A 132,041-nucleotide genomic window follows, 5' to 3' on the forward strand; every position below is an offset into this window, starting at 1 on the left:
GCCCCGTGTAGGCAGCTGTGCCCACTGTGTGCGCAGCCCTGCACCCCCCGTGTGCGCTGTGTGGAGGGCTCTGTAACCACGATGTCCTTACTGTGCCCCACTTGTCCTTGCACTTGGCTGGCCCGTGTCCACTGTGACCTCGCCCTGCGCCCAGTGCTCCAAGCCCCCTCCGGCCACCACGGGGAAGCTGACACAATGTGACAAGAGCTAGAACACTGGGACTTGAGAATTCTGAGCTGAGGCCCCGCCCCCAGGGCCCTGTGGTCCCCACCCCCAGCTCTGCAGGATCCCAGCCCCAGGTTTCACGGATGTGGCTCTGGGCGGGGGCTCTGGGGCACAGAAGGAGGGGAGCCATCTGGAGCAGAGCCACTGCCAAGGGCCCGAGAACCCGGGGAGCCTGGGCTGGGGCCTGGGCCCTCCCCCGCCCCTGCCTCCAGGGCTGGGTGGGCAAGGAGCCTCTGTCACACCTGGAACTGCAGCGGGGGGTCAGGGCTCCATCTCAGGTTGCCACCTGGGAAATGAGGGGAAAGGAAGGCCCGTGGTGCCTGGGAGGTAGACGGGGAGCCCCGGCTTCCTCAGCGTCTCCCCGCCCGCCTTCCTCCCTGGGCCTTCCCCTGCCCTCCCGCTCCCAGGCACTGCCCTCTTCCGGCACGGCACCGGCACCACCGCCTGAGCAGAGAGGCCCCCTGGCTGGGAGGGGAGAGGAGCGGCCAGGCTCGGCAGGCTTTCCTGGGCGACCTGGGCCTTTCTGTCTCCCCAGGCGGGTGGGGCCCCTGGTTTCCCACACTCTGTCACCCCCACCCAGGTCACTGGGGGCTGTGATGTGTGGGGTCGTCATGGCAGTAAAGTGGGGGCAGGGCCCTAGGCATGGAGCAGGACTATGGAAGTCACCAAGCAGGTGGGGGACCCTGATCCATCGGACCCCCAGGGCCACCCCTCAGTCAGGAGCCAGCAGCTGCTGGGGGATGGCCTCAGGGAGTCTCAGGGACCGTGGATAAACTCGGGGCCCATATGCCTTAGGCAGCGGCTGTCATGGTCCCCCGAGGCCGTCACTGACGGGGCCTGTGGCCCAGCCTCCCAGGCCCACGGTCCTGCGCCTGTTCACCAGCTCCCCTGGGGCCCCGCTGAGGGTGGCGCACAGTGTGGCTCGGAGCAGGCCTCCCAGGACACCCCGAGACTCTCCTCCACAGGCCAGCGTCCCAGCCCCGTTGTGGAAGCCCAAGTGCATCTCGTCCTGGAGAATGAGACCCTGCCCCTGCCTTGGGGCATGCCCAGGGACAGCTCCGATGGCCTGGCCCAGCTCGGGGGCCGCAGCTCCTGGCTTCAGATGCAGGATGCGAGGGAGCGCAAGGCTCCGGCTAAAGTCCTGGTAGGCTGGGGCAAAGGCCCCCGCGGCACCCACCAGAAAGCCCCCTGGGGCCTGGCAAGGAGCCCGCAGGTCCCCTGTTTCCTTTCAGGGGAGACTGGCTCAGCTGCAGCCCTAGGTCCTCCTCACGCTCCAGCCCAAGATCAGGGTCGGTGCCGGTGGCCGGCTCAGACACCTCCGGCTCCAGCGCAGGCCAACACTCCAGCTCTGCAGACAACCCTCACGCCGGCAGCAGTGGCACGTAACACCTGCAGCCGCGACCACCTGCCCGGGAGCCTCGCCACCGCCAAGGACTTGTCCCGGGACCTGCCCAGGAAGAGTGGCAACCAGTGGTCAGGCCTCTTGGAGACTTCCAAGGTGGTCACATTCTGCCAGGACAACGTGATCTTTGGTTCTCAGCCGCTCCCCACCCCAGGAGCCACTCCGAGAGAGTCCCCAGACCACACCCCCGAGCTCGAAGCTGCCAGAAGGCCGGTGCTACCGAAGCAGCCTGAGACTCCAGCAGAGAAGCTGCTGTTCTATACCTTTAACCTAGACTGCCCCACACCAGTCCCAGGAAGGCCGGGCACCCCCACATCCCAGAGGAGCCTCCAGGAGGTCAGTTCGCAGCCAGAACGGCAGCCCCTCAGGGTCTGCAGCCGCACCTGCGCCAGGGCGCCGCCCCCCACCTGCCAAGTGACCTGCCGCGGGCAGCGCCCGGCCCAGCCTCCCGGGGAAGCCACGCAGAGGCCCACCTCCAGTGCCCCCACCTGCCAGCTCCAGGACCCTGCGGAAGGCCACGTGCTGGTGTTTGACATGGACACGGGCAGCACCAGGCTGGGACTGCTGTGCCAGGACCCCCTGGGCTCACGGGTGGTACTGGTGGGCCTCGTGCCCAACCCCCCGCCCGTTTATGCCCCTGAGAATATGCCGTCCACCCGGCCATTGGCCGTGCCCGTCGCCTCCCCTAACCGCGATCGCTCCAGCTTCGGGCCCATCTCGTCGGTGCTGTCCAGCCCCGTGCCCTCCAGCCTCTCCTCTGGCAGCTACCGCGAGGTGGCCCTTGCTCCCAAGGAAGCCAAGCTCAACCTGGAGTCACGGGACTCCCCTGGTACCGAGACACCCATCAGGGTGAGCCTGCTCCCTGCGCCCCTTCCACGGCGAGGGCCCCTCCAGTTTGGAGAGAGGACACTGAGCCGCATCCAGGATCCTGGCTGGTCCAAACCTGCGGCTGAAAAAAGCGAACCCACTCACACCATCTGGATCCTGGATGCGTCCGCGATGCAGGATGCCTCTGCGGGCCAGGCCAGGAGGCTGCAGGTGACCGTCCCAGAGCCGGCCCCAGAGCCCGCCCCCCCAGCCACAGCCCAGGAGGCAGCCAGAGCCCTGCTCCTGGCGGATACAGGCAGCCACAGCCGGAAGGAGGCCAGGACTGCTCACCCTAACAACCCTCGGGCTGAAGGAACTAGGCAGGCCCCCCTCAGCGGTTGGCCTCCACTCGCTGAGCAGCACCCCCTCTCTGGACAGCCCCCTGCAGCGGGTCAGCCTCCCTCTGCTGAGCAGCATCCCTTTCCTGGCCAGCCCCCTCTCCCTGGAACCCCTCTCGCCAGGCAACTCTCTCTCACTGGGCAGCCTGCCTTTTGCCAAGAGCCCACCATCTCCAAAGAGCCCATCCTCTCAAGAGGCCCCCCCTCCACCAGGGAGGCTGGCCAGGCCCCCACCCGGTGCCAGGAAGGGGAGGCCTTGGGTCTGCCCACCCACGTGGGGATACTTCGGGTGCCCCTGGCCCAGGAAAAGACCTGCGTCTATGTGAGCAGAGAAACGGTGGGCCTCAGTGCCCCTCCCACCTCCAACTCCCATCGGCTCTCCTCCTGGCCGCCTGGCAGCTCTCCCATGGCCCCGGAGGAGCAGCTCTCCCTGGTCACATTCACCACACCTGGCACCAGCTACAAGGTCTTGCCCATGGCCATGGTGGGCACTGTGCCCCAGGGCCCCGGGCTCAAGCTGACAGCGGAGGACATTGCCGACTCGCCGGTGGTCACGAGCCTTGGCCTGCTCAGCGGGGCCTACTGTGCTCTGCCGGGGCAGTCCCCCGGGCTTTCGCTGGGCCACTTCCAGAGCTCGGCGGCCGTGGTGATCGACACAGGCTCCGGCTTCACCAAGTGCGGCCTGGCCGGGGAGGACCACATCCTCAGCGTGGTGCCCTCCCACGTGCAGCTGCTGCAGCAGCCCGCCCAGGACCCGCCCAGCTACGCGATGCTGGGCGCCGGCGGCGGCGGCTCTTACACGGTGCTGAACCGGGGAGTGGTCTCCGACTGGGACGCGCTGGAGGTGCTGTGGCAGCACCTGTTCTACTGCAAGCTGGGCATGCGGCCCGAGGAGCTGGCCGTCCTGGTGGCCGACTCGCCCATCTCCCCGCGCACCAACCGCGAGAAGGTGGCCGAAATCCTCTTTGAGTGTTTCCACGTGCCGGCCATGCAGACCGTGCACCAGGCCCTGCTGGCGCTCTATGCTTACGGGCGCACCACCGGGCTGGTGCTGGGCAGTGGCCACGGCACCTCCTACGTGGCGCCCATCCTCACCGGGGATCTGGCCCCTCTGGACACCTACAGGCTGGATGTGGCCGGGGCTGACCTCACGGAGTACCTGGCTGAGCTGTTGCTGGCCGGCGGCCACTCGCCGCCCAAGGCAGGGCTGGTCAGCCACCTGAAAGAGACCTGCTGCTATGTCGCTCTGGATGTGAAAGCCGAGATGGCCCGCACGCAGGCCCAGTCCCGGGCGAGCTTCCTGCTCCCGGACCAGCAGGTCATCACCCTGGGCTCCGAGCGCTTCCGCTGCCCCGAGGCCCTCTTCCAGCCGCACCTGCTGGGCCTCAACCAGCCGGGCCTCCCGCAGCTGGCCCTCCTGAGCATCAGCCGGCTGGAGCCCCGGCAGCAGGAGCAGCTGCTGGCCAACGTGGTGCTGGACGGGGGCAGCACGCTGGTGAGCGGCTTCCCTGAGCGCCTGCGGCAGGAGCTGGGCCCTCGTGCCACCGTGCTGGGCTCTCCGCACCGCGCCGTGGCCGCCTGGCTGGGAGGCTCCATCATGGCATCCCGGGACTCCTTCCAGAGTCTGTGGCTCAGCCGCCGGGAGTACGAGGAGGAGGGCCCGTGGGCCATCTACAAGTACCATCTATGAGCACATAAAGTTCTGGTTCTGTGGGCTTTGAGTGCTGTGGCGTGCTTTAGGCCCAGGGAGGTGTGGAGAGGATAGGGTCCCGGCAGGGGTTCGGGGCTGGGGCCCCTGGCACACCTGAGTCACACCCGCCTCCGCGCACTGCAACTCCCCAGGTCCCGGCAGTCTCTCCCTCCTAGAGCCCCCGAGCCCCTTGGCATTGGCTCTGGTCTAACCTGACCTTTATTGCACCCCAAGGGCAAACACAGAGAGTGGCTGCTGTGGGTTTTGCCCCGTTGCCCTGGCGACAAGTGCAATTACCCTTGATTGCCAGCTGGTTGCCATGGCAATTTCAAACATAATGTAATAACCCACACAGCCTGGAGTGAGTCATGGTGGGGGCAGCCCCTTCCCCTAGCTCCTGAGGAAAAGACTACTTGCCCTCCCCCATCCTGGGCTCTATTCGGGGGGCTGGGGCCGGCAACATAGACGGCAGCCACATAGTCCCATGGTGGCTGGGGCCCAGGAGCATTGCTTGCCCCCTAGGGACAGTGCCTGTCAGGGTGTGGGCTTCTTGCGGGAGCTTGCCTGGGAGTGAGTGATCTCCTATCATTGGAACTTGGCTGGGGCTCAGTACTGACTGGCAGGGCTATGGGAGTGCTGGCCTTTGGTGTCCTGGGACAGGAAGTGCGGGTGAGGGGGCAGATAAGGCCTGGCTCCGGGGGTGGCGTGGAGGGGTACACCTGAGCTGTGGATGGGACTTGGGCCTGTTTTGTAGGTTCTGTGGATATGGAGGCTCACACCTCATCCTGCCTCTCTGACTGTCCAGCCTGAGTGGGAGCCAGAATAGTCAACTTTGGGCTCCCTTCTTCCCTTTGGCCACCCAGCCCAGGCAGCTCCCGCCTCCCCAGGAGGTCTCATAGGGGCTACTGGGCAATGCCAATGCCAATGCCAATTGCCCCTGCTCTTGTCCCAAACTCTGCCCTGCGCTGGGGCCTCCTGCCGTCCCTCTGGCCAGGGTGGTGGCTAGAAGCCACGGCTCCTGACCTCATCTGGTTCTGAAAGGGGAGGTAGAAATGGACCTGTCCCCCGAGCCCGTGGTCTGGGAGAGTTGAAGGGGTGGCGTGAAGCTGGTGTGGCTACTTCATCCCCAGAGGACAGCTTGAGATCGAGCCAAGACGAGGAAGCCCTCCTCTGCCTGAGCTGCTCTGGCTGGAGGCTGGAGGGATGAGCTGTGGCCCAGCCCAGCCCTGGGCTCTGCCTTCAGGTTGCTCGCTGCACAGAGGACAAAGACCAGGTTTCATCTCCCGCCACAAACACACAGGCACACGCACACACACACACACACACACACACACACACCTGAGCGTGAGGGGCTGTGCTAAGTGTGAGACTAGAAACAGCCAATAGCATAGGGTTACACAGCCCTGCCCACCGCCAGCCATGGTCCGGTCTCTTCCCATTTCCTGTCCCCACACCCTGACTCAGTCTCCACAGTCCTGAGGCCTGTGTCATACAGGAAGGGGACCAGAGTCCCCAGGGACCCGTGGCTCCAGGGACTAGCTACCGCATCCATGCGCACACGTGAGCGAGCACGCCTGAGTGCACACAGAATGCAGACACATGTGCCCCCGAGCACCACTGCACACACAGTGCCGTTGCCTTCTCCGTCAACAACAGAAGAGCGCGTGCGTGCGCGCGCACACACACACACACACACACACACACACGTGTGCACACAACCTGCCACGTGCTCTCACCCACAGGCACGTGGAGTGTGCACAGGACCCAGAAGGGGTGGAGCCCTGCCAGCAGCCAGCTGGGCCCCAGCAGCCACCTCTTCCCCTGCCTCTAACCCCCATCCCAGCCTCTGCTGAGCCCCGCCTCTGCATGCCTAGATATGCATGCCCTTCGGGAAACACAGAAAACATGGTGACACGTGTGACACGTGTGACCTGTGTGAGGTCAGCAGCCCATTGCCCAGCTGTCCATACAGCTCGGAGAACCATGGTTTCGGGGACAGCGGGCGGACAGCATGAAGGGCCGCGTGCAGGCTGCAGACACCAGCTTGCCGGCACATGCCTGCCCACAGGTGGCATCGGGCTGCCCTGGAAGAGGTGACCCGAAGCCCGGCAGGGTGGGAAGGGGAGGAAGGTAGCCAGGGGCAGTCATTCCCCAGGCAGCCTTACCTCCCTCACGTGGGGAGTCACTCCCCTCGGCATCCAAGAGGAGACTCAACATGGCAAAGGGTTGGAGCTGACCCCTCCCAAGGTGGGGCTGGCAGGCTCCCTGGGAGGGGTGGGCTGAGTGGAGAAGCCTAAGTCTGCCCTCCAGATGGAGGCCTCGGGGCTTGTGAGGGGAACGGCCAGCGTTGGCCCACATGCCTCCCAGGCAAGGGACATGGCCCTAGATGGCCCTGGACTTCCCTTAGCGCTTCTGCCGGGCAGCTCTCAGCCCGCTCCGGCCCGGGCCGCCCCGCGGTCCGCCCAGGCCGTGCTGGGCTCCGTTGCCTGGGCTCGATCTCCGCTGCCCTCTGGGCGGAGGTAGGTCCGTGTCCCCAGAGCCCAGCCCAAGCCGCTGATGGTGACCCCGCGCTGGCGTGTTTGAGGGTGACATGACTGGGAAGAAAGCGGAGTCCACACCACGCCATAGGTGACTCCTCTAGTTGGGGGAATTCAGGGCCATCGAGGAGAGGGCAGACTGGGCCACCCATCCTGGCCCAGACTTGGGGACGGCAAAGGCTGTGGCCTGGCGGGAGTGGGGGTTGGGGTGGAGGCGAGTCTGCCTGGGGGTCTTGGACCCTCACTGGCCACCTGCGCCCGGCGCCCCCCCCCCCCCCCGCCCCTCCGTCTTTATACTCCGGCGGGGAGGCTGGTCTGTGCTGCGCTCGCCCTGGCGCTGCGCACTCGGTGCTTCCACCCGGGTTTCACCCTTTGGGCCCCGCACCTCCCTGCGGGGGCAGAGCAGGGACCCTCTGACCCCCATCGCCCAGCCAGGTGGAGGCCCTACGGGAGCCCCCGAGCGTCGGCCCCGGCCTGCTCGGCACCGGCCCCGGTGGAGGGGGGTTTCAGCCTCAGGCTCCTCCGGGGTCGGGGCGGAGCCGGCGGAGGGAGGCCCCGCCCCCAGCCCGCCCCCGGCCCGGGATGCGAATTCGGGGCCGCCGAGCGGCGGGAGATGCTGACGGTTCGCGAGCCGGAGCGGCTGCAGCTGGCGCCGCGTCTGCCCCGCGTGTCCGGAGCGGATCCTGCCCGCCGCCCCCGGAGCCCTCGGCGCCCCGCTGAAGCCGCGGCCGCCGCCTCCCCGTGATCTCCCGGCGCTGCAGGTGCGGGGCGGGCGGGCGGGTGCCCCGAGCGCGCGGTGTGGTCCCGGAGGACGGGTCTCCGGCTCGAGGTGCGGGGCGCCGAGTGCGCGGGGACCGCGAGGCTGTGGCCCCGGCGCGGGCAGAGCGCGCGGGCTCTGCGGATCGGGGTCGGGTGCGGGGTTGGGCTGAAGTTCCCGGTCACCTCTGACCGCTCGGGTCCCGGGGGAGCCCCGGAGCCCCCAGTCCCCGCGATTCGCCTCTACTTGCCCCCCCTTTTTGTACCCCCCCATCTCGCTAGGCTCCTAATTGTGCGAACATTGCCCCGCAGGCACTGGGGGTGTCCCATGGGGGCAGGGGCCAGGCCGACGGTCCCTCCGGACTCCCGGAGCCGCTGGCCTCCCCGCTGCCCTGGGCTCCCTCCCTCCCGCGCAAAGCAGCCACTAATTCCCATGACAAGGGCGAGTTTTGGGGGCATTTATTTATTTGTTATTTATTTTTCATGGACGACAACCTGGAGGGGGCTGGGCGGGCTGCCGGGAGCGGGGAGGGGGCCCCCCAGCCGCTGGGGACCACCAGCCCCTGAGCCCAGACCCAGCTTCCAGGGCTCAGCTGGGACCCAGGGCCGACCCAGCGCTGGGCGGTGGGTGGGGGACCACGCGCTTCCGCTGGGAGGTGCGGGCTCGGCGCGCACACGTGTGCCTCCCGCATGTGCGCCGCTGTGCCAGCGGGGGCGAGTCAGCAGCCCCGGGGAGGGAGGTCGGGGGGCACCGGGTGGGAGCAGGGCCCCGGCTCAGGGGGCCGTGGACCGTGAGCGGGGAGGTTCTGCCTTCCCAGCCTGTGCTTGTGGCGAAGACCCGGGGCGCCCCCAGCCCCCACAGCTCTGCAAAGGCTTTGTCCGCACCTCCTGGGCAGAGCTTGCTCCCCCAGATTCTCTCTGAGGGAGCAGGCCCTCGTCCCTCACCGAAAGCTCAGCCCCTTCTGGCCACCCTCTCCCAGGCCCAGGCTTTGAGCCCCCCAAGGACCCCCAGGGGACCGGGTGCCTCCCCAGTTGATTCCTGTCAGCTTTAGCCACCTGCCCGGCCTTGGTTTCCTCACGTAGGGTCCTGGCACCTCCACTTCTCTCAGTGCCAGGCTCTCCTCTCCTCTGCCCCGTTTGGTGCGGACGCCCAGGGGCCGTGCCTGCGTCCCCATGCGGCTGCTGGGCCTCCTCTCCAGCCCGTGCCCTGGCCACCACTCACGAGCAGCCCATCAGTCCCTGCCCTGGAGGAGACCAGAGTCCGGTCTCCATCCAGGGAAACTGAGGCAAGGGGGGCGTGCAGTTGTTATCCTGTTTCTAGGTTGCTTAGGGGGCTGTCCTGACAGGACGCCCCGGTGGGAGGACGCCCCGGTGGGAGGGGGCCGCGGTGGCAGGGAAGCAGGCTGAGCTGCTGCGGGCCGGGGGGGCCCACGGCCCGGAGAGGATAGCAGAAGGGGGAGGGGCAGCGCTGGGCAGCTGAGAGGAGAGGCTGTGAAGGGAGCAGCCAGGTCTCCAAGGTTTGTTTCCATCCCCCACACCTGCGCCTTCCACGCGTGGGACCCGCCCTCCTAAGCCGGGGTGATGCCAGGGAGGGGCTTTGACGGGGTGGGGGGGGCACTGCAGCAGCAGGCCTCTTCCCAGGGTGAGGCTGGGCCTCCCCCTCTAATGAGGTGAATGCCCCGGGACCCAGGAGGGTTCAGTCTCAAAGGTCCAGGCACCTGGCGGTTCCTCGGGGCTGTCTGGGCACCCGCAGGCCCTCAGAACCCCCTGCCCACTGCCCCTCCGTATCCTTGTGGCTGCCTCCCTTCACTCCCTTCCTTCCCAGGCTGTGCCTTTGTCTCTGCGTCCCGGCCCCACTCGCTCCCTTAGTCCCCCCCCCTCCCCATCCGCTAGGGACCAGGGTCACGGAACCCCTGGGGAGGGAACCCGGCCCAAGCCCCAGGGAATTCATGAAGGGGTTTGGCCACCACCTCTCCCCTCCCCCTCCCCTTGTTTTAAAACTTCCATCACCATAGCAACCCCTTGCTCGCTGAGACTTCTCTGCATTCCCCCTCCTCCACCCGCAGGAAAGCAGGGCCCCCAGTGGGTTTTCTTTCAGGGGTTCAGAGACTGGGACCCTTTGGCTCTGCTGCATGTCGAGGACTGAACTTTCTAGAGGTGACACTGGGCTGGAACCATGGACAGTGGGTTAGCCAGGGCTGAGGCCCAGCCAGGGCATCCCAGGTCCACCCCCCGCAGCAGCTGGACGGTGGCCTGGAAGCCTCGCTCTGCCTCCTGATGCCAGACCCTGAGCGCAAGTTCTCTACATCCCCTGGTCCTGCCGGGGAGGCCTTGCGGGAGGGCTTGGGGCGGGGGCTGGCAGGGCTTGGGTCCGGACAAGTCCATGGCATCAGGAAACCGAGCCGTCCTGGCAGAGGAGCGCCGGGGAGGGAGGGGTGCCTGCAGCTGGGTTCACAGATGCCACTAAATCGGGAGGTGTTGCCTGCAGTTGTTGGAAGGCAGCCGAGGGCCCCCCCGCAGCCCCCCGGGGTCGCTGGAAGTGTGGAACCCTGGATGACAGGGGAGCCGTGGCAGGAAACTCCCATTTGTGGCTGAGAAAGGTGGGGCCTGACCCTAGTGAAAAGGAGGGGACAGGACTCCCTTGTGGGACTTCGAGGCCTTGGTCCCACTGAAGCTTCTGTGAGCCAGACTCGCCTAAGGCTGCAGTAGGGCCCCAGGGGGACCTTTATTAGCAGGGCACCTGCAGTCAGAGGCTTCCATCGGGGCCTCAGGCTCCATTCCTTGGGGGGGGGGGGGGCATCAGGCTGAGCAGAGCTTGGCCTTGGGCTCTGGGAGCAGCTGGAGGAAGGTGGCAGCAGTGCCTGGGGCAGCCCTGAGCACACCATTCCCTTTCTCTGCAGAGAGAGGGGAGGGCCACGACTCTAGGGAACCGCTGCTCTGAGGCTCCTGCACCCTCCGAGCCCCAGGGTGGACCTGGGGCAGAGCCCAGGCTCTGGGTCGCTGGCAGGGAAGCTCCCGCCCGCTGGGTGTTGAGTCTGGGCCACGGGGTGAGAAATGCAAACCCCTTTTTGCAGCTTCCGGTTCTGGAAGCTGCTCCTTGCTGTTCCAGCTCTGGGGCCAGCCCTCTCCCCCGTTGTCGCAGGCAAGTGCTAGGGGCTTGGAGCGCCAGCAGCCTCCCAGGTGGCAGCAGTGGGTGGCAGATGGCAGAGCCGTGGGGGTGGAGGGGACCAAGGCACTCATCCACGGGGCCCCCTTTCTTCTCTCCCCGCCCTGGGCCCAGGTTGGGGGTGGAAGCGAGTGAGCACAGTCAGGCTGGTGAGAAGCAGCACCTGGCTGAGACCAGGCAGCCCTGGGGGCAGGCGGGCAGATCGGCCCCTGCCCTGCCCACGAGGCTTTAGGACAGGCTCCGGCTGCCGAGACTGTGAGCAGTCCTGGGTCCCTGTGGGCACAAGTGCATGTGCACGGCCACAAGCTGGGCCGAGATCAGGGACAGGCACATACGAAGCCTCCCACGCCGTGCGTCAGAGCAGGAGCGGTGGGGTGGGGTGGGGTGGGGTGGGGTGTGCGGAGCGGGAGGCTGTGGACGGCATTTCAGGGAAGGGCCATTTTGACTCTGAGCATCGGGATGCTTCTAGACAGTCTGTGCACAAGCCACCTGGTCAGAGATCAGGATGAAAGGACGGAGGCAGCCCCGGGGCCGGCACCTGGGGCCCGGGAGGCTGCTGGGCATGAAGACCAAGCGGGCAGCGCCCACACTCCCTGCCCGGAGGGGACGCTGCCGGGCTGGCCGGTCGGTCACCTGTTGGTGGATGTTTTGGTAGTTGCTGGTTGCATGTTATAAATAACTCTGGCGTGACAATAGGAGACCATGGGAGCCTGGGGGGAGGGCACTCCTGCTGGAGGGAGCGGTGTAGGCAGAGCCACAGAGCTGAGTGCCTCCCTGTGGCACCAAGCACACGCCTCGACTCCAGCCCGAAGGTGGTCACCGCACACCAGGGGGACCCCCCGCCCCCCGCCCCTTGTTAGGGCACAGAGATGGGCACCGGCAGGGTGGGGGGCTGGGCCTCTGCCGCCAGCTGTGGGAGTGGGATTCCAGCCACACGCTGCCGGTGGCGGCAAGGACACAGTCAGGGATGCTCTTCAAAGCCCGCGCTCCCCTCTGCAGCGCCCCCAAGATGGCTCAAGCCCGGCCTGACTCACGCTGGTGAAAGTGACGGCCATCCCTGAGCCCAAGCAGCCCAGACCAGGGGCTGCTGGCTTTCGTTCCCTGATGCTGAGGGCAGATTTGAGGGAGACCTGCCGGGACTGGGGCCCCTGGGAAGCGGGTGGCCCCTGCCTGGAAGGAAGCAAGCAGCCAGGGCTGGCGTGCGCTGTGCGGGTCCTGGCCTTGAGCCCCTCTGACCACGCTCCTTCCTCTGGAGGTGGCTTCCTCCCTCTGCACTGCCCCATGGCTGTGAGTGACTCCAGAAGGGGAGCATCTGGGGGCGCAAGGCGCAAGGCCCAGGCCCGGCCCTGCGGGCAGCAAGTGGAGGGATGGGGTGCAGCCGGCAGAGCTGAGCAGGTTGGACGCAGCCTCGGTGCAGAGCTTGGTGCAGACCGTGTCCGGGGCCGGGGGTTTTGGAGGCTGACTCTGGGTATAGCCTTTCCTTTGGGTGATGGAGCCAGTCCCCCCAGCACCTCAGGTGCCAGGCCCAGGTGCTGGAATGCCTTGAGCCCACCGCGGTCAGCTGCATGAGGTCACCCTTGTGCCTGGAATCCCAACCCTGGCCAGGGGCCTCTCCCTAGACCTGCAGCGAGCCTTGGCAGGGAGCCCTGGGCAGACTCGTCTCGCTTTTCCGGACCTTTCCCCCTGCGTGGCTCCTGGCAGTCCCTCCCCTCTCAGGCCCAGCCCTGAGCTGCTTCTCCCTCAAAGCCTCTCCTTGCTCCTCTACCTGGATGGGGGTTCTCCTTCCGGGGACTCCCCCGAGCACTGTACCCGAATGCAGCAGTGATTACAGCAATAAAAGCAATCAGAGTACATGGTGGGCCGGCACGGCCATGGCATACTCTGCCCCACATTGGGCGCCATATGTGCCGCACCAGCTCAGCCATGTTTGGTGAGCCCGAGTGGGGGCGGTGAAGGATGGAGAAAAGACAGGCAAGAGAACGAAAGCTGGGTCTGGGTGGGACGCTGCCCTCTCTGATGGAGAGACAGCGCCACAGACTACAAACCGAGTCTTTATTTTATAGCAGATTCCACGAGGCAAAGTAAGGGCGTGGTCAAGATGTTTACAACATTCTCCTGGGTTTCGATCCTACTCAACTACATGCACCTGAACTCTATCAAGCCCACCTCACTCAGGCACGTGGGGCCACGTGTCCGGACCACAGGTTCAAGCTCACAACCATAGCTGTTGGCTATAAGTGTGCTGGGAGGGCTCTGCCCTCCAAGCTGGGACTTGCACGTGGCCATGAGAGGACTGTGCCCTCTCATTAGTCCGAGGCTTGAACCTGTGCAAACACCGTAGCCGCTCTCCACAAGAGTAAAAACCAAAACAGAAAGTTCCTAAACGAAAAGTATAAGCCTGCCCCTCTGACACCAGTTCTTTGCCCCAAAGAGAACTCTCAGTTTCCCAGTTGTCCTTCCGGAACAGATCAAAAACTGGCATATAAACTTTTAAAAATGTAGCCCTGGCCGGTGTGGCTCAGTTGGTTGCGGGTCATCCCATGAAAGGTCGCCAGTTTCAGTTCCCAGTCAGGGCACTTACCCACATCTCGGATTTGATCCCCGGTCGGGTGTGTGTGGGAGGCGACCGATCAATGTTTCTCTCTCACACTGACGTTTCTCTCCTCCCTTCCTCTTTCTCTACAAAAATCAATAAAAACATATTTAAAAAAAAGAATAACAGAAGTGATATTTTAAAAAAAACCTTAAAAAAATGTACCCAAATAGCAGCACCCTTTACCCACCACTCTGTTCCTTGCTTTCTCACTTCACGACATATCTCAGACTGTCCACAGAGTACATTTCAATCTTCTTTGTTCTTTTTATTTATTTTTAAATATATTTTTATTGATTTCAGAGAGGAAGGGCGAGGGAGAGAGAGATAGAAGCATCAATGATGAGAGAGAACCATGGGTTGGCTGCTTCCTCCATGCCCCCCACTGGGGATTAATACTTTATCCTTTTTATTAGCCACCAGGTATTCATTACGTTGGATGGCCATATTTTTCTAAAAGATTGATTTTAGAGAGAGAAGAAAGGAGAGGAACGTGGATTTCTTGTTCCTTATTTATGCATTCATTGGCTGGTTCTTGTATGTGTCCTGGCTGGGGGATCGAACAGGCAACCTTGGCGTATCAGGATGATGCTCTGACCAGCTGAGCAACTCAGCCAGGGCCAGCTGGTCATCATTTTTTAAAATTTTTATTTTAAAATATATTTTTATTGATTTTAGAGAGGAAGGAAGAGGGAGAGAGAGATAGAAACATCCATGATGAGAGAATCATTGATCGGCTGCCTCCTGCACAACCCTCACTGGGGATCGAGCCCGCAACCCGGGCATGTGCCCTGGACCAGGATCGAACCTGGGACACTTCAGTCCGCAGGCTGATGCTCTATACCCTGAGCCAAACCGGTTAGGGCTGGCCATAATTTTTATTAACAGTTTTAATTTGAAATATAACAGAAATTTAGGAATGTGTCAAACGTGTATGTACATTTTTACAAATCATTATAAAGCTGTGAAACCACCACTTAGGTTCAGAAATAGGCCCAACAGAATACCCACAGGTGTCCTGGTGCAATCACAACCCCTTCTTCCTCTTGGAAGGACTCAAGGGGTTCATTTTCTAGCTTTTCACTGTAGTTCTGCCAGTGTGTTTACATCCTTCAACAGCACAAGTTAGTTCTGCGTTTTGAATGTCATATTGATTCTGTAATTGATAACGTTGATTATAGATTATATAGTCACACACTATATACATGTGTGTCATGTATTTATACTCACTTGTGTCTTTTTCACTCAACAATGTGTTTGTGAGTTTCACCTTGTGGTTGGGTATAGCTATACCTCTGTCATTTCCATTGTTGTGTAACATTACATTGTGTGATTATGTCACAATAAATACACAACATAACAGTGTTGATGGATATTCGGTTGTCTCTTGTTTGGGGCCGTTATGAATATTGCAACTGTGAGCATCCGTATATGAGCATCCCTGATACACAAGTGCGTGTGTTTCAGCGGTGCAATTGCGGGTTCATAGGATATATCTGACTTCTATCGTTTTAGCAACTGGTTCCCAAAGGGGAGACTTGCCCTCCACCAGCAATGCCCATGTTCTCCTCATCTTTGCCAACACTTGGCATCTTCAGACGTTCAGAGATGACTATCTGATGAGTGGGTAGTGCCAGCCCTTGTCATCTGTAAAATAGCTGAAATGTAAAGAAACCACTTTTTGTTGTTGTTGTTAATCCTCAGCCAAGGGTATTTTGCCATTGGTTTTTAGAGAGGGGAAGGGCGAGGGAGAGACAGAAACTTCGATGTGAGAGAGACACATCGATTGGCTGCCTCCTGCACACACCCCGGCCAGGGCCTGGGCCCTGCCACCAAGGTACGTGCCCTTGACCAGAAGCGAACCTGGGACCCTTCAGTCTGCAGGCGGACGCTCTATCCACTGAGCAACACGGGCCAGGGCTAAAGAAATCATTTGACCCATCTTTTCAGTGTGTACATTACACAGTGACTCCCTGATATGTCCGTTTGGTACACTTTTCATGAGCGGGGCGATTGCCGTTCAGGTAACCAAGCTGAGTGGCCGGAAGGCTGGGCAGACAAGCAGGCTAGGAGCTGAGTCTGACCACCCTCCAGCCCTTCCTGCCTTGGCCTCTGCCTCTGGCGTGGCCTGAGCCAGCTGGGGCCTCCCAGCAGCGACCTGGGTCCTGCGGGGAGACGTGGGGAGCGAGCGGCACGGCTGAGGCAGACCCCATCCTGCCCGCAGCTCAGAGCCTGGCAATGCCGTTTGGGTGTGTGACTCTGGGCGACAAGAAGAACTATAACCAGCCGTCGGAGGTGACGGACAGATATGATCTGGGGCAGGTCATCAAAACGTGAGTGCCGTGCTGGCGGGCAAGGGCCGGGGGGAGGGGAGTGGGGTGCGGCCTGCAGCGAGGCCGAGGCTGGGGCTGAGTGGGGTGGCCCCTGCTGCAGGGAGGAGTTCTGCGAGATCTTCCGGGCCAAGGACAAGACCACGGGCAAGCTGCACACCTGCAAGAAGTTCCAGAAGCGGGACGGCCGCAAGGTGCGGAAGGCGGCCAAGAACGAGATCGGCATCCTCAAGATGTAAGTGCGGCCTGGGGTGGGAGGGAGCAGGGCAGGGGCTGGCGGGCAGGGGCCTCAAGCAGTGCAGCCTCTGGCCAGTTAGTCTGCTGTGGCCACAGTGGCACCCAGAGCCTCTCTTAGGGGCTCACTCAGCCCTGACGATTGGTTCTCCTCTCACTGCCAGGGTGAAACACCCCAACATCTTGCAGCTGGTAGATGTGTTTGTGACCCGCAAGGAGTACTTCATCTTCCTGGAGCTGTGAGTGTGGGCCTGGGGTCCCAGGGTTCTCCCACGCTCTGCCGCCAGGGAGCGCCCCTTCTCGGACCCTCGGGTCCCGGTCTCTGGGTCTCTGTGCCTTGCCCAGCCAGCTACCCGGTGTAGGTAGCCTGCCCAAGTGCTCCTGCCCCACCCCCGGCCCTGCCCACGCCGGGCTCAGGGGCTGGTGTCCCTCAGGGCCACGGGGAGGGAGGTGTTTGACTGGATCCTGGACCAGGGCTACTACTCGGAACGAGACACGAGCAACGTGGTGCGGCAGGTCCTGGAGGCCGTGGCCTACCTGCACTCACTCAAGATCGTGCACAGGAACCTCAAGGTGAGGCAGGAGCCTGGTCGAAGGGTCGGTTGGCAGCTGGCCTGGGACCCCGGGCCAGCCTCTGAGGCCCGCTCCTCACGAGTCTTTCTCTGCCACCCCCATGCTATTCCTGGCCGGAGCAGCTGGAGAACCTGGTGTATTACAACAGGCTGAAGAACTCCAAGATTGTCATCAGCGACTTCCACCTGGCTAAGCTGGAGAACGGCCTCATCAAGGAGCCCTGCGGGACCCCCGAGTACCTGGGCAAGCAGAGGGGGCAGGGCAGGGGCGGGTGGGAGTGGCTTTGGGTTGGGAGGAAGGAGGTCCCCAGGAAGGGGTGTGAATGGTACGAGGCCTGGCAGGCCTGATCCTGACCGGCCGATTGGAACTGTGTTGGCAGCCCCGGAGGTGGTAGGCCGGCAGCGGTATGGACGCCCCGTGGACTGCTGGGCCATTGGAGTCATCATGTACATCCTGTGAGTGGACGGGCAAACAGGGGCGTACAGCCAGGGGGTGGGGCCTGTGCCACGGCCTTCCTGGCTGACCTGGGCCTCCGGCCCCCGCAGGCTTTCAGGGAACCCGCCTTTCTACGAGGAGGTGGAGGAGGACGACTACGAGAACCACGACAAGAATCTCTTCCGCAAGATCCTGGCTGGCGACTATGAGTTTGACTCTCCGTACTGGGACGACATCTCGCAGGCGGGTGAGGAGGCGCCCAGCATCTGGGCAGAAGGAAGGCTTGGTGCGGGGGACCTGCTCTCGGCCGCCTCTCTGGGCTCTGCTCCTGCCCCGGCCCATCCATCACCTCGAGGTAGAGACGGGGCGCCATGCCTAGCCTCTCCCTGGCTTTGTCCCCAGCCAAAGACCTGGTCACCAGGCTGATGGAGGTGGAGCAGGACCAGCGCATCACCGCGGAAGAGGCCATCTCCCACGAGTGGTGAGCGGGGTCCAGGGAGGATGGCAGGGGCCGGGCGTCTGTCCTCCTCACACCTAGCAACCCCCATCCCTGAGACCCTGAGTGGGGGCTGGGGGCAGCCCGAGGGCCCGCTGGGCAGAGTGAAGGCCACACCTCAGATGCATTCGCGCCCTTTCCAGGATTTCTGGCAACGCCGCTTCCGATAAGAACATCAAGGATGGTGTCTGTGCCCAGATTGAGAAGAACTTTGCCAGGGCCAAGTGGAAGGTAAGGCCTGGGTGGCTCCTCCGTGGACGGACTCCAAGTGGCCGGGTGCCTAGCCCTGGGGTGGGTGATCAGAGGCAGCCAGGGCACCCTGGGGGTGGCCTGGGCTTGGCCTTCGCCAGGGAGTGGACTCAGCTTCCGTAAGCCGCCCCGAGCCTCTCTCTCCTCCTTGCAGAAAGCTGTCCGCGTGACCACGCTCATGAAGCGGCTGCGGGCGCCAGAGCAGTCCGGCGCCGCGGCCGCCCAGTCGGCTCCAGCCACAGACACTGCCGCGCCTGGGGCTGCAGGTGGGGCTGCCCCGGCCCTTGGGGGCAGTGCCACCTCAGCCACAGCAGGTGACGCTGCAAAGAGTGATAGTGCAGTCCCTGCAGACCGCAGTGCCACCCCAGCCACCGATGGGAGCGCCACCCCAGCCACCGATGGGAGCATCACCCCAGCCACCGATGGGAGCATCACCCCAGCCACCGATGGGAGCGTCACCCCAGCCACTGACAGGAGTGCCACGCCAGCCACGGATGGGAGAGCCACACCAGCCACAGAAGAGAGCACTGTGCCCACCAGCCAAAGCAGTGCCACCCCCGAGCCAGCTTCGGCCCAGCCGGACAGCACAGCCTCAGGGGGCGCAGCAGGCCAGGCTCCGCCCTCTAGTGCAGGGGAAGAGGCTGCTGGCTCTGCCGAGTCCCAGAGGGAGGAGACCAGCTGAGTGGGCAGGCTAGTGGGGGGCAGGGACGGGCAGGAGGGTGGGAGAGTGGATGAGGGGCTTTTCACTGTACATAGAGTCACTGGCATGATGCCCTCGCACGCCTCCCCAGCCCCTGCCTCTCACTGTGGGGCATGTCTGGGGGCCACGGGGGAGCAGTCTCGTCTCCCGTGTGTATGTGTGAGTGGGGAGCAAGCCAGAGGCAGGACCGGCCCCAGCCCCTGCATGGATTCCTGTGGCTTTTGTCTTTCGCTAGCTTCACCAGTTTTGTTCCTGTGGGATGCTGCTCTAGGGATACTCAGGAGGTCCCTGCGCCTCTTCCCTTCTGCCTCAACCTCCCCTCCCCCCAGGCAGGCCCTGCAGTCCCATTCCCTCCTAGGCCCTAAACTTGGGTGGCCTTGCCCTGAGAGCTGGTCCTCCAGCGAGGCCCTGTCAGCGGTCTTAGGCTTCTACACACGGAGGTATGTGCCTGTGGTACTGGGCAACTCTAGGAGTGGACACAGGCCGGTCCAGGGAATGCAGAAATCTAGAGCAGTATGCTTTAGGACAAGACTGGGCGTGTGGCTGGGGGCACTGCTCGGTAGCTGTGCGGGTCCTCAGAAGTGAAAAGGAGTGAGGAGGGTAGAAGCTTCCATCTTTGTCCCTGGGAAGCCCCTCCCGACCCCCTCCCTGCCCCTTGGGTCCTGCAGTGGGTTGCCGTGTGCCCTGAGTCCAGGAGCCTGAGCGGGGAAGGAGCAGCTAGGATGTGGCGATGAGAACCGGGAGGACAGTGCAGGCCCAGCACCAGTGCACCAGCCTAGCTGGGTCCTTGCCACGAGCCAGACGGGAAGGGCTGATATCCCTGGCTCTTCCCAGACGGCCACCCTCTGGATCAGTTGACGGTCCTCTCCATCCCGGGGGCCTGCTGCATGGCAGTGTCCCACTTCAACCACGAAAGAGAGAAGTCCCCCAGTGTCTGCCCCGCGCCCCCTCCTGTGGGGGCCGAGAGGCCCAGGTGCCTCTGAGTCGTGCCGAGCTCCTTTGCCGGGAGGAGGAGGTGGGACGAGGCTCCCCATTTCCTGATGGAGGCTCCTGGTAGGTGCACTTGTCAGACCCCACCACGGCCTGGGCAGGCAGCCGCACTGGTCCCGGCCCGCTCGGCTCTCTGGTGGCGGCCCTGCCCTTCTCCCTGCATGCCTGTGGGTCTGCTCTGGTGTATGAAGATCAGTGGGCGAACTGTGCCTGCTGAACCTGGCAAATAAATGTCACCCTGCCAACGCCTCTGGCCACCCTCTCACCTCTGCTTCCTCTGTCTTACTGGGGAGGGGGCCCCGGCAGGTAGGGGGAGGGATGAGGCTGGAAGCAGGCGCACAGGTAGCAGCCTGTGCTGGGGGCCACGGGGCTTGCTTGGCCGAGTGCATCACCTTCCCCGGTGTGTCCCTTGATGGCGGTGACGGGTTCCTTTGGACTGTAACCCACATGGATGGTGGGTCCTGGGTTGGACTTGTGCCAAGGAATACCCTCTGGGCTGCTGTCACAACACATCCTATGTAACAGGGAGTCCCTGGTTTGCCCTAGTTGGTGTGGCTCAGTGCACCGAGCGTCAGCCTGTGGACTGAAGGGTCCCGGGTTTGATTCGGGTCAAGGGCATGTACCTTGGTTGCAGACTCCTCCCCAGCCTGGGCCCTGGTCAGGGCGCATGCAGGAGGCAACCAATCGAAATGTTTCTCCCACATGGATGTTTCTCTGTTTTTCCCTCTCTCTTCCACTCTCTCTAAAAATCAATGGGAAAAATATCCCCAGGTGAGGATTAAAACAACAACATATACCCCCACAAAGGAGTCCTTGTTTTAACTTAGGCATAGAACTGGAACCCACCAAAAGCCGACCACCATGGAAGAGACCCTGCCTGTAGCCAAGGTGGGCTTCCCTGGGCCGGGGAGAGGTCCCAGGGTGGGCAGCGCACAAGGGTTCTAGCTGCCCTTCGTGCAGGTCCTTTTTCCTGGGAGCAACGCCCGAGCTTCCCATTGGGCCCAGAGGGTTCCGAGGACGAGCCAGCTGTGCATCCTGCAGCTCCGCATGGGGCACGGGGGGGGGGGGGGGGGGCGGGGTAACGCTGCTGAAATCAGTTGAGTGACAACTCCTGGGAAGACCTGTTCCATCCCCTGCCGCCCAGGGGGGCTCACCAGGGAGGCCGCTGACCCGCAGGGAAGACCCAAAGGTAACTGATGTGATGTGGGAGGAAGAAAATGGGGTGTGTGTCACTGGTCCATGGAGCATCCGGGCCTCCAAAATTCCAACGCTACTACCGACAGGTCAGGGGCATAACCGATCCTCCGGGCGCGAGGAGCAGCCGTCAGGGTGCTGGCCCTGCGCCTGCAAACCTGGGGGCCGTCCGTCATGCGGGATGAGGACCCGTGTCCATCTTTCTAGGACGACTCTACGGCCGAGGGCCGGGAGGGCGGGGCGTCCTTTGGGTCTGTGGGAACTGTGGGCTTCCAGCGCGCGGGCCATCACTGCCAGGAGGGCGGCGGGCCCGCTCTCCACGGGGGCTGTCGTCCCATCCCCCGGGGCCGCGGTCCTGACTCCCCCGAGGTTCAGGGGAGGCTGCCATGACAGACCAGGACGGGGAGCCCGCGCCCCGCGCAGGATCTCTGATTTGCCCAAAAGCTGCTCCCGGTCCTGCTCCCGCTCCCGCGCTGCGCTCTGCGGTACAATTACCTTCCCGGGAGCCGCCGCCGCCGCCGCGCTCCCGCGGGCAGGTTCCGGCCCGCGCTCCGCCCCGGGATTCTATTCGCCCTCAGGGTCGCTAAACCCCGCCCCCCCAGGGTTTGTCCAATCCGGACTCAGCCTTTAGGCTCGGCCTCCACGTTTCGCGTAGCCACTTCCGGTCCTACCCCGGAAGTCGCGCCGAGGAGCCAAATTTGAAGGGAGCTGAGACGCGGGGGCGCGGCCGAGGCCTGCCGGGGTTTCCTTGGCGACCCGGGCCCTGGAGTCCGGTGACCATGCCCATCCGCGCGCTCTGCACCATCTGCTCCGACTTCTTCGACCACTCGCGCGACGTGGCCGCCATCCACTGCGGCCACACCTTCCACCTGCAGTGGTGAGTGACGGCTGTGGGGCTGGACGCTTTCTGACGTCCTCCCGACAGGAGAGTGGGTGTCGGGCCCCCGCCGCCCGGACGGGCGCCCCACGGGAGGTCCCGACCTGGGCGGAGGCGGGTCAGGGAAGGAGGTGACAGCCGAGCTGGGCGCGGGGGCACAGAGTCCGTTCAGGGAAGACAGAGCACGGGCTTGCACGACGGGCTTGGCGGCGAAGCGAGGCGACTTCAAAACCCTCAGCCCGGGCGGAGGTGAGCGTTCGCCACGTTGGCGAGCCCTTCGGCCTCCTGGGGACGGACGCCTGGTGGGCCCCTGGCCGCCGGTCTGTGTGGTTTGCTTGGCGGGTGGAGTGTGTGCAGAGGCCGCTCTCTGGTCAGACACCCCGTGTGTTCACCGACCGGCAGGACCCAGTTACGTCGCAGGGCGAGGAGGTGCGGCCCGATGAGCGGTGGTGCTGCTCGCCCTGCGCCCGCGGGACCTTCACTGAGCACAGCTGGTGGGAGCGATGCCCATGCCCGGCAGCTGTGGGCAGGCTGTTGCAGGGCCCCTGTGGCCTTATTTCTTGTGGTGAAATACACAGAGCAGAATTCACCAGCGCAACCATTTCTTTCCTTTTTTTATTTTTATTACTACATACCTTTTTATTGTAATAAAAGTATATAACATAAAATTTACCACTTAGCCATTTTTGGACTGTTACGCAGTTTATTTAACAACAACAAAAAATTCAGTATGGAAAAGTACATGACTCGATTTTAAACTAGATCCTTTGCAGAAGGGACATGAGGAAGCAATTGATTTCTCTGGTGAACACAGTCACGGTTTCTGCTCTTTCTAAGGCTTCTGAGAGGGTAGTATTTCCTCCATTTTAATCTTGTTCTGTCGCCTGCTAGTTGCCATTATCTATCCATACATGATCTGCCACCAGGTTCCTAAAGGGATCGGATTCTGGCAGGATTCCTTGGGCATGTCTGCCACCACCTAATTTCAATACCTTTTGTCCATCGTTTTTCCAGCTTGGGAGGGTGAGCCTTGCCCATGGTGTTCACTTGGTGAGCTGAAAGACGCCGTTCGTTTTAACCATTTTTTAAAAAAAATATATTTTATTGATTTTTTACAGAGAGGAAGGGAGAGAGATAGAGAGTCAGAAACATGGATGAGAGAGAAACATCGATCAGCCGCCTCCTGCACATCCCCTACTGGGGATATGCCCGCAACCCAGGTACATGCCCTTGACCGGAATCGAACCTGCGACCCTTCAGTCCGCAGGCCGACGCTCTATCCACTGAGCCAAACCGGTTTCGGCCGTTTTAACCATTTTTAAGTGTACAAGTCAGTGGCATGAAGTACATTAATAATTCGGTGTAACCATCGCCACTGCCTATTTCTAGAGCTTTGCCATCATTCCAGGCAAAAAACAACAACCCACCACCCATTAAACAATAACTCCATCCCCCTCCCCAACCCCCCTGGAAAGCTCCATTTTACCTCTGTCTCCTGGAGTTTCCCTAGTCTAGGTGCCTCATATAAGTAGCATCATACAATGTTTGTTCTTTTGAGTCTGGATTATTGCACTAAGCATCATGTTTTCAAGGTTCATCCATATTATAGCATGTATCAGAATTTCACTCCTTTTTATGACTGAACTAGAGGCTCAGTGCACGAATTTGTGCACAAGTGGGGTCCAGCTGGCCTGCCCCAATGGGGCCCCATTGGGCCGGGAGGGGAGGGGGTCGGGGGGAAGGGGCTGCGGGCGGTTGGCCAGTCGGCACCGCCCCCGGTCGGCGTGTGGGGGGCCAATCAGGGCCCGGATCAGGCTGGTTGGCTGCCGCAGTGCGCATCATAGCCACTGGTCATTCCGGTCATTCCGCCTTTCCAGTTGCTGGGCTTTTATATTTATAGATACTATTCAGTTGTATGGAAATACCACATTTTGTTAATCCTTCATCTGTTAATGGACCTTGGTTTGTTTCTGTGTTTTGGCTGCTATGAGCTGTGCTACTATAAATGTTGGAAACAAGTATCTGCTCGAGTCCCTGCTTTCATTTCTTTTTGGTCTGCCCAGAGGTAGAATTGCTGGGTTTTATGGTAATTCTATATTTAATTTTTTGAGAAATTGCCTTACGGTTTTCCACAGTGACTGCACAAGGGTTCCGATTTCTCCATGTCCTTGCCAACACTGGTTATTTTCTGGTTTGGTTTTGCCTTTTTTTTTTTTTTTTAATATTTTATTGATTTTTTACAGAGAGGAAGGGAGAGGGATAGAGAGTTAGAAACATCGATGAGAGAGAAAGATCAATCAGGTGCTTCCTGCACACCTCCTACTGGGGATGTGCCCGCAACGAAGGCACATGCCCTTGACCGGAGTCGAACCTGGGAACTTTGCAGGCTGACGCTCCATCCACTGAGCCAAACCGGTCAGGGCTGGTTTTGCTTTTATAATAGCCATCCTAACGGGTGTCTTCTTTTTTTAATGTGTGTTTACAACTACCAGTTTCCCTCTTAGCACTGCTTTTGCTGTATTTCATAAGTTTGATATGTTTTCATTTATTTTAAAGGATTTTCTAATTTCCCTTGTAATTACATCTTTACCCATTGGTTGTTTAAGAATGTGTTGTTTAATTTACTCGTAACTGTGAATTTTCTATTTCTTTCTGTTACTGATTTTTAGTTTCATTGCATCATGGTAAAGAAAAATGCTTTCTGTGATTTAGATATTTTAAAACTTATTAAGACTTGTTTTGTGGCCCAACATATGGTCTATCCTGGAGGATTCCGTGTGCACTTGAGAAAAATGTGCATTCGGCTGTTACTGGGTAGAGGATATGCCTGTTAGATCTGGTTAGTTTATTTTATTGTTCAAGTTCTCTCTTTCTTTGTTGATCATCTGTCTGATTGTTCTATCCATTATTGAAAGTGTGGGGTACTGACATCTTTAATTTTTGTTTCAGAAAGATTTCTCCCTTCAATTCTCTCCAAGTTTCTTTCACATATTTTTGGGCTCTCTGTTTAGGTGCATATGTGTTTATAATTGTTATTTCTTCTTGGATTGAACCTGTTATCGATATATAAAGTCCTTCTTTGTCTCTTGTAACCTTTTTTTATTTTTTTAAAGTCTGTTTTGTCTGACAATTAGGTAGACACCTCGGCTCTCTTGTTGTTATAATTTTTTACTTATCCTGGTTGGGATTCATTACATTTCTTCCATTTGTGGAATGATTTTTTAAAAAAATATATTTTTTATTGATTTTTTACAGAGAGGAAGGGAGAGGGATAGAGAGCTAGAAACATCGATGAGAGAGAAACATCGACCAGCTGCCTCCCGCACACCCCCCACTGGGGATGTGCCTGCAACCAAGGTACATGCCCTTGACTGGAATCGAACCTGGGACCCTTCTGTCCGCAGGCCGACGCTCTATCCACTGAGCCAAACCGGTCAGGGCTGTGGAATTATTTCTTTAATTAGCTTTGGGAAATTAAAGTGATCGTCTCTGCATGTATTGCCCCTATGGAGGGAGAAAGGGAGGGTGGGAGGAAGAGAGGGAGGGTGGAGGGAGGGAGGGAGGGACATCAATGCAAGGGAGAAATATTGATCAGTTGCCTCCCATACACACCCTGCCTGGGAATTGAACCCGCAGCCTTTTTTGTTGTATGCTCCCACCACCTGAGCCACCTGGCCAGGACAATTCTCTACCGGGTCCAGAAGGAGCAGGACAGACCCTTTTGCGGACAGGGTGGCAACCTGGCCTGTATGTCTCCAGCCAGCCATGGCTCGCCAGTCTGTTTTTCTGCTTCTCATTCCAGCCTAATCCAGTGGTTCGATACAGCACCAAGTCGCACCTGCCCACAGTGCCGAATCCAGGTGACGGGGGAGGGGAGAATCCCTCAGCTTAAGGCCTCTTTTCCTGGCCAGGAAGCAGGAACGAGGGGCGGTCTCTGAGGCTGGTATCTTTGGTCCTTTTAGACCCTCATGATTTGTGGCTCGGGAGGCCTGCGTATGCCCACAGGTAGCTGGCAGATGCACTCCCTGCCTGGGGCAGTCTTCACCTGGTATATTTGGGCCCCTTCTCTGCCTTTCCCGAGTTTCTCAATGCCCAGTACCTAGAGTTGGGGTGTCTTTTGAGTAGTTACCATATGGGTCCCAGAGACATGACCTCAGGAACCACCAGGCCTGTGGCACCAGCTCGGGGCGCTGCAGGGCCAGAGTCTTCTGACTCCCAGGGACGCGGTGTGAAATGTGGGGCCCGAGAGCAGGCCTGGCCCGGACCCCGCGGTGCGGTCACATTCTCCCTCGCTCTCCCCTCCAGGTCGGCCGAAGATCCATCATCAATAAGCTCTTCTTTGACCTGGCCCAGGAGGAGGAGGGGGTCTTAGATGCAGAATTCTTAAAGGTACCGGAATTTCTCTTCCCACTGAGCCCCACGCTCTCTGGGAGTTCTTTCTGCTCCCACCAGGGCGAGTGCTTAGCGCGTGGAGGGGAGACAGGACAGGTGAAGATGAGTCGTTGGAGAAACACACTGTTGAGCTCTCCCTTTGGGGTTTCAGAGCAATTCCGACCCAGGGTCGGGGTGCCCCTCCCAAGGTCCCCTCACCTTGCAAAGGGCCTACAACCATCCTCCCAGCCCACTTTGCTGCGTGGACAGCCAGGGGCAGAAGAGGAAACTCCTAGCCCGCAGCCAGGGAGATGTGTGGGCCCTTTGCTCACAAACCTGGCTGTGCCCAAACCTGCCGGGGACTCAGCGTATTCCGGTGCCCGTGTCTTCCCCGGGCAGGAATAGAGGGCAGAGCCCTGGAATCCGGATTTGCAGCCGAGGCAGAAACCCACACTGCAGACGAGGGAGGGCGGGTTCCCTCCTGCACGCCTACTGCTTTTCCTCCAGGTCTAAGATTCAGCTCTGTTTGTGCATAAGAAGCCTCTTGAGGAAGTGGGATTAGAGTTTGCCGTGAACGTGGACCCTGAGGGTTAATTTTCTGGGCATCTGTCAGATCAGGGCTCATTCGGCCTTGGCTCCAGGGTACCATGGTGTCCTTGGAACCTCACTGATTCAAGAACGGGGAGCTTTTGTGCTGAAAGCCAGCATGTTCATCGTCATGGTAACTGCTCCCAGTTTTAAGCTGTGTTCTCCCCGTGATGCATGCAACAAAGGCAGCTTCATGTCTCTCTGGCTTTCAAAGCCAGAACTAGGAGACAGGAGGCAGCATCTTGAGTAGCTGGGAACAAGGGCTTGGAAGGCATCCTGCTCGGGTGTGGCAGGAGCCAGGGGACTAGAGGTGGCTTTTCTTCTCAGGCAGCCCAGGCACATCCTTTTCAACCCACCACTCCCGCCTCCAGGTGTTCAGCCTACACTGCCCAGCCCAGTCCAGCCCACGTGGGGCTTACCCACCGACTGGGGCTGGGCCTTAGGATTGGTCCCAGGTGAGAGTCTGAGTCTTGTGTTGATCTGGAGGAGGATCTGCCGGGATTCCATCCACCTACCACCATGGACCCTTGGCCAAGCCTGTTGGTGTCCTGCTTATGGAGTAGGCACCTCTCTTGCCCACAAGGGTGTTGAATGCTCTGGCCTCCTGAGTGGGAGCTGGGCGCAGTGCTGCCCTGGCCTCTCAGCGGGTCTCAGCGGGGCTCTGGAATGTACACACAGGCTCCCAGAGGCTCGGACAGTCTCATTAGAACCTCGCACGTGTGGGGTTCCATCCAGGGCCTCACAGCTGTCCTGGCTCACCAACCATATTGATCCTGGGGCTGGACGATTGTGGTGCACAGAGCCAGCTGTGAGGCAGGCAGGACCCCAGGGTGGAGGGAAGGAGTGGTGGCCAAGGTCCTTGGCGATGCCAACTTTGTTCCCAGTGAGTGCAGCTGACGCCCAGAGAGGGTCAGGGCCAGCACAGGGTCAAGGAAGCAAGGGAGCCTTGCTTCCTTGCTGTAGGGCTGACCACACAGACCCTGCTTCACTCCTCTTCTCCTTTTCCTGCATTGGGGTCCTGTACCTGAGATTATTTCCCCCATCTTAGCTGCTGCTTAAAAAGGCACGGAGCTAGAGCCAGGCTCCCGGTACCCACAGCCTGATGGGAGGCAGCTGTGATGCCTGGCTGCTGCTTATTGTGCCTGTTGCCTTGCAGAATGAACTGGATAATGTCAGAGCCCAGCTTTCCCAGAAAGGTGAGTCAGCAAGCAGCACTGGGCCATGGGAAGCCTCTGACTTGGGTGCTGGTGGGAGAGGCCAGGGGTTCTCCCTGCTTGTGTGTCCATGAGTCTGGCCAGCTCTGTGACTGGCAGAAAAGGAGAGGAGAGGGAGGGACTGAAACTGCCCCTGGACCAGGTAGCCTCAGCCGGGAGGGGCCGCCTGATGCACCAGAGTGTCTGTAGGAGAGGTTTCGGCCAGGAGCTTGGCAGGAGCCTGCATGGCTTCTGGGACGATGAAGTGACTGGACGCATGGGCGAGGGAGCGGTGACGTCTCTGCTCGAGGACTGCAGCCGGCTTCCCTAACGCGGCCACCCAGCCTCTGGCCTGGGACTTGTTCCTCACCTGTCTCTGAGGTGGGGTGCTGGCGCCCAGAAGCCCAGGTTCTCACGCTGATAGGTGGCTGTCCTTCCCTGCTCCAGAGAGGGAGAAGCGGGACAGCCAGGGCATCATCGACACCCTGCGGGACACGCTGGAGGAGCGCAACGCCACCGTGGAGTCTCTGCAGCGGGCCCTGGACGAGGCCGACATGCTGTGCTCCACCCTCAAGGTGGGCCCTGGGTCCCGTGGGCACCATTCCTGGGGGCGGGGAGGGATGGAGCCCCAGCCCAGGCTCACCGCTTTAGGCTTAACTTCCGGTTCTGCCTTGGTCAGCAGCTGGGTGTGTGCAGGTGTAAGATGGAGGCGACCCCCTCTCCCCCAGGCCTCCATACTGTACCACCAGCTGCAGGAAAAGGGCCATATTGGCCACACTTATGAGTGTTGTGCTCGGGAGTCTGAAGAGCTGCGGTTTCCCAGCACTTCATGGAGGGGCTGCGGAGCCAGGACCTGGGTGAGGTGGGGCCATGTTCCCAGAGCGGCGTGTACTCCACTGACGGAGCCGCTGACACGTCCATGCGCACTCTAGCCCTCGGCGGGCTGTGCTCCGGAGCCAGATCAAACGGCACCCAGCGAGGCGCGAGGCCTTTGAAGCTGCTGTGCTGTGCTGCCCGGGCAGATCAGAGCCCGCAGAGCCGGCGCTCTAGACCCGATGAATTTTCTATCAGCCGGTTGGCGAGCCTCTTGCTCTCCCAGGGGCAGGAGGCGATTGATCTGAACCCACAGCTGACATTCTGGCCTTGCAGCGAGGAGCAGTCCTTGTGGGGTGCCATTGGAGGGGGAGGGAGGCGTCCTTGTGAACAGACAGAGCCCCGGGGTGGTCATTGTCTCTGTTCCTGCTGGTGGCTGGTCTGGGTCACGTGGCCTGGCCAGGGGAAGGGAAGCAGCAGAGCAGCTCCTGGCTGCAGAGCAGGTGTTTGATGGCATTCCCAGAGGTGGAGGGTCTCGGGCTGAGGGCAGCTGGCCAGCCGTCCCTGGCTCCGCGCTGCTATCCTGGCCGCTGTCCATGGGTCTAGATGGTGGACAGCGAGGCCTGGACTGCACAACACGCACCATAAGGCCCAGCACAGGAGTTTGGCAGCCCACAATAGGCCTGTGGGTGCTGGCCGGGGCTGTACCTATAAGAGACATAGCTCAGGAGGAAGCGCGCGGGGAGGTAAGGAAGCTGCTGGCCAAGGGCCTCTTAGCAGAAAAGCACAAGCTCGCGTGCGCCCAGCAGCCTTACCTCCCGGCTAGGGGTTTAGGGGACACGTGGTTTTCAGCATTTTCAGAAGCGGAAAGTTCTGGGGTAGTTTCCTCGGTGACGTTAGCCATGGTCCCGGGATCCCCCAGGTGACAGGCATGTTGGGGTGTTTGCTCCTCAGAAGCAGATGAAGTTCTTGGAGCAGCAGCAGGATGAGACCAAACAAGCCCGGGAGGAGGCCCGCCGGCTCAGGAGCAAGATGCAGACCATGGAGCGGTGCGCGGCCGGCCCTGCCTGCCCCAGGCCCCGGGGGCACAGCTCACAGGACTGCCCAGGAGTTGGGTCACCAACTGTGGCTCTAACCTCCAGAGGCTTTGGGGGGGCTCGGGCCAGCTGGGTGTGGGCACAGGTCTCTGCTCGGCCTCTATGGGCTCCTCCACTTCCCCTGGGACCCTGGCCACATTCTCCCTGTCCTGTTGGCTGTGGCCAGATGACCTGCAGGCCTTCTGCTCTACGAGCCTCTCTCTGGGGATCCCTGGCCTGGAGGACCTCGGGCAGCACCCCTTCCTCCCCAGCAGCATCCCTGAGGCTGTGCTCAGCTCTGCTGTGGGCCTTTCTTTGGGCAGACCCGCCTGCCAAAGCATCCTAGCAGCCCCGGCTGTCACCATAGCAACAGCAGCAAAGGGAGGCAGAGCTGTCTCCAAATTTTCAATGCCGTGGGTCGGTATTTTTCAGGATTGAGCTCCTACTCAAGAGCCAGCGGCCTGAGGTGGAGGAGATGATCCGAGACATGGGTGTGGGCCAGGCAGCGGTGGAGCAGCTGGCCGTGTACTGCGTGTCCCTCAAGAAGTGTGTACCCTGTCCCTCTGTCCCAGCCCAGGCGCTACGCCATGGCACCCAGCCATGCCTGCCCATCTGCTGCCCTCCCTTACCAGGCAGAGCAGGTGGAGTTAGGGGCCAGCTCGGGGGAGCCGGCCACCTCCGTTCCCTCTGAGCCCACCTCACCGTGTGGCCAGAGCCAGTTTCTTAGCCTCTCTGAACCTCTGCTTACTGAATGGGGACAGCAATCACTGGCCTCGGATTGAGAGAAGTGAGTGGTTATGGGCGTTATTTCCAAGGAGGTTGGCCCGGCTCTGTGAGTGGAGCCCCTTTGTGGTCTCGGCCACCTGGGTCCCAGCAGCACTGTTACTACCCTGCCTGGCTCACAGCAGAAACTGCTCAGACTCGCCAGCACTGTGGGGAGGAGGTGGGGAAAGGGCCGCTTGGCTGACAGGCACAGAGGACCCCAGATGCCTCCTGTTGGGGCCAGATGGTGCAGGGGCCTCCTGAGTGAGGACCGGAGGGAGGACTGGCTGCTCTCCTGGCGTTGGGATAGGACCCTCCACAGCGCCACCCCTTGAGCTCAGGTGCCAGAGCAGGAGGGAGGGTGGGGCTGGGCTTTGTGTTTGGTTAGTGCTCAGTCCGACCAGCAGGTGTCCCATTCCAAAGTCTCTTTCTCTGGCCCCTGTGTAGGGAGTATGAGAATCTGAAAGAGGCTCGGAAGGCCTCCGGGGAGCTGGCTGACAAGCTCAAGAAGGACTTGTTTTCCTCCAGAAGCAAGGTACCTGTGGGAGCAGAGGGTGAGGGAGATGGCCGTCCTGCTTTCACGTGCGGTCACGGCTCCTGAGCAAGGCCCGGGCCTGAGGGGGCAGCTGGCCCAGGGGCTGTCGACTGGCTCACAGACCAGGCGCTGGTCCTCACGGCGCTGGCGCAGGCTGTGGCTTGTCCAGTTCGGGCGGCGAGTCACGCAGGTGCTCTCCTGGCGTGCAGCCTGACGCCCCTGCTCCTCCCGGCTCCGGCCCTCAGCTGGCAGGAGGGCACAGGTCCCAATGTGCTGCCTTCGAGGTCTGCACGGCCCCGAGCATACGGTCAGCACAGCTGCTTTACTCCTGGGCCTGGTGCATCCACGGCCCTCAGGGCATAGGGGCAGCCCACCCATAGAGCTGGGCCCCGGTCTGCCCTGAGCAGCCTGGGCCGCAGCAGGTGGGGCAGAGCACGTGGCCACCCTTGGCTCATTCCCCCTCCACTTGCCTGCAGTTGCAGGCGGTCTACTCTGAGCTGGACCAGGCCAAGCTGGAGCTGAGGTCGGCCCAGAAGGATTTGCAGGGCGCCGACAAGGAAATTGCGGTGAGGGGCACCCCTGGCGGGAATGGGGTGGTTTGTGTGCCTCTCAGAGCAGAGCTGGGCTGGCTCTGCCGAGAGCCTGCACAGTCAGTGGAGCTGGCCCTGGGCTCCCTCACTCCCGCGTCCGGTGGGTCGGGATGTACACCTCGGCCTGGTCTGGAGCCTGGCGGATGGCACCAGGGTATTCCCTCAGAGTCTGTTTGGCACCAACAGCCCGAGGGCACCAGAGAAGGAGCTTTGCCAGGGAGGCGTCTGGGCCCGGGGGGCCCGGCCTCTGGGCCTGGGGTGGGGCTGCAGGCCCTGCGCTGCTTGGCCTGCCGTCTGCGTGTCCCTCTCGTCCTTGGCAGTCTGTCTGGACTTAACACCTCAGCCTTTCGTTAACACTTTCTCTTTCCTTCCCCAAGAGCCTGAAGAAAAAGCTCACGATGCTGCAGGAGGCCCTGAGCCTGCCGCCAGTGGACAGCGAGGCCGTGAACCGTCTGGTGCTGGAGAGGTGTGTGCCTCGGGGTGCCGGTCACGCGGAGCAGCTCAGGCAGGTGGCTGTCCATGTGGGTGTGGAGGCTGTGCCTCCTGCCTGGATTTCGCTGCGAAGCGTCTCTGAGGCAGGATCTGGGCTCGGACAAGCAGAAGCCCGGACAGCCCAGACAGGACCCGGATGTCAGGGAGGGGCAGGGGCATAGATGGTCTCCGGCAGCCGCGTATGGGATGGCTCACCCTGATGCTCAGTCTGCCCCGGCGTCAGGAGCTAACAGGGAAACATTCACTCAAAGAATTCCCTCTGGTCCCTGGAGTGTGTGCATTGACGCTGCCAGCAGAGGGAGCCAAGAGCCTGGGGATGCGTGTCCCTGCCAGGAGTGGCCTCTGTTCCTCCTGCGCGTCACACAAGCCCGCTGGGGAGGGCGTCCTCGGGCCATCTCCCCCTCACTGTCCAGCTGAGGGCCCAGGCAGCACACAAGCTAGTGGCCCCCCTCTTACCTGAGCCACTGTCCGTGTCCTGTGGGAGATCGTCATGCTCCCGCTCCCCACGTCCAGCCAGGCGCTGGAGCCTCCTGCCCCTTCCCCAGCCACCGCCTCCCGTGCGGCTTGGGGTCCACCCTCTCACTCTTCCTGTCAGCCTAGCAGTAGCAGACCCTGGGCATCGTGCCACTCCTTCCTCACCAAACACCTCACGGGGCCCTTGGCACTGGGCCTGCAGCACTCGGGGGCCACTGCGGGCTGCGGTGGGTCTTTAGGCTGCAGCCAAATGATACTGTTGAGAACCATTCCTTGCCCTCCTGCTTCTGTGCCTTCCTGTGCGTCGGCTCTTCCCCCTGAGCTCAGCGGCCTGCAGAGCCTCCCTGGTCTCCCCAGTAGCGACAAGCTCACCCTCCTCTGCTGTTCCGGCTGTAGATCTGCTGTCCCCTGGCCATGCGCTCCCAGAGTTTAGGGGATCTGTGGGTACTGGTGGTGGTTGCCCATTCATTTGTTGCAGTAGGGCTGTCCTTCACTCCTGTCATTTCAGGGTAGCCTCTAGAGGTAGCTATCACCCCCAACTACAGAGGGGCAATTGGGAGACCTCTCTCAGGGACCCCAAGGGCCCCTGCCCTCCAGGCTGAAGGGTGTTGGGAGGCCTTTGCTTAGGGAAGGCCCACAGGCACCATGAGCTCATGGGGAGACACTGACCATTCCCCCGCACAGGCGGTGGACTGCCCAGGGCCTGGGCTCCGTTTTGGAAAGTTGGGCTGTGAGTGTCTTGCTCCACCCCCTGAGGCCTCTGGCACGAGACCCTGTCTGTACACAGGCCGTGGGTAAATGTTCCAAAGGTGATGGCGTCCCCAGGACGGCCTGGCAGCGCCTCCGCCAGCCGGGCGGGCTGCTGGGCTGCACACTCCGCGTGGCAGACAGGAGGTGGGAGGGAAGGAGGGGACAGTGCGAGCTTCCTAAGAGAAGGGTTTGCTGGGAACGGTGTGAGGGGACAAGAACTGTCCTCATGAGCCAGGGGGCATGAGCACCTCTGCATCTTGAGTTCCCTCTGCGGGGCCAGGAGGTGCAAGGGAAGAAGACTGTCTTAACGTGAGCCAAAGCTGGGCACGTGTCGTGGGCACCACTGGGCAGGGGCTGGGGGTGGCAGCAGGAAGCCCTGCCATAAGACACGTGGAGAGAAAAGCTGCCCCCAGCCAGCCAGACTGCCTGCCTCTGCCTCTGGGTGCCCCTCTTCTAACTTGGACTCGCGGGTGGGGGAAGGGGGGCAGGACAGCAGATGCTGTGAAAAGTAGGCCTGAGTGGTTCTGGCTGCTGCCTTGTGCTGTGGCTCCGCGAGGAGTGGGCTTAGGTGCAACCACACAGCCTTGATTGCACTTGCAGGCGAGGAAGGGGGAGCTTCCGCGGGCGGGCCAGGGGAAGGAAGCGCCAGTCCAGGCTCCCACAGGCTCCCCCCCAAATCCCTGTGGCAGTTTCTTTCCTCTGCTCGGCACCCCCTGGGTTCCTGCCCGAGTCTCACCCTCACGTCACAGCCCTACCCCTAAGTGGAGGGAGGAGGGCTTCGGGGACCCTGGCTGGTTCCTGGGGGAAGGGAGGGGGCGTGGGGAGTGCCCCTGCCACTCCCCAGAATCCTCCTCCGACCACAGGAGCTGGGGGCCCCACCAGGCCTGGGTGGGTTAGGAAAATCCTACTGGCTGCAATTTTCTAATTGAACACCTCCCCATCCTAAAGGTGAAAACAGTCTTTGAGAATTTGGAAAATATGGGCTTATGGCAGAGGTTGTCACTGTTGCCAGGTGGTAGACTGCCCTGCAGTCCTTGTTCTGTCTGTGGCCTGGGGGCAGGAGACTACCGCCTTTCCATCTCTGTGATTGAGACTATTCTAGGTAAATGCCTCAGATAAGTGGGATCATACCGCGTGTCTGTGACTGGCTTAGTTCAGTTAACATCATGGCCTCAAGGTCTGCCGTGTTGCAGAAGTGCCTTTTTTAAGCTGAGTAACAGTCTATTGCAGGGGTCCTCAAACTACGGCCCGCGGGCCACATGCAAATAAAAATATTGTATTTGTTCCCGTTTTGTTTTTTTACTTCAAAATAAGATATGTGCAGTGTGCATAGGAATTTGTTCATAGTTTTTTTTTAAACTATAGTCCGGCCCTCCAGCAGTCTGAGGGACAGTGAGCTGGCCCCGTGTAAAAGTGTGAGGCCCCCTGGCCTATTGTACGTGACCGCCACAGGGTGCTCTTCTGCTCCTCGGTGGGCGGGCACCTGGGCTGCTTCCGTTCTGGCTGTTGTGAGCGCCACTGCCGTGAACAGGGATGTGCACATTTCTCTCCGAGATCCTGCTGCCGGCCCCTTCGGACAGGCTCCCGGCGGGCTGGCTGGGTCCTGTGGAGCTCTATTGGTAGCTTTTTGTGGACCTGGCTGCCTTTCTCTTTCCCGCGGTGGTTGTACATTTCACGTTCCCACCGACAGCGCGCACATGTCCCAGTCTTCCCACGTCCTCACCGACGCCTGTTCCTTTGTTTCCTGGTTGGTTTGTATCGTTGTGTTTGGAGGGCAGCACCCTAATGGGTGTGCGGTGGCAGCATGGGAGTTTTGATTTGCGTCCCTAGTGATGAGTGATTTGAGCATCTTTTCATGGGCTTATTGGCCATTTGTCAATCTTTATAGGAGAAATACCTGTTCAAGACCTTTACCCATTTTTGAATCAGGTTGTTTGTTTTCTCCTTGTTGAGTTCTCGTTCTCTATAGATTTTAATCCCTTACCAGAGATATGATCTGCAAATATTTTCTCTCATTCTCTGGGTCACCCTTTTAATATGTAATAATACGTTTTGATGCACAAAATTTTAATTCTCGTGAAGTCTGATTTGTCTGGGTTTGTATTGCTTTTTAAATGTCACATGAGCATTGCCCCTGTTATTAAGTTTACCGTCTGAACACCCTCCTTTAATGTCTGTCATATTCAAGCGAGGAACGTGCCAGCCCCGGAGGGAGTCATCCTCAGTTTCTAAGGTGCCGTCTGCCACAGCAGCACCGCGGGGGCAGCCGGTCTGTGGCCACGTTTCCGGCTCCTTGCACTGCAATCTGAGAAATGAGGCCGCTTGCTCAAACGGCAGTAGCCCTTGCACACTTGGGTTGTGTGTGGGTTTTGCTTGCTCCTTCCCTGTCGCCCACCTGCCACCGGTCCAGGACTAGAGGACTGCGCCGAGTGGGCTTTCCTGTGGAGACCAGGGCTTCCTCGCAGGTGGCGTGGGGCGGGGCGGGCTGCAGGCCCCTGGAGAGGAATCATCTCCGGAGCCCTCGGGCGGCTGTCCTGGGCGCCACTGTGACCCTGGGCCACCTCTGTCTGTGCCCTAGCCCGGCCCCTGTTGAGATGCTGAGCCTGAAGCTGCGCCGGCCGGCCTTCAGTGATGACATTGACCTCAATGCCACCTTTGACGTGGACACCCCCCCGGCCCGGCCCCCTGGCCTTCAGCATGGCCATGCCAAGAAGCTCTGCCCGGAGAAGGCACAGTAAGTGGCATCCCCTGGCCCGGCCCACCGCCGGGAGGGGAGGGCTACGGTCCCTGCAGGCCCCGCCTGGCAGCTCTGCGGGGCTGCGGGGCAGCGATGGTCCCCTGGGCTGGACTGGCGTTGGTTGCGGCACCTCCTTCCTCCCTGAGCACAGACTGCACAGCCTTTGTCTTGCTTGTCTAATTCATCGTCACCATCGCCCTTTAAGCAAGGGGGCAGGGGAGGGGGTTGGAGAGGACGCAGAGGTCCCGTGGGGACAGGATGGGCTGATGGTGTGGGTGCTCCCACTGTGTGGCATGCCTGCCCCCCGGAGTCCTGAGCAGGAACTCTCCACCTCCTCTTCCTTCGGGCACCTCTCAGACTCATGCTGGAGGCAGGGCCATCTGAAACCATGGAGCCCAGGCACCACCCCACCTAGGGGGCAGTCTGTAGCGGCAGGTGTGGGAAGCTGTGCAGAGCTGCAGTGGGTGGGTGGGACCTGCGCCAGGGATGCAGTGGCACTGGCAGCGGGAGGCTGTCTCCCTGGCCACGCAGGCCACGTGCAGTTCATCATGAAGACTGGCATGGAAGTATGCGCTGCCCAGGGAGGGGGGCCCAGGGCTGTTCTTTGTTATTCTCAACCATAGGTCACCATCCCCCCTCACCTGGGGAGTCCCCAGGAGTTGGATGGAAACGTGGTGTCCAGCTCAGGAGCTGGGGAGGGGTGGCCTGGCCCGGCCTGGCCAGGGAGGGGGCCTAGCCCTGCTCTAGGGGCTGTTGAGCCCACTGAGGGTCTCGTGGGTGGTGGCCCCTCTTGGGCAGACAGGGCGAGGCCTGAGCTCATTGGTGTGTCTGCCTGTGTCAGGGCTTTCCCTCCTGTGGGTGTGAGTCGGTTGGGCTCTCCTGGGACATGGAGAGGTGCCTGGAGCTTGGGGAGCATTGGGGTTAGCTTATCCCTGAGTGGGAGCCACCAGGTTGACACGTGGTCCAACCTTCCCTGCCTCCCCCCCTCTGGCCGCTGTGACTGTCCAGCTGGTCACAGGGCTGCCCTAGGCGTGGGGATCACTGAGGTGCCTTGCCCAGCACCCAGCACGACACGCCATGCCACACGGTGGCTCCGCAGGGGGCATGTCCTGTGTCTGCTCACCTGCCTCTTGCCTTCGTGTCTCAGCTCTCCCACTCAGGACGGTCCCAGGAAGCTGCCCAAAGGCTCCAAGCAGGTAAGGCTCCCAGAAGCTCAGTCACCAGCATCTGAGTCCCTCAGTCCCCGGCCAGGACAGAGTGAAGCTGGACTCTGGGAGGGCAGGTCTTGCCAGACCCATCAGTCCTGGCCCAGGATTGGGGCCCTGTGGGGCCCCCTGAAACCTGCCCATTGTCCTCTCTGCTCCCCGGAGAGGCACAGGAGGTGGGGGGTGTCCTAGGCCTCCATCCCGCTCAAGTGCTGCCACCCAGTGCTGCCACCCAGCTCAAGCTTGGCCCTGGGTCTCCGGCAGGAGCCCCGGCTCTCGCTGGGCGGCCAGCACTGTGCCGGCGAGCCCGACGAGGAGCTGGCCGGCGCCTTCCCGCTCTTCATCCGGAACGCCGTCCTGGGCCAGAAGCTAGCCAAGAGAGCCAGGGCGGAGCCCCGCCGCAGCACAGACGCAGTGAGTGTGCCTCCCGTGGGGGCAAGGCCAGCCCACGGCCTACCCACAGCCTGTCGCTCATCTCTTCCTTTCACTTCAGGTCAGAACGGGCTTCGATGGCCTAGGGGGCCGGACCAAGTTCATCCAGCCTGTATCCTTGTTCTGTGGCCTTGGGCTGAGCTGAGCTCTGGAGCCCACACCCTCCCTCACCTGTACCCCAAACCCCAGCCTGCCAGGGGCTGCTGCCCTAGGTGTGCAGAGCCAGACCTCACTGAGTATAGCGGGCGGCCCAACCCAAGTCTCAGCCTCTCCTGCCTGCGTTCCAGGCCCCCTTCAGCCTTTGCCTTGACATCTCCTTCAGACCGACACAACTATGATCCGCCCCCTGCCGGTGAAGCCCAAGCCCAAGGCCAAAGCTAAGCAGAAGGTGGGGGCCAGGACAGCGCTCTCTCCCTCCCAGGCCAAGCTGGACACCTTCCTGTGGTAGCAAGAACAGTGAGGCCGACCAACGGCCTCCGACTTACAGCCGAGGACTGGCTCAGCCGGGGGGGAGGGGCACGGCCCTCTCCCAGGACCAGCCTCAGGGCAATGGCGGACAAGAAGCTGGGGCTGGGTGAGGCCCAGAGGATGTGCTTTCCCAGCATGCAGCCGGCCTCACCCCCCATACTGGGCCTAGCGGGGTCGGGGGAGCTGTGGTCAGCTCACTGTTCCTGCCAGCAGGCTTGCTCCGTGTTGCAGGCCCCCATGTATGGCCACGACCAGCTGCTGGGCTCCCTCTGAGCCTCCAGATCAGGGCTGTTTGCTGATTGTATGGACCAAGTGCTCAAGGCTGCACAGGCAGCTTCGCCTGCCCAAGCTTCTGCCTGCCTGACGCCCTGCTAGGCGTCGCCTGGCCGAACAGAGGGGCAACAAAGGGTGGTGTTGGGCAGAGGAGGGGCGAGACTTCTATGTTGAAAATAAACAAGAATCTTTTCTTCCTGTGTCTAGGAGTAGACGTTTGTACTTTGGAAAACTTTTTAAAAAATATATTTTATTGATTTCAGAGAGGAAGGGAGAGGGGGAGAGAGAGAGAAACATCAATGATGAGAGAAGCATTGATCGGCTGCCTCCTGCACACCCCCTGCTGGGGATCGAGCCTGCAACCAGGGCATGTGCCCTGATCAGGAATCGAATCGGCAACCTTTTGGTGCCTGGGACGACATTCAACCAACTGAGCCACACTGGCCAGGCAGAACTGACATCTCGACAATATTGTGTCTACCTATCCATATACCTGGAATAGATCTCCATTTATGTAGAACTTTTAAAATTTCTTTCATCAGTTTTGATGTTTTTCTGACATAGATCTTGTACATATTTTGTTAGATTTATACTTAAATATTTCTCTTTCCCCCTCCTTTTTCTTGGTACTAATAAATGATAATATCTTCAATTGCAGTTGCTCACTGCTGTTATGTAAGAAAGCAGTGGACTTTTGTGGCTCTAGTGATAGTGAATCTTCCATTTGTCATTGTACTTCTCAGCTCCAAAACTCGCCAGCGACGTTCTGTGAAAGTCTCCTCTTCCTGTGAGTGGTCACCCTCTCCTGTTTACTCGCATGCTTTGCAATGTTTTGTTGTGGCCGGATATTCTGAGTAGTATGTTAGGGTAACTCTGGAAATTGAGTTCTCCCACACCCTGCTAAATTTTGCTTCTTGAGGGCCGAAGCTGTCCGCTTGTGACTTTTTCAAATGTTTTTGCAAAATATGGGTTCCTTGTACACTGAAGTCTGTGCTCCACTCTCTCCGCCGCCAGCTAGCGACCTCACGGCTTTCTGGCCACAGAGGAGGGCACGGGGCCCTGCCCTGGCTCTTCAGCCTGACAGGTGCCTGCAGGGTCTGGGCCGTGCCCAGGCTGGCGTCTGTGGACAAAGCTGCAGTGATTCATTTCTGCTAGTCTGTGCCCTATGAGAGGTGCCTGAGTCTAGGTAAGAGTCCTGCTTTAGAAAGTCATGCCCAACAGTTTTCCAGCCCGGCTGGTGTGGCTCAGGGGTTGAGCATTGACCTATGAACCGGGAGGTCCTGGTTCAATTCCCGGTCAGGGCACATGCCCAGGTTGTGGGCTTAATCCCCGGTCAGGGCACATACAAGAATCAATCAATGAATGCATAAATAAGTGGAGCAGCCCTGACTGGTTTGGCTCAGTGGATAGAGTGTCGGCCTGCGGACTGAAGGGTCCCAGGTTCGATTCCAGTCGGGGGCATGTACCTTGGTTGCGGGCACGTCCCCAGTACGGGGTGTGCTGGAGGCAGCTGATCGATGTTTCTCTCCCATCGATGTTTCTGACTCTCTGTCCTTCTCCCTTTCTCTCTGTAAAAGAATCGATAAAATATATTAAAAAAAAATAAGTGGAACAATAAATTGATGTTTCTGTCTCTCTCAAATTAATAAATTACTTTTAAAAATGTTTATTGAATGAAAACATGCACACATACAAAATCACCTACCACTTTAAATCCACTAGGATGGGTGTAATTTTTTTAAAATATATTTTTATTGATTTCAGAAAGAGGAAGGGAGAGGGAGAAAGAGATTGAAATATCAATGATGAGAATCGTCGATCGGCTGCCTCCTGCACACCCCCCACTGGGGATCAAGCCTGCAACTCGGGCATGTGCCCTTGACTAGAATTGAACCTGGGACCCTTCAGTCCACAGGCAGACACTCTATCCACTGAGCCAAACTGGCTAGGGCAGGATGAGTATAATTTAAAAAAAAAAAACCAATATTGGTCACAATGTTGACAAATAGGAATTTTGTACACTGCTGATGGAAAACATTTTGTTGGTCCCTCAAAAAATAAACAGAATTACCATGTGACCCAGCAATTTCACTCCTAAGTATGTACCCCAAAGAATTGAAAACAAGGCCTTAATTACATGTTCAAGCATGACTATAGCAGCATTCACTATTCATAATATCCAAAAGGTGGAACCAACTCAAAAGTCCATCAACAGGTGACTGGATAAACAAATCATGATACATGCACACAATGGAGCATTACTCAGCCATAAAAAGGAAGGAAGCACTGATACCTACTACAATGTGAATGAACCTCAAAAACATGCTAAGTGAAGAAAAGTTCACATTTTGTATGATCCTTTTTTAATCATTACCCGAAGATTTGTTTTTTATTGGTTTTAGAGAAAGAGGAGGGGAGGGAGAGAAGCATCCATCCATTGCCTCTTGTACACGCCTTGACCCAGAACCGAACTTGCATCTTAGGTACGTGCCCTGACTGGGAATCGAACCCATACGTTTTGGTGTACAGGACGATGTTTTAACCAGCGGAGCCCCCTGACCGGGCTGTATGATTCCTTGTTGTTGTTGTAATCCTCACCCAAGGGCATTTTCCCATTGACTTTTAGGGAGAGTGGAAGGGAGTGATGCAGTGAAAAAAACACCGATGGGAGAGGGATTGAGCCTGCACCCGAGGCATATGCTCTTGTCCAAAATCAAACCTGGGACCCTCCGGTCTGTGGACCGACGCTCTATCCACTGAGCTAAACCGGCCAGGGTTGTATGACTGCTTTTATATGAAATATCCAGAATAGGCAAATCTCTAGAGACAGAAAGACTATGTGTTTGTCAGGGGCTTGGGGTGGGTAGTGATGGTGGGGGTGCTCTGCAGGGGGTTGTCGGAAAGTTTTGAGGGGTGGTGCTTGCACAGCCCTGTGAATGCACTAAATCTTACTGACCTGACCACTTTGGATGGTTATTTTCATGTTATGTGAATTTTACCTCAATTTAAAAAAAGAATGTATGACAGCAAAGGCTTAGCTATTGTGGGGGTTCATGGGGAGCTGTGGCCCGCCCTCCCGAGCAGCGGTCGCCAGCCTTTCGGACCTCACGGACCACCGCTTGGCGCCCGCTGCCCCAGAGTGCCGGTTCCGAGTTCCTGAGAAGGCAAACGACACATCCGTGGGCGAAGGTTACACAGGACCTTTCTCTACTATTTTTGCAACTTGCTTTGAGTGTATAATTATTTCAAAATAAAAGTTTAAAGGAGAAACAAGGACACGTGATCATGCCTGCCCCATGCCTCGCACTCACAGACTGGCCACCCTCGCTGAGTCCTGGGACTCACCCCGACTGGCCGCCTCGGGCTGCCACCTGCATCCGCTCTGGGCTGGCAGCTGTGGGCCGGGAGGGGCCCTTCCTCTCAGAGGGGATGGCTCGGGGCCTCGCAGACACCACAGAGATGCCAGGCTCCACCCAGGGCTGGGATTGGGCCCTCAGCTGAGACCACATAACCTCCTAAGTGCCCACGGCCTCTGGGCCGGGACTGGCTCGGACCTCCGGGTCTCTAAATCCCTGGATGGTGGACAGCCAGCAGGCTGGCCAGTCCCCAGGACAAGGAATTCCCATCAGCATTCTGTGGGCGGGAGCCCATTCAGTCAGGCCCCTGAGCTCCCAGAGGTTTGGGAGGTGTGGGTCGTCTTGGGACCCTAGGAGCGCACTGCATCCAGCCCACCCCCCCCCATGGGCCCCCCCCATGGCTGCACTTCCTGCTCTGAGACCAGGTGCTCCGCCCACCTTGCCCGTTGCCCAGGGCTGTGCCCGGGGTCCTAGGCTTATCTCTGTCTGGCTAGGCTGCCCAGCACCACCGGGGGCAGGACCAGGAACCAGACCAGCCTCCAGTTTCACTTTCATTTTCGCTTTCCCTGTAATGACAGAGGAGCGAGGAAAGCTGTGCCCAGCAGGTTCTGGCACTGCCTGAGCCTCAGCACCTGCTGCACAGGCCCCAGCCGGGCACCAGCCTCTCCTGGCACCTGTGGGCAGGGCGGCTGCCGTCGGGCCGGCCTCGGGATGGATGTCCCCGGCGCCTCCAAGCTGCTGGATGAGGAGCTGTACTCCCGGCAGCTGTGAGGCCCGAGGTGGGGAGGGAGGGGTGGCCTCTGACCTCTGAGCTCCAATTGACTGCCCCTTCCTTCCCGCCCGCAGGTATGTGCTGGGCCTGCCGGCCATGCAGAGGCTGCAGGAGGGTAAGGTCCTGCTGTCCGGCCTGCAGGGCCTGGGCGCCGAGGTGGCCAAGAACCTGGTCCTGATGGGCGTGGGCAGCCTCACTCTGCACGACCCGCAGCCCACCTGCTGGGCGGACCTGGCTGCCCAGGTGAGGTCCCGGGAAGCCTCCCAGACCGGGCAGGGGTCGGGCCGGTGCAGGGTCGGGCCAGAGCGGGTCTCCTGGCTCAGGCTGAACTGGGTTTCTCTCTAGTTCTTCCTCTCGGAGCGGGACTTGGCAAGGGGCAGGGCTGAGGCATCTCAAGAGCGAGTGGCCAAGCTCAATGGAGCCGTGCAGGTCTGCGTCCACACAGGCGACATCACCGAGGACCTGCTGCGGGACTTCCAGGTGCGTCCCACCCGCCCCCCCGGACAGCCAGGCCGAGCCCCAGCCCTCAGCCCCCACTGACCCCAAGGTCCGCCAGGTGGTGGTGCTGACGGCCTCTGACCTAGAGGAGCAGCTGGCGGTGGGCCGCTGGTGCCGCAAGCACGGAGTCTGCTTTCTGGTGGCCGACACCCGGGGCCTGGTGGGGTGAGTGAGGCTGCCCGCTTGGTTGTCTCCCGCCCCCTCTGATTCTGGTCTCCAGGCCCCTCTGTGTCCTCCACCCCAGCCTCCAGACCTGCTCCAGTGACGCCCTCAAACTCCCACCCAAGCTGCTCCCAGCATCCTTTCCTGATTCTGGCCCCTAGTGTCCCCGGCCTTTGCCACCATCGTGGTGGCTAACCATTGAGCCACCCCAGTGACCCCGTGACCTCTGCCACCCCCCACCCCAGGCAGTTGTTCTGTGACTTTGGGGAGGACTTCACGGTTCAGGACCAAACAGAGGAGGAGCCCCTGACAGCTGCCATCCAGCACATCTCCCAGGTGGGCGCTGGGTAGTGGGCGCTGGGTGGGCGGAGGGGTGCCAGGCCCGCGGAATGCAGGTCCAGGCACCTCTGAACTGTGCCCTCTCCCCAGGGCTCCCCGGGCGTTCTCACTCTGAGAAACGCGGCCGAGGCCCACTACTTCCGCCAGGCGGGCTCGGTGACTTTCTCGGGGGTTGAGGGCATGAGCGAGCTCAACGGCTGTGCGCCCCGGCCCATCCACGTGCGGGGTAAGCCGACCCGCTCCGGTCCAGGCTGAGCACCCCCGCGCCCCTTGGGGACGGACACAGCCTGGTCCTCGGGGATGGGTCCTCCCTCTGCCTTCCTCAGGCTGGGGCGAAGTCAAGGGCACGGATGCAAGATAGGATGGGGGTGTGGGGAGGGACTCGGGTTCAGGGGTCACACTCACCAGGCTGGATATCCATCCCCAGAGGACGGGACCTTGGCGATTGGGGACACAGCGACTTTCTCCCGTTACGTCCGTGGCGGAGCTGTCACTGAGGTCAAGAGACCCACGACCGTGAGCCATGTGAGTGCGGACATCTGAAGTGGGGGAGCTTGGGAGGCTCCAGGGGCCCCCAGGGTTCTGGGCCTGACCCCGAGCCTCATGCCCCTGCAGGCGCCCCTGGACGCAGCCCTGCTGCAGCCCCGCGTGGTGGCCCAGAGTCCCCAGGAAGCTCGCCGCGCCCGCTGCCTGCACCAGGCCTTCCATGCGCTGCACAGGTTCCGGCAGCTCAGAGCCCACCCGCCCCGGCCCTGGGATCCGGTCAGTGGCCCCGGTGCGCCTCCTCCAGCCTCCGTCTCATTGGAATCTGGTCTCCAGATCCAAGCTGGAATCCCAGAGGCAGTTTCCCACTCAGAGAAAGGAGAGCGTGGCTCAGTGGTTGGGCATCGACCCATGAACCAAGAGGTCACAGTTCGATTCCCCATCAGGGCACATGCCCAAATTGTGGGCTTGATTCCCAGTGTGGGGCGTAGGAGGCAGCCGATCAGTGATTCTCATCATTGATGTTTCTATCTCTCTCTTCCTCTCTGAAATCAATTAAAATATATATATATATATATATATATATATATATATATATATATTTCTAAATATATTTTTATTGATTTCAGAGGAGAAGGGAGAGGGGGGAAGAAAGAGAAACATCAGTGATGCTAGAGAATCATTGATTGGCTGCCTCCTGCACGCCCCCTACCAAGGATCGAGCCTGAAACCTGGGCATGTGCCCTTGACCAGAATTGAACCCAGGACCCTTCAGTCCACAGGCCGACATTCTAACCACCGAGCAAAACCAGCCGGGGCAAAATATAGAAAAATACATAAATAAATAAAGGCGAGCCTGGGTCCCGCTCCCTCTGATCGGCTGGGTGCCCCAGGGCCGTGGGTTGGCACCGGGCGTCCTCTCTTGAGGCTGCACAGCCTGGCACCGCACCCTGTCTGCCCTCCCACTCGGGCTCCGGCTTCCTTTTCTGGGGAACAGGGTGGTGGCTGCCTGAGGGTCTGAGTGGGGAGTGGGGCTCAGGCCACGGCTGCTGTGCCCACTGAGCGCTCCCCTCAGGCCGATGCAGAGGAGGTGGTACGCCTGGCCCAGGCCCTGGAACCCCTGAGGGGGGCAGAGGGAGAGCGAGAGGGAGAGCCGTGGGAGGAGCCGCTGGATGAAGCGCTGGTGCGGACCGTCGCCCTGAGCAGTGCCGGTGTCTTGAGCCCCATGGCAGCCATGCTGGGCGCAGTGGCCGCCCAAGAGGTGCTGAAGGTGGGTGCGGGCCCAGGCAGAGGGAGCTGGGAGGGACGCAGAGGTCGCTGTGAGTGCCAGCGGGTGCCCCACGCCAGACAGTGGCCCTGGAGGTTCACAGCCTGGTGTAGCCCCCGCCCGGATTCAAGGGCTTCGATGGTGGCAAGCATCCTGACATGCGGCCTCCAGGCTCTCTCCAGGAAGTTCCTGCCCCTGGACCAGTGGCTGTATTTTGATGCCCTTGACTGCCTCCCGGAAAATGGGGAGCTCCTTCCCAGCCCTGAGGCCTGCGCACCGGTGAGAGCCCCGTGGGGTCCACGCCCTATCAAACTCGGGCCCCGAGGTTCTGACCTGGGCAGCCCCGTGGGAAAGGGCCATGCACAGCGCCAGCAGCCAGCACTGACCTGGGCTGTGTCCCCTAGAGAGGCTGCCGTTACGACGGGCAGATCGCGGTGTTTGGGGCTGGTTTTCAGGAGCAGCTGAGCCACCAGCACTACCTCCTGGTGAGCTGGGTGAGGGGGGAGTCGGGGGTGGTGGGGCCCGCCCTCTGGCTAAGGCCCTTCCTGCCGGCAGGTGGGTGCTGGTGCTATTGGCTGCGAGCTGCTCAAAGGCTTCGCCCTCGTGGGCCTGGGGGCTGGGGCCGGCGGGGGCGTGACCGTGGCCGACATGGACCACGTGGAGCGCTCCAACCTCAGCCGGCAATTCCTCTTCAGGGCCCAGGACGTTGGGGTGAGTGCCTGCCCCTCCCAGCACCCCTTGTCTCCAACTGTCCTCCACGGTGTCCCCCCCTCCCCCCAGCGTCCTCTGCTTTCTTCTCAGAGGCCCAAGGCAGAGGCAGCTGCGGAGGCCGCTCGCCGCCTAAACCCAGACCTGCAGGTGACCCCGCTCACCCATGCTCTGGACCCCACGACAGAGCACCGCTACGGGGACAGCTTCTTCTCCCGCGTGGACGGTGTGGCGGCCGCCCTGGACAGTTTCCAGGCCCGTGAGTGCTTGACCTGGGAACTCAGCACCCGCCCCCACCCCCGGCCCCCTGCCAGGCCCTGCCAGCCCCGCCCCTGACCCTCTGCTCCCCCAGGGCGCTATGTGGCTGCTCGCTGCGCCCACTACCTGAAGCCGCTGCTGGAGGCGGGCATGCAGGGCACCCGGGGCAGTGCCTCCGTGTTTGTGCCCCACGTGACCGAGGGCTACAGGGCTCCGGCCTCCGCTGCTGCCCCCGGGGACGCCCCCTACCCTGTCTGCACCGTGAGGCACTTCCCCAGCACTGCGGAGCACACCTTGCAGGTGGGGAGCAACCCCCAGACCCTGTCCCGCGCTCCGTCCTGCAGGCTGCTCCCCGCCTGACCCTCCTGCTTCCGTCCCCCCCCCCCCCCCCCCGCAGTGGGCCCGGGAGGAGTTCGAGTGGCTCTTCTGCTTGTCTGCCGAGACCATCAACTGCCACCAGCGGTAAGGCCTCCGCCAGGGGAGGGGGGAGTCCAGGGGCCCCAGCTCCAGGGCTTCAGGCTTCGCCTCAGACGCCCTCCTCTCCGCAGGGCCCCGCTGCAGACGGTGGGTGTCCTGAGACACCGTCCACGGAGCTGGCAGGACTGCGTGGTGTGGGCCCTCGGCCACTGGCAGCTGTGCTTCGGCTATGGCATCGCACGGCTGCTCAGGCGCCACCCCCCTGACAAAGTGGGTACCGGGGGCCCGGAGGCTGCGGGCGCAGAGGGACCGCCTGAGCCCAGCAGCCTCCCTCTCCTCAGGTGCTTAAGGATGGAACGCGTTTCTGGTCGGGTCCCAGGCAGTGTCCTCAGCCCTTGGAGTTCGATGCCAGTCAAGTGAGTGGGCCCCTGAGGGCAAAGTGGCCCCTCTGCCTCCTGCACAGATGCTGGCAGGGCGTGTTGTGCACCCGTGGGTGCCCACGTGGCAGGCAGAGGCAGGCACTCAAACACCCACCAGTGGGCGGGACCGCACATGCACACCCACGCGTGCTTGCTCTTGCTCTGACTGCAGGACACGCACCTCCTCTACGTGCTGGCGGCGGCCAATCTGTACGCTCAGATGCACGGGCTGCTGGGCTCACGGGACCCGTCTGCGCTCAGGGAAATGCTGGAGCTGCTGCCGCGGCCTGACCCCCAGCACCTGGACCCCATCCTTTCCGGTGACCTGGCTTCCCCTGAGCTGGGTGAGCTCCCGGCCCTGCCCACCCCCAAGCTGCCGCCCAAAAGCTTGGTGCTGCCCTCAGTGTAGGGAAAGACGGGTCTGGGGCCCTGCAGCCAACCCACCGCCGCACAGCGCATCCTTGGGCCCCTCCGCAGGCCCCTCCCAGCCGCCTTCCCCACCCCCCACCCTGACCCCATTCCCTTGGCAGGTTTTGTTTTGTTTAGGAAGGGAGAGGGAGAGAGAGACAGAAACCTCACTGATGAGGAAGCGCTGATCGGCTGCCTCCTGCACGCCCCCTGCACGTGCCCTGATAGGGAATTGAACCGTGACTTCCTAGTTCACAGGTCGACCCTCAACCACTGAGCCACGTCAACCAGGCCACTTGGCAGGTTTTTAAGCAAAAAAAATCACAAACCATTGGGCTCTGAGGAGCATTTATCTATGGCCCTAGGTTAGGACAGGGTCATACAGCACACACATGCATGCAGACACACACATACATGCAGACACACACACATGCATGCAGGCACACACACATGCATACAGACATACACACACACACACGGACACACGGGGTGGAGAGGAGACGGCAGCGTCAATCAGAGGTCTTCCCGAAAGGGACCAAGAAGGGGCCCGGCCCCGGGCAGAGTCCAGGAGGCAGGAGACGGGCCAAGGACTGTCCCTCCTCCCTACAGACCCCCAGCAGGAGGCGCAGCTGCACGAAGCCCTGAAAGACTGGAGCGAGGGCTCCCCCCTGGAGCCGCTGAGGTTTGAGAAGGTGGGAGCCCGAGGCAGGAGAGGGTGAGGCTGGGAGGTGGCTGGGGAAGGTCAGGGGCTGAGAAGGCAGCGCTGGGGCCCCTTGGCCCAAGTCCTCTCAGCGGGACCAGGGACAGCTCCCCTTCCCTTCCCTGCTGAGGGGAGGGGTGAGCATCATGGACAGAACCGTGGGGGGATGGGCGCAGCCGCACACACAGTCGCCAAGGTGAGGGGCATGGCAGTGTTCATGCTTCTGTGGCCTGAACCTCACAGGACGATGACAGCAACTTCCACATGGACTTTGTGACGGCGGCAGCAAGCCTGCGGGCTCAGAACTATGGGATCCCGGCGGCCACCCGCGCCCAGGTAACCGTGCCTGCCGGCCCCAGCGTGGAGCAGAGGCCCAACCCCGGCCCGCACCGTCCCAAACCCAGTCTCCTGTTGTTGGCAGAGCAAGCGAATCGTGGGCCAGATCATCCCAGCCATCGCCACCACCACAGCGGCTGTGGCGGGCCTGCTGGGCCTGGAGCTCTTTAAGGTGGTGGGCGGCCCCCGGCCCCGCAGTGCCTTCCGCCACAGCTACCTGCGCCTGGCCGAGAACTACTACAGCCGCTACGTGCCCTGCGCCCCCGCCCTCCAGACGGTGAGCCCTGACACCCGCCCACTCCAAGCCTGGGCTTCCCCTGCGCCTACCCAAAGGCCCCCTCTGGCTTCTGGCCTGCACCAAGACCCGGGTTCTTAAGACGCCCTCAGCCCCCTTCCTGCTGCTGGGAAGCCAGACTGGGACCTGTCAGACACAGGAAGTAGCCATCAGCCACCCCCACCGCCCAGCACTCCGCTGCCCTGGGTCTGGGGGAGCTGCAGCTTTAACTCATTAGTGAGCCAGACAGGCCCCAGCTCCCTCCTTCCCAGGAGTGCCCCTGAGGGGGAGGGGCGGGGAGGGGGACTAGGGCCCTAGCCCCAAGCAGAGCCAATGTCAGCCTTCACTGCACGGCCTCCGCCTGCATGGCGTGGGGACCCTGCCCTGCCCCGTCCACACCGAGTTAAAGGGCACTGAGCTCCTGGCGTCACGGGGGTGGGGTCCACAGCCCTGGGATGTGTGTGTCCGTGGCACAGGCTGTGCCCGGGGTTGTGTGGGCATGGAGGGAGCGTGCTCGCACATCTGTGTGCCAGATGGGAGGGCAGGCTCTTCTTCGATGTGGGCTCTCACGGGGTGCGTGTGAGCACACGTGTGGGTGTCCCTGGCTGCTGTGCATATGTTCCTTCGAGAGCAGGGCTGCGAGGGGCCCTGGCTGTGTGCCCAGCTCTGCAGTTAGCTGTTCCTTGGGGCACAGAAGAGGGGGTGGAGAGAATGTCCTCACCAGGGGAGAAGGCAGAGGTCATGGGCCAGCACTGGGCTTTGCCTAAGTGTCCCCGGGTCCCTCAGGGCACAGCATACAGAGCGGCTTTGTGAGGGGCCCTGCCTCCGTTAGCACACAGGCTGCCTTTGTCCATGGTGGAGGGGGAGGGGGTAGGATCCCCCCATCTCACCTCTGGTCTTGTCTCTGCTTGACCCCACTATATTTCCTGGGGGGGTTGGCAGGATCTCATGCCCGGGTCCCTGGCTGCCTGCCACCCTCTGCCCTCAGCTCTGGGCACTAGACCCCCGAGACTCTTGAAACAGGAAAGCAGGGGCAGGAAGAGGAGGCCTCTGTGGACTGTCCCTGCAGGGTCTCCAGGCCAGTGGGGTCCCAGGAGACACTATGCCCCTTGTCCCTTTGTGCCCATGAGCAGCCCAAGGCCCTGGCAGTGCAGGATGAGGGGGGACAGGCTGTACACCCCCTTTCCCAGCTCCCAGGCTTGCATTTGAGGAATAAGCGGCTTCATTGGAGACTCCAGCCCAGGCCCGGCTCGCACTTCCTCAGGAAGCACCGCCCTCCCCCTCCCACACAGCCAGCCTGTGAGGGAGGCCGTTTCCCTGTGTGGGGGCCCCATGGCCTTTCCTGTGCAGCCGGCCGCATGGGCTGGGGTGGCGCTGAGCCTCTGGGCCCAGAGCCCACCGCCCACCCCCACCCCTGGCTGCTGCTTCCTTGCTTCCTGCTCCCGCCAGCGCTCCTCTAGGGAAGGCATGGGCTGCGGGAGCTGGGGCGGGAGAGGGCGTTTGTGGGAAGCACCTCACTCCCCCCCTGCCCACCCCCCCCCCCCGCCCCCGCAGTTCCACCACCTGACCTGGACCTGCTGGTACCGCCTGAAGGTGCCCGCTGGGCAGCCCGAGAGGACCCTCCAGTCACTCCTGGCCCATCTCCAGGTGTGCCTTCCCTTCCCTGCCCCCGCCCGGCCTGCCCGGCCCGCCCGGCCCAGCGGCACCTGACCCTTCTCTCTCTAGGAGCAACATGGGCTGCGGGTGAACATGCTGCTGCTGGGCAAGGCCCTGCTCTACTCGGCGGGATGGTCGCCTGAAAAGCAGGCCCAGCGCCTGGGCCTCAGGTGAGCCCACGCCTGGCTCCGCTCTGTCCCTGGAGGTTGGAGGTGGGGGACTCGAGGCCTCTCCTCCCGGCCCCATCTGGGCCCCTCACACCTACATGACGCTTTCTTTTGCCAAATGGAGTCAGCAAACGGGCTGGGGGAGGGGTGGGGGCAGAGCCGGCAGAGGGGCCTCCAGGAGCTGCCTGCTTGGTGGCCACACCGGCTCCTCGCCCTGCTCAGCGCCCCCTTCAGAGCCCACTCCCCAGGGACAGGCGTTTCCTGCCTCCCGCTGCCCCGCCAGCCGCTCCGAAAATAGTTGCAGATGTTTCCTGTCTTGAGTTGCTGCTGCTCCTGGCTGGGCTCCTTCTGGCCCTAGTCCACGGTCACTCTCTGCAGCCACTGCTCAACGACCCAATCTCCCCCCCCCCGCCCACCCCAGGGTGACAGAGCTGGCACAGCAGGTGACAGGCCGGCGGGTGCCCGAGCCTGGGCAGTGGGTGCTGGCCCTGGAGCTCGGCTGTGAGGGCGAGGAGGACGGAACCGCTTTCCCGCCCCTACACTACGAGCTGGGACCTGGCAGCGGCTGCTCCACCCCATCGGGCCCTGCGCGGGGCCCACAGTAGGTGCTCAATAAACGCTGCTGAAGGAAGTCGCAAACGCAGAGGCTGGGTGACGGAGCCTGGGCATGGGTGTGTTGAGGGCGCACAGGGACCCCTGGAGGGGGAGGCTCTTTAGACTTGCCTGCCCGAGCTGTGCCTGGAGGGCTGGGGCCGCCTCCCAGAGACTCGCTGTGGAATCAAGAACAGTCCAGAGCAGCTGTGGGCAAACTACGGCCCGCAGGCCATAAAACTAAAAAAAAAAAGACCCGTACCCTTTTATGTAATGATGTTTACTTTGAATTTATATTAGTTCACACAAACACTCCATCCATGCTTTTGTTCCGGCCCTCCGGTCCAGTTTAAGAACCCATTGTGGCCCTCGAGTCAAAAAGTTTGCCCACCCCTGGTCCAGAGCAAGGTCTTTATTGTCCGGGGCTGGGGGCGGGGTCAGAGGTAGCTGATGACGTCGGTACAGATGATGGGCTGGCGGCTGCGGCAGCTCATGAGGGCGGCGAAGCGGGAGGTGTCCGTGGGCAGCTCGGGCTCGGCTCGAGGGGGGCACGACAGGCGCTTTCCCGCCACGGCTGCCCGGCGGGCCCTGGCCAGCTGGCGCCGCAGCTGCTCTGAGAGGCCCAGCAAGAACTGGGGGGGCCGAGCGCGGGCACGGGGTGCCCCCGCACGGTCCCCCTCGCCTGCCGCCTCGGGCAGCTCCATCCAGTTGTGCACGAGGTCAGCGAAGCAGTTGTCCCCCAGCACCAGGGGCTGGCGGCTCCGGCCTCTGCTCAGCAGGGCCGCTGTCCAGTCCTCAGCCTCCAGGCCCCGCCAGTGCTCCAGGCAGGCATCCGGGGTGGACTTGGGCCGTGGCCGGTGGGCAGGTGGCACCCTGGCCACGGGGGCCCCGCTGGGCAGGGGGAGGCCGCTGGCGGAGAGGCGCTGCCTGTGGGGGCGCCACGCTGGGGGTGCAGGGTGCCGGAGGGCAGGCGGCTCTTCCTCTCGCCAGGTGCTGCCTGACACCTCGGAGAAGCCTGAGTCCCAGTCCAAGGTGGGCTCCCGAGGGCCCTCCCAGGCCACACGGCTGTCCCCTGCCACCACACCTTCCTCCTCTTCCTCCTCCACACAGCAGACCGAGTCCTCTTCCACAGCGTCAGAGGCCCTGAGCCGGTGGTGGGCCCCGGGGCCGGGTTTGGGGGGCAGCGGGAGGGGGCCAGGCATTGGGGGTGAGCCCGTGTCCCGGCCACACGGCTGAGGAGAAAGAGGGCAGAAGTCGGAAGGGCAGTGCTTGCCACCCCTCCCCGTCTGGCCAGGCCAATCCCAGAAAGGAGGGCCCGGGAGGGCTGGACAGGCCCGGGGCGGGCAGCAAGGCCTCCGGGGAGCACAGGGCACCGGGCGCTGGCACACGAAGCTCCCGGCTCCCAGGAGCGGCCTGGTGGCAGTCTGCAGGCTGCGGCACGCAGAGCTGGGCAAGTCAGCACCCGCCACCCACCGGGCGGGAGGCAGGGTTGCGGGGCAGGAATCGGGAAGTAGGTCCTGCTCAGGGCTGGGGGTTGGGGTGGAGCATCCCGGGCATTTGAGGGATCAGCCCCCCAAAGCCCACAGAGCACTCCCAGGTGGGGGTAGAGGGAGGAGGTGCAGGCAAACCTGGGAAGGGGCGTCCACAGCACCCCCAGCGCCTCTTGGTCCCTCGAGCCCCAGTTCCACCCCAAAGGAAGCGTCTGTCCCCACCTCCCCAGCCCCCTCCGCGGCCCGCAGCACGGCCAGCTGGGCGGCTGTTACTTGATGCCCAGCGCAGCTCCCAACCGTCCGAAACCCGACGCGGGCCATCTGGGCCCCCCGGGCCGCTCCGCCCCCATCCCGCTTGGGACCGGCACTCGGAGCAGCCCCCCACCCGACTGTCGTTCGGGCCGACGAGCCGCGCACCCCGCACGCGTCCCCAAGAGTCACACCGCATCCGAGCCTCACCAGTTCCCCGCGGAGCTGGCCCAGGAAGCTGTCAAGCCGAGCGCTGTGCATCCCGCGCCGGAGCCTCCGCCAGGCGCGCCGGGTCCCCTGCGAACTCCAGCGGGAGCGGCCGTGGGGGGCGCGGGCCAGCGGCGCCCTCGCCTCTGCCCAGCGCCGCTGCTCCTCGCTCCCGCCGCCGCCGCCGGCGCAGCCCCAACATCTGGCGGCCTCGCCCCACCCCTGGCGCCGCAGCCAATGGGCCGGGCGGGGCTGGAGTGGCCCCGCCCCCAGGGCCGGCCGGGCGGGTGAGCGCCACGCCCCCTGCCCGCTCGGCTCGAGCTCAGTGGAGGGCGGGCCCGCTAGCAGCCGGGCGGGGTCGGGCCGGGACTCCCCGACGCCCCGGGCGGTTGAGCTCACTCTGACTCGCTGCGTGACCCAGAACGAGTGGCTCCCCCACGTAGCCTCAGTTTCCCCATTTGTACCGGACGGTCCCCCGGCTGCGCCCTCGTGCGGGCAGAGTGAGCCCGACCCCTGAACCCGCTCCCGGGGCGCCTGGACAATCCCTGGAAGTGATGGTTGGGCCCGGTCCCTCGGAGGGCTCAGTAGCCAGCGAGGGCCGTGGCGGCGGCACCGGGAGGAGCCTCACTCACCCAGGGCCGCCCCGCCCTCTCCTGCCGGGTCCGGGCCAAGCTGGGCCGGGCCGCCCTCTAGTGGGGAGCGCGCGGTGAACGGCGATTCCTGCGGCGATGTCTGCATCCCCTGCAGACCGAGGGGCGCAGGGGGTTAGGGGGGCGCCCTCCGGTGGGAACGGCGGAGCCTGCTCCCGGTTGCGCCAGGATTGCAGACTGGGGTCAAGGATACTGTCCAACTGGAGACAGACCACCAGTCAGCAGCCAGAAAAATGCCAGCCTGAGGGCAACGGGCTGACGGGAGAGGGGACGCAGAGGAAGCGGTACCCTGCCCGGGGTCTGCATGAGCCGTGCTGGGAAGTTAAGAAGAGGGGCCTTCCAGGCAGAGGGGCCAGCCAGGCAAAGGCCCCGGAGGACAGGAGTGGACAGGCCTTCACACAAAGGAGGCCCACGATGTCTGTGATGGCGGTGGCTGGGAGGGCGCAGAGGTCGGCAACACCAGCCCCCAGCAGCCTTGGGAATCGGAGGCTTTGCTCTTGGTGTGATGGGGGCACTGAGGGCGTTTGAGCAGGGAATGCCCTGGGCTGGGTCCTGTTTAGGGGGTCCCCGCTGTTTGGGGAGAACCACTCTGTAATCAGAGTGGAGGCTCCTGCCCTCATCCAGCATGAGGGCCTCAGGGGGGCTGATGAAAAAAGGGGGTCACTTTGGGGTATGTTTTGAAGCTAAGATCTTGGTGATGTGTGAATATGGGCAGGGAGAGGGAGCATCAAGCATGACTCCTGGGCTTCTGACCTGAACATCTGGTTGGATGGGATGGTCGTGAATTGATCCAGGAAAGACTGGAGAAGAGTGGGTTTGCGAGGAAAATCACAGGATGGTTGGTGGACACGTCACTCTGGAAATGCCTGTTAGACATCCATCCATCGAAGGGGCGGTGGGGTGTGACGCGGAGTCTGGGAGAGAGAGCAGCCCTGAAGCCTTGGCTGGAGGCAGGGCGAGAGGATGGTACTTAAGGCCACGTGCCCGTGCCCGGATGTGATAGCAAAGGGGAGCTGGGAAGTCAGGACTGCGCCCTGGAGCACCTCCCCGCGTGGAGGTAGGAAGATGAAACAGAACCTGTAACAATAAATGGACAATTCTTTTTTTCAAAAATATATCTTATTGATTTTTTATAGAGAGGAAGGGAGAAGGAGAGGGATAGAGAGTTAGAAACATCGATGAGAGAGAAACATTGATCAGCTGCCTCCTGCACACCTCCTACTGGGGATGTGCCCGCAACCAAGGTACATGCCCTTGACCGGAATCGAACCTGGGACCCTTCAGTCCGCAGGCTGACGCTCTATCCACTGAGCCAAACCGGTCAGGGCGGAAAATTCTTTTTTTTTTTTTTTTTAATTTACTGATTTCAGAGAGGAAGAGAGAGAGAAAAACATCAATGATGAGAGAGAATCATGGATCGGCTGCCTCCTGCACACCCCACACTGGGGATGGAGCCCACAACCCGGGCCTGTGCCCTTAACGGGAATCGAACCGTGACCTCCTGGTTCATAGGTTGATGCTCAACCACTGAGCGACACAGGCCGGGCCAAATGGACAATTCTTAAAGGTACAGCTCAATAAATATTAAAACCTGTAGACACTTGTGCATCTGTCACCCAGATCAAGATGTGTAGGACACCTCCCGGATATCCCCAAGATAACTGCGACTTGATTTCTGTCACCAGGGATTCCTTTTGCCTGACAGAGGTAAACAACTTCTGAGACATTTTGTTGGTCAGACTTTGGGGTCAGACTTTGTGGGCAGATAACGTTCTGACGGGGGTGGCAGCTGGAGTTCAGACGCAATGGGTAGCCCACCGTGGGCCCAGTGTTCCTGGGTACCCACGGATTGTATGACCAAGACTTTCCTGAGCTGCTTCCGCATCTGAAGCTTCTCCCCCTCACACCGCCTTCGGGCAGTAATGAACAGAGGAAATCCTTGGTAGCAATGAAAAAGCGGGGTTTCACAGGCCTCTGGATGCCTGTCTGGAGTCTAGAGCTCAGCCCCGGGGAGTGAGGGGTGGGGGGGGGAGGTGGGGGAGTGGGTGATGGGTGGGGCTACAGCCTGGGAGGCCCAGGAGTCCCGCCTACCCAGTGTGTGTGAGCGTCACCTGGCAACAGGTGGGCCTGGCAGAGGCGGCTCCGCTGTCCTGTCGGTGTCTGTGGGCGCGATGGTGCTGCTCAGGCCCCTGGCAGTTCTTCTTGCTCTGGTTGCCTCTGGTGAGGAGCTGGTGGGTGGGGAACCCCCTTCTCCCCCTTCCACACACTCCACAGGGGAGTCCTGAGCCTTCACAGATAAGCTGCCGTGGAGGGGGGGCTGGGGGAAAGCCAGGAGAGGGCAAAGGTCTGAACCCTGACTCTCTCTCCTATCTTGGCTTCTTCCTCAACCAAGTCCTCACTCCCAACCTGTGACATGAGCTGACCTAGAGCTGGGTGTGGGGGGACGTGCCAGACCCCGTGGCAGAAGGCAGAGCTGTGCTCCTGGCGGGGTTCCGTGTGCGAGGGGCCCTCGGCCTGACGGACTCTCCCTCCCAGACCTCCACTGCCTGCCCTCGTTCGTCAATGTCTCCGAGAGCCAGGGGCCCGGCACCGTCCTTTGGTCCTTCTCCTTCAACTGCTCTTCTCACACACCCACCCTGAAGCTGCTCCAGGTGCAGCCGCCCAGCACCTTCTTCAACCCCCCCAGCCTGGCCAGGTGGCAGGGGCTCTATGTGGGACAGGTAGGGTCCTGGGACCAGCTGGAACCAGGGGGAAGGCAGGGCAGACCTACACCCACAGAGCCAGAGGTGGGGCAGGGGGAGGAAGCCCAGCCCCCACCGGCCCCACTCACCTGCCACAGCTGACCTTGAGCAGCTCCGCCCAGCTGGACGCCCTGGCCGTGAACCACTATGAGCTGCAGCTGCAGGTGACATGCGGCAGCGACGTGACCCAGGGACCGCTCTCCGTGGATGTGCGGCGGGACCCTGGCCATGTCCAATGTACTGGCCGGTTTGTCAGCCCCGGTGAGACCAGGGCGGCAGGCGGGGGTGGGGTGGGGGGCGGAGGGGGCAGGCACGGCCTCAGCACAGCCTCCCTGATCTCCCCTTGGCAGCTGGGGAAGTCATCCAGGTGCCGGAAACAGTCACACCTGGGGCTCGGCTCTACACTTTGCTCCCAGGCCTGGAACTCCAGGGAGCCCAGGTGAGCCCCGCACGTGGGCAGTGTGTGTGTGTGTGTGTGTGTGTGTGTGTGTATGGGGGGGGGGGGACAGAATGGAGGCAGCACAGGCTCAGCCCCTGCCTGGCCAGGCGTGGCCTGCAGAGGGAGCCTTTTGCGCGCAGCTGAGTCTGCAGGGTACACGTCAGGGAGAGGGCCGCTCAGGCCGCCCCTTGGTGACCATGGCTGTTCCCACAGGAACCTCTCAGGGCCGAGTTCCTTCAAGCTCTGTGTTCTGAATTCTCCATGAAAATTCTGTACCACTTTTGTAATGAAAAGAAAAAAATGTAGTTAACACACACACACACACACACACACAGTAAGTGGCTTAAGAACAGAAAGGATTAAGGGTCAGGGCCAAGGGGGCCAAGCTAGGGTAAACGTCGGTGTCAGGGGTCTGGGAGGGTGGTGTGCAGGCAGGTACCTGCTGGGCTGTTGGGGATTTGACGGGGATGCCTGGGGCACTGGGCTGGGGACCCCAACATCTCTGCCCTGTTAGGTGAGCATCACCAGTGCCCAGGACCCTCCACACTTCCCTGGACCCTTCTCCATCAATGGGCAGGGCTGGCTGCAGGCACCCCCTCAGGGCCTCAGAGGCCAGGCTCCAAAGGTGAGCATGACCGGGACCTGGGGGTGCCCATGGCCTGGGCATACAATTGGCAGAGCTACCACCTCCTGGAGGCTTGCTTGCTCTTGGCCTTCTGGGCCTCCTATGTGATGCGGCCTCTCCCAGGCACAGCCTGGCCTGTGCCCGCACCCGCACCCACACCCGCAGTCCCAGGCGGCCTGGGTCGGCGCTGAGCTCTGCTTCCAGAAGGAAGAGGGTCCCTGGCTCTGGGAGCCATGGCGTCTCGGGGAGAAAGGAGTGTTCGGAGCCGTCCCACAGGGAGGGCGAGTCCGGGTACAGTGGCCGGTGCCCTGGAGCAGGTTGGGGACGTTCCTTCTTTAAAACTTCCGAGTCACAGTGACGGGCTCTTAGCAGCTCCCAGATGGCACGTCACATCGTGAAGGACTCAAACAGGACGCTTTCGGGGGCTGCTGGACCCTATTGGAAGGGCTCATGGCCCAAGATGGGGCCAAAGGGAAATGTTAGCAGTGGCGGGTGCTGGGAGGAGGGGATGTTGGGGCTCCTTGTGGAGGTCGCTGGGGGAGAGGCACCGTGGGCCCCTCCTGTGCCGTGTCCTGCAGCTCTTCCAGCTCCAGGTGCTGGTGACCGTCGGGCGAGGCCGCAGCTGCCGGGGGCTGCTGACCGTGCGCGTCCTGCCGGCCCCCTCCCCCCAGGTCGCCTTCCCGTAAGGCTCCCCACCGGGGGCGCAGCGGGGAGGCGGGCCGCCCGGAAAGCGGTTCGGTGGCTGGTGAGGGACGGCCGGGAGGAGGGCGGGGGACTGCGCTGGGGGTGGGGGTGGGGGTGGGGGTGGGGCGGGCAGGGTCGGCAGGAGCCGCGCCCTGTGGTTTAGGGAGCGGAACCTGAGCGTCACGGTGCCCGAGGACCTGGCCCCTGGGAGCTCGGTGGCGCGGGCGCAGGCCCGGGGCTCGGACGTGCGCTACGAGCTCCTCTCGCCGGCGCGCGGCCCGCTCTTCTCCATCGGACGCGGTGAGGCGCGCGGAGGGGCGGGGGGACGGGTGGCCTCCGCGGGGGGTTCAGGGGTGTCCGCACGGCCTCCGCCTTCCGGAGGAAGAGGCTGGAGCCGCGGCGGGAACCGGCCCGGGCCGCTTAGAGGCGAGCCTTGGAGCGGGCGACCCGGGTGCCAGGCTCGGCGCCCTCGGGGACGGGCGGGGGACCTCCGAGTTGGGGCGGCGCCCAGCACTGCGCCCCCACCTCCCTCCGGCCCAGCGGACGGCGTGGTCCGGACCTCCGGGCCCCTGGACCTGGCGCGGGCCGGCGCGGCGCTCACCACGCTGCAGGTGCGGGCCTTCGAGCGGCTGCGGCCGGGGGCCAGCGTCCAGCTCGATCTCACCGTGAACGTGACCCCGGTCAACCGCTGGCCCCCGCGCTGCCTCCCGGCGCTGCTGCTGTGAGTTCGCCCAGCCTGGCCTCGGCCTTTGGGGCGCCGGCCACAGCCCACGCCCGGCCGGACCGAGCCCTCTGCTCCCAGGACTCAGATCCCCGAGACCAGACCTGTGGGCACCGTGCTGAGCACCTTCACCTGCGAGGACCCGGACTCTCCTGGCTCCCCGCTCACCTACCAGCTGCGGGCCCACAGCCCCCACGGCCAGGCCAGCCTCCGCCTTAGCGGCCGGGTCCTGGAGGTGCCTGCCCGGCTCCCAGGCCCACGCGCTTGGGAAGGGGGGGGACGGGGTGGGGGGGTGGGAGTCTGGGAGAGCCAGGCCGCAGGGGTGAAGGACATGGGGGGAGCCTACCCGCCTGGCAGCCTGGAAAACAGGGCATGTGGGTGCCTGGCGAGGCAGCCCAGCGTGGCGCTAGCTCTCACAGCCGGCGGCCTCTCGCCCCTCCGGGCAGGTGAATGCCTCCCTCGACTGCGACTCGCCTGGGGCCTGCCCTCAGCTCACGGCCTCCCTCCTGGTGCTGGATGGTGGTCAGCCCCCCATGAGCAGTGAGTGGCCACTAGGCTGGGCGGTCGGGACAGGCGTGTTCTGCTCCCTGGTCCTGTTCTCAGGATGGGGTCATCTCTCCTCCCTCAAAACTGTAGGGCTGTTTGTCTCCATTTTGTCCGGGGCGGGGGGGGGGGGGCATATCTCTCCTCTCTTAGACGCTCCCTCCCACCAGACGCCTCTCTCTCCTTAGAGGCCCCCCCACCCCCCCACCCCGGGGACAGGGACAGGTCCCCCCCAGCCCTTCCCAGGCCAGCGCCCTAACTGCTTAATGGCCTCCAGCTGAGGTGCCAGTACTGGTGATGGTGACGCCCGTCAACGAGTTCTCCCCGACCTGTGTCCCCCGAACATTCCGGGTCCGCGAGGATGCAGAGCCCCGCACGCTGCTGGGCTCCGTGGTGGGCACGGACTCGGACTACCCACAGGGCAGCATTGAGTACCACACCCCTGGCGGGCCTGCCAGCTTTGCTGTGGACCGGCTCAGCGGTACCTCCTCGCGGGCTGGGGTGCAGGGCGGAGGCAGAGTGGGCTGCAGGCTGAGCGCAGTCACTCCTTCCAGGCGAGGTTCGCCTCCTGGGGCCGCTGGACTATGAGCAGCAGAGGCTGCACAGGCTCACCGTCCTGGTGACCGACCACAGCCAAGGCCGGGGCCCGGCTCAGCCCCGCTCCGGCTCCTGCACCATGGCCGTTGAGGTGGAGGTGAGCGAGCCCCGAGGCCTTGGGGAAAATGAGAGGGTTTGGGTCTCCCTCTGGCACCCTGAGTTTTCACTCTGTGCCTCAGTTTCTCCCACTGGTTGGCTGGGGAAGGGGTGGGGTGGGGGGCTCGTGGGGAAAGCTTTGTAGCCTGTTGCCTGATACCCAGGCTCTAGCTGTGGCGGGAGGAGGCTGAGGGCGGGCCGGGGGCTCTGGGGAGAGGTGACCTGGCTACCTGCCTGCAGGACGTGAATGACCACGCCCCCGAGTGTGAGCCCCCGTTCCAGGAACTCACCATCCACACTTCCCCGGGCAGCGGCACGGAGGTGACCAAGCTGTCATGTCGGGTCCCACAGGAGCCACAGCGCCAGGCCTTCTCCTACAGCCTCGTGGGAGGTGAGGCCCGGGGGCGCCAGGATGTGGGAGAGGAGCAGGCCAGGCCAGCAATGGTCCCCTCCTCCTGCCACTGCTTTCAGGGAATAGTCAGGGCCGATTCCGCCTGCAAGGAGCCGCCCTGCTGCATGACGACCTCCTGCTGGGGGCCTCCCTGCCAGAGCAGCCCCAGACCTATGAGCTCTTGATCCGCGTGGCCGATGCAGGTCCCTCCACCCCCCACCTCAGCACCACAGCGACGGTCATTGTGCATCTGGTTCCCCGGAGGGCCAGCACCGTGGCCACCAGCACCAGCAGAGCCACAGTGAGGGGGCCCTGGGCCCGTGCGGGTGGGAGAGGCTCTTGGTGGGTGAGGAGACCCAGTCTTCCGGGCGGAGCCTGGGGGAAGGCATTCCAGAGGGAATTGCTGGTGCACAGAGCAGGACCAGAGAGCAAACCTGGGGTGGGGGTGGGGGGGCCAAGCCTTGAGGGGCTCAAAGGCAGGTGACCAGGGGTTTGGGCAGGACAGGGTGCGGCTGTGCCCCCATTTCAGGTGCCTTCGGCGATGACGCCCCTGCTTGTGACTCACACGGAGCCTTTCTGGCAGCCGGAGCCCTGGTTTGTGGCGTTGCTGACGGTGACCGGTGCCCTGCTCCTGGCCCTGGGCTGGCTCCTCAGCAGGCATCTCCGGGGGTAGGGTGCTCCCTGCCCCCCGCCCGTGAATGGACCCCACCTGCGAGAGGCGGCTGCAGCCGAGATGTGATAGCAAAGCCCACGGGGATGAGCAGACAGACTGCTAGTCAGGGAGCTGCCCTCCCTCCAGAGGTGGCAGTTAGAGGCACAGAGGCCAGGGAAGGAAGCTGTCGCCATCGCTGGCGGAGCCCAGGCTTGGCACGGGATGGGCGTGGCGGCCCAGGCCTGGCCTCCCGGTGTGTGCGCCTGGGCACTGGCCCTATTCCTTACCCGGCCTCCACCGGAAACCTCGGAGTTTCTTGTGGGCACAGAGCTGAACCCAGGAGGTGGCGGGGCAGCAATGTGGGCACCGTACACAGGCACAGGCTCTCCCCAGCACGAAGGGGACATGAATGGCGCTGGCGCCTGGAGCCAGCAGGTCTGCCGCCTGCACGCTCGGCCCTTCCTCCTGGCCTTTTCGATGGGCCCAGGGGCTGCGGGCACCGAGCAAACCAGCCCAGGCTCTGCTGCTCAACAGGCCAGCCTGCTCCGCACACCGCGGTGCCTGCCAGGCCGTCACCTGACCTCGGGCTGAGGCCCAGAGCCTCACCCTGTGGCCCTGCTCTAACTCTGCTCCAGGATCCAGGGAACTGTGGGGTCCTCTGAGGGGTTCATGGAGGCGCCAAGGATGGAGACACCCGAGGCACCCGGCAGCATCATGAGCCTGGTTTGTCGCCCCCCATCCTGTGCAGGGGGGCGCGAGGCTGCTGGGAGCTCCTCCTGCCAACCCTGCCCCTCCCGATGGAGGGCCACCCTGAGGCAGGATGCAGGCGGGCTCAGGTCCCACTCATGCGCCCTTGTTTTTCCCACAGCAACATTTTGATGGCAGAGCCCAGGACTCCCGTGAGCCCCCCTCTTCCCAACCCATTCCCCACCCGGACCCAATTCCTCTCCTTTCCCCATCTCAGCATCTCCTCCTACCGCAGGCACCCACCATCTACTCTTTCCCCGAACGGGGTCTGTTCTCATCCCACTCACCTTTCAGCCAACGTTTGTCTAACACCCGTGGGCCCGGGAAATAGTGGACTCAGAGCTGCTCTGGTTCCTGCCCGTGGGGGCGGGGCGGGGAGGTGGGGAGGCTCCACGGTCGCCCATGAATTGTGGCGGAGTGATCCGGCCCTGGATCAGGGACCTAGGGTCCAGTTTTGGGGACTCAAGGGTGCTTCCTGCGCATTTGAGCTTGACCTCAAAGAATTTTCTGAGAAAGGGGGCGGGGGTGGGGGGCCAGGTTGGATCCAGCAGAAGGGGGCTTCCCGCCCAGGGACCTGGGGGAGGGACAGTGCTGCTGGGCCAGCAGTGTCTCCTCTCTGACCCCCCCTTCCCCCCCGCCCCCCCAGGGACAGGCCGAGAGTTCCTGTTCAACTCGCGCTCGGGAGCCTGGCGCTGGCTCTGAGGCCACGAAGCTGCCTCACTGCGTGGGAATTTCTTCACTGACCCTGGGCTGTGTTTTCAAGTTGATTCAATAATAAACAAAGTTACAAACAGCGAAGGCCCAGCCTTGTCACCCACCCGTGGGAGGAGCTCTGGGATCTGTGCTTCCTTGTTCTGCCCTGGAGACCGCCCCGCCTCGTGGGAACACAGGGCGTAGGAAGGTGCGTTTGGGGAAGGCGATGTCCAGTGCGCTCATGGCCTCGATTAAGGCTCTGCCGAGCCAGAGTCCGGTCCTGTCGGCGGGGCTGTTTCCTCCAGGCGAGGAGGACCCGCTTGGCTGGCAGCTCGCCTGCTGTGGGGGGCCTTCCCGGGAGGGAGCGCAGCTTCCGCACTGAGGTGGGATGGTGCGGACTAGAGACGGTGCCACGGATGGCCGTGCAGGGTCCCTCTTCTGAGCGGTGGTTCCCATTTCTTCCTGATGTTTCGCCCGGTTCCTTGGCCCTCAGCCCTCCCTGTGCTGAGCTGAGCTGCTGCACATGGCCAGGCGGCCTCGCTCCCTGCAGGCGGCAGGCCCGCGGGCAGGGTAGCCCACCGCACGCCCAGCCGGGCCTAGGTCCCAGGACACTGCCAGCTCTCCGCAGGCGCTGCTGCCCCGGGAGGCTCCGGGCTGGGTATCCCCACGCTCTCAGCCTCCCCTCTGCCGAGTCTGTGGATGGCGTCCGCTCCGGGGCTGGAAGGCATCCCTTCCTGAGCCAGCCCGGTGCCCCCCGTGGGGAAGCAGCCAGGGCGCCCCGTGGGGAACACAGGTCGAGGAGCTCCCGTTAAAGCGAGGGAGTTGGAGCTTGAGCGCCTGGGGGCAGACACGCGAGTCAGGCTGCTGTGGGCAGTGGTGGCAGGCGGGCTTCCCCGAGGGCTCATTAAATCTTCATCTCTAGAGCCAGACGGGCATCCTGGGCCGCAGATGGTGCTGGCTGGGCCGGGCACTTGCTGTGGGCCCCGAAGCCGAGCCCAGGGGTCGGTGCTCCGTACGGGAGCCCAGGACTGCAGTCGGCCTCCGAGGCCTATCATGACCGTCACAGGATCTCAGGACGAGATACCCCAGGGCAGGAGGAGAGCGCCCGCGGGGTGCCAGGGGCTGTGCGGGGAACTGGACTCCAGACTGAGGGGCAATGTGGGCGCGGGGCAGGCGCTGCTCGGGGTGCACTGCCGGCTGCACCCCGGGTCTCGGGGCCAAAGCGGGGAACGCCGCTGGGAATGGGCGTTAAACCCGGCGCCTCCACGGGCAGAGGTGGCGTGACCTTGACCCCGCTTCCCCCTCCGCGCCTCAGTTTCCTCGCCGGTGCACGGGGGACAGCAACGCCTCCCTTCCCGGGGGCGTGGCCAAGAAAAGCAAACGGCGCCCAGCAGGCATGGCCCAGGCGCGCCGCGTGCGCGCAGGAAGACGCGGCCGGGTCCGCACCGGAGTGGCGGACGCAGAGACGCCAAGGGCGCCACGGCCTCGGAGTCACCCGCAAAAGCTCTGCCGCCAACCACCCCGCGAACCGCACGCATGCGCCCCCGGTGCCGTCACAGTCACGTGCCGGAGCGTTCGGCTCGGGCCTCGGGAGGCTGGCTCTGATTGACAGGCAGGTTGGCCTGTCAGCGGGAAGCACTCCCCGGGTGTCGGGCGAAGAGGTTGTTCATTGGGCACAGTCTCGGCCGGGGGCGGGTTCTTTGCCGCCCTGGTTACTATGACGCCCGGCCCCCGCCCCCTCGGCTGGCCGCCATCTTGTTGTTGATCCGTACCCAGTGGGCAGCGCCGGGAGCTGGACCGAGCGGCCGGTGCGGGGCCGCTGCTGCGGGGCTCAGCCGCCTGCGCTGCCTGCCAGGGGCGGGCAGAAACCTGGAGGCCCGGGGGGCCCAGCTCCCGTGGGGAGCCGTGGGCGCCCGCTGCCCGGGCCGGGCCGGTGAGTGACAGGACCCGGGCGGCTGGACCGGCCTGACGGCCGCGGGGCGGGCAGCGGCGGGCGCGGGTCGGAGCGGGCGCGCGCAGGGCTGGGATGTCGGCACAGCATCTCCTGAGCGTCCCGCGGCCGCCCGTGGAGCCTCCTGGTGCTGGCTCCCGGCCCGGGGACCGCCTGGGGGTGGAGGTCCGAGAGCCCCGCGTTCGGGGCACGGCCGCGGGGGAGCGGGAAACCGGCGTCTCCGAGCGAAGCCCTGGGCGCCGCGGAGGCGCAGCGCGGGCCCATGCCCGGTGCCAGCCCGGTGCCCTCCGGGGCGAGGGGCCGCCCCCGGGCGGGAGACCCCCTTCCTCTCGCTTCGATGTCGCTCCTGCGAGTGGGTTGTCGGCGGCGCGAGACTCAGACGCGGCGCACGCCCCGCGCCAGGCAGGCCGGGGTCGGGGCCCTGCGGTTCCGGGCGGGCGAAGGCCCTGGGCCCCCGCCGCCGCCCGCGCCCCTCGGAGCTCAGCGGTGCTTCTCCCCGGAGGGCCTGGTTGGGAGCCCGCGATGCCGGCTGGTGTCGCGACCGGATGTCTTTGGTCCCCGACCGCCGCTTCGGGGAGTTGCGGCGCAGCCTCCCGCTTCGTGCCCCGGGAGGAGGTCCGGGGTGTCCGGCTCGTTTTACCTTCGAAGGAGACAATCGTGCGCGGGCGACGAGCCCAGGGAAACGTGGAGGCGTTGGAATCGGAAAACGGATGCACCTTTTATTTATCTTTTTCGTCGTTGCGCGTAGAATGGGGTCGCCAACTTAACTTTCAGCCACGAGATGCATCCTGCCAGTGGGAGCGGCCGGCGAGGGTGGGCGGCTGGCGACCCGGGGCTGGGGCGCGGGAGCCTTCCGGTGCGGAGCGCCCTTCCCGCCCCTCCCGGCCTCCCGCACCGGCGCCCGGATGTGGTCACGCAAAAAGCCGCACGAGGCCGCCGCGAAGGCAGGCAGGCACCGGCACTTGGAGCACCTGGGTCAGGGCCTGTCACCGTCATGTTTAATCCGGACAGAACTCTGCTGGTCTGAGAGCCGCTGGAGCAGATGCTGGGAGCGCAGAGGCGGGCCTGTTGCTGGCCGCCTCACTGGCGGGGGGGGGTGGTGGGGGGGGTGGGGGGGTGGGGGGGGGTTGAGTGGTCTTTGTTTATTTCATCACCTTCCCTCCAGTCATTTTGTGAATCTTGAATGAGTTTTGACCTTGGTGAGACCAGTTCCTCGGGCTCTTTTTTTTTTTTTTTTTTTTTTACTATATATTTTATTGGTTTCGGAGAGGAAGGGAGAGGGAGAGAGAGAAACATCAATGATGAGAGAGAATCTTTGGTCAGCTGCCTTGGGCAGTTCTTGGTAAGAAGGGAGGGAGACACTAAAATATCAGAAGCTTCTTAATGTCCCAAGCTAACCCCCCTCCCCCAAGTAATGCTTCCTTTAGAAATGGGAGGCAGCCACCTGGTTAAATTATTGCTGTTTTCTGTTAAAATAACCCCAAGTTAGGCTCATGGCCTGTTTAGGGCCTTTCTGAGCTGTAGCAAGTGACAGACTCTCCCCTTACTGAGTTTTCAACACTAACCTTTGCATATAATTTTAGGGGTTCACGGGCTCATTAAAGTCCATCCATGGCATCCATGGTGTAACCCTATGTTAGAACTGCCGCCCCAAGGAAGTTACAGAATACCCAAGAACTTTTATTGCCTTCGTTTAATGCTTTCACAACCTCATGAGTATTTATGATGCTTGATTGGTTCAGCATGGTATTACCCAAAGGTAGCTAACGGCAGCACTTCTGTGCTCGGCTTTTCTAGTTGCAGATAAGTAAGAATGTCGTTATAAAATAGCAGACCCTCTGGCCACTTAACCTTCTTTGTCTGTATGTCATTCGCCTGGAAATGTCAGCACTTGTAAGTGAGCAACAGACACACTTCACCGACCAGAGACCCTCCACTGACGCCAGAAACTGCTGCCGGTTTGTGGGATGCAACCTGATGTCCTAATGGGGCATTCCAGGTGCTGCTGGCCAGCTGGCCTCAGCCCACCTCTCCAGGGTTAGCCGCCTAGTCCCCGCTCGTCAAATGGTTCACTAAACATCTCACACACGTTAGTTATTTCTCTACACAGATCACCAGCTGAATCCAGTGAGTTTTGCACCCTTGGGGGTCCCCTGTTCCTTCAGTTTCCTGTCTCGTGTCTCTGGTACCCAGCTCAGGGCCTTCCTGCCTTTATGCGACGCTCCCCAGACATCCCAGCCCCTGGGGATGCCCCGCGCCCTCTCCTGCAGCAGCGGCATCGCCCCAGACAAGAGCACCATGGTGTTGGCTCTTTTAAAAACAGTTTTGTTTCCTCTGATAAGTCTTAGCCCCTTACTACAGAGACGGTGTTGCTGTGACTTTGCGCACCTGCGTGTGGTAGATGAGCACCAAATACTTACAAAAACGCGCTCCATTTACCCAAGTGGGAAGCACCCTCTGTCATTCAGCAGGATGGAGGGAAGGGGCAAGTAGAAGTGGGGGCTGGGGCCATGGCGCTCCACGCCCTGCCCTGCTTGAAGTGGGGGCACAGGTGACTGGCGGCGATGGGGCCGTCCTCAGCCCTGAGGCCTGAGTCAGGAGCTGCATCTCGGAAGTGGCTGCGGCCACCCGTCCTAAGATGCCCGTTTGGACTCTTGGGAGACGTGTTGGGAGAGCACGGCACTGGGTGCTGAGATCTGAGGCTCTTCTTGGTGGAGCTTGGTCTCTGCCACCGTGGCCGCTGCGAACGTGTGGGCAGTGTTAGCTGCTCGCCCTCCCAGTGCTGCCCGAGGCGCAGGAGCAGGGGTGGCAGGGCCAGGGAGGCTGGCAGTGCGCTCTCTGGCATGGGGCGAGGGAGCTTGTCCCCGTGGATCTGCGCTTTGCCCCAATTTTAAGTCAGATTCACTTCTCTCCCCTTCTACAGCAGGATGTGGGCAATGGCTTCCGAGTGAGAAAACCAAAACATCTGGGTTCCTTTGTGAAAGGTGCTCAGGACTCTCCTGAAGTGACATTTAGGAGGAGGCATTATAAATGCGATTTGATGGGACACTGTTCCCTTTCGTGCTGGGTCCCTGTTAGGGACTCTGTTTGGTTGAGGGCTTGGAAACTCTGCTCCTAAACTCCTCCGTGAAATGCAGGCGGGAGCAGGTGAGGCTGGCTCTTCTCGGGTCTAACGTTACCAGAAAAGGAGCGCACCTTGAAGTCCATAAAAAAAATCGGGGCACATTATGGTTGAATGAACACTTACAGACAGCGAACTCTGTAACCAAAAAGTCAGATGACAACAAGTGTCGGCGAGGGGGTGAGGACATCAGATCAGAGCCTTTGGACACAGCTGGTGAGGATGTAAAATGATGCAGCCACTTTGGAAAATAACCTGGCAGTTCTTTAAATGGTTAAACATAGAGTTCCTATATGACCCAGCAATCCTACTCCTAATTATTCCCCAGGAGAGATGGAAAACCTGCATATGTGTGTTCACAGCAGCATTATCCATGACAGCCACAGGGAGAAACAACTCACATGTGTCAGCTGATCCTGGGAAAAGGAAAGGTGGTGTGTACATACAATGGAATATTACATAGCGGTAAAAAGGAAGAGTGCTGACTGCAGCAGCGGTGAACCTGGAAAAATCACGCTTAAGTGAAAGACGCCAAGCACACAAGGTCACATAATATGTGACTCTGTTCATGTGACATGTCCAGAACAGGCAGACGTCTAAGCGTAGGAAGTAGATGTGGTTGCTCGGCTAGGGGTGGAGGAGAGGAGGGGAATGTAGCTGACGGCTGTGGCATTGCTTTCTGAGGGGATGAGTTTGCTCTAAAATTGTAGAGATGGTTGCACATCTTTGCGAATATACGAAAGCCATTGTACACTTTAAATGGGGTGAATTACATCTCAAAACGGTTATAAAAACACATGACTTTCATATAAGTAATATATACGCACTAACTTAAAAATAGATAATATGAGCAACAAGAAATAAAAATAAAGGAGCAGCCATAACTTCACTGTTAGTTTTAGTTTATCCAGGCTTTCTTTCCTGTCTTATAATTTTTCCAACAATGAGATCATGTGTACAGCCTGAGGTGCGCCTTTTTGCAGCCAGCGCCACATTGTAAACATCTGGTGGGTCAGTGCATCTGCCCTGGGCGCCTGGCCGTGAGTGAGGGGAGCAGGGGAAGGGCGGTGGGAGTGGCGGCACTCGGTGAACTAACTCTCAGTTCCAGCCAGTTGTGCTATCAGATCTTGTGACTTTTTCTTTTTTTTTTAAGAAAAGCAGAAATCCAGATTTTTACGTGAAATTTCCCAAATTTTAAAATTGGCAATGAATTAAAATTTAAGCCATTTCTTTATATATGTATATGTATATGTATATATATGTATATATATGTATATATGTATATATATATTTGTCTTGGTTTCAGAGAGGGGAGAGGGGTAGAGAGAGAGAAGCATCAATGATGAGAGAGAATCATTGATCGGCTGCCTCCTGCACCCTCCCAACTGGGGACCTAACCCGCAACCTGGGCATGTGCCCTTGACCGGAATCAGACCTGGGACCCTTCAGTTCGAAGGCCAACGCTCTAGCCCAGTGATGGCGAACCTTTTGAGCTCGGCGTGTCAGCATTTTGAAAAACCCTAACTTAACTCTAGTGCCGTGTCACATATAGAAATTTTTTGATATTTGCAACCATAGTAAAACAAAGACATATTTTTGATATTTATTTTATATATTTAAATGCCATTTAACAAAGAAAAATCAACCAAAAAAATGAGTTCGCGTGTCACCTCTGACATGCGTGTCATAGGTTCGCCATCACTGCTCTATTCACTGAGCCACACCAGCTAGGGCAAAATTTGAGCCATTTCACTGGTCAAAGAAAACTGTCTACTGGAAATGGTAAAAGTTTTGAATTGCCGAATGTGCATGTTCCCAGCTGAGGTGGGACAAGGGGACACTTTCCTGTTTCAGCCCCAATACCATAAACAAGGTCCTTCAGCGATGCATTAAGAGCCATGGTTTTCCCTATTGTTGCGCTTTTCGTTGGTGACTTTGCTGCCTGAAATGGCTCCCAAGCATGCGCTGGAGTGCGAGCTGACTGATCTCCCAGGTGCAAGGTGTGCCTGGCGAAGAACACGCGCTGAGTGTGTGCAGGCGTCAGTGACGGGGCCGGTGGCTGAGGGCAGCGTTAACGAGCAGACCTGTAAGGACCGTGTCTCAGACAGAACTGGCCTGGGGATGTCCTGTATACCCAGTGAGGAGCCTGGGAGGTTATGTCTTGGTTGGATGACAGAACGGAGCCCCGCATTCCCGCAGGAGCGGCGGGTGGAGCCGGCTCACCGTGTGCGCAGGGACTTGGGAACAGAACACGCCAAGCCCCGGGAGGTGATCCAGGCTCTTCCGTCGTCGCCGGCTGCTTTTCCGAGGTTCCTCCTGCTGTGCTTGCTCTCTGACCGCTCAGCCGCGTTCTGTTTCCGGCTGTCCGGCTTGCCGATGGGCGTTGGGGGCGTCTGGTTGGCTGTTAGGAGTAAAGATGCAATAGGTGTTCTTGCACAAGTCTGTGTGCATATGTTTTCCTTTCTCTTCCAGCCGCAGCTCAGAGTGGACCTGCTCCGACTCCCAGGCTGGGTCAGAGGGGGCCCTGGCTCAGGAAAGGCTGAAGGGCAGTCCTCCGGGCGCGGGCGGTTCTGTTCTTCCCTCGTGGCCCTCAGGTCCCAGCTGCAGTTCCCATTCCGCCAGGTCTCAGGTCCCCCCGTCCGAGCCGAGAACCAGTGGGCATTCCATTGAGGCTGGGAGTGCGGAGCCAGGAACTGTCGCAAGTAGACACAGCTTCTGGGTTGAGGGGTCTGTTTGCTGCAAAATTGGCTTCCGTCCTTGTCATGTGTCTGGAATCCCGTTGGCTGATGCAGGCCAGGAGGCTCCTCGGCCATCACAGGGTTCACGGAGCTCACCCTTCTCTCGCGGTGAGCCTGGCCTTGGCGATTTGTGCCTTGGCAGCGAGCAGGCCCAGGTACCACGATGGCGCTACCTCTTCAGACTGGTGGTCGTGGGGAACAGGTGACTTTTAACGCTTGGGCTTCCTTGTCTGATGCCCTTGCGTGTGTGGTGCTGGAAAAGCAGCGCAGCGGGTGCTGGCTGGGGTGCTGGGTTGTAGCTTTCGGGAGCAGAGGCAGTGCTTTTGGTGGTGACTGTTGATCCCTAAGCCCCTTCCCGGCGACAGTCGTTTGCACACTCTGCCTGCTCAGAGCTCTGCCTGGCATACGGCCTCTGTCTCATCTTTGCCTCCTTGGACCGGTGTGCAGTGACCACTGGGTTCTCTGTAGAACTTAGTTATCAGAATTATCGTTTAAAACTTTCCAAATCTCTTAAATAATTAAATTGATTCTTATGAAGCTGTTAAAATGATATTTTTTGGTTGGAAATAAAGGTAGAGGTTTAAATGAATGAAAATTTCATGTGGAAATTTGTTGAAGTGAGAAAATTATTCTTTAAATACTGCTGCTTTAGAGGGCATTTTATTAAAATTTTAAGTGTATTTTATTTATAGTTTAAGTTTTTTTGGGGAAGAGACCAATACATAATATTCTTCTTACTCTATTGGGATCTTTAGTTCCTGGTCTGCATGTTTTTCTCTTGAGTAAGTGGATGAGAGAAGGAATTTTTTCCCCTTATTTTATTTCCTATCACCATTTATCCCCTTATCCCCTCTTCTGTCTTCACTCCCCTTCACCCGCAGTCACCATATCGTCTGTCCACGAGTTCTTTCTTTTCTCCTCCACCCCCTTATAGTTTCCTCCAGGAATTTTGTTTGAATAGCCTTATGAGACTAGTATAGTCCATTCATTGTACATTTGAGGAAACAGAAAACAAACAATAATTAGAATGGGTAAAGTTTAACTGAAAGAATTATTAACTAAAAGAGGGTATTGGAGTGATGAGATTGGCTGTAAGAAGTAGAGAGAATTCCAGGTAACAGGAACAGCATATACCACGTGTACCGGTTAATCGGACTTTTTTCAATAGATGGAGTTACACACATGTTGATATATATGCGATTTGATATGTCTGCTATTTTGTTGTTTTGTCAGCAAACTTCAAAACTTCATATGTCAAACTTTCTGAAGGTGTTAACATCATAGATATTTTTATGTTTAAAAATGTTGAATTTAGTGCCAAAAAAAGAGCATTTGCGGGAAGTTTTAATTCATTACTTTATTTTGAAGAAAAGTGCTGCTGAAAGTGATCGTATACTTCGAGAAACTTATGGTGAACATGCTCCATCTCAAGATACCTGTGAACGCTGGTTTAAATGCTTTAAAAGTGATGATTTCGATGTGAAAGACAAAGAACGTCCAGGTGAACCGAAAAAGTTTGAAGACCAACAATTCCAAGCATTATTGGATGAAGATATGTGTCAAACTCAAAAACAACTCGCAGAAAGATGAAACGTTGCTCAGCAAACAATTTCCGATCGTTTACAAGCAATGGGAATGATTTTAAAGGAAGGAAAATGGGTGCCACATCAACTGAACGAAAGACAATGGAAAACCGAAAAGTCATCAGTAAAATGTTGCTTCAACATGAAAGAAAGAAAGTCTTTTTTGCATCGAATTGTGACTGGCGATGAGAAGTGGATTTATTTTGAGAATCCCAAATGCACAAAATCATGGTTTGATCCAGGTCAACCATCAACATCGACTGCAAGGCCAAATCGCTTCGGAAAGAAGACAATGCTCTGCGTTTGGTGGGATCAGGAAGGTGTGGTGTATTATGAGCTTCTAAAATCAGGTGAAACCGTTAATACTGATCGCCACCGACAACAAATAATCAATTTGAAGCACGCTTTGATCATAAAACCACCAGAATGGGCCAGAAGACACGGCAAAGTAATTTTGCTTCATGATGACCCACCATCACACACTTCAAACCAGTTAAAGACACGTTAAAAGATCTTGCCTGGCCATAACTAGTTTGGCTCAGTGGATAGAGCATCGGCCTGTGGACTGAAAGGTCCCAGGTTCAGTTCCAGTCAAGGGCATTTACCTTGGTTACGGGCACATCCCCAGTGGGGGGTGTGCAGGAGGCAGCTGATTGATGTTTCTCTCTCATTGATGTTTCTCTCTATTCCTCTCCCTTCCTCTCTGTAAAAAAATCAATAAAATATATATATTTTTTAAAAAAGATCTTGCCTGGGAAGCATGAACCCACCCGCCGTGTTCACCAGACCTTGCGCCTTCAGATGACCACTTGTTCCGATCTGTGGCACACGCACTTTCTGAGCAGCACTTCACGACGTACGAAGACGTGGGAAATTGGGTCTCTGAATGGTTTGCCTCAAACAAGAAAAGTTCTATTGGGACAGTATCCACAAATTACCTGAAAGATGGGGGAATGTGTAGCTAGCGATGGACATTACTTTGAACAAAGCACTTTTGCTGTTTCTCTTGAAATTAATGTGTTTTCTTTGATGACAAAATCCGCATTATTAACCGATAAATGGTCAGTCTGCATTATTAACCAGTAAGTTGTCAATCTGCATTATTAACTGGTTAATGGTCAATCCGCATGATTAACCGGTAGAGGGTCAATCCACATTATTAACCGGTAAAGGGTTAATCTGCATTATTAACCGATTAATAGTCAATCTGCATCATTAACTGGTTAATGGTCAATCCGCATGATTAACCGGTAGAGGGTCAATCCCCATGATTAACCGGTAGAGGGTCAATCCCCACGATTAACCGGTAGAGGGTCAATCCGCATGATTAACCGGTAGAGGGTCAATCTGCACGATTAACCGGTAGAGGGTCAATCCGCATGATTAACCGGTACACCTAGCACTCTCCGGAGCAGCCGCTGCCTCCAGGGCTGACACAGATGCTCCAGGGAGAGCGCTGCCCGAGCTGGGACGGAGCTGGGACGCATTGTGGAGGAGAGATGCGGGCCTGCCTGGGGCAGGGTGTCTGGTGCTGCCCTGGCGCCCTCGCAGTTCCCCTCGCACCCGTGGCCGTCGCCTTCTAGGATGAGGGAGGCGAGCGCTGTTGACGGTCTTTCTCCCCCCGTTGATATGATGAGTCACATTGGGTCCGTCTTCAGATACTTCATCAACCTTGCCTTTCCATTTGTCATGTTGTATTATTTTTTCTGTGTCATCGGATTTGTTTTGCTAAACATTTTTAAAGGATTTTTGTGTCTTTGTTCATGAAAGATATTCGTCTATAATATTTTGCATTTCTCTCTTTTATGGCAAGTTTCCTTTTAGATTTTGTTATCAGCGCTACCTGAATTCATAAAGCAAGTTAGAAAGTGTTTTTTCTCTCTCTGTTTTCTGAAAATGTACAATATTAGTGTTGTTTCTTTTTTAAATGTTTGGTAGAATTCACTAATGAAACCACCTGTGTCTGGAGTGTTCTTTGGAAAGATTTTTGATAAATTTCTTAATAGATATAAGGCTATTCAGATTTTATATTTTACCTTGTGTCAGTTTTGGTAAGTTGTATTTTTTGAGGACTTTTTCTGTTTTGTCTAGGTGGTTGAACTTATTGATACTCAGTTGTTCATGATATTACCTTGTTTAGAATGCCTGTAGGAATTGTAGTGACACCCCTCTTTTATCACTCATCGTGGTCGTTGGTGTGTCTGACTCCCAGACTCCTGAGAGCTCTGCATGTTCAGGCTTTCAGTTCCTTTTTTAAAAAAAGAAAAAAAAATATATATATATACACATATATATTTTATTGATTTCAGAGAAGAAGAGAGGGAGAGAGAGAATCATTGATCAGCTGCTTCCTGCACGCCCCCCACTGGGGATTGAGCCTGTGCCCTGACCGGGAATCGAACCGTGACCTCCTGTTTCATAGGTCGACGCTCAGCCACTGAGTGTCCTTTCAGTTCTTTATGTCACAGGAGGGTCAGGAAAGGAAGCTGAGAGGACGGAGAGATTGGGAACTGCTTTGAAGGAATGATGCTTCTTTGAAGACATCAGTCACTAAGTGGGGAAGTTGTTGCTGGTTTGTGTCGTGGAGTTAGTCCCGATCTCTCTGGAACGCAGGGTTCTCTGTGAAGTAGGTGGAAGTGTTTGTCTGCCATTTAAAGGTGCTTACATGTAATCCTGGTGTTTTACGAGGGTAGAGCAGAACGATAAGCTAATCTGCTGGAAGCAGTTAAACTCTTGTGGTTTGTGAGGCGTTAAACAGGTCGTTTACCTCCGTTACAGCTCAGTTCCCACGTTCACTAGCTGCGTGTTGCTCACCTGCGTGGACCTCGATCTACGCAACGGGTGCTCCGACCCGTCACTGTGCGTGGGGCGGCTGGAGGGCAGCGCGGGTCCCCTGGCCTGGCTCTCTGACCGCCTGACTGTCGCCGGGAGCGGGAAGGCCTCGCAGCACAGGAGCCGAGGAGGAGAGAGCCTGCGTGTGCGGAGCAGCGGCTCCCGGGAGAGCAGAGCTAGCGGAGCCGGTGTGGTGTGGTGGGCACTCACTCTGTCCCGGCGGCAGCTGGGCACCGCAGTCCGCGGCCACGGCTGAGGAGTTGGTCGTTGGTCGTGTTTCCAGGTCGTCTGCGGAGTAGATGGTGCCGAGACGTGTGAGCGCGTGACTTCGCCGCCGGAGGAGGCTCTGGGTTGCGGCCATACCTGGTGTGTAGGCGTGGCCCCTCGGTGCCCCTTTTAAAACAGTGCACAGTTATTTAAAGCCCCTTTGGAGTTCCAGCGGCTTTGTGACATCGAGGCACCTAGGAAAGACGGGAGCTATTTCTTGGTGCCATCATTCCTTAACGTGGAGAGCCCTCATGCTCGGAGCTGGGATCTTTCCCGGGAGGGTTCTGAAGAGGCCTCCGTCTCTGACAAGCTCAGCGCCGGGCCAGAGGTGCAGCTCCGCCTCTCCCGGTGCAGGCGGGCCATTCCCACATGGCGCCCCTGCAATAGCGACCCCATGGGGAGCGCAGGTGCAGGTAGCAGGTTTGTACCAGGGAGGACCCCCAGTTCTAAACCCAGAGTTACAGCTGCCAGACATTCGGGCGAGGGACAGAATTACTGCTCTTTTGTTTCTGTTCTGAAATCGAGCAGCCTCTATTAAACAGCGTTACCGAGGGAAAAGGCCGTAGGGCGGACCATCAGCTTCCCAGCCACTTAGCGAGTGCTCACCCGCCTCAGCCTCCCCTGCGCCTCAGCCTCCCCTACTCCTCAGCCTCCCCTGCGCCTCAGCCTCCTCTGCGCCTCAGCCTCCCCTACTCCTCAGCCTCCCCTTAGCTGGGCTACACGGGGACGGAGGGGAGAAAGGGAACGGAGTGACCAGCCACAGCAGAAACCTGGGTTGGGAGAGCAGGCCTGGTCCGGACCCTTCGCATCTTTCTTTCACTTGCTCCAAAGCGTCTCTTTCAGTTTGGGGTCTTCAGTGGGATGGGCAGTATGAGATATGGAGGCCAAGATGTTCCCCATTCTATATCTTGGCTATTATGCAAATGGTCCCCTCGGAAATTCAACCGGGAGTTCGACCGCCTGCTATGATGTGCGCTAACCACCAGGGGGAGGCGTGGAACAAAGGCAGGCCTGGCCGGCAGCCACTAGGGACCCTACCTGTGCATGAGTTTTGTGCACTGGGCCTCTGTATACATATTTCAGAGAGGAAGGGAGAGGGAGAGAGAGAGACATCCATGATGAGAAAGAATCATGGATTGGCTGCCTCCTGCACACTCCCCACTAGGGATCCAGCCTGCAACCCGGGCATGTGCCCTGACTGGGAATCGAACCATGACCTCCTGGTTCATAGGTCAATGCTCAACCATTGAGCCACACCCGCCGGGCTAAAATTTTTAAATTGACTTGGAGAGAGAGAGAGAGAAACATGGATGCGAGAGTGAAATATAGAACGGCTGCCTCTGGTTGCCCCCAGGATGCCCCCCTATAGGGATTGAGCCCAAAACCCAACATGTGCTCTGACTGGGAATTGAGTTGGCAGCCTTGGGGTGCATTGGACATGCCCAACCAACCGAGCTGCTCCAGGCAGGGCCACACAGCCTCATGTTAAGTGTCTGTGGTTTTCTGTTCCTCTCGGAACCATTTATCCTGTCCTCCCCGCGTGCTTTCTGGGTTTGCCCGTGTTCGGATTCACCTGTGAACAGCGAGGCAGAGCCTTCCCTGACTCAGGTGTGGCTCCCGGAGTGTTTAGCCGCAGCACAGAAGGTCCCGTGGCTCCTCGTTCAGAACCATCCCATTCAGTCGTGAGCGGACAGTACTTCAGGCAAGAAGGAGGGACACCTTTGTTCCTCCTCTCTTCTGGTCTTCTCATTTTGGTTCCCCTGCATCACTGGGAGCTGTGTTTAAAGTTCTGCCCCAATCCTCCCCTTCCCCCACTCATTCCAGCACAGTTGAGAAAGATATTTTCAAAAGGATCTTTGCTAAAATATGTGTGTGTGTGTGTGTGTGTGTGCGTATGTGTGTATGGAAGCACAGGTTTCTAATTTTTATAAATCCAGTAAAAACAGGAAAGGGGTTCACTGGATTCTAGCTTTTCTCTTTGCCCTAAATTATTTCTGTTCTGGCTGTTTCTTGGTGGGCTGGCACATCTGGGCCTCCTGCCAGCTTCCATTCCTCCTCGCTCCTGTTTGCTCTGAGCCCGGTGTTCTCAGGAGGATGTCGTTTGCCCGTGGCCCTGGGAGAGGACCCAGGAGTCTAAACAATTCTTCATCTCTTCTCTGAGGACAAACAACAAAATGGATCCCTGTAAGCCTTTTCCCGTCTCCTCGTTTCAAACCCAGATTGCTCTTGGCCTCTGCACACACCTCTGGTTTCTAGATGAGGGGCGTGCCAGGCCCTGGTAGATGGGAAGGGCAGGCTCAGGGTGGCAGCCTTCTTCCTTTGAACACATCCCTGTATTTCCATCCTCAGAGGAGTTTGTGAGCACCTGCTTCCAACAGGCGGTCCACGTGGGGAAGGATGGTCTTCGCCCCCGAGCTGCCTGCGGTCAGTGCCCACCGCCTCGCGGGGAAAAGCAAGCGTGGGCTGGCTTCGGGAGGCGTGGGCTCTGGCTGACGAGCCTTAGAGCAGCGCTCGCCAACCTCCGGACCTCCCGGGCCACCAGGGGTCCGCGGGGCACCGGTTGGCGACGGCTGCTCTAGAGAACACACAGCCCTCATGTTCGTTTTCTCTGGTTTGTGCGCCCGTGAATTTAAGGGCGCTCGCTGTCTTTCCTGTCAGAGTCTGAGCTGATTGTTTCCGAAACTCGCTTTCATAACGCCCGGAACCGTACACCGGCTTGGGTGCTGCTCTTTTCTCATAGAAGGACGTATCGGCCCGTTGTGTTCTTTTTGCTATTTTGACCTTGGATTATATCAGAGAGTAAAAAACAAACTAAAGATACATTATTGCCAGAATTTTACCTAGCATTCCGGACTAACCAAGTTTAAATTTAATTTTTAAAAAACTAAAATACATTTTGTATGATTTTGAAAGGGCATGAGACTGTTGTTATGGGTATGTTTAACTTCAGAAGAGGTAGTGGAAATCTTGGAGTTATAAATTCTTTCTTACGAACATTTGAGGAAATTTTCAAGCATACCTGTGGAATGTGAAGGCACCAAGGATGCTTCCCTTTATAAAAAGATTGCATATCACACTCAAGTGGTTAATTTGAGGCTATAAAAGCAGGTTGGCCACCGAATTTGGAATTCCAACCAGACTTCTCGGAGTGCGAGTCTGCTGGTCTGCGTGCTGTGTGCCCGAGCCTGCCCTCTCGGACGTGGTGACCAGGTCTGGTCTTGCTGTGGGGCTGCGCCTGCCTCGTGCTAAACAGCCCTGATCTTGTTCGCTCCCTGTCTGAGGGCAGGTGCTCGCCGCCAGGGCTTCTGTTCGTTGCCACTTTCTAGGCTCACTCTGTTGTTGAATTAAAGCAAACAAACTTACATTGTCTTTTCTAAATTTGGTTGGAATTCTTTGATGTGGTTCATCCTTTATTATTGAGATTATCTGTATGTTTGCCTACTTCCCCCTTGTTCTCTTTTGTATCTTTAATAAAACTGCTTGCATCCTCTTCCTAGGCCAGTGATGGGGAACCTATGACACGCGTGTCAGAGGTGACACGCAAACTCATTTTTGGGGTTGATTTTTCTTTGTTAAATGGCATTTAAATATATAAAATAAATATCAAAAATATAAGTCTTTGTTTTACTCTGGTTGCAAATATCAAAAAATTTCTATATGTGACGCGGCACCAGAGTTAAGTTAGGGTTTTTCAAAATGCTGACACGCCGAGCTCAGAAGGTTCACCATCACTGGCCTAGGCTTTTCCCTTCCATATTTTGTTAGTTGCTATTGTTGTTATTCTTATCCAGGCACATTTAAAACTGTTTCTTTCATCACCTTTTTGAGTCCAAATGCAGAATTTTGCCTTTTCCTTGTGTGTGGATTTGGAATTCTGTCCTGTGGCCAACATGCCTGGTCCTCTGGAAAGCCACCTCTTGGTTCTGGTCTTGGCCCTAGATTAGCCTGTAAACATTTTTTTTATTTACAGCCCTAATAGGGAAAAGAAAAGAAAGAACTTGTCCTTCACAAACATTTTTTCATGTTACATACTTAGCACCCTCCCGCACACATCTGTAATAAGCATCACGCACATGCAGTCATTTATCAGCTGTTTTTATTGTGTGGATACCGTGTGCCAGGCACTACTCCGGCATTTAGGAGAATATATAGTAGTGGCCTGAACAGACAGTCTTTCTTTCATGAGTTGACGTCATAATAAAAATAAACACAGACATTATCGATAAATAAAATATATATTATGTCAGAAGAGGGTAAGTACCACGAAAAAGCAGAAAAAGTAGAGCAGGTTAAGGGGAGTCCACGTGGGTTTGCAGTTTAAACTTAAAGAGAAAGACATTTGAGCTGATCCTCTTCCTCAGTACTCTTGAAGGAAGCGAGTGAGGTGGCCACGTGGGGATCTGGGGGAAGAATGGTCCAGGCAGAAGGCACGGCAGGTGCAAAGGCCATCGAGGGCAGAGTGCGACGCGTGCTGGCCGCTGTGACCGAGTGAGGTGATGAGCAGCGGGAGAGCGCTAGGAAACCAGGCCGGGAGGACGGGGTGGGAGGACCACAGGTCTTGTGGGATCTCGTAGGCTCTGGTAAGGGACTCGGACTGGGACTTTGGCTGAAATAGGGTGAGACTGCAGGGCTTAGAACCGGAAGTCACATGCTCTGACTCTCAGTCCTGGCCCTCGCGGCTGCTGTGTTGTATCTCTTATTGGTTGTGTGCGGAGGGTCGGGGGGAAGTATGGCACCAAGCTAGGCTTTCCTTTGCCAAAACAGACACTTTGAACAAGATTAAGTGGGGTTTTGACGAAATCATGTTGGGGTTGAAATGACTTGACCCAGTAGATGATTCATAGGCCCTAAATGTGAGACGTGGATTTAGTCCTTTTTGCCACAGTGAGATTCCTGTTACTCTCATAATGTGCTTTTATTCATTGGGGCCTTCTGCAGTTATTTAATTCAGTCCAACAAACCTTCTTTTTAGCACTTCCTCTGTGCCAGGAACGACCTTGGGTCCTGGAGGGAGGTGAGAGGGGATGGTTTGGTGGTGGTGACAGATGAGTAAATAGACGGCAGTGCAATGCTGTTGTGAGGGTCGGCACAGGCTGCCTTAGGAGCCACACGGGGTGTCCAGGACCCCTGTTAGGGAACGGTGGAGTCTGGGGAAGCCCTGGGCACAGGGAGCCGGATCCTGGAGGAGATCTGGGAAGTAGAGGCCAAGCGAAGAGGCGCTGCCTCAAAGCCCTGCGGGTCCGCCTGGCGGAGCGGAGGGGAGGGGAGGGGAGGGCGCGTCTCTTTGTGGACAGCAGTGGGATGGGCGTAGCTTCCTGGCAGCTCGGGGTGAAGGCAGCTGCACCAGTGTTCTTGTGCCGCCCGTTTCGCCTGTCGGTATGAGGTTCAGGAAAAACCATATTCTTGCTCTACACATACTTTATTTTTCAGTCTTGAACTTTCAGGTGTAGTCTTGCCAGTACCTTCCTAGCTTTAAAAATATATTCAGGCCCTAGCTGGTTTGGCTCAGTGGATAGAGCTTCGGCCTGCGGACTGAAGGGTCCCAGGTTCGATTCTGGTCAAGGGCACATGCCCAGGTTGCAGGCTCGATCCCCAATGGGGAGCGTGCAGGGGGCTGCCACTCAATGATTCTCATCGTTGGTGTTCCTACCTCTCTCCCCTCCCCCTTCCTCTCTGAAATCAATAAAAAATATTTTAAAAAAAGAAGATATTCAGTAGTCAGGAAGGTGCCACTACTTTAACTTTCTTGAGAGAAAATTGCCATTACAAGGAGGGTCTTTGAAGACAAAGAGCTTTTCCTTGTCCCACTGGTTGGTATAAAGGCAGCGGGAAGGAAGGCCGGAGGTGCTGGGCTTGGTCTGAACTTGGTAAAATCTGAAGCCTGAGTTCCTTTATGATTCTACCGCTCAACCAGGAATGCTTCCCTGCCTGGGTGTGGCACCTTCATCAGAAAAGTCAGGAGCCCGGTGTGACCTGATTTCTGGGGCAGAAACCATTGCTTTGAGTCGGGGACCCTTACCAGCTCTGGACATGGTGGGAGGTCTGAGCGGGAGGAGTTCGTGTAGCTTCTGGGTTTTGTCCTGAGCTCTTCTGTGAAGAGCAGGGACAGTGCTTTCCTGATGGCGGTCACATACTTGGCTGCTCTGAAACCACATCCTTTCGAGAGCTTCGAGGGGCCTGAGAGCTGGCGGAGGGAGGGAATGTGGGCTTTTGTGCGGAAAAGGGAGCTGGAGGCCAGCGTGCACCTCAGCTGCCGTCCCGGCTGCCTCCTGCACACACGTCCCCACAGCAGACACTGAGCCGGGACTAGCTGGTCGGGTGCTTGACTCTCTCTCTCTCTCTCTCTCTCTCTCTCTCTCTCTCTCTCTCTCCCCCCCCCCCTCTCCCCCCCCCCCCTCTCTCCCTTTCTGCGCAGACTCAGACCTGCGTTCAGAGCGCAGGCCCTCCACCCCGCGCTCCTCCGGTGGCCCATGAGCCGCGTCCTCTGCCCCCGGTGCGCGACGGGCCCCCAACGCAATGTGTGTTTGTCAAACCATGGAAGTGGGGCAGTGCGGCAAGAGCGCGAGTCTGGCCGGAGACCGCGGGGTCCTCCTGGAGCCCTTCATCCACCAGGTGGGCGGCCACAGCAGCATGATGCGCTACGACGACCACACGGTGTGCAAGCCCCTCATCTCCCGGGAGCAGCGCTTCTACGAGTCCCTCCCGCCCGAAATGAAGGAGTTCACCCCCGAGTACAAAGGTCAGTCCCTGCCCGAGCCTCAGCTCGGCTCCCGTCGGGGACTCGGGGCAGCTCAGTCCTGTCCCGCAGAATCCAATCCCACAGCCTCAGCGAGGGCTTCAGACTCAGGGGACTCATCGAGGGGCAGGCCCTGGGGCCATGCGGGTCAGTGGGCGGAGAGGCGCACCTTCCTGGCCCAGGGGAGGGAGGATGGTGCTCCCCAGGCTGCGGGCCGGGGCCCCTGTGGGCTGGGAAGCCGACCTCTGACACCCCCTCAGGGACTTACTTGGAAACCTGTGCCAATAGGGAGCCAACCCAGCGCGAGGCACAGCGCCGGCTGCACACCTCCGTTGACGCGCTGCCTGTTTCCCACAGGGGTGGTGTCTGTCTGTTTTGAGGGGGACAGTGATGGTTACATCAACTTAGTGGCCTACCCGTACGTGGAAAGCGAGACGGTGGAGGACGACACGCCAGAGCGGGAGCAGCCGCGGCGCAAGCACTCCCGCCGGAGCCTGCACCGGTCGGGCAGCGGCAGCGACCACAAGGAGGAGAAGGCCAGCCTGCCCTTCGAGACCACGGAGAGGTGAGGGGCGGGCAGATCCTGCCACCGGCCGCTTCGGGGGCAGTAGGTCGAGTTGGGGGAAGTGGCTGTTGGTCTTGGGCCACCCAGGTAGGTGTGACCTGTCCCGTGTGTCACATCACCCCGGTGACTTCTGGGTGGGCCGGGGCTGGTTGGCAAAGGAGCCAGCTTTGTGGCTCTTGAAGGGTTCGCAGAAAGGCACCCACGAATGGCTCGGCAGTGCCCTCCCCAGAAGAAAAGGGGACTTGTGTCACGCTGAGAGGGCTCCTCCACTTCCCGTTAAAGGACCAGATCGCTGCCAGCGCCACCCTGTTGGGGTCGTCGCGGCTGGGGAGAGGACAGTGACATTGACGTCGCTGTAGCCGCCGCCCCCACCCTGCCATTGCCGGGACGCCTCGCCTACGTGGCTCGGCTCTGCGTGGCAGTGGGCAACGCACCTGCGGTCACTCCCAGCAGAGCCTGGCGTGAGGCTGTGGTCACGTCCTGATATTTTCCGCGGGTTCGTCTTCTCACCAAAAGCTCGTGTGGCCTGACTGACCTGAGGAAGGAAGTCCCTCCTCGCTGGCGGCCTGCTTTCCTCCCCCTGCGCCCTGGCCTGCTCTTCCCCTCTGATGTCTCCTCTGGCAGGCCCGATACAGGCGCCATTCATGGGTGTCATGTCCCATGGTTCCGTGCGGAGTCGTTAAGGAGAGTCTGCCATCCGTGCCGCAGACTCTACACTCGAAAGGGTGGTCATCCATGTCCTTGACGTGGCATCTGTGTTCCCGTTTTAAGTGTGAAAACACACACTCGCCAGTTTCTGTGTTTAAAATTGTAGTTAAATGCACATCACGAAACTCGCTGCCTTCACCTCCCCGCATGCGGCGAGTGGCATCAGTACACGCACACGGTGTGCGGCCATCACCGCCCACCCCAGAGCCACCTCGCCGCCTCAGGAGACGCTGCAGCCTGCTCACCGTTAGCTCCAGCCCCCTCCCCCCCCACCTCCGCACCCCCCAGCCACCGTCTGCTGCTTCTCCCTGTGGACTTGAGCTCCTCACATGCGTGGGGCACACAGTGGTTCTCCTTTGTGTGTGGCTTATCTCAGCGCTGTGTTCTCGGCGCCTCCAGGTTGTAACTGTATGGGCATCTCCCTGCGTGGATACACCACGTTTTGTCTGCCCGTCCAGGCACTGCCGGCACAGGCTGCCGCCGCTCCTGTTCACTGCTGCGCTGTGAACATGATCCAAGTATCCGAGTTCCCGTGTCGGTTCTGTAGGTATAGCCGCGGGTGGGATTGCTGCACCCGTGAGAATTCTGTGGTGAACTTGGTGCGGAGCGGCTGCCCCATTTCCCTTCCCTCCAGCGGAGCCGGGGGCCCGGCGTCTTCACCTGCCCCCTCAGGGTCGTGTGTTAGAGAGCAGCCTCCGAGTGGTGTGAAGTGCTTTCTCCATCACCTGGTTTCGTGCAGAGGGGTATTTCTCAGACGTTTTTAGACGCAGGAAGGCCACTCGGAGCCCTCGACTCGCCTTGAGGTGCTCGGCCCCGTGCGCCACGGCAGGCGGCGTGGGGGCAGGGGAGGCGCCCACCCTGTGCACCGAGACGGTGTCTGTTCTCTCCCCAGCTCCCAGGAGGCCAAGAGCCCGAAGGCGGAGCTGCACAGCCACTCGGACGTCCCTTTCCAGATGCTGGATGGCAACAGCGGCCTGAGCTCCGAAAAGATCAGCCACAACCCCTGGAGCCTGCGCTGCCACAAGCAGCAGCTGAGCCGCATGCGCTCCGAGTCCAAGGACCGGAAGCTCTACAGTATCCTTGTGGCTGCTCTTCAGCCGCGTCTGCGGGCTGCCCTGTCGGGGGCCTCAGTGCCACGGTCACACCTCTGTGCTCGGGCTCCCCCGATCCCACCTCCCTTCCCATGGGCCCCTCTCCCCTCCTCCTGTCGGCGGCATGCTGTGTTCCTGCTTTTGGGGACTGTTGAGACTGAACCTCAAACTTCCTCTCTCTCTCAAACCAGTGAGCAGCCCGCCCTCGGTGGGGGTTACAGGGAAGGTGCTGAGACGGTGGGGTCAGCTGGAAACATGGACAGAAAGGGCAGGAGTCCGGCCGCAGAGCCGTTTGAGCTGAAGGGCCCACAAGTACCACGGGATGCGTCTTAGATGTGTAGCCCACGGTGTGCAGTTAAGTCAGCAAACGGCCTGGTAGAGCTGTAAACCAGCTGCTTGTCCGGACTCCTCTGGGAATGCTCATCCGCTTTCTCATCCTTATGGCAGCACCGCGACCATGTCTCCTTGGGTCCAGGCCCGGCGAGGCCCTGGCGGCCGGAGCAGGGGGTGTGGCTGGCTTCCTGGCGGTGCAGGGATGTGGACAGCCTGCCGCAATCTCCTTTAGTTTGTATATGTCTGCAGGACACATGTAAAGAATGAAAAGTGAGGACTTCAGCAGAGGCGGTGTACGCACAGGGGAGGATCACTCAGCCGTAAAAGGAATGGCATTCTGTTACGCTGCAGTATGGAGGGACCTAGCAGACCTTTTGCTAAGTGAGAGAGCCAGGCACCGGACGGGTTCTGTGACTCCACTACATGAAAGGCCTGGGATAGGCAGACCCGGAGAGCCAGAAGGAAGAGTGGGCCCAGGGCTGAGGCGGGGTTGGCAGGGTGGTAGTGTCAGTGGCACTGCTTCTGGTTGCGGTCTGGGAAGTTCTAGAACCGTGGTTCTCAACCTTCCTAATGCCGTGACCCTTTCATACAGTTCCTCATGTTGTGGTGACCCCCAACCATAAAGTTATTTTCGTTGCTACTTCATAACTGTAATTTTGCTACTGTTATGAATCGTCATGTAAATATCTGATATGCAGGATGTATTGTCATTGTTACAAATGGAACATAATTAAAGCATAGTGATGAATCACAAAAACTATATGTGTTTTCCGATGGTCTTAGGTGACCCCTGTGAAAGGGTCGTTTGACCCCCGAAGGGGTCGCAACCCACAGGTTGAGAACCACTGTTCTAGAAGCAGCGGGTGGTGATGGCGGCATAATAATGTAAATCTACTGAGTGCCACTGAGTTCACACCTAAAATATTTAAAGTAGCAAATTGTATGTTATGTGCATTTTACCACAATAAAATTTTATTTTATCTTTTTGGTTAATCCTCACCCAAGGATATTTCTCCTGTTGATTTTGAGAGTGGAAGGCAGGGGAGGGGAATAGACGTTGATGTGAGAGAGAGACATCAATTGGTTGCCTCCCACACGCACCCCTGCTATGGCCGGGGATCGAACCTGCAACCCAGGTACGTGCCCGTGACCAGGAATCAAACCTGGGAGCCTTTGGTGTGCGGGCCAGCGCTCTACCATTGAGCCACACTGGCCAGGGCCTAAGCAATTTTGTAGAAGAGAGAAGCCAGTGTTGTGAAGCCCACGTTTGGGTCTGTGAGGTGACGACAGGTGACGGGCTGGGAGGCCCCTTTGCAGAAACTGTTGTCCCCTTGACCTGGGCGCAGAGTTCCTCCTGCTGGAGAACGTGGTGCACCACTTCAAGTGCCCGTGCGTGCTGGACCTGAAGATGGGCACCCGGCAGCACGGCGACGACGCGTCCGCCGAGAAGGCTGCCCGGCAGATGCGCAAGTGCGAGCAGAGCACATCGGCCACGCTGGGCGTCAGGGTCTGTGGCATGCAGGTGAGAGCCAGGTGCTGCCGCCAGCCTGTTAGGGAGCCCATGTCCGCCGCTCCCCAGGCCAAGTGTTCTCCTTGTCCACGTTGGTCCAGAACCTTCTCCGAGAGGGTGAGTCCCGGGGTGCTGAGCGCCTCCTCGTGTGTATGTCCCTTGAGCCTCTGTCCTTGTCTGGTGACTCTGGTCTGGGCTCCAGCTACAGAGCTGCTGGGAGAGCCTGTTGCCTTGACATTGGGGCAAGGAGGACTCTTGTCTGTCAGTCAGATGTTCCTAGTTTGAGTCCAGCTGGGTCGCAGGGCAGCTTGGAAAAGGACTTCAGAGTGATGGCAGAGGACTTGCAGGCTGGCCTTCTCTCCTGGCCGCCCTGGCCCGCCGCTCCGTTGTGTGGGGTCAGCAGGAAGGCCCAGCGTGGTCGGAAGTGCTTTCCAGACAGTGCTGGCCGGGGCTCTGCGGCCTGGAGCGCGGCCCCTCCGCTCTCAGTACTGCAGTGGCACTCACCTGTCTGTCTCCTGGGCTTTCAGGTGTACCAGCTGGACACGGGGCATTACCTCTGCAGGAACAAGTACTATGGCCGGGGGCTCTCCATCGAAGGCTTCCGCAATGCCCTCTACCAGTACCTGCACAACGGCTTGGACCTGCGGCGTGACCTTTTTGAGCCCATCCTGAGCAAACTGCGGGGCCTGAAAGCGGTGCTGGAGCGCCAGGCCTCCTACCGCTTCTACTCCAGCTCCCTGCTCGTCATCTACGACGGCAAGGAGTGCTGGCCCGAGTCCTGCCTGGACCGCCGCTCCGAGATGCGTCTCAAGCACCTGGACACGGGGCTGCCCGAGGTGGCGCCACCCTGCGGCCCTAGCACCAGCCCGGGCGGCTCCAGCAGCACCAGCCTCGAGAGCGTGTCCTCTCCCAAGGTGGACGTCCGCATGATCGACTTTGCACACAGCACGTTCAAGGGCTTCCGGGATGACCCCACCGTGCACGACGGGCCGGACCGAGGCTATGTGTTCGGCCTGGAGAACCTCATCAGCATCATGGAGCAGATGCGGGACGAGAACCAGTAGGCCCAGCTCGGGGCCCAGAACCCCTCCCTCTCCACCCGCAGGCAGGGACCACTGATCTGAACTCGCCGTGAGGACACACAGACTTGCTTTTAAAGGGTTATATTTCTCTTGGGTATAAACTAAAAGAAATGTTTTAGCTGTAGCCTGGCATCCATATATATAAAGAGGAGAGCAGAACACACACCCTCAGCCAGGCTCCTCAGCTCTGCAGCTCCGACTGCTGTGTCCAGGCTGACTTAGTGGAGGTGCCCCTGGGGGGCTTGCAGCAGGGACAGGGTGCCCTTGGACATCGGTTTCTCTTGCCTAGGTTTTTGGGGCCTGTGGCTGCAGGGCCCTGCTAATTGTGGGGTGAAGCCCTGGGCTTATGCCGGGCCCCTCCATGCCCATTCACCCCTTGTTCCTCGGAAGGAGAGGGATTGGGTGCCCATTTCTAGGGGCATGTATCCTAGTGGTGTGGGTGTCGGCCGCTCTGACGCTCCCAGGGCACTACAAGGCCAGCTGTGCACAGCTGGGCCCATCCTTCTCATCTGTTCTTGGCAGGAAGCTAGATTGAGAACCTGGGCTGAAGCCAGCTTAGGGCAGAGGGCAGGCCCTGGATTCCCAGGCACTCCGGCACTTGCACCTGCTCCTCTTCCTGTCTGCACACCCCAGCCAGCCTTTCCCACCAAGATCCCTGCCTAAGGAGTCCCCCGCCCCTTGTCCCACCGAAGGGGGGCCCTGCTCTGCTTGCCGGAGTCTGTCCTTCCAGGCCTCGGGGCCTCGGGGCCTCCAGCGAGACAGCGTCCACAGGCCTCGTGCTGTGGGCGAGCGTCCTCTTCCTGCCCCGTGGGCAGCTCTGCTACACTGGGTGGGCTGCTCCCCGCAGGCTCAGGCTGTGGTCCGCTCAGGGCTCACTTCCCCAGCCAAGCTCAAGGCCGCAGCCCAGGTGAGGAGGGAGAGCTGCGAGCTGGCCTGCACAGGGACACGGTCTGCACCCGATGCGGGGCTCAGACTCTGCTGGGAGAGTTTTGTCTTCTCAGTCCTGGAGCCCATCCGTCTGTCCATTTGTCCATCTGCCAGCTCCAGTCTCTCGGGGTCCTTCCCTGGATGTTACCTTGTTCATTAGTGAAGACTAATTCCCGCCCTGCTTTCCTCAGCAAAGGGTCTCGCTCCCGTTTCCGAGGTGAGCTTTGCCCCTGCGCCCTTCAGCGGGTGCGGCCTCTTTATGAAGAATGAGCAGAATGCATTGTGGGAGGCATGTCCCTGCTGGCCCAGCACCCTCTCTGGCCTGGAGTGTGGTCCCTTCAACACTCAGTACTGACAGTGGTGCGGGGCAGGCCCGGGAGGGATCCCTTCCTCCCCGCCGTGGTAGTTCTTTCTTGCTGCCGGCCTTTCATGGCAGAGGCCTGCCACGTCCAACACTGGCCAGAGGCGACGCTGCTGTCACCTAACCATTGCCAGGGTCAGTGCCCTCACCGCAGAGCCTGGGGCCACGGCCATTGTCACCTTGGGCACGTGCTGTTTTGGGCATTACAGGTAAGCTCGCTAGCCCGTGTCTGAGGCCCTGGTCACTGATGGTGGTTTCCTGGCCCTCAGATGCAGCCTCACGCACCTTCAGTGGGCTTCTTGATGGGTCCCATCTCTCTCGGCCTCTGACCCTGGTGCCAGTGGTGGGCACGTTCCCATTCCTTGGGCCTGGGAGGGACAGCTTGCTCGTTTCTGGTCAGTAACGGCCGTCTTTGCTCCTGTACCTTCTGTGGCTTCAGCCATAGGGCAGTAGCTCTTCATAGTGTAGCCCGCCCTCTCCTGGCAAGGCAGAGGCTAAGACGGGGCCCCTGGAGTGTGCTGTGCCTCCCGAGTTCTGTATTTGGGGAGCAGATGTACCCTCTTATAGTGTCTCCCTGGCACTAAAAAAAGCAGGGGCCTGGGATTGGCTGCTTCTCCCCCAGTGGGGTCCCCTCTTTTCAGCACTTTTGACACTTGGAGACCCAGCCTTGTTAGCGGGCAGGTGGTGGGCATGTGTGTGCGCTCACCCCTTTCCCCTGCTCTGCCAGCGCCCTGTGCCCGCGGGGCCCTGCCTTCCCAGCCCCAACTTGGGACCAAAGTGCAACATGGGATCGCAGTTGGAGCACTCGAGTGACCCTTGTCCATAGCGCTTCCTTAGGCCAAGTGACACTAGCCCCTGGGGGGTGGGATTGGGTGGTGCTTACAGAGGAAGGGGACCAGTATAGCAATTAGCCAGGGACCCCCACCCTCCCTCACATTGGGGCCTGTGCAGGGGGTGTGGGGACTCCTAAGGGGCCAAAGGCCTAGGCTAGTTCAGTAGCCGCTGCTCACTCGCTCACACCTGGCCACTTGCACGCCCTCTAGATGCAGATTGCTTTGCGCTTCAGTGCTCTTCAATTTGGTTTTCTCCGTGCCCATTTACAAAATGGTTTAATGAGGAGGAGATGTGGAGAACCCCGGGAGGACCCTTTGCTTCTCCCGGACTGGAAGGCTTTGCCTCTGGGACCCGCTTCCCGCTCCTTTCCTGTCCACGCCGCCCGAAGCCTGCGCCGCGATCCTCGTGGCTTGGGCCGCGTCGGGGCGCAGTGCGTGTTTTCGGGACGATGTGCGGGGGAGGGGTGCTTAGACTTTGGGCCGAGCTGCTCCCGTCTGTCCACCCCGCGCTGCCCCCCGCTTGTGTCTGAGGTTGTGTCCGTCAAAATAAAGCCGCTGAAACTCTGGCTTGTGTGCGTCTCTGTGAAGACCCCGCGGCTCCCGGAAGACAGGCGGCGCCCACCCCGGGGTCCGTGCCCTCCTCCCGGGCGGGGGCGGGCCGGGAGGCGGACTCGCCCTTGGCGCCAGTTCCGCCTTCGGATCCGCCAATGGCCAGCTGACCCGCGGGACCCAATCGCGGTCTCCATAGCAACCGGGCGCGCTCGGACTCTCATTGGCTACGTCTGCCAGAGCTGCGCCCAGCGCCTCGACGCCGGTTAACGTGCCACGTACGCGGCAGCCGATTGGTCCGCCCGGGCTCACGTCACCGCCACCCGGGGCCGGCTGAGTTTCGGGCCGCGGCTGTCCAGCCTGCTTCACATCCTGGTTTGTGGGCCCGGATATCGGTGTTGGGGCGTCCTGGGCGGGAAGGACAGCCCCAGAGTTGGTCAGTCTGGCACGTGCAGGACCCGGGGCTGGGCCCGGCGGCCGGAGTGAGTGACAGGGGTCGGCCAGGCGGCCGCGGTCTCCGCGGAGCGCGCACTCAGTTCCGGCCGCCTGCCCGCCGCCGGCCTCCGGCGCGATGAAGGCGCTGATCCTGGTGGGCGGCTACGGCACGCGCCTGCGGCCGCTGACGCTCAGCACCCCGAAGCCCCTGGTGGACTTCTGCAACAAGCCCATCCTCCTGCACCAGGTGGAGGCGCTGGCCGCGGTAAGGCCCGGCCGGGTCGGCAGGCGGGCGCGGGGCGGCCGCGCGGCGGGCGGGGGACCCCGTGCCGCTGGCTCAGCCCGCCTGTGGCCGGCGCGTTCTGTCCCACAGGCCGGCGTGGACCACGTGATTCTGGCCGTGAGCTACATGTCGCAGGTGCTGGAGAAGGAAATGAAGGCGCAGGAGCAGAGGGTGAGGCTTGAGGCGACTCTTGCCCCTTCCGTCGTCCCTGCGCGCCTCCCTGGGGGTCAGGGGGGCGGAACCTGATCCGGCCTCTCCCTTCCAGCTGGGAATCAGAATCTCCATGTCGCATGAGGAGGAGCCTTTGGGGACAGGTCAGTAGAGAAGGGATACCCCTTGTGGGGGAGGGTTTAGGGCTGGAAAGGGGTGAGGCCCAGCCTGGATGGGGCCCGCTGAGCCTGGATCCAGGGCTCCGACCCCCAGGAAGATGGTGACTTGTTCCCCTCCGCAGCTGGGCCCCTGGCCCTGGCCCGGGACCTGCTCTCTGAGACCGCAGACCCTTTCTTCGTCCTCAACAGTGACGTGATCTGCGACTTCCCGTTCCAAGCCATGGTGCAGTTCCACCGGCACCACGGCCAGGAGGGCTCCATTTTGGTAAGGACCAGGTCTGACTCCCACCTCCCGCGCCCAGCCTCCCGGCCCAGCCTTGAACTGCCCAGTCCTTACGTTGTGAGTGCAGAGCTGTGCAGCCTTTAAACGTTTGCGGCACAGCCGCTGAGATGTAGGACAGCACCAGCCCAAGGTGCAGGAGCACCGGGCAGGGCCTGAGACCCCCTGCATTCAGGTGACGAGAGTGGAGGAGCCCTCCAAGTACGGCGTGGTGGTGTGTGAGGCCGACACCGGCCGCATCCACCGGTTCGTGGAGAAGCCGCAGGTGTTCGTGTCCAACAAGATCAACGCGGGCATGTACATCCTGAGCCCGGCCGTGCTGCGGCGCATCCAGGTGTGTAGAAGCTGCCCCCGGGTGGGCTGGGCGGGCAGGCCGCCGCCACCGTGCCCCTGCTCACGCGCTGCCCACTCCCACAGCTGCGGCCTACGTCCATTGAGAAGGAGGTCTTCCCTGTCATGGCCAAGGAGGGGCAGCTATATGCCATGGAGCTGCAGGGTGAGGCAGGGAGGCCGCAGGGAGGGGTGGCCTGTGGCTGGGCTGAGCCCCTGATGCATTCCCTCCCTCCAGGCTTCTGGATGGACATCGGGCAGCCCAAGGATTTCCTCACCGGCATGTGCCTCTTCCTGCAGTCACTGCGGCAGAAGCAGCCTGAGCAGCTGTGCTCGGGCCCGGGCATCGTGGGCAACGTGCTGGTGGTGAGGCCCTTGTCCAGCCCAACGTTCACCCCCTCAGTCTGGGGGGACAAATGCCCCACGTGTGCTTTCCCCACGTCCTCAGGACCCAAGCGCCCGCATTGGCCAGAACTGCAGCATCGGCCCCAACGTGAGCCTGGGTCCCGGCGTGGTGGTGGAGGACGGCGTGTGCATCCGGCGGTGCACGGTGCTGCGCGACGCCCACATCCGCTCCCACTCCTGGCTCGAGTCGTGCATCGTGGGCTGGCGCTGCCGCGTGGGCCAGTGGGTAAGTGTCGGGGCTAGGCCGATGCGGGGAGGGGCCGGGATGCGTCCGCCTCCCTGACCAGGCCTGCCCTCCCCCCAGGTGCGGATGGAGAACGTGACGGTGCTGGGTGAGGACGTCATCGTTAACGACGAGCTCTACCTCAACGGGGCCAGCGTGCTGCCCCACAAGTCCATTGGCGACTCGGTGCCGGAGCCGCGAATCATCATGTGAGGGGCTGCCGTAGCCCTGTTATTGGCAAGGGGGCACTGGCTTGACGTGTCATAGGCCTTGGACTCGCTACCGTGTCTGGGGAGGCCTGGACAAGGCGGAAGCAGTCGGACACCTGCCTTCTCCCGTGCACATAATCTGGCAGGGTCCTTTCTGGGCACACCCCACCCCGCCCACTCCCTCAAGAAGGGTCGGGTCAGGGCTGTTTGAATAATAATTTAATGCTCACAGTGGCCCTGACTGGAAGTCGAGCTCAGGCACAATGAGGGCTGGGCTCCCGTCATGGGGGACAGGCAGGAGGCTGGGGGTGGTGGTGGGGGGCTGGCAAGGGGAGCTCATAAATAGGGCCCAGCCTGGGTCTGGGCTCGGGCAGAGGCTCCTGCTGTGTGGACGCAGACCTAGGCAGCCGAGGAGGTGTTGCTCGGCCCGCCTGCCCTCCAGTCCTCCACCGACTCGATGGTGGCTTTGCAGAAGAAGCAGTCCTTGTTGTTCATCAGGTGCTGGTTGATGCAGGCTCTGCAATGGGAGGGTGAGGGGGCCTGGTGTCCCTGCTGCTCCCTGGCCCAGCCCCGCCTCCTGCACCCAGGGGGGCCCCCTTACTTGCAGGACTTGTGGCCACAGGGCTGGAACACGGCAGAGATGGGGTGTGCATAGCAGATGGGGCAAAGGTCCTCCTCGCTGGTGGGCTGCAGGGAGCACATTGCAAGGTGGGATAGGGTGGGCCACCCAGGAAGGCGGCCATAGCCAGGCCTGTTAAGTGCAGCCCTGCCCTCGGGCCATGGGTGTGGGCCCTGTGGGTGCCCCACTTACCAGGGAGGCAGCTGCAGCCTGGGCAGACGCGGAGGTCAGGTGTGCCAGCATCTGTTCCACCTGGGCCAGCTCCTCGCTGCTGATGTAGTCTGTGTCTGGGGGTGGTAAGTGTCAGGCCAACTGTGACCCTAGAACCGAGGGCCTCAAGTACCCCAACCTGGGCCAATGAGATTCCTGGCTCAGCCCCAAGTCCCTCTTCCCTGACCCACCCTGCCAACTCACAGCTCTGTAGGGAAAAGCGCTTCCGGTCAGGGGCAGGCGGGGCAGTGCCAGGGCCGGGGGGCTCTGGGTGCCCCAGAAGATAGCGAATGGAGCGGAGCTGGAAGCAGGGGTCAGCCAAGAGCACTGACGTGGCTTTCTCCGTCCTGGGTGGGAGGATCTCAGTGTAAGGGGCTCAGGGGCGCCACCAGCAGGTAGTGCAAGTCCACCTGCCCCCTAATACACACTGAACCCTTCAAAGCAAACAGCGACTTACAGGCTGCTCCCCAGGCGTCCCAGCTACTGTTTCACGGAGAACCTGCCGACCAGCGCCGGCCGGCTCGCCGGGGTCGTGACTGCTCCGCCCCCTCCGACAGGAGCCAATAGGAGCCGAGGCCCCGCCCCTGAGCAATCACCTCCCGAGAGTATTTAGGGGCCGAGCGTCCAGGAGAACACTCGCAAGGCTGGGAAACCCGAGAAGGGAGCGCAGCTCAGCCTGCAACCGGGAGCGGGAGCTGCCGGCTGTGCGGGTGGAGCTCGCGTCCTGCCTCCCAGGCCACCGGCCGGAACAGAGGGGGGTTCCCAGAGCTGCGCTCCGCAGAGCGGCGGACCCACCCCAGGTGGTCCCGCCATGACCTGGCCGGTGCTGCTGGGCGCACTGCTATGCACGCTACACCTCGACTCAGGCTCCCTGGACTCCGAGGGCTCCGTGCCCCTGGCGCCCCTTAACTGTCCCCACAAGTGCATCTGCGCTGCCGACCTGCTGAGCTGCGCGGGCCTGGGGCTGCAGGACGCGCCGGCCGCCTTACCCGCGGCTGCTGCCGACATCGACCTGAGCCACAACGCGCTCCAGCGCCTGCGCCCCGGCTGGCTCACGCCCCTCTCCCAGCTGCGCGCCCTGAGCCTGGGGCACAACCAGCTGGAGGCCCTGGGTCGCGGCGTCTTCACTAACGCCAGCGGCCTGCGGCAGCTCGACCTGTCCTCCAACTCGCTGCGGGCGCTCGGCCGCCACGACCTCCACGGGCTGGGGGCGCTGGAGACGCTGCTTCTGTTTAACAACCGCCTGGCGCACTTGGACCGGCTGGCGTTCCAGGGCCTGGGCGCGCTCCGCTGGCTCTACCTGGGCTGCAACGAGCTGGCGTCCTTCTCCTTCGACAGCCTGCACGGGCTCAGCGTGACCCACCTCCGCACCCTGGACCTCTCCTCCAACCGCCTGGGGCGGGTCCCCGTGCCGGACCTGGCGGCGCTGCCGGCCTTTCTCAAGAACGGCCTTTACCTGCACAACAACCCGCTGCCCTGCGACTGCCGCCTCTACCACCTGCTGCAGCGCTGGCACCAGCGGGGGCTGAGCGCCGTGAGCGACTTCGCGCGCGAGTACACCTGCCTGGCGTTCCGGGTGCCCACCTCCCGCGTGCGCTTCTTCGCGCACAGCCGCGTTTTCGAGAACTGCTCGGCGGCCCTGGCTCGGGGCCTGGAGCAGCCGGAAGAGCAGCTGCAGGTGCAGGTGGGCGGGCCCCTGAGGCTGGACTGCAACACCAGCGCCCCTGCCCGGCACATCGCCTGGGTCTCCCCGCAGCGAGAGCTGCTGGTGGCGCCAGGATCCCGCAACGGCAGCATCGCGGTGCTGGCCAACGGCAGCCTGGCCATCGGGAGCGTGCAGACCTGGCACGAGGGCATCTTCGTGTGCCTGGCCACCGGGCCCCGCCTGCAGCACAACCAGACGCACGAGTTCAACGTGAGCGTGCACTACCCGCACCCCGCGCCCGAGGCTTTCAACACCGGCTACACCACGCTGCTGGGCTGCGTGGTGGGCCTGGTGCTGGTGCTGCTCTACCTGTTCGCCCCGCCCTGCCCCGGCTGCCGCCGCTGCTACCGGCGCGCCTGCTGCTGCCGCCGCCGCCGGCCCCGCACCCCCAGCCCGCTGCAGCAGCTGAGCGCTCCGTCCTCCGTGCTCAGCGCCACGCCGCCCGACGCCCCCAGCCGCAAGGCCAGCGTCCACAAGCACGTGGTGTTCCTGGAGCCGGGCAGGAGGGGCCTCAACGGCCGAGTGCAGCTGGCGGTGGCGGAGGACTTTGACCTCTACAACCCCGTGGGTCTGCGGTTCAAGGTTGGCTCTGAGTCCACGAGCTCCACGGGCTCCGAGGGGCTGGTGATGAGCTAGCGGCCCAGGGCGCCCCCCCCAGGCCACACCCACTGGCCGCTGGCCCTGCTCCCTGCGGCGCAGAGAACTACCAGGCGCTGTGGGCGCCGCCTACTAGGCCCTCCCTCGCACAGGGCCTGCCGTGCCCCTTTCCTGGGGACACGAGCATGGGAACCGAGGTCCACCTGGAGAGCCCTGGCCTCAGCAGGGGCCGCTGAGGGGGAGGGAGTGGGTCAGGGGAAGGGGAGACGGGGCCCCATCCCCAGGTGGAAGCGGAAACAACGCCCCCCCCCCCCACACACACACACACCAACCGCCAACCTCCTCCCAGCTTCCCAAGTCCAGGCCGAGTCTGGTGGGCAGGCGGGAGGCAGGCAAGGCTCCTCAAGAGACCCCTGGGCCTGGCCTGGCCCCACCAAGTGGCCCTGCTCCTGAGGGCTCAGCAGCAGTGAGGGCCCCGCCGGCCCCGCCCCGCCCTCAGCAGCGAAAGCCTGTGAGCGATGGCCCAGCAGAAGGTGGGGCCGGACTCCTGTCCCTGGAGGCAGAGCTTCGGAAGGGCAGGCGCTGGCTTCCGGCTAATGGCTGAGGCGGTGCCGGCTTCCTGTGGACCTCGCCCTCCCCCTGCAGGGAGGCAGGGCAGGCGGGGACCCCTGTGGGGAGCGGAGCTGGGGCCCCTCGAGGGCCTGAGTCGGATTGTCGGGAGTTTCTTAATAAAGGCAGGACGCCCACCGGAGCCTCCAGACACGGCAGCGTGTGCTCAGTCTCGTCTCGAGTGCTGTCCCCCATCACAGGTTCCCCCTCCCGCCAGTCGTGGTTCCGGCCCTGCCCGAGGCTCGGACGTGGGCCGAGGCGCCTGCTCGGCGGGGTCCCTGCTTCTGCTCAGCTGCCGCCGCCGCCTGTTTAGGCCTTTCAGCCCTCGGCCTTTCTACCCCCAAACCTGCCCGAGGCCCATCTTAGAGCCGAGGAAACACCTGCAAGGAGGCCCTGCGCAGCCCCACAGGAGGCCCGACCCCCACTCACCCTGAGGCGGGGCCGTGCACCAGGAGCCGCACCAGGATGCCCGTCACTGCCACCAGGATGGGGTAGTGGTCCACGCTCTCCAGGCCTAGGGAGGGCGAGGGGGTGAGCGCCCATGCTGGGGCCCAGCGGGTGCCAACCGCCCTCCCCACTGGGCACAGGGGAGGGGCACTGAGGCTGGGGTGCCACGCCTGGCTGTCCTGGCAGAGGACCAAGGCTGGCGTGTGGAGGGCGGGGCCCCGGGTCCTCACCAGGCAGCCACAGGGTGACCACGCGGTCGAAGAGGTTCCTCTCAGCCGTCACCCGGTTCAGCACCTGGTTCAGCAGCTGCGAGGGCGGCAGTGGTTGGCGGCGGGGTGGCTCCCCCCGGGCGTCCCCGGCCCGCCCCCTCCTGCCCTGGCGGACTCACCTGGGCGAGCCGCTGCAGCAGCATCTCGGAGGTGGGCTGGGTCGAGTCGAGGAAGACCTCGGGCACCAGGGTGATGGTCATCTCCAGGACGCGCAGCAGGCTGACCGAGAGGTCGAAGCAGGTGGCACAGACCTTGAGCTGCCGGGTGTCCACGAAGTTCCTCTCCAGGCGCTCCACGGCCTGTTGGATCTGAGCCGCCAACGGGCGGTGGGCGGCCTGGCCACACCGGCCCACCCTCCGCAGCACCCCAGCCCTCAGGCCCCCACCTCCTGGATCATGAGCACCCGGCCCTCAGGCCCCCACCTCCTAGACCGTGAGCACCCGGCCCTCAGGCCCCCACCTCCTAGACCGTGAGCACCCGGCCCTCAGGCCCCCACCTCCTGGATCATGAGCACCCGGCCCTCAGGCCCCCACCTCCTGGATCATGCCGATGAACTCCGAGAAGGCCCAGTTGAGCTGGTTGAGGACGCTGTTGAGGAAGCTGGGTGCCACGTCGGGGTCCTGGCGCAGCAGGTCCGCCATGTGCTGCTGCAGCAGGATGGACGGACAGGGCTCTGCGGGCAGCGGGGCTCGGTCAGGGCCCGCCGTCGGCCGGTCCTCGCTCGCCGGGCATGGGTGTGAGGCCGGGAAGACCTCTCTGGGGGCTCAGGTCGTGAAGGTGAGGACAGCTCCACTGCCCTCCCTCTGCGGACTCAGCCACAAGTGGCCGCTGCTTCCGGCCCCACAGCCCCTGGGCCTGGAGCCGGCCCGGCCCAGCATGTCCTCGGCCGCGGGCGTCAGGGAGAGCAAGGCCGGGACAGGGAAACCGGAGCCCTCCTGCTGGCTCGAGGCCAGCTTCCTCAAGAGCCTCCTTGGCGTCCTGCCGCCCTCTGCTGTCCTCTGCTGCCCTTGCCTGGCCTTGGCACGTGGCCGAGGTGGTGGGCGCCAAGCCTGGCTGACAGGCAGCAGTAACCAGAGCCCGCAGCCTCCCTCCCCCACGCAGATCGATAGTTCCCGCAGACGCAGGATGCCAGCCCTGCCCCTCTCCCCTTGCAGCTCAGTCCCACCCTCCAGGCAAGGCCAAGGCCTCTGGCAAGGACTCGCCCCGTGACTTTGCATAAGGCACTGGGCCTCCGGGACACCCTTCAGGCCAAAACACTGTCCCCCCCAGGCAGCGACGCACCAGGTGGGCCAGGGAGAGCGCCTGGCGGGGTGCGCACAGCGTGCAGCAGGCAGACAAGCTGGGCCCAGACCCCGGCTTTGCCAGACCAGGACCCCAGGACGGCGCAGCCTATGCGCCAACCAAATGCCCCTTCCCCCAGGAGGCCCCGAGAACCCTGGAGCTCGCCCTGCCCATCTGTGCCCTGGACTCAGGCAGCCAGGCAGGTGGCAGAGAAGGGCAGAAGGACACGTGCTGGGACAAGGGGGTCAGGGAGCCCCTGGGAAGACCTGTCCCTCTTGACTGTGACCCATAAGAGCTTCAGACCCCCGAGCACCAGTGGGATGGGAGCAAGGCGAGGAGCCCCCTGGCAGGACGAAGGGGATGCCCCCAGGAACAGACAGGGACTTGGGGCTGGAAGGAGGGGAAGTCTGCAGCCGGGAGCAGTGGGCACGGCCGCCCCTGCCCGCCGGGCACTCACTCTGCAGGCTGGGCAGGTTGGCGTCCTCGGGCTTGATCTTCAGCAGGTGGGGCAGCCGTGTGTAGCGGTACCCGAACCCACAGCCCTGCGGCAGGGTGGGTGCGGGTCAGTGCGCAGGCCCCTTCGTGCGGCCCCAGCCCCGCGCCCTCCAGCCCACTCACCTTCCAGAGCCGCACCAGGATCCAGTTGGTCTGTGCCCAGGGCCGCTGCTCGTAGGGAGCCAGGAGGCTCCTCACCATGGCGACGCGCCTGCCAGGGCAAGGGTGGCGGGCACAGGTGAGGCTGCGCGGGGCTGTGGGGGCAGCGACCTGCCCTCCCCCAGCCCCACTCACTGCTCCTCAGGGATGCGCTCCACGGCCCGCAGGGAGTGTGGGTAGCAGACGTAGCTGGCCAGCGCCTGCATCAGCGAGTCGCGGATGTCTGCGGGGGCAGGGCAGGCCTCAGCAGGGGCTTGTGCCCATCTGGCCAGCATTTCATGCAGAAAACAGCCAGCCAGAGAGGTCCCCCCCCAGCCCTCTATGGGCACCTCACCAGTGCCCACGATGCGCGTGTCGGCAAAGTGCTTGGCAAGGATGGCAGCCAGGCGGGTCAGGGTCTCCTCGTAGCCTGCAGGAGGAGGGGGAGCGGGAGGGCAGGCTAAGGGCTCCAGAGCTGGCTCCCGGGGTCAGTCTGGGCCCAAGCCGGCCTCGGGGGTCTTCGGGCTCAGCACTCAGCGACGGCTGATGAAAGGCTAAGGCCAGACTCGCTGTGGTGAGTGGGTCCTGGCGGGGTGCTAACCGAGCCCTCACCCTCGATGGCTCAGCAGTCAGAGCCCCCGGCACCTACAGCGCTACCCGAGGACAGAGCTTGCACCTGAGTCCAAGGGGGGGCAGCGCAGGCCACAGCCCACAGCCCACAGCCTGACCCAGACATAAACCACCCACCCTGCCTGGAACCAGGGTCTGCATGAAGCTGGGGCTCCCGTGTGGCCCCCCAGCAGGGCCCCACCCCTCGCTGTGATCTACAGAGACGGTGCCACCCCCTGTGGCAGTGCCAGGTGCTGGGTGAGAAGCCACCAGCAGGAAGTGAGAGCAGGGATCTGTGTGGTCCGTTTCCCCCCAGCGCCAGGGAGGAGCTGCCGGGCTCTGCCATGTGGCGCCAGCAAATGCGTGTCCGGGGCAACCGAGCGGAGCAGGAGCCGCTCCCGCCTCCCCCACTCAGACCAGGGCCCGGCTCCGGCCCGGCTCCGAGGCTCTCGCCCGCCTGCGCGGCCCTCACCAGGGAGCTCCTCCATGCTGTGCACCGGCCCGAAGTAGTTCTTGAGGGCGCTGTAGCTGTTGATGGCCACGCTCAGGTAGAACTCGGGCGTGAAGGCAAAGAGCGGGCCCGTGCGGTCCGCGTGCTCGATGGTCCGCAGGCAGACGCGCAGCAGCCAGTAGATGTCCGACATCTTCTCCTGCGGGCGGCGCGGGCTGCTGGTGAGGGTCGGGGCCCAGGAGAGGCCTCCCCAGAATGTGGCCCGAGAACTGAGCCCGGAGGCCGGGCAGGGCTCAGCAGGAGCCCCGCCTGGAGGGTGGGTTTGCTTTTCTCAGAGGCACTGAGGGTGCTGTGTGACCAGACTGAGAGCTTTTCCTCCGAGAGCAGAGACAGGGCGCGGAGGCCTGCTTTCCCCAGCGCTAGAGCGCTGCGAGTTCTAGAAAAATCTCCCCTAAGATTCACATGGAATCTCAAGGGACACCAAGTTGCCAAAAAAAATCTTGAAATAGAACAAAGTTGGAGATCTCACTTTCTGATTTCAATGTATTGCAGAGCTACAACCATCAGACTGTGATCCTGACAGAGACAGATGCAGAGCAACGGACTAGAGCAGAGAGCCCAGAAGAAAACCACACACACACACACATGCACACACGCGCGCGCACGCACACATACACACGCGCGTGCACACACACGCACGCACACACACACACACGCACGCACACACACGCGCGCGCACATTCAAACTTTTGACAAGGGAGCCAACAGTATGGCAGTTCCTCAAAAGTTTAAAACAGAACGAGCCAATTCTGCCTCTGAGCACGTGCCCGCAGACTCGAACCCACACGGCCCAGAGGTGGCAGCTCCCCGAGGCCGTCAGCGGGTGAACACGGCGCAGAGCAGACGCACCCGGTCTCAGCCTGACACCGGCCCGGCTTCCACAGGGCGACCCGTCAAGGAAGCCGGTGGCAAGACTAGCGCTGTGTGGACTGCACGGCCACGAGGCACCGGGCGCAGGCAAAGCCGACGGAGAGAGTGCTGGCTGCGGGGGGAGGGGGGCGGGGGGCGGGGGGGTGGCGGCAGGACGGGGGGGGGGGGGTGACGGGGGGCAGGGGGGGTTATGGTGTGAGCTTCAGTTTGGGAAGATGAACACGCCCTGGGTCTGTTTACAACCAAGTGAACACACTTGATTGCCACACGGGGCTGCGCTGACGGTGACTACGGCGGGAGTTCGATGCTGTCTCACTGCAGTTGTAAGAAACGGTTCAGAGGGAACATTCTAGCCCGGCCGGCGGGCTCCCTGGTTGAGCGTCAACCTATGAGCCCGCAAGTCATGACTGATTCCGTCTGGGCACAGGCCCGGGCTGCGGGCTCGGCCCCAGTGGGGCAGGCACGGTCGGACGGAGCTCGCCTCTGTCCACCCTCAAGGCCGACCCCCGGTGGGCATGGCCGCGTCTTTCTGCCTCGCTCCTGAGTGTCCCTGGTGTCAGGGCGGCACTGGACCCCGGCACATGTCAGTGGGCGATGCGTGAGGGAGTGCGCAGAGAACAAGCAGTGGCCTCGGGGTGGGTGAGTCTGCGGGAAGGAGCTGACAGGCCGAGGGTGGCGGGGGGGGGGGGGGGTGCGGGGGGACCAGCCCGCGGGCACCAGAGGGAGGGAGAGACAGACCCTGCTCAACCTGAAGGTGTCTGAGCTGGAGGGGCCCCCGGGGGCCTGAGAGGTGGCAGGGACGTGGCATGGGGTGGGAGGAGAGGAGAGGGGCGGGGGGGGGTGTGTGCCAGAGGCCCCGGGCGGCAGGGGCATTGAGGGGCTGCCAGCCTGTGCCCAGCCAGGAGCTGGGAGGGCAGCAGCTGCAGGCCCAGGCCGCCCGCTCACCTGGGAGTAGACAGTGGCGTGGACCCAGGCAAGACGGCGGCTCAGGTGGTCCAGCTTTTCTGAGAAAACTTTCTGGCTCTTGGTCAACTCCTCAAGGATGTCCTTCCTCTGCCCGAGGAGAAAGGACGGTCAGGACCCGGCCTGCGTACATGGCCTTGGGGCCCACTGTGGCCTGGGGCACAAGGGTGGGTGCACCCGCCTCTCTTCCACTCCTCCCCCCCCCCCCCCCCCGCCTCTGACCCGAGGGTGAGCCTGCACAGGCCCTCGGAACAGGGCCGTGGCGGCACCCTGGCACGGGGAGGCGGGGTGCAGCTGGGGTCTGTGAGCCGTGGCTGGGCAGCCCGGGGGCGCACGATGAACTGCAGGCAGCTGGGCCCCTGGCCCTGCCCCCGGGAGCTGAGCTGCGGAGGGGCTCTGGGGAGGGGCTCCCCCAGGGGGTGGGGGCGGGGGGGGGGGCCAGGCCGCTTCCTGCTGACTCTGCACGTGGCCGAGAAGCGCTCAGGGCGAATCCATAATTGATGAGGACAAGAGGGTGCGCCGAGCACTTAGCGGGCCAGGGGCGGGGTGCCTTGGCACAGCCATGGCTGGCTGCTGGGGCTCAGACGGTGCCGGCCTAGTGCCAGCCCCTCACTGACGTGCTATGGTCAGGGCGGGGGTGGGGACAAGAAAAACTGCTGAGCTCACCCCAGCGGCAGGGCCGGGCCAGGTTTCCTCTGGGGACTGTCCTCGGGACCCCAAGTGGGCAAGCTGCCGGCGTGCCCCCCCCCCCCCCAGGAGACCCGCGGCGCCAGCCTCACCCTCTTGGGGCACCGGCGCAGCTTGTCTTCCGTGCTCCTCAGGGCCGTCGCGTACTCGCTGACGTCGTCGGACACCCCCACCATCTGGAGGGGGCGGGCGCCGATGGTGACCCTGCCCGGCAGCCCCTCCCCCGTCACCCAGGTCCGGCCGGAAGCACGGGCGGCACCAGCCTCGCTGTGGCCCACGCTCACGTGCAGCCGTGCCCAGACACCCCTGCAGACCCGGGGCACGTGGGAGCACACGCACACGCACACACACACGCACGCACACATGCGCACACATGCACATGCGCGCACACACATGCACCCAACATGCAGAACCGCGGGCCACCATGGGACGGACGGAGACCTTGCCCAGCTGCTGGTGGACGCTGAGGTTGTACATCATCACGGCCCCGTCCAGCACTTCCAGCAGCGAGTTCTCCGTGAGGGGCTGCTCGGGCTCCTCGGGGGGCCGCCCCAGCAGCAGGCCCTCGTTCCAGGGGCCGCCCTCAACTGGAGGGGGGGGGCAGGTCAGGGCCGGGCCACCCGAGGCGGTGAGCCCAGCAGGGGAGGACGGGGAGGGCGCAGGTCCCGCGGCTCCGGGCCTATTTCTGTGCCATCGGTTTCCTGCCCCGGAACGTACTTCCCTCGCCCGTGAGAGGCTGCGGGAGGGGCTGGGGGCGGAGGCGGGGGGGGGGCCCTTCGATGCCCCGCCCCCTCCCCCCCCCCCCCCCCCCGACACCTACTGTCCTCGCGGGTCCTCTGCTCCGCGCTCAGCGTGCGGACCTTCACTTTCTCTGAGGCGCTCAGAGGCCGCCGGGGGGTCATCAGGGTCACAGCCGCTGTGCTGAGGAAGCGGTTGGCGCGGCCCAGGGTCGGGGAGCTGAGCCAGCCGGGCCGGGGCAGGGGCAGCGCACCCCCAATGGCCAGGGCCTGCACGGGGCGCTGCGGTGGAGAGAGGAGGCAGCGCCATCAGCTCCTGGGACCCAGCCGCTCGCCCGGGGCTGGGGAGGGGAAGGCAGGTGTGTGACTCCGCCCACAGCAGGGGCGCCCCTGCGGAGGGGGTGGTCCCTGTGACACCCCTGCCCTTAGAGAGGCCCCCGCCGGCCCCACCGCGGCACCTGGGCAGCAGCCGGGGACGGCTCCTGGTCCTCGTCCAGGTCGTCCATGGTGGCCGCCTGCAGCTCCAGGGGGTCGATCAGGATGTTGGCCTTGGACGCCAGGTCATCTGGGAGGAACGGCAGGGCTCTCAGCCCAGTGGACGGGCGAGGGTCACGCTGGGCAGGGGCCTGGCAGGGCCCCACTGGCCACTGCGCCTGCGCCTCACCCTGCACGTCCTCCAGCAGCCTTCCCTGTGCATCCGGGACTTGGTCTTGTAGACTTGGGGGCAGGGGGCACCCCATCACACCCTCCCTGCCCCTCGGTCTCCCGGGACCTCATGCTCCCTAGGCCCCCACTCCCCTGCCCCGCGTCTGACTGCTCCTCCTGCTGCCCCACAGGCTAAAGACGGCCCAGGCTGTCCACGCCTCTGCTCAGCGCACTCCGCCCGCCCAGGCCTGGCCTCCCACAGGCCGTCCCACCTCTGCCGCACCGTCTGCCTCCAGCCCAGGCCCGTCCTGCCGTCCGAGCCTGTCACCTCAGCCTCCGCAGCCCCTCCTCCCGACGGGCCCATCCCCACACCTCTGCCACCTGCACACCGGCCACCCGTCCCCTTCCCCGGCCCTCACCCCCCTCGAAGCACAGCTGCAGCCAGAGGGGGGCGTCTGACGATGCAGCCCGACCTCCCCCGCTGCCAGCAACGAGCTGACAGTCCCCGTCGGAGGCGCTGCCCTTGCGCCCCGGCCTCATTTCCCGGCTCCCGGGGGCACCCTGCTGCGTCCCCTGCGCCTGGGCCATCTGCTCTGGCCGCCCGGCATGGCCTGCACTGTGTGCTCAGCCCTCCAAACAGTTCAGGCAGCAACTCCAGCCCCGGGACCTCGCCCAGACCCCAGGGTCCCCACTCTGTCAGCACACGTGCCCCGCCTCACTGCAGGGCTCCCAGAGGGCCCCCCCCCGGGGGGGGGGGCAGGTGCTCCAGGGAAGGGACAGCTGGACCCAAGAGGCCAGTGGGCAGAGCAGCCTCTCCCGCCCGCAAGCCGGTGCCCGGGCGCCCTCTAGTGGACACAGGTAGCTCGGCACGCACCGCAGAGCCGGCTCCCTGTCCACCCAGCCCCGACCCGCTCCCCACTGGCCGCACGCACCTTTGAGGGTCTTGCGGAGGTGAGAGAGGAGGCCCCCGAGGCGCTGCTGGTCGAAGTAGTCCACCTTGCCGTTGTAGAAGACCTGGGGCGGGACGTAGGCCTCTGCGCGAAGCCGGCGCCGGCCGGCGGTCAGGCACGCAGGGACCCTCCCCGAGGCTGCCCCTCCACTCTGGCCGCGCACAGAGGGGACCCCTGGGTGGCACCGACCCCCCAGGCGCACAGTGTGGCCTTGGCTACCTCCACCCTGCCCCACCCCAGGTCAGTGCCAGCAACGGCACAAACTCGGGTGAAGGGGGCACTCGGGGGAAATGAGAGCCTGGCCCCCGCGGGGTATCCCCCAGTGCAGGGCGCCTAAAGCTTCCCCCGACCCCTAAGGGCTGTGTCCCTCACAAACACAGGGCCCAGCACCTCAGAGCCCAAGGAGCCCCCGACCCAGGACTGCAGAGAGCTGGCGGCCGGGAGCCTGTGGGCACTGTCAGCGCGGACGGCTCGCAGTCCCGGCCCGCAGGGCTCCTGCTGCCCGCCCCCCAGCCCCCACCCCACACCCACCCCAGGGCCGGCTGGCTCTGCCGGCCTCGAGGCCGGGCCTGGCCCACTCACCCTCGCTGACGGAGGCGTGGGGGTTGGAAGCCTTGTACTCATCCCAGTAGCAGCGCAGGGCAGAGATCAGCCGGTGCAAGAAGCAGACCATGTACTCAGGGGGGCAGAGCAGGGGTATGTTCTGTGGGCACAGGGCACAGACATGCCGCTGCTCTAGCCCAGAGCCCAGCCCACGCCTCATCCGAAGCTGCCCCAGGGTCCTCGCTGGGCAGAGGGCAGAGGACCAGGGCTCGGTGGGAAGGAGGAGGCGGAGAAGGGGCAGAAGCCCAGGGGGCAGAGCCTGCAACCCGGACAGGGGCCACGGTGGGCTGCCCGGCCTGGCGGACACCTACCCCCCGGCCGCTGGCATTCTCCTGCAGGAACTTCCGGAACTTGGTCAGGAAGATGTACCTAGAAGCTTCGCCCTTCGGGGGCGGGAGATGACGCTGTGATGAGCTGAGGACGCTGCTCCGGCTGGACGAGCCCGTGCTGGGAGCTGGACCTGCCCGGGAGCTGGGTCCCCCCGCCCCGCTGGGCCAGGACCCCACAAGCGCCTGGACTCACCCCATTCTCATCCTTATTGTTCAGCAGCAGCTTCAGGATCTGGACCTGCAGTTCTTCCACCACTGGGGCGGGCGGGGAGCGGACACTGAGCAGCAGAGCCCCGCCCTCGGGCCCCGGGGCAGGAGGGGTGCAGGCTGGGATGGGGCTACACCACCAGGGACCCTGAGCCCAGCCCGGGCACGGCCGCACCCCAAGCACACGTGTGCACACAGCCCAGCTGCCCAGCCGCCCGGCCCAGGCAGGCCTGACCTTCGATGCGCTTCTTGAGCCTCTGGCAGCCCCGCTCGTAGGCACGCCTCCGCAGCCGCTCCTCGGCCGTCTCCTCCTTCACCTCCTTACTGTCCTTGCCCTGGACCGGGGGCAGGAGGGCAGACAGCCGGGTTCCCCCACCACCCACCCCAGCCCGCCCGGGCCAGCCTCCCTCAGACCCGCCACCCAGGCCACCCACCTCCTTGCCGGGGTGGGGGGGCCACCAGGTGGTGGGGATGAGCTGCTGCAGGCCGGCCTCCTCCACGCGCAGCGGGCTCTTGATGTGAAAGAAGACGGCAGACCGGAGCGCGTCGAAGCTGCAGCCCGTCAAGGCAAGCTCTGCTCACCCGAGTGTCGCCCCCCCACCCCCCCGGGAAGCTCGGCGGAAATCTGGCCACCTGCACGTGCCCACCTCCACGTGCCCACCACAGTGCGCCCCCGCCCCAGGTGCCAGCGCTGCCCTGTGCTTGTCTCTCCATGAGCCCCAGAAGGGTGTGGCTGTCAGCCCAAGCCCGGCACCCACGCGTGTACGTGTGCAGTAAAGGCGGCTGCGGGCCAGGCTGGGCGGGGCCTGGTGGCCTCTCCTGGGAGGTGGTGGCCCGAGAGAGAGAAGAGGCAGCAGCACAGCTCCCGCCAGGGGCCCAGAGCCGCTCTCCCCACTGTTCTACTTGCGCACCCTCGACATTCTGGGGGAGCAGGAAGAGCTGACTTCTAGATCTGGGGAACCCCAACCCGGAACACGAGTAAAGGACAGAGCTGTGGCTGAGGGCAGGCCCTGTGGCGCCCCCACACCTCCATGTCGCCCCGGAATCTGCCCGCCAGCCCCCTGCACTGGGCAGCTCCGGTCCTCCCGAGCCTCCTGGGACCCCGAGCACGGCGCCAGGATACAGCACGCTGCTCAGCAGGAACTTGCGGGACTTGTCGTGCCTCAGGATGGCGACGGTGAGCCGCAGGTGGTGGATCTGCGGGGAGGGGGTGCTCAGAGGGCGGGCGAGGCCCAGGGCCCAGGGCCCAGGCTCCGGGCAGCGGCACGCACGCCCACCTGCAGGCTGAGGTCGGGGACGATGGGCGAGAAGCGGTACAGGCGCAGCAGGGCCATCATCAGCTGCTTGAGGCAGTCGTGCACCTCGTACTCCTGGAGAGAGAGGCGGCTGCACAGACCGGGCGGGGCAGCCCGACGGCCACTCCCCGGCCCCGGCCCGGCCCGAGCGCAGGAGCCTCACCTCCATGAAGAGCCACAGGAGGTCCAGAACCTGGCCCACCGCGGCCGGCGCCTGCTCGGGGCCGCCCGCCTCCACCAGGCCCAGCAGGAAGCTCGTCAGCACCGACTCCACCAGGTACACCTTGCGCTGTGCGAGGGCGGCACCGGTGAGGGGCCGGCCGCCCGCGGGCACCCGCCGAGGCAGCGCCAGGCCCAGGCCCAGGCACAGCGGGACCCTGGGCCCTCAGGCAGCCCCGTGCAGGCCGCCCGCCGCCCTCCAGGGGCTTCGCCACGGCCGCTGCTGCCTGGGATGTCGTTACCCCCAACCCCCTCTAGGACCCGCCCCAAGGCCTCTTTCTCTGCTGGGTGACATCCTGGGGGTCTGAGGGCTCAGGTCACACGGGGCCCCTCCCAGGGGAAGGTGCAGCCCCAGCACAGGCGCCTCGGCCTCGGCCCCCCCAGCCCCTCACCAGGAGCGGAGCGAAGCGCTGGAAGACGTGCGCCAGCGCGAGCAGCACGGTGGGCTGGCCCTGCAGCTGCCACTCGGAGCCCTCCTTCTCCAGCAGCCGCCCCTCCTGGGGGGAGGGGGGAGGGGGAGTGTGAGGGAGGGCGGCAGGAGGCCCCCTCCCCCCCCCACCCACCCAGCCCTGGCTCACCACGGGGTCCAGCTCCACGCTGAGCACGGCCCGGAAGCAGCCCAGCAGCCTCTGTGCCCGCACCAGGTCGGCGCGCGGCGGGTCCTGCAGGGGCCGGTAGCCCGCCACTGGGTAGGTGTCACAGTTAAGCTGCATCTGGGGCTCAGACACCCCCCCCCGCCCCCCCCAGGCGGCACTCCTTTTGCTACTTCAGGCTCTTCATCAGTTCAGCTGGCACCCCCGCGAACAAGGTCGCTCCGGGACTGCTGCCCCTCCCGCCCCCCCTCCAAGCTGGGCCCACTCACTCCCGAGGCAGCAGGCCCTTCCCCGCCAGCGCCCCGACTTCCCAGCAGCCCACGCCTCCTTGGGAAAGGATATCGCAGGGGGCGGCTGCCGAAGTTGAAGGCCACGGACTCCTTGAAGGAGAGGCTGATGGCTGGGAAGTAGGCCATGCCCGGGCCCCTGGACAGGTTCTCGAAGGCGGTGCCCAGTGACACGCCGTTCCTGGGGTGGAAGGGAGGCCTGAGGGCCGTGCCCAGGCCCCTGCTGGGGCTGCTCCCTCAGGCCACCCTCCCAGGGATGGAGCCGGGAGGCCCACGGCCGGGGAGGCAGGGGACTCACAGGCAGAAGGACAGAGCGCCGGCGTCCAGGTCGATCAGGCAGCTCACGATGTCCCCCGCGGCCCATGCCTGCAGGGAGGAGGCTCACAGAGGCCGGCCGGCAGCCTGCCCCCGGGCCCTGGGCTGCGTCTCCACGACCACCCAGAGGAGCCCTCGTCCCTCAGGCTGCCCGCGGGCTCGGCCCTCACCTTGCCGTAGTTCGTGGTGGTCACGTTCCACTTGCGCACCCGGTTGCCATCATAGGCGTAGGAGTTGTGCGTGTCTCCGACGCCCTCCTGGGGATGAAGGGCTGTGAGGACCTGGGGAGGCGGGCGGGCCAGCCTGGGGCGCACGTGTCTAGAGAAGGCGGCGGTGCTCCAGGGCAGGCGAGGGCTGGGTGGGCAGTCGGGGAGGGTCTGGGGCAGAGGAGCTCCCTGGGGGCCGGCACGTACCTCCTGATTGAAGCGGCAGTTGATGGTGCACCAGCCGATCTGCATGAGCCCCTGGGAGGAGATGAGCACCTCGTACACCCATTTCCCTGGAAAAAGCCAAGTCAGGCCCAGCAGGCAGACACTGCCCCCACCTCGTGCCGGGCCCCCGACCTCCCACCGCCCAGCCACCGCCCAGCACGGCCGCACCTTTGTACACGCAGGTGGTCGAGCGGATGGTGCCGAAGTTGCTGTGGCCAATCACCTGGGGAGAGCAGGGGTGAGCTCCCCTGGGTACACGGTGCTGCCCCAGGGAGAGCGCCCGTCCCGCGCCGCCCGCCTGGTGGTGCGGGCCGAGGGCCTCTGTGCCCCACACTGCCCTGCGCCTGACTTTGGGGGGGGGGGGCTAGGCCCGTGTGTCCCCAGCAGGAACACGCGGGGAGGCTCATGGCCTTGCTGGGAAGAGGCTGGGGCTGGAGTACTTGCAGAGGGTTCCGGGGAACGTCAGGGGGGCGTGGGGCTGAGGACTCAAGGGGCCGCGTTGGGAGGAGCCGGGTGAGCGGTCACCGGGCTGGGCCGACGGGGCCTCGTCCTCACTCACCCCCAGGAGGTCGTCATCCACCAGGAGCAGCCCCTCGAAGCCCCCCGTGTGGTCCAGGACCACGGTGGAGGGGCCGAGCCGCCCTTCCACCTGCCCTGCAAGGAGGAGGGTGTGGTCGGGCCCAGGTCTGAGAGAACGCAGAGGGCTGAGCTCGCCAGGACACCCCCAGGGTCTGCCAGGCCCCGGCCTGGATCCCCCAACCCCACTGCAGAAGCGGCCACGTACCCTGGCTCTCCTCATCCTCACTGTCCACCTGTAACAGCTGGTCCAGATGCTCTGGCAGGTTCTGGAAGTTCAGGGGTTTCCTGGGGAGAGCAAGAGGCTGCGAGGGGCCCCCAGTCCCTGAAACCAGCCCAGGACACTCACCCCTCCTTCTCCCGCCCCCCAAGCTCCCGAGGGCGGTGGCCGAGACTGCAGAAGAAGCGTTGTGTCTGGCCCCGGACCCTGGCGTGCTGGGATCAGAGGGCGAGGTTAGCAGCTAAACTAAAAGCGATGTGCCATCTGGTGCCGCCTCAAGGCTGTGAACGAAGTCCTCTAAGCCTCAGCTCCCTGGTCTGCGGAAGCACCAGCAGCTGTGCCTCGGGGACACGGGGGGCGGGGGGGGGGGTGCCACGTGCTCCCTGTGCAGCCCACACCCGCCCGCCCGCGAAGGGGCTGTGCTGATCCTGCCTGGGAGAGCGAGGCCGGGAGCAACGCTGACCCCATGTGGCCAGCACCAAGGTCAGCGAGTCAGCCCTGGACCCCAGCCCTGCGGACCCTTCGGGGGCAGACGCCCAGCCTCCCCACCAGCCAGGGAAGCCCGTGGGGAATGAGACACGCCTGGCATCTGCAGGGCTCAGCCCTCCGAGCTGCTGGCTGGCTCTGTCCTGTACCAGCCTACACGGCCCACCACCTGCCCCGCCGGACTCTCTCTGCGTGGCTGCACATGCTCAGAGGAGGAAGGGCTGTCTCGGGTCAGCCAGCTCTGCCCTGAGTTCAGCTGCTAAGAATAGCGGGGAAGGGAGGTGGACACAGCGGGTCTCAGGCAGAGGGGAGGCCCAACGCCCATCTGGGTCAGGGCCACAGACTGCCGGCACCTGCTCTTCCCGCTGTGATCCCAGCTCCGGCCCCATCCACCCGCCTAGGGAGTGGGGTCTGGAAGGGGGCAGAGGTGGCCCACGGCACCCATTCTCTGGCAAGGCAGCGCCAGCCCAGTCTCAGGGACCACGTGCTCCTCCCGGCTGTGAGCTGCTACTGACCCCTGGCTGCAGGGGCTGGAGATGCACAGAGCTGCGTCTCCCTGTAAATACAGGCGCTGGCCTGTGACGGGCTCAGGCAGCAGTGTGAGAGGCTGCTGCCAGGCCCGGCCGGCGGGGCTCAGTGGTTGAGCGTCGACCTATGAGCCAGAAGGTCATGGTTAGATTTCCGATCAGGAGCCAGCGAGTTGCGGGCTCGATCCCTGGTGGGGGGCGTGCAGGAGGCAGCTGGTCCATGACTCTCTCATCATGGATGTTTCTGTCTCCCTCTCCCTTCCTCTCTGAAATCAATATGAATATATTTTAAAAAGGCTGCCAGCCTCCTCACTGAACACGCCAGGGGCCCAGGGCCCAGGAGGCTTCCAGCAGTTCTTCCCGGCCCACACCTGGGAGGGCTGCTCTGGCTGTTTGTTTGTTTTTTGTAATATATTTGCACAAATTCATGCACCAGTGGGGTCCCTTGGCCTGGCCTGCGGGATCGGGCAGAAACCGGCTCTCTGACATCCTGAGGGGTCCCGGATTGCGAGAGGGCGCAGGCCAGAGACCAGGCCGAGGGACCCCACCGGTGCACGATTAGGGCCGGGGAGGGACGCGGGAGGTTGCCGGCTGAGGAGGGACCTCGGGAGGGCTCCAGGGCATGTCCAGCCCATCTCGCCCAGTCCCGATCGGCCTGATCCCAGCAGTAAGCTAACCTACCTGTCGAAGCATCTGCCCCCTGGTGGTCAGTGCACGTCATAGCGAGTGGTTGAAAGGCCTTAGCATATCATTAGCATATTACACTTTGGTTGAACAGCCGACCAGACGACCAGACACTTAATCATATTAGGCTTTTATTATATAGGATTGATTTCAGAGAGAAAAGGAGGGAGAGAAAGAAACATTAATGATGAGAGAGAATCTTTGATTGGCCGCCTCCTGCACACCCCACACTGGGGATTGAGCCCTCAACCCGGGCCTGTGCCCTGATAGGGAATCAAACCGTGACCTCCTGGTTCCTAGGTCGATGCTCAACCCCTGAGCCACGCTGGCCAGGCAGGCTGCCCTGGTCTTGTGCCCGATCTGCAGAGCAGCTGTGGGCAGGCGACCTGAGATGGCCTCTCAGTGCCTCGCACTGCCCATCTGGCCAACCGCAGCACTGCCTGCCCTTTCTGGACCTGCCTGCCCAGGCCCCAGCCCAGGGCTTCCCGTCCACACAGCCGCTGACCAATGGCCCTGCCACCTGCTCGCCCTCCTGGCAGCCACGGCGGCGGCAGCAGGATCATTTCTGCTGTCACATGAAGTAGGGATCAGACGGCCCTGGAGCAGGCCCGGACTGGGGCTGGGGTGGAGGTGGACAGCAGCCCCCCAGAAGTAGGAACCCCTTGGCCACCACAGCCAATTAAAGGAACAGGCAACAACGCTGCCCTCTGAGCCTGCCCAGAGAACGGAGGCTGTGAAAGACAGAACAGCCTGGGCTGGCAAGAGGCTGAGCAAGAGGGGCACTCCCAGGAAGGAGTAATTTAGCAACAACCTTACATGTGATTGCGGTTCAAATACTCTAGCCGCCCGACTCCAAGCCCGGCGTCCTCACAGCTCGGTCCTCAAAAGCAAAGCCCCCTGAACCAGGGCCCCGGCTAAGGGCGGACCCCGCGCCTGAAAACACGCCCACCAGGATCAGTTTGCAATGTAGGAAAACACTCAGGGGATATGTTGATGACAAAAATAGGATTTAAATTTCTAAACACTTTTGGAGCTGAGAGCTAAGTCCATTGTCTTGATGGTATGATGGCTTCACAGGTTATCCGCAATTCAAACTCACTTTAAACACAAGTGGTTTATTGTATGTCAATTATTCCCTAATAAAACTTTTTTTTCTTAAAAAAAAGAACTGATGGAGACAGAAATTTTTAATTAAAAAAGAAATTCTAGCCCTAACCGGTTTGGCTCAGTGGATAGAGCATCGGCCTGCAGACTAAAGGTTCCCAGGCTCGATTCCGGTCAAGGGCATATACCTTGGTTACGGGCACGTCCCCAGTAGGGAGTGTGCAGGAGGCGGCTGATCGATGTTTCTCTCTCATCGATGTTTCTAATTCTCTATCCCTCTCCCTTCCTCTCTGTGAAAAATCAATAAAAAACTTTAAAAAACTTCTATTCAGCATAATTCAAACTATACAGATTGTGAGATGGAGAAATCCCGCCCTAACAGGCACCTTAGCCAATGCGCGGACAGGTGCCCTTTCTGCTTCTCAGTGTCTGCTAAGACGCACTGGGACTGATATGGGTTAAACTTGCAAGGAAACGGCCGGCGAGGTGTGTACTTCGCAGACAAGCCGGCGGCAGGGGCCGGGGGGAGGAGTGGGCAGGTGCTCACGGACCGATGCTGACTGTGGAGTCGGTGCAACGCTGAGCGGACCGGCGCCGCCTCTGACCCCCCAGCTCCCTCGGAAGGGACTAGCACTGCCGGAGGGGAGGACGCAGCGGGACCCCAGGCCCTTCCCCAGGCGCGGCCTCCAGCCTCCGGCCGGCCCTGCAGAGGGAGGAGGCGGCCGGACGTACCTGCTGGTGGCGGCTGCGGCGTCAGGAGAGGAGAAGACGCGGTGCAGGTAGTCCTCCAGCAGCTTCTCGTGCACGATGCCTGGGCCGCGGCCAGGAGAGAGGCCACGGTCAGTGCGCTCAGCTCTGCGGCCGCGGGGTCAGGTGGGTGCACTGGTGGGTGCACTGCCCCATGGCAGCTGGTGGAGGAGCTGGCTGACGGTGGAGGGGGAAAGGAGGAGGGGGGAGGGGGAGGGGGGAGGAAGAGGGGGGGCGGGGGGCCCGGGCAGCACTGCCTGGGGGTCACGGGACCTGGGACTTGGCTGCCAGTGCCTCTTCCTTCTCCCTCCCTCAACAAGGAGCCTGCTCCCAGCCCTTACCTGTGACCCTGGCCTTCTCAGCGTCCGAGGTCAGCCCGTAGCTCTTGCGGGAGAAAGACATGTCAGCCCCCTTGGATGCCATGCTTCATGTCTCGTGGGCGGCCAGTGTCCTGGGGGCTGAGCCAGAGGCAGAGGTTGTCTCCGTGAAGCCAGCCAAGGGACCCCACCCTCCCCTCAGTGCTGGGGGCAGGAAGGCCTGGGAGCCGAGCCGGTGGGGACAGGTGCGCACACGCCCTCACGCACCAACGCTGTGCAGAGGGAGGCAGGGGCTCCCAGCTTCCCGCACAGGGAGGGGGGCTATGTAGGACCCCGTGCGACAGGCCACGGGCAGGCTGCCACCATGTCCCAGGGCTCAGCACAGGCCCCCCCAGAGCAGGGGCCAGATACGTGTCTGTAGAACCAAACTAAATCCACCCTGGGAAAGCGAAACCAGCGTCCACCGTGGGGTGGCCTAGGAGCGGAGCCCCCGTACCCCTCTCCGTCATGAGCCCCCCTGGGCCCCGCTCATCTCCAGGAGATACGATACCCACACCCGACACCACCCTCCCCAAGCGCAGCCCACCATCAGGGCTGGTGTCTTCTCCAGCTACAAGCCCTGCCCACACCCGAGGCCAGGACCGTCCTCAGCTCAGGACCCCCTTCCCCTTCCCCTTCCCTGGTGGAAAGTCCTGCTCGTTTTGCTCACACACACGGCCGCCCACCCCAGCCCAGCCCAGCACCCCGGCCCAGCACCCCCAGCCCAACACCCCGAGCCCAGCACCCCGGCCCAGCACTCCCAGCCCAGCACCCCCGGCCCAGCACCCCCGCCCAGCACCCCCAGCCCAGCACCCCGAGCCCAGCACCCCCAGCCCAGCACCCCGAGCCCAGCACCCGAGCCCAGCACCCCGGCCCAGCACCCCCAGCCCAACACCCCTGCCCAGCACCCCCAGCCCAGCACCCCCAGCCCAGCACCCGAGCCCAGCACCCCAGCCCAGCACTCCCGGCCCAGCACCCGAGCCCAGCACCCCGGCCCAGCACCCCCGGCCCAGCACCCCCGGCCCAGCACCCCCGCCCCAGCACCCCCGCCCAGCACCCCCGGCCCAGCACCCCCGGCCCAGCACCCCCGGCCCAGCACCCCCAGCCCAGCACCCCGGCCCAGCACCCCGGCCCAGCACCCCCGCCCAGCACCCCCAGCCCAGCACCCCCAGCCCAGCACCCCGGCCCAGCACCCCCAGCCCAGCACCCCCAGCCCAGCACCCCGGCCCAGCACCCCCAGCCCAGCACCCCGGCCCAGCACCCCCAGCCCAGCACCCCCAGCCCAGCACCCCGGCCCAGCACCCTGGGCCAGTCCTCATGGCAGGTCCCGCTGACCGCCCCGCTGCCCAGCCCTCACCCTCACCCTCACCCTCACCCTCACCCTCACCCTCACGGGTGTCGCTGGGCTGCTGTGAAAGCGGCAAAGCGGCTGGTCAGCCTCTGTCTCAAGCTCCGCGTCCGACAGGAGCCGCTGGCCACACGTGGCTGCTCACAGTGAGTTACTGTTTGGAAAGTTAACTTCTCGGTTACCTTAGCCACGTTTCAAGCATTCGGGCCGCATGTGGCCAGTGGTTAGGACGCTGCCCCCTGGAACACAGGACGCGCACCGGACAGTCCTCCGGGCCCCCCTCCCCCGACAGCCAGCACCCCGCTCCCTGCAGCCCCTTATCGCACCCGCACAGGCCTCGGCCCCATCGCAGCCCCTGCCGGTTCCCGGCCGAGCCAGCCTGCCCCTCGGACGGTACCTGCCGCCCCCGCGGGCCCCACGGGCGTCCGTGACCGCGGCCCCGTCCCACCGGCGCCGGGCAGCTGCGACCTGGCCGCCCAGTTGGGCAGCAAACCGCCCGGACGCCCGCCCTGGGGTGCAGGTGCGACCAGGTGCCGGCGGCCCGGCTCCGCTCGGGGCTCCCCGCCGCGTCGGTCCGCCCGGTGCCGCCCGGTCCAGTTCCGATCAGAACCGACCCCTCTCGGAGCCAAGGGCGCGGAGGGCAGGGCACGTCCCCCCCAGTCCCCGCGCGGCCCCGAGACCCGAGGGTCCCCCGGCCCCAGCCCGCAGCCCGCACAGGCCGGGACCCCGCGCCCAGCACCCGCCCCGGGCCGCCGGGGGAGCCGGGGACTCGCCCCGCCGGGCGGGCCGCCCCTCACTCACCCCAGCTCGGCCGCCGCGGCCCGGCTCACAACATCCGCCCGGCCTCTCGCTACGGCGCCCGCCCGGGGTCAAACCCCGCGCCGCGCACGCGCACCGCCGCGCCGGCCGCCGCCAGGGGGCGCTCCGCCGCCCGGGCCGCGCTCCCGCCTCTGCCCCGCAGACACCCCGCCGCCCGCCGCCCGCCGCCCGCCCCTGCCCCGCGGGAGGAGCTCGCAGCCGACACGGTGCCCGCCGCCCAGGCCGCCCTCCCAGCGCCTCCCCGCACGAGGGTCCTGCCCCGATGCCCCTACGGCGCCCCCCCCCCGCCCCCGCTCCCCGGGCTCCCGCCAGCTCTCCGCTACCTGTTACCCCACCTCCCTTCTGCGGATGGTGGCCTCGCTCCCTTTGCCTGGGATGGGCCAGGGTGTGGGCCCATCTGCTCCAGCTGCGGCCGATAAGCCAGCCCAAGGGGCGGTGGCTTTGGGGCTGGGCAGGGAACATTCCCCACTTTCCAGAGGACACGGGCTCAGGAAGGTGCCAGACCACTGCCTGGGGGCTGCAGCCCAGGCCTCTGGCGCCCGCTTCCCTTCAGAGCAGCCTGGGCGCCCCCACCCCGGGCACCTCGAGTCCCCAACACCTGCCCACTGCATAGCCTCCTAGGGGCCAGCTGTGCAGAGTGAGGGCCCTTGCCCCTCGCCCAGGGGGCCTGGCCCCACCCCTCTCCCGGTGACTGGGTCTCAGGTCAGGCCCCAGCAGGCCTGGACTAGGGGTGTGGAGCCAGAGCCACCCAATCCTGGAGGGACAGGTTTCACAATTTCCCGGACGGGGCTGTGCTGGGTCACAGTGCAGCCTCCAGCTGGGAGGATGGGGTGGCTGCCACTCCTGCTCCTTCTGCTGCAGTGCCCATGGGCTCCTGGTGAGTGTGCCACCCCCACCCCATCCCCATCTGCTTTCGGGACGAGGTCAGACTCAGGCCCGTCCTGCTATTCCAGCTAGAAGCTCACTTTCCGTGGGCACAGAGCACCGAGCGACCGTGGCTTCTGGCAAGAGCGGGGCGGCCCCGGGAATACGGGTACAGACCGCCTAGTCTAGCCGGCAGACGTCTGCTGGGCATTGAGGCGGTGCTGGGACGGCGCAGATGCACGCATGCGGGCAGCCATCCCTCCCCAGCCTGACCTACCCTAGCACATGCCCTCCCGCTGGTGCGAGACCAGCCTTGGAGTCCGAATGCCCAGCTAGTGTGGTTGCGCCCCTGCCTGGCCAGTGTGACGGCTCTGGGCCTGGCACCCTCAGCTGAGCGATGAGGTGAAACAAGTTCCGTCCGGCCGACACCCTCCCCACGGCTCTCCTGGAATGCATGGCTCAGGTCTGGGCCTGGTGCCTTGCCCACACAACAGTGATAACTCCCTTGTCTGGGGCCTGCTTCTCCCGCCCTGAACAGGAGTCCGACCCTTGAATGTGTCCACAGAGTCCGGCCTGGAGCCTGGAACCTGGAGCTTTTGTTGTTGCTGTTAACCCCCATCAGAGGATATTTTTTCCATTGCTTTTCAGAGAGTGTGGAAGGGAGGGGAGGAGCGGGAGAGAGAGAAGCATCGGTGTGAGAGAGACACATCAACTGGTTGCTTCCTGCAGGAGCCCTGACCAGGGGGTGGGGACCGAACCCAAAACTCATGTACATGCCCTTGACCGGGAATTGAACCCGCAACCCCTTCCTGCACAGGCGGACGCTCTAACCACTGAGCGTGTTGGCCAGGGTGAAGTTTGTAGCCCTGATTCCCTGAATGAACGCAGCCTAAGTGTGTTGATATGCATGACTGACATGCACCCCACCCTGCAGGGCAGCGCTCGCCTTTAAACGACTTCCAGGCGCTCCGGGGCACAGAGCTGCAGTACCTGCTGCACGCGGCGGGGCCCGGGCCGTGGCAAGAGGACGTGGCGGGTGCCGAGGAGTGTGCAGGGCGCTGTGAGCGCCTGCTGGACTGCAGGTGGGTGGCGACGGGGCCTAGCGAGGACTGAGGCAGCAGCACGGGGCCCCCGTGACCCTGTGCCTCCTTCCAGGGCCTTCCACTACAACATGAGCAGCCACGGCTGCCAGCTGCTGCCGTGGACCCAGGACTCGCCCAACACGCGGCTGCGGCGTTCCGGGCGCTGCGACCTTTACCAGAAGAAAGGTGCGGGGCTGAGGAGAAGGGTGGCTGGGACAGGGGTGCCGGGCCTCAGGCCTTGTTGACGGGGGGCTGTCACTCCCAGACTATGTGCGGGACTGTATCATGGACAATGGGGTCAAGTACCGGGGCACCAAGGCCACCACCAGGAGTGGCCTAACCTGCCAGCGCTGGAGCCACAGGCACCCCAATGACCACAAGTGAGCCAGACCCCTCCGCCCTGTCCCTGCGGGTGGGCACCGGCCCCCGCCCCCCGCACGCACTGTATTGCAGCTCTCCGCGCCCAGGTACATGCCCACACCCAAGAATGGCTTGGAGGAGAATTTCTGCCGCAATCCCGACGGCGACCCCAGAGGCCCCTGGTGCTACACGACAGACCCCGCTGTGCGCTTTCAGAGCTGCGGCATCAAGTCCTGCCGGGAGGGTAGGCGTCTCCGGGTCGAGCCTGGGCGGGAGGACCAGCCCCACACCCGTTCATAAACCCACTGCCCTGTGTCTCCAGCCGCTTGCGTTTCGTGCAACGGTGAGAATTACCGCGGCGCAGTGGACCGCACCGAGTCGGGCCGCGAGTGTCAGCGCTGGGACCTACAGCGCCCGCACCCGCACCGCTTTGAGCCGAGCAAGTACGCGCGGGCGGGCGGGCTCGATGCCTCGGGGGCCAGGCTAGTGGGGGGCTCTGGACTCCAGGGGCCGGGCCGATGTCAGGCAGTAGGGCGGGGCCAGGCCTGGCCCGAGTCCCAGGATCCTGTTCACGTCCGGCCGTGGCTCCCAGGTTCCCGGACAAAGACCTGGACGACAACTACTGCCGGAATCCCGACGGCTCGGAGCGGCCCTGGTGCTACACCACCGACCCGCAGGTGGAGCGAGAGTTCTGCGACATCCCCAGCTGCGGTAGGACCCGGCCCCGCCGGGAGGCGCCTGGGGAAGTGGGGGCGTGGCCTCGCTGGGAAGGGGAGGAGCTGGGCCCTTGGGAAGGTAGGGGCGTGGCCTCGCTGGGGAAGGGGTGGGGCTGGGCACTGGGGAAAGTAGGGGCGTGGCCTCGCTGGGAAGGGGAGGAGCTGGGCCCTTGGGAAAGTAGGGGCGTGGCCTCGCTGGGAAGGGGAGGAGCTGGGCCCTTGGGAAAGTAGGGGCGTGGCCTCGCTGGGGAAGGGGTGGGGCTGGGCACTGGGGAAGTGGGGGCGTGGCCTCTCTGGGGAAGGGGCTGGGCACTGGGGAAGTGGGGGCGTGGCCAGGCTGGGGAAGGGGCTGGGCGTGATCTGGCAGGGGACCCTTGGAAGTGGGCTTGGGCCTCAGCCTTAGCCTGGGTCTCGGTTCTGGCTCGAGTTCCGACCGGCTTCGATTCATCCAAGGGCCCAAGGCGCAGCCGCGTCCAGAAGCTACGACGCTCAATTGCTTCCGCGGGAAGGGCGAGGGCTACCGGGGCACGGCCAACACCACCGCCGCGGGCGTGCCCTGCCAGCGCTGGGACGCGCAGAGCCCGCATCAGCACCGCTTCGCGCCCGAGAAATACGCGTGCAAGTGAGCGGGCGGGCGACCGTCGCGGGGGCGGCTCCGGCGGGAGATCCGGGCGTGGCCTGGGGCGGTTCGGGGGCGTGGCCTGGGTTCGGGGGCGTGGCTCCAGCCGAAGAGGCGCTGGGACCCACCGCGCTGAGCGGAGCCACTGCCCAGGGACCTCAGGGAGAACTTCTGCCGAAACCCCGACGGCTCGGAGGCGCCCTGGTGCTTCACCACGCGGCCTGGCATGCGCATGGCCTTCTGCTACCAGATCCGGCGCTGCACCGACGACGTGCGCCCCGAGGGTAAGGCCGCCGCGGGGGCTGGAGGCGCTGGCCGCAGGGCTCGGCGAGAACCGGCTGACGGCCTTCGCCTGTCCGCTGCAGACTGTTACTACGGCACCGGGGAGCAGTACCGCGGCCCGGTCAGCAAGACGCGGAAGGGCGTCCCGTGCCAGCTCTGGTCCGCGGACGCGCCGCACAAGTCGCAGTGAGTTGGTCGGCACATCCGGCCCGAACTCAGACGGGAGCCAGCCGGGGCGTTGGGTCCTGCTATGAACTGACTCCCCTTCCCGCCCAGGTTCACGCCTACCTCCGCCCCCCACGCGCACCTGGAGGAGAACTTCTGCCGGAACCCCGACGGGGACAGCCACGGGCCCTGGTGCTACACCACCGACGCGAGGATTCCCTTCGACTACTGTGCGCTGCGGCGCTGCGGTGAGCTGGGGTGACCGCCCCGCCGCTGCCCCACCCCCACCTCCCAACCCCCACCGCCTAAGGCTGGCTTTCTAAACGGGGTGAACATCGGCTCTTTCAGATGAGGACCAACCACCGTCCATCCTAGAGCCCCCAGGTACAGACGAACCAGGCGTGAGTGGGGGTGCCCGGCCTGTGCCTCCCACCCGCCCGCAGCAGGAGTCACATGGGGCCCATCCTGCCCCCAGACCAGGTGCTGTTTGAGAAGTGTGGCAAGAGGGTGCCCCGCCAGGACGAGCGTCCCTCCAGGCTGCGTGTGGTGGGGGGCCAGCCTGGGAACTCACCCTGGACAGTCAGCCTGCGCAACCGGTGAGGCCCAACAGCCTGCCCACCCCCCCCACCCCCCCAGGGGCCGAGGCTGTCTGTCTGTGCCCCTGAAGGGTGGGAACCTGTCCTGGCTCCAGAGGTTCTAGCTGAGAGGTGGCAGGTCCACTCCTGTGTCCGGCCTCACTGTTCCCTGTACTGACTCTCATCCTCCAGGCACGGCCAGCACTTCTGTGGGGGCTCCCTGGTGAAGGAGCAGTGGGTGCTGACTTCCCAGCAGTGCTTCCCCTCCTGGTGAGCCCCCCTGGGTTTGGGGTCCCGCCCAGTCCCATCACCCGGCGTCATCTTCCCCCTAGCCACCTTCCCCAGGCCAGCCAACAGGGGGGCCTCGGGCAGCGGACCATGAGTCCTGACTGAGCAGCTTGTCCACCAGCCATGAGCCTCTCGTGGGCTATGAGGTGTGGCTGGGCACCATGTTCCAGAACCCGCAGCCCCAGGAGCCAGGCCTGCAGCGGGTCCCAGTAGCCAAAATGGTGTGCGGGCCCTCCGACTCCCAGCTGCTTCTGCTCAAGCTGGAGAGGTGTGTGCCGAGTCTGGGGCAGTGAGGTGGGGCCGGGCCTCTCGGCCTCGGGCCCTGAGCACCCTCGTTTCTGCCGAAGACCCGTCACCCTGAACCAGCGCGTGGCCCTGATCTGCTTGCCCCCCGAGCAGTACGTGGTGCCTCCGGGGACCAAGTGTGAGATTGCAGGCTGGGGCGAGACCAGAGGTAAGCCGGTGCGGGGTGCGGGGTGCAGGGCGCAGACCACGGGCGTGGTCCTACCCCAAGGCCTCCCTCCCATTCCCTCCGCTGTAGGAACAGGGAACAACTCGGTCCTCAACGTGGCTCAGCTGAACGTCATCTCCAACCAGGAGTGCAACGTCAAGTACCGCGGGCGCGTGCAGGAGAAGGAGATGTGTACCAAGGGGCTGCTGGCCCCCGTGGGTGCCTGTGAGGTGGGTGGCGGCCCGGCCACAGGGAGGGGATGGAAACCTGAACCTGCGCTGGTTCACTCCAGGGGACTGGTCCCTGCCTCGCGCAGGCCCTCACCCGGTCTCCCCCACCAGGGCGACTACGGGGGCCCGCTTGCCTGCTTCACCCATGACTGCTGGGTCCTGGAGGGAATTATAATCCCCAACCGCGTGTGCGCACGGCCCCGCTGGCCGGCCGTCTTCATGCGCGTGTCTGTGTTTGTGGACTGGATCTACAAGGTCATGCGGCTGGGCTAGCCCGGCCTCGGTCCCCCCTGAACTGGGGGGGGGGGGGGGGGGACGGAGCTTCCTGTGGGACATAAAGCCACCTTTCCTCACGCTGGGCTGCGCTTTAGTCTCTGCTTCCAGGGAATGAACCGGCAACTCCTCGCCCAGGCCTGGGGGCTCGGCCCTGCACCCCTCAGCCTGTGGGTGCTGTGGAAGGGCAGGACCTCCCAGGCCCCACGTAAGGGTGGTGTAGGCAGTTGCCAACCGAAGGGGCTGCAGCAGAGGGAGCTGGCCTGGGGGAGCCCCGCTGGCCAGGACAGCAGCGGGTGAATCCGTCACAGTGCCCTCCCCTCTCACACGGAGGTAGATGAGGTCCCCGTGGCTGAGGTCCCCGAACCCCTCGGCGGGGCTGGGCACAGAGGACGAGCAGGAACCAGACTGTCTTCATTTATTATAACCAGACAGCCCGCCTCTCGCTCGCCCAACCAGAGTCCAGAGCCCAGGATCCTCCCGCTGCTCTGCCAGACCCCGGGCTCTCCCAGAACCGAGGGCCGCCCCTGCCAACCGGCTGGCGCTGAGGCGGGCCTTCAGCTGCCCAGGTGCATGCGCAGCCAGAGCACGGCGTTCATGAGGCTGTCCGACTCCACCTCCACCTCAGACAGGGCGTGGGTGCTCTGGGGGTACAGCAGGAGCCTGTGGGGCGAGGGCAGGAATGTTTGAAGTTGGGGGGCATCCTCCCCTGCCCGCCAGCTTCCGGGCCGCCCGGCACTCACCGCACAGGCACGTTTCGGGTCTTGAGGGCACGGTAATACTCTATGCCCTGCTTGAAGGGCACCCGCCGGTCCTTCTGGCCCAGCATCAGTAACAGCGGCGTCTTCACCTGGGGGTGAGGATGAGGGTGAGCAGGGCCCGGGCTCTGCATGGGTGGCAGCACGCGGGGCCGGGGGGGGGGGGGGGGCGGGGGACTGTGTACCTGAGGGGAGTACTTGAGCGGCGACTTGTCGAGCATCTCCGCCCACATGCTGAGGTCGGGCAGGTGGTCGCTGCTGTAGGAGAAGCCCGCCTCCACCACGCACCTGCGGGAGACCAAGCCCTGCAGCTCACGGGCGGGGCTCCAGGGGTATGGGCTGGACGGGGCCGAGGCCGGGAGAGGGCACACCCACCAGTCGGGGATGTCCGTGGAGCCCAGCATGGAGGCGATGTTGATCACCGGGTTGCGGGCCACGCAGGCGCTGTACGTGTCCGGGTACTGACCGATCAGGTGGCAGGAGAGGAAGCCGCCGTGGGACCCGCCCATCAGGGCCACCCGGTCTTTGTCGAAGTGTTCCTCGCGGAGCACCTGCTCGACTGCAAACTACAGGGCGGGCGGAGCGCACCTCAACCCGCTGCCGGCCCCGCTGCGCGAGGGCACCCCCAGCCTCCTCGCCCCCGCCAGCCCTGCTACCTGGACGTCCTTCACGTCCTGGTGGCCCACGTTGCCGGGGAGGGAGAGGATGCTGTCCTGGCCAAAGCCCGTGGAGCCACGATAGTTCACTGGAGGCCAGGAAGGGACCAGACAGGGTGGTCAAGGGACAGTCCCGCCCCCTGGACACTGTACCCCCGTCTGTGATGTAGCCTTGGGGCCAGCTGCACACTGCTGGGGGGAGGGGCTGAGATGCGAGGCGGCTGCCCGTGAGCACTCCTTCCCTGGGCGTCCCAAGTGAGTCTCCGACCCCCTCGCCCTGGAGCCAGGCCGGCCGGCAGCTCCTGGGGGTGGCTACCAGGTCGAGCCACAGAGACGCCTGCAGACGAGGGCGGTGCTTGCACAACCAGGCCCCCCCCCACCCCCCCGCGGGAGCTGCGGGCCCTGGCACTCACCCAGCAGCACGGCAAAGCCCATCTTGCACAGCATGGCTGGGAACAGCATCCAGGCGGTGACGAAGGACGAATGGGGCCCCCCTGCAGGCGGGGAGCAGGGGGTGAAGGGCCAGCCAGGAGGGGTGGCGGGCGGGCAGGGGCTCTTAGGCCAGGTGCCTACCGTGGGGCATGACCACCATGGGCACCTGGGTCTTGTCGGGAGGGTTGCTGGGCTGCAGGAGGATTGCTTCAAAGTCAAGGCCAGCTGCGGGGAGAGGCGGCCGTCAGCAGGGCCGGCGGGGCTGCCCCAGGCAAGGCCTTGCTGCAGCTGCAGCTCTGGGGCCGACCTCCAGAACAGGCCTGGCCACGGCCCCCACACGGCGACACGGACTCAGGAGCCCCTCCGCCAGGGCCGCGTTCGGGGCAGGTATGGTCACAGGCCGGCCGCGTAGGGGCCTGTCTTTGTGCCTTGGTTCCCCAGCACAGGCGACCTGGCCTGGGGATTCCACGCTGACGCCCAGAGCAGGTGCCCAGATGCCTGGACCCCGTCCTCCCCGCGGCTGTCCAGAGGGGAAGGGAAAGCCTCTCGGAGAGAATCCCAAGACCCCCCGAAGCCGGAGGCAGGAAAGGGGGGCAGACGCTGTGCCGGCAGCTGGGGAGGGGCCGCGCCCCGGGCTCACCATACTGCACGTTCTCCTGCTCCGGGGGTGGCTGCAGCACCCGGACGCCCCAGGAGATGTCGGGAATGGGCTCGGCCTCCTCCAGGGACACCCACACCACTGACCGTTCCTTCCCCGGGGGAGGCAGGAACCCAACTTTCTGCCAAGGGGAAACGGTGTGTCTGTCACGGCGCCTGGCTGCCTCCTGCCCATCACCTCTGCCCGGGCGGGGGGGGGGGGGGGGCAGCTCTCTCAACGCTGAGCCGTCTCCCCCTCCAGCGGGTGTGGCACGGACGCCCACCGTGGGTGGTCCATCCAAAGGCACGCACACCCCTTGGCTCCCTTCGAGGTGCTGTCTCCCTGCGCTCTGTTCAGCCAGAGGCCGGGGCGCGACCCAGGAGCCCGTTCTGTGCAGGGCAGACCCAGGGGGCAGTGTGCGGACCACCTGGCCTCCCACCTGCCGACCAGCACAGACTCCGGCCGGTGCTCTGACCCGGAGCTCTGCCTGCACAGACCCTCTTCCCGGCCTGGCCTGGGGCCACCAGCACTCACCAGGCTCGGGGGCAGGCTGGGCGTGGAGAACTGTGCCACCATGAGGTCCCGGTCCATCGTGAGCAGCTTCCAGCTCCCTCCTAACCCCCCTGCAGAAGGCAGATGCCACTCAGCACCCACAGGGCCACCTTCCCACCCCCTCCCTGCAGAGCCAGTCCCTGGTGGAGGCGCGACAGCAGGTGCCTTCCTGCCCTGGGAAGCGCGGGTGCCCACCCGGGACCGTCCCAGACCCCCAAGCGCACGGTCCTGGGCGAGCCTCCTGCTCAGTCTGCTGCTGGTTATCAGACACGGGCTGTGCCCGGGGCGGCTCGACCTGGGACACCTGGACCCCACGCCACGCCCATCCCCACTCGAGCGCAGCCAGGCCGGGGCCGGGGGTGAGATCCTGGCCAGGGGTCCGAGGAGGGTCCTGAGCAGGGCCTTATGGTGAGGTGCAGCGGGGACGAGACCCCGGAAGCTTGGAGGAGTGAGTCAGGTTGGGGCAGAAGGGCTGGAGGGCACGTCACCAGTGGTTGTAAGAGGAAGAGGAGGGCGCCAGCAGGGCTTCCCCTGGGGCTGGTGGCAGGCGGCCCGTGCCTAAGGGCTGCGGAGGCTGAACAGCAGGGTGGGGCCGCTCTGAGGCGGGCAGGAGCCGAGGGGAGCAGGGGAGGCAGGCATTTGGCTGGTCAGGGTCCTCGTGACACTGGCAGTAAAGGCTGCAGGACACTCGGTGGCACAGGGGCCAAGGGCCACCGCTGCCCGAGCGCAAGCCCCAGTCCCACCCCTGGCCTGGCTGGCCCGCTCGGCCCCCCACTCACCAGCCGTCAGGGAGGTCACAGTGCCCACCTGGGTGTCCACAGCAAATAGGTCCTGAGCAGAAAGGAGCCACGTGTGGCCTCATGTCCCAGGGCCCTGTGGGTCCCACCCCGCCCCCCACCTTCTCCCCTCAGGGAGTCTGAGCCAGGCCAGGGCTGTGAGCAACTGTGACGGCTACTCAGGACAGGAGGGAGCGGCCTGAGGCACTGGGTTCAAATCCTAGCCCGTCAAACGTGCAAGTGACCCTCGGCTGTGAGGGCTGCCTCTGAGCCAGAATGCGGACCACATGCTATCACACCCAACGGGCTGGCACACCCCCTGGGAGAAGGCCTCTGGCCCCCATCACTCCCCATAAGGGTTTAGGGCCCCCCAGTGCCAGCCCCCTTGTCCCGGGCCGGCGGTGCCTGGGGGAGGGGTGCAGCTGTGTCGTGGAGGATGAAGGCCAGGGAAGCTGTCGTGGCTGCTATAGGGCACCACGACCAAGGACGGCACCGGGGACCACCAGGGCAGCCAGAGCCCCAAGGACAAGTGGAGCCAGGACAGGTCAGCAGGGCCTTAGGGGCGGGCGAGGCCTGGTAGCCGGTACTGCAGCCAGCGGTGAGCAGACGCGGGGCCCTAGGCCCAGGGGCCCGGGGGTGGGTCATGGCCGCTTCTCAGCACAGTCAGGGCCCCTCACCTGTTGGCTGCGCTGAGCAGAGTCGAAAACCACTCGCTGGCTGTCTGCTGACCAGCACCCCAGCGGCAGGTGGCTGCAGTAGATGCCAGAGAAGCTCTCTGCGGAGACAGGAGCAGGGCTGCGTCCAGGAGTGCGGGGTGTGCGTGCAGGGGAGGTGGGGTCTGGCTGGCTGCTGGGGAGCACCCCCGATGGAGGAGGGGAAGGAGCGTTGGGGGGGGGGGCGGGCGCGGAAGACAGGGTCTCCGAAGGCCCAAGGCAGAGCTCAGGGGCCTCTGGGAACCGTGGGCGCTCCGAGGAAATGCCGGCTTCCCGGCAACCTGCTCCTACGGCGCCAGGTGAGCAGGGCCTGGCAGAGGGGGCGGAGGAACCCTACTCTTTTTAAAATGTTGCTGACTTCAGAGAGGAAGGGAGAGGGAGACAGACATCAGGATGGGAGAGAAGCATGGATCGGCTCCTGCACGCCCCCCACTGGGGATGGAGCCCACAACCCGGGCCTGTGCCCCGACCGGGACTCAAACCGCGGCCTCCTGGCTCATGGGTGGATGCTCAACCCGAGCCCCGCCGCCGGGCAATCCTGCTCTTTATCATCATCACTCATTTAACCCTCACGTTACCAATGCCGCGAGGAAGGCAGGGTGACCGCCCTCCACGGATGGAGACAGGGAAGCCCAGGGAGGTCAGGGCACTGGATAAGGTGCAGGCACCCAGCTGCGTCCCTGCAGCCAGAGGGGAGGAAAGGCGCCCTTGCCCACTGGGCGCCTGGACTGACCGGCGGCCTGAGAAGACGCTCACTGCTCACCGCTCACGCCCTGGGGTGGCCCAGGGTCCCAAGGAGACTGAGCACCGGGACGGTGACGGAGCCTGTCGGCCCAGAGCAACCCCCCAGGCGCCTGCTGATGGAGGGCTGGGGCGGGGCGGGCGGGGGGGGGGGGGGGCGGGGGGGTGGGACAAGGCGGCCCCAGTGCGGGTTCTGGGAGCCCGGAAGGAGCAGCGGCTCCAGGCAGCCGCTGGGAAACCTGGAGAATCTCACTGGGAGCTGCGGCCGGGCACACCATCCCTCCCCTCCGCCCCGGCAGCGTGACCACCGGACCCTTCCCGTGGCGCTGGCCCCGCTCCCCTGGAGGCTGCACGTGGGCTGGCCCCGCAGGGGTGGCGGACGCAGGAAAATGCCGCAGGCTCCGCCAACCCCCGGCCACACGCCCCTTACCTCCCAGCTGGCGCGGCACCACGTCCACCACCACCGAGGTGACCCTGGTATACCAGTCGTACTGCAAGGGGACACAGGGTTAGGCCGGGGACTGGCGGTGCCTCAGGGCACGGAGCTCAGCGCCAGGCCTCTCTGGGGTGACCCTGGGAAGGGAGGGGGCCCGGGAGGAGCTATGTGCCTCCTTCCTGGTGCGCTGGGCCACGGTCTGGAGGGGCCTGACTCCCAATCTCCCTGGGGCCCAGAGCTCTTCTTGGGCAAGAGCCTCATAACGCAGCCCCTCGCAGAGCCTGCCACGTGCCACTGGCAAAGGGCGGGCTCCTGCACCGAGCTCGCTCTCCTCGCTCTCCAGGCGCGAGTCTCCACCGCGCACAGCCCTCCGGTGCCCTCCGTCCAGCGGCACTGACAGCCCCAGTCTGGGGCCCTGTCTCAGAGGACGGGCAGGACTCAGCCACCCCTCCACCCGGGACAGGAGGCCCACGAGGGGCCGTGGGAAGGCGAGGCTGGACTTCAGCGCCTCCCCCATCCCATCCTCTTGCACACGGCCCCGCCCACCTCCAGCTCACCAGGCACAGTTGGCTACACTGATGGTGGGGGACCAGCGACGGGTACTGCAGGTAGACAATGCGGCACAGGTCTGGACTCAGCCGGGGAGAGGAGACAGGCAGGGAGCCATCCGACAAGAGCTCTGGGCCAGACGGAAGCGGGAACGTCACGCGGCCGGGCTGGGCCGGGTCGGGTCGGGCCGGGCCGGGCCGGGCCGGGCCGGGCGGGTCAGTACAGCTCAGGGGGCCCCGCACTTACCACACTTCCCCCCTGTGAGGTCCACGTAGTACAGGGCTGACCTGAAACCAGCAGAGACGCTCGGCTTCAGGGCCGGCCTGCGCCCCAGCCCCTCCCTGCGCCCCAGCCCCTCCCTGTCCCCCCGCCCCGCCCCCCCCCCCCCCCCCCAGCCTCACCTGCGGTTGGTGCAGAAGCGGACGCCCAGCCGGAAGGGCTCGTGCTGCCATCCCACGAACACCACGCCCGTGTCTCCCGGGGCCCAGAAGGCCTGTGGGCAAGGCCCGGGGCAGGGTGAGCAGGGGCCGCTCAGGTAGGCCCCGCCCCAGACGCGGAGGGTGGCGTCGGGCTCACCTGTCCGGGGGACACGCTCTCAGGGACGCCCTCGAGCACAGAGATGTTGCCGCTCTCGACGTCCAGCACGCAGAGCACTGGGGTGCTTTTGGAAGCCATGCTTTCTCCCCAGTCTTCATAGAACACAAACTGGTCCCCCTGAGAACACAAGACACTCAGCGTCCAGCCTGCCTTGGCAGGGCCAGCCCTGCCCCCGAAGCCAGTGCCTTCCAGTTCTGCAAGGTGCAGGGTGGGCAGGGCGCGCACGGAGCCCAGGGCTGCCCCGAGGGCCTCCCGGACTGGCCGCGGCCCTGAGCACCTTGATGGCCTGGTCTGGCTTCTTGGGCTCGGCCATGTCGTCATCACTGACGTCCAGGGCTTTGGTCTGAAAGAAGGACTCCGTCTTGGGGCGCTTCTTCTCTGCCACATACAACAGGTGTGTCTCCGAGTGCGACCAGGACAGGCAGCCAAAGCAGTCTGGGCGAGAGGGCCAGTCAGGGGGAGCCCCGGGCGGCGGCCGCCCCTCTGCCCACCCCGCCTGCCGCCGCCAGCGCCTCACCGTCCTCGTACACTGGCCCGTGTTTCTCCAGCGCCGACAGGTTGAAGCTCTTGAGCTTCCGGTTCTTCTCCCAGACCTGGGGACATCGGGCATCAGGCTGCCTGCGCCCCAGCAGAGCCTGACACACAGGCGGAGCCCCACTGCCCACCCCCGGGGTCCCCCAAGGCCCCGGCTGCCCCGCGCCCACCTCCAGGAACTGCTTCTCCTCCCCGGCGCCCGCGCTCCCCGCCTTGCGCAGCACGGCCTTCATGGCGCCTGAAGGAGACTCCCTGCTCAGCAGCCTGAGGAAGACACGCGGGGCAGGTCAGGGTCACCTCCCACCCCACATGGCCCGGACAGGCCACAGCCTCTTAGACAGGATGCTGGGGGCCTTGGCCCACACCCACCTGGCAGCCCTTCCAGCCCCACCGCGGCCGCTGGCCTGGCCTCCGCCCGGGCCTCCCTGAGCCTCCAGGGACCCGCGTCTGGGGCAAACGCCAGTCTTATCAGGGCCTGTCAGGGCGCAGGGTGCCCCCAGGGGCAAAACCTGGCTCCCCGGCCCTGCCCGCACCCGCAGGCCCGGGCCTCGCCCCGGCTTCCTCCCGCACTTACTCCCCCCGGGTCTCCACACTGTTGCCCGCAGGCCCCGCAAACACCACCGCGTCCCCATCGTGGAACACCAGGTACTGGCGGCAGAACCGGATGTTCTCCATGCGCTCCAGGTCCCTCTGGGTCCACTCTGCGAGGAGAGGCAGGGGCTGCTCAAGGGGCCGCCCCGCAGGCTCCTGCCGCCGCCAGGAAGGCCCGCGCCCCATCTGCCTCCGGACGCGCAGGTGCAGGGCCGGCCTCCTGGCGACACCCCCGCGGCTCCGGCACCCACCCACCCACGGGGCGCCCGGCTCCAGGCCCCCGCCTGCACCAGGCCTGGGTCTGCGGCCCCCCGCTCAGCTCGGCACTCGGGGCGGCGCTGAGGCCGTGTGTGCACCCCCTCGCCCCGCACGCGTGGGCGCTGCCCAGCAGCCCGCCCTGCACCCCCTCCCGCTCCCCTCCGCGCCCACCGGTGTGCACCGTCCGGTAGCGGCCCCCGTACTGCGTGGTGACCTCGGGGCCCAGGCAGGCGGCGCTCAGCGCGGGCTGGCGGCTCAGCGCCCGGTACAGCGCCGCCGCCTCCGCGGGCTCGCTCAGCAGCACCTGCGCGGGGGACACAGCAGGGTCAGGCCCGGCCCGCGCTGCGGGGGCCGCGCGAACCGGGGGCCGAGCCCTCACCTGCCGCTCCATGACCGCCGGCGCCGCCGCGGGGAGGCGGGGCGAGCGGCGCCCGGAAGTGAGGCTGGGGGGGCGGAGCCCGGAGGAGCCCCCGAAATCCGCGCCGCCCGGCCTCCCGGAGGAGGGGCGGGACCTCCGACGAGTGGGCGGGGCCGTTCGCGGAGGGGGCGTGGTCTCGATGGTCGGGGGCGGGGCCCCAAACGCAGAGCCGGGGACCCCGAGGAGAGGAGCGGCTTTCAGGGGCGCGCAGGGCTGGTGGGAGGGGGGTCGGGCACGGGGTCTCCAGGAGAGGGGGTGCCTGTGGGAGCCACGCAGGAGGGTCGGCCGGCCGGGCGGAGCTGGTCATCGGCGGGGTGCGAGCCGCCTGCCCCCAGGAACCTCCCGCTCTGGGCTGCCAGTAGGTCCCTCCTGGTACAACACGGGCGAACCTTCCCGAACAGCGCCAGGCCTGGCCTGGGCGGGGCTCGCACAGCGCTGGGGTGCAGAGCGCTGGGGTGCGGGCCAAAGGGCGGGCTGCTGAGCCCTCGGGGTGTCGTTATCAGCCACCAGGCCCGCCCCGCGAGCTATCGGTCCCTTCAGCCCTCACCCACCCCACTCAGTGACGCCTGCCTCCCCCGCCGCAGTCCAAGCTCTTGGGTGCAGAGGACCTGGTGGGGTCCAGCTCACCCGGAGCCGGAGAGCTGCCTGTGGCCCAGGACGAGCGGCTCTGGTGGCCAAGGGGGGCGTGAGGGGCTGGGCAGCAACTGGGCCAGCAGGGATGTCCCTTCTCCTTGTGCCCTGAGCCTGGCTGGTCTCCCACACCCCAGGGCCCTGGCTCCGTGCCCTGCCCTGCCTTTGGCCGCAATCCGCCCGCCTTCCCCATCAGCCACATCAGCTCCTTCAGGAAAAACAGTCCTCATGCCGGAGGCCGCTGGCACTGTGAGCAAACCAGGCAGGACCGGGACGGGAAGAGTGGCCCGGCCGCCAGTGGGGTGGGGGGGTGGGAGGTTGGCGACTGCGAGGTTCCTCCAGCGGTGTTTGTACCAGGAAAGCGGGGACACGGTGTCTGTCCACGGGGCTGTGCAGTGGACCCGCTGGAAAGGCCAGGCTCAGCTCTCTGCAGGCTGGGTCCCGGGGGTGGCCACCCAAGTACCTGGGTGAACATGCAGAAACAGGTGGGAGGAGCTCGCCTTCCAACTTCTGTGTAAAATGACAAGGAAGAGTCGCAGCTGGCGTGGCTCCGTGGATAGGGCATCGGCTGCCGACTGAAGGGACCTGGGTTCTATTCCCATCGGGGGCACAGGCCCAGGTTGCCGGCTCGATCGCAGTGGGGGGGCGTGCAGGAGGCAGCCGATCAATGATTCTCTCTCATCATTGATGTTTCTGTCTCTCTCTCCCTCTCCTTTCCTCTCTGAAATCAATAAATAATTTTTAAAAAATAAAAAGAATAGAAAAATACAAATAAGGACATGCATCAAGGTGCTAACCTGGGGAGGGGGCGGAAAGCCGGAGGCCAGGGTGAGCCTCTTTTTGTTGATCTGTGGTCTTAAAGTTGCCTAGCAACGCTGGCTCCTTCGGTAGGGTTAGCCTGTCCTTCTGGGGCAGGGCTGAGGTCTGGCAGCCCCTGAGTTT

General features: G+C 62.7%; 11 protein-coding genes across 13 annotated transcripts; 8 read left to right on the plus strand and 3 right to left on the minus strand.

The window, feature by feature from the left end:
• The first annotated feature begins 7,639 nt into the window (after positions 1 to 7,639).
• Positions 7,640 to 19,846, plus strand: CAMKV (CaM kinase like vesicle associated). Its single transcript, XM_081105884.1, has 11 exons — positions 7,640 to 7,820; positions 15,799 to 15,907; positions 16,008 to 16,139; positions 16,303 to 16,377; positions 16,573 to 16,711; positions 16,834 to 16,954; positions 17,091 to 17,166; positions 17,257 to 17,393; positions 17,549 to 17,627; positions 17,786 to 17,873; positions 18,046 to 19,846. Exons 2-11 carry the CDS (start codon positions 15,813 to 15,815, stop codon positions 18,571 to 18,573), a joined length of 1,470 nt encoding a protein of 489 aa, XP_080962010.1. The 5' UTR covers positions 7,640 to 7,820; positions 15,799 to 15,812; the 3' UTR covers positions 18,574 to 19,846.
• A 5,614-nt stretch (positions 19,847 to 25,460) lies between these two features.
• TRAIP (TRAF interacting protein) lies at positions 25,461 to 38,693 on the plus strand. The gene is made up of 14 exons (XM_081106589.1): positions 25,461 to 25,512; positions 25,958 to 26,041; positions 27,768 to 27,807; positions 28,252 to 28,379; positions 29,572 to 29,666; positions 30,126 to 30,239; positions 30,903 to 30,990; positions 31,467 to 31,556; positions 31,958 to 32,046; positions 35,875 to 36,030; positions 37,181 to 37,229; positions 37,503 to 37,652; positions 37,732 to 37,782; positions 37,993 to 38,693. Exons 4-14 carry the CDS (start codon positions 28,359 to 28,361, stop codon positions 38,116 to 38,118), a joined length of 1,029 nt encoding a protein of 342 aa, XP_080962715.1. The 5' UTR covers positions 25,461 to 25,512; positions 25,958 to 26,041; positions 27,768 to 27,807; positions 28,252 to 28,358; the 3' UTR covers positions 38,119 to 38,693.
• A 3,785-nt stretch (positions 38,694 to 42,478) lies between these two features.
• On the plus strand, positions 42,479 to 51,529 carry UBA7 (ubiquitin like modifier activating enzyme 7; the record flags this gene model as incomplete). Its single annotated transcript, XM_081105894.1, has 24 exons — positions 42,479 to 42,534; positions 42,614 to 42,782; positions 42,885 to 43,019; positions 43,087 to 43,202; positions 43,445 to 43,535; positions 43,629 to 43,764; positions 43,966 to 44,063; positions 44,154 to 44,300; positions 45,097 to 45,291; positions 45,460 to 45,567; positions 45,693 to 45,773; positions 45,844 to 45,999; positions 46,090 to 46,255; positions 46,349 to 46,554; positions 46,652 to 46,716; positions 46,803 to 46,941; positions 47,013 to 47,087; positions 47,263 to 47,434; positions 48,108 to 48,190; positions 48,442 to 48,534; positions 48,620 to 48,811; positions 50,363 to 50,455; positions 50,534 to 50,634; positions 51,053 to 51,529. The coding sequence occupies 24 exons, from the start codon at positions 42,479 to 42,481 to the stop codon at positions 51,234 to 51,236; spliced, it is 3,057 nt and encodes a 1,018-aa protein (XP_080962020.1). The 3' UTR covers positions 51,237 to 51,529.
• INKA1 (inka box actin regulator 1) lies at positions 51,496 to 53,367 on the minus strand. Of its 2 annotated transcripts, none has more exons than XM_081106244.1 (2): positions 53,172 to 53,367; positions 51,496 to 52,454 (listed from the first exon to the last, which is right to left on the minus strand). In XM_081106244.1, the coding sequence occupies exons 1-2, from the start codon at positions 53,220 to 53,222 to the stop codon at positions 51,660 to 51,662; spliced, it is 846 nt and encodes a 281-aa protein (XP_080962370.1). In that variant the 5' UTR covers positions 53,223 to 53,367; the 3' UTR covers positions 51,496 to 51,659. The 2 variants fall into 2 exon arrangements, with proteins under 2 accessions (XP_080962370.1, XP_080962371.1); XM_081106245.1 differs by having other exon boundaries at positions 53,156 to 53,187.
• Positions 53,368 to 55,989: 2,622 nt separating this feature from the next.
• On the plus strand, positions 55,990 to 62,850 carry CDHR4 (cadherin related family member 4; the record flags this gene model as incomplete). Its single annotated transcript, XM_081105866.1, has 18 exons — positions 55,990 to 56,038; positions 56,354 to 56,538; positions 56,658 to 56,820; positions 56,910 to 56,998; positions 57,513 to 57,623; positions 58,202 to 58,305; positions 58,471 to 58,607; positions 58,848 to 59,028; positions 59,110 to 59,263; positions 59,475 to 59,568; positions 59,849 to 60,052; positions 60,126 to 60,265; positions 60,505 to 60,655; positions 60,736 to 60,956; positions 61,185 to 61,324; positions 61,943 to 62,030; positions 62,176 to 62,206; positions 62,701 to 62,850. The coding sequence occupies 18 exons, from the start codon at positions 55,990 to 55,992 to the stop codon at positions 62,754 to 62,756; spliced, it is 2,298 nt and encodes a 765-aa protein (XP_080961992.1). The 3' UTR covers positions 62,757 to 62,850.
• Positions 62,851 to 64,504: 1,654 nt separating this feature from the next.
• On the plus strand, positions 64,505 to 89,951 carry IP6K1 (inositol hexakisphosphate kinase 1). Its single transcript, XM_081105613.1, has 6 exons — positions 64,505 to 64,680; positions 81,655 to 81,978; positions 82,333 to 82,540; positions 84,141 to 84,322; positions 86,019 to 86,194; positions 86,710 to 89,951. Exons 2-6 carry the CDS (start codon positions 81,756 to 81,758, stop codon positions 87,244 to 87,246), a joined length of 1,326 nt encoding a protein of 441 aa, XP_080961739.1. The 5' UTR covers positions 64,505 to 64,680; positions 81,655 to 81,755; the 3' UTR covers positions 87,247 to 89,951.
• A 318-nt stretch (positions 89,952 to 90,269) lies between these two features.
• Positions 90,270 to 92,662, plus strand: GMPPB (GDP-mannose pyrophosphorylase B). Its single transcript, XM_081105743.1, has 9 exons — positions 90,270 to 90,634; positions 90,743 to 90,823; positions 90,918 to 90,966; positions 91,104 to 91,246; positions 91,437 to 91,595; positions 91,679 to 91,757; positions 91,830 to 91,957; positions 92,040 to 92,222; positions 92,301 to 92,662. The coding sequence occupies exons 1-9, from the start codon at positions 90,506 to 90,508 to the stop codon at positions 92,430 to 92,432; spliced, it is 1,083 nt and encodes a 360-aa protein (XP_080961869.1). The 5' UTR covers positions 90,270 to 90,505; the 3' UTR covers positions 92,433 to 92,662.
• RNF123 (ring finger protein 123) lies at positions 92,631 to 115,958 on the minus strand. The gene is made up of 39 exons (XM_081105741.1): positions 115,899 to 115,958; positions 113,735 to 113,851; positions 113,379 to 113,457; positions 109,834 to 109,913; positions 109,609 to 109,703; positions 109,218 to 109,272; positions 109,032 to 109,117; positions 108,789 to 108,875; positions 108,602 to 108,669; positions 108,339 to 108,484; positions 108,002 to 108,108; positions 107,816 to 107,920; positions 107,368 to 107,493; positions 107,187 to 107,279; positions 107,033 to 107,106; positions 106,344 to 106,461; positions 106,145 to 106,244; positions 105,896 to 105,957; positions 105,685 to 105,756; positions 105,353 to 105,473; positions 104,753 to 104,854; positions 103,634 to 103,740; positions 103,259 to 103,457; positions 102,880 to 103,025; positions 102,531 to 102,614; positions 101,734 to 101,841; positions 99,880 to 100,057; positions 99,154 to 99,228; positions 98,955 to 99,042; positions 98,784 to 98,871; positions 98,623 to 98,707; positions 97,418 to 97,557; positions 97,004 to 97,192; positions 96,846 to 96,921; positions 96,598 to 96,682; positions 93,462 to 93,604; positions 93,240 to 93,334; positions 93,030 to 93,115; positions 92,631 to 92,945 (listed from the first exon to the last, which is right to left on the minus strand). The coding sequence occupies exons 2-39, from the start codon at positions 113,814 to 113,816 to the stop codon at positions 92,828 to 92,830; spliced, it is 3,948 nt and encodes a 1,315-aa protein (XP_080961867.1). The 5' UTR covers positions 113,817 to 113,851; positions 115,899 to 115,958; the 3' UTR covers positions 92,631 to 92,827.
• Positions 93,685 to 96,319, plus strand: AMIGO3 (adhesion molecule with Ig like domain 3). Its single transcript, XM_081105742.1, has one exon. The coding sequence runs from the start codon at positions 94,069 to 94,071 to the stop codon at positions 95,596 to 95,598; it is 1,530 nt and encodes a 509-aa protein (XP_080961868.1). The 5' UTR covers positions 93,685 to 94,068; the 3' UTR covers positions 95,599 to 96,319.
• A 1,866-nt stretch (positions 115,959 to 117,824) lies between the features above and the next one.
• On the plus strand, positions 117,825 to 121,904 carry MST1 (macrophage stimulating 1). Its single transcript, XM_081106513.1, has 17 exons — positions 117,825 to 117,862; positions 117,936 to 118,048; positions 118,128 to 118,242; positions 118,330 to 118,466; positions 118,545 to 118,665; positions 118,815 to 118,933; positions 119,392 to 119,560; positions 119,711 to 119,841; positions 119,923 to 120,025; positions 120,116 to 120,252; positions 120,353 to 120,388; positions 120,480 to 120,600; positions 120,772 to 120,849; positions 120,989 to 121,135; positions 121,215 to 121,321; positions 121,409 to 121,548; positions 121,660 to 121,904. Exons 2-17 carry the CDS (start codon positions 117,952 to 117,954, stop codon positions 121,819 to 121,821), a joined length of 1,920 nt encoding a protein of 639 aa, XP_080962639.1. The 5' UTR covers positions 117,825 to 117,862; positions 117,936 to 117,951; the 3' UTR covers positions 121,822 to 121,904.
• A 321-nt stretch (positions 121,905 to 122,225) lies between these two features.
• APEH (acylaminoacyl-peptide hydrolase) lies at positions 122,226 to 130,455 on the minus strand. 2 transcript variants are annotated; one of them, XM_081105885.1, is made up of 22 exons: positions 130,431 to 130,455; positions 130,223 to 130,355; positions 129,777 to 129,903; positions 129,373 to 129,466; positions 129,186 to 129,261; positions 128,946 to 129,103; positions 128,648 to 128,785; positions 128,473 to 128,564; positions 128,318 to 128,358; positions 128,080 to 128,201; positions 127,517 to 127,577; positions 126,310 to 126,407; positions 125,636 to 125,687; positions 124,839 to 124,927; positions 124,308 to 124,446; positions 123,809 to 123,892; positions 123,649 to 123,729; positions 123,236 to 123,324; positions 122,955 to 123,145; positions 122,765 to 122,867; positions 122,565 to 122,671; positions 122,226 to 122,484 (listed from the first exon to the last, which is right to left on the minus strand). In XM_081105885.1, the coding sequence occupies exons 1-22, from the start codon at positions 130,440 to 130,442 to the stop codon at positions 122,379 to 122,381; spliced, it is 2,193 nt and encodes a 730-aa protein (XP_080962011.1). In that variant the 5' UTR covers positions 130,443 to 130,455; the 3' UTR covers positions 122,226 to 122,378. The 2 variants fall into 2 exon arrangements, with proteins under 2 accessions (XP_080962011.1, XP_080962012.1); XM_081105886.1 differs by lacking the exon at positions 129,777 to 129,903.
• Positions 130,456 to 132,041: the final 1,586 nt, after the last annotated feature.

This window comes from Myotis nattereri, assembly GCF_964212035.1.
Source record: "Myotis nattereri genome assembly, chromosome: 14".
NCBI lineage: Eukaryota > Metazoa > Chordata > Mammalia > Chiroptera > Vespertilionidae > Myotis > Myotis nattereri.

Bases quoted from the DNA above. Each gene is read 5' to 3' on its own strand.
- CAMKV (XM_081105884.1), top strand. From the start codon at position 15,813: ATGCCGTTTGGGTGTGTGACTCTGGGCGACAAGAAGAACTATAACCAG. The intron at 16,140-16,302 runs GTAAGTGCGGCC...TCTCACTGCCAG, and splicing joins GAGATCGGCATCCTCAAGAT to GGTGAAACACCCCAACATCT. The intron at 17,628-17,785 runs GTGAGCGGGGTC...CGCCCTTTCCAG, and splicing joins GAGGCCATCTCCCACGAGTG to GATTTCTGGCAACGCCGCTT.
- TRAIP (XM_081106589.1), top strand. From the start codon at position 28,359: ATGCTGTGCTCCACCCTCAAG. The intron at 29,667-30,125 runs GTGCGCGGCCGG...GGTATTTTTCAG, and splicing joins AAGATGCAGACCATGGAGCG to GATTGAGCTCCTACTCAAGA. The intron at 37,653-37,731 runs GTGAGTGTGCCT...CTTTCACTTCAG, and splicing joins CCCGCCGCAGCACAGACGCA to GTCAGAACGGGCTTCGATGG.
- INKA1 (XM_081106244.1), bottom strand. From the start codon at position 53,222: ATGCACAGCGCTCGGCTTGACAGCTTCCTGGGCCAGCTCCGCGGGGAA. The intron at 52,455-53,171 runs GTGAGGCTCGGA...CTTTCTCCTCAG, and splicing joins GCCAGCTCCGCGGGGAACTG to CCGTGTGGCCGGGACACGGG.
- IP6K1 (XM_081105613.1), top strand. From the start codon at position 81,756: ATGTGTGTTTGTCAAACCATGGAAGTGGGGCAGTGCGGCAAGAGCGCG. The intron at 81,979-82,332 runs GTCAGTCCCTGC...TGTTTCCCACAG, and splicing joins GTTCACCCCCGAGTACAAAG to GGGTGGTGTCTGTCTGTTTT. The intron at 84,323-86,018 runs GTATCCTTGTGG...ACCTGGGCGCAG, and splicing joins CAAGGACCGGAAGCTCTACA to AGTTCCTCCTGCTGGAGAAC.
- GMPPB (XM_081105743.1), top strand. From the start codon at position 90,506: ATGAAGGCGCTGATCCTGGTGGGCGGCTACGGCACGCGCCTGCGGCCG. The intron at 90,635-90,742 runs GTAAGGCCCGGC...TCTGTCCCACAG, and splicing joins AGGTGGAGGCGCTGGCCGCG to GCCGGCGTGGACCACGTGAT. The intron at 92,223-92,300 runs GTAAGTGTCGGG...CCCTCCCCCCAG, and splicing joins GCTGCCGCGTGGGCCAGTGG to GTGCGGATGGAGAACGTGAC.
- AMIGO3 (XM_081105742.1), top strand. From the start codon at position 94,069: ATGACCTGGCCGGTGCTGCTGGGCGCACTGCTATGCACGCTACACCTC.
- RNF123 (XM_081105741.1), bottom strand. From the start codon at position 113,816: ATGGCATCCAAGGGGGCTGACATGTCTTTCTCCCGCAAGAGCTACGGG. The intron at 108,876-109,031 runs GTACGTGCCGGC...CTTCATCCCCAG, and splicing joins ACTGCCGCTTCAATCAGGAG to GAGGGCGTCGGAGACACGCA. The intron at 96,683-96,845 runs GTGAGGACCCGG...CGCCCTCCCTAG, and splicing joins GGTCACCCTGTGGCTGCCTG to GCCTGGAGAGCGTGGACCAC.
- MST1 (XM_081106513.1), top strand. From the start codon at position 117,952: ATGAGCAGCCACGGCTGCCAGCTGCTGCCGTGGACCCAGGACTCGCCC. The intron at 120,253-120,352 runs GTGAGCTGGGGT...CGGCTCTTTCAG, and splicing joins CTGTGCGCTGCGGCGCTGCG to ATGAGGACCAACCACCGTCC. The intron at 121,549-121,659 runs GTGGGTGGCGGC...CTCCCCCACCAG, and splicing joins CCCCCGTGGGTGCCTGTGAG to GGCGACTACGGGGGCCCGCT.
- APEH (XM_081105885.1), bottom strand. The intron at 128,565-128,647 runs GTGAGCCCGACG...CCTTGCCCACAG, and splicing joins AGAGCGTGTCCCCCGGACAG to GCCTTCTGGGCCCCGGGAGA. The intron at 127,578-128,079 runs GTGAGCTGGAGG...GTCCCCTTGCAG, and splicing joins AGTGTAGCCAACTGTGCCTG to TACGACTGGTATACCAGGGT.